Source organism: Cryptomeria japonica, chromosome 7 (genome assembly GCF_030272615.1).
Source record: "Cryptomeria japonica chromosome 7, Sugi_1.0, whole genome shotgun sequence".
Taxonomy (NCBI): domain Eukaryota; kingdom Viridiplantae; phylum Streptophyta; class Pinopsida; order Cupressales; family Cupressaceae; genus Cryptomeria; species Cryptomeria japonica.
This window is the reverse complement of record NC_081411.1, coordinates 856,847,487-856,991,665: the sequence shown is the minus strand read 5'-3', so window position 1 is coordinate 856,991,665 and position 144,179 is coordinate 856,847,487. Positions and strand designations below refer to the sequence as shown.

The 144,179-nt window shown below is 37.6% G+C and overlaps 1 protein-coding gene across 1 annotated transcript; it reads right to left on the bottom strand.

Moving 5' to 3' along the window:
- Window positions 1-34,066: 34,066 nt before the first annotated feature.
- LOC131047038 (AMP deaminase) lies at window positions 34,067-137,354 on the bottom strand. The gene is made up of 19 exons (XM_057980831.2): window positions 136,525-137,354; window positions 118,721-118,920; window positions 109,780-109,990; window positions 77,388-77,566; window positions 77,141-77,192; window positions 76,798-76,925; window positions 76,438-76,617; window positions 76,220-76,287; window positions 75,967-76,109; window positions 42,373-42,434; window positions 42,018-42,131; window positions 40,844-40,984; window positions 35,671-35,823; window positions 35,450-35,503; window positions 35,245-35,355; window positions 34,925-35,098; window positions 34,736-34,816; window positions 34,537-34,635; window positions 34,067-34,403 (listed from the first exon to the last, which is right to left on the bottom strand). The coding sequence occupies exons 1-19, from the start codon at window positions 136,940-136,942 to the stop codon at window positions 34,335-34,337; spliced, it is 2,637 nt and encodes an 878-aa protein (XP_057836814.2). The 5' UTR covers window positions 136,943-137,354; the 3' UTR covers window positions 34,067-34,334.
- Window positions 137,355-144,179: the final 6,825 nt, after the last annotated feature.

The following is a 144,179-nucleotide window of genomic DNA, read 5'->3' as shown; positions in this document are numbered from 1 at the left end:
GTATGATAGGAAGACTATACAATGATACATGGTGAAAGAGAGAGAACTCACCATGTTGAAGGATGAGAGGAAACATACTTTAGCACCATTTAAGGAGAGAAAAGAAAGCTTGTAGCATGAAAATATGTGTTTAGCACCATTTATCCTTCTAATATCTTATTATAATTCGAAACAGCTTAAACATCACACACTAAGCCTTTGACCTTGCTTACGTGGCAATTGTGGGCCCATTACCTTTGTCAAGTTCTGCTTCTGTCCATTTCCGTTTCCGTTTCTGTTTCTATGAACTTTCAAATTTAAACATTTATCCCACCCAAATCTTGGTGGATGTTCATAAATGTTTGATCACAGCTTGTAGTCATTTTATATTTCCCAGCGTGATCCCAGCTTGTGTCAAATGGGAGCATCTTGCTGCCATCACATGGAATCGAGAAGTACATCCGGCTGACTCAGTGGTGATTGGGGCTATGATCTTTATCTCGTATGATTGCAGGATATACACAAAATGCATCTTTTGAAAAGCATTTAAAACACACTTTCAAGCAAATGCTATTGGCAGTGAAAAAACCTTGTCAATATCCTCACAGTTAGTGCGAAAATGGGAGTTGTGGAACAGGGTATAGACATCCATCACCCACTAAATGGTAAGAGTTATTTTAAAGAAGATATAGGTAAAAATGTCATTGCAGACATATATGCAAAATGTGTGAGCATAGACAAGAAACATGAACTGTTTGAATAAAAATCACCTTCTATGGGGGTTATTTTGGGCCACATCTCTTTGAAATATGAAAGATCCTAACTACCTCTTATACCTCCTAATGATGAGTGAAATAAAGCACAATAGATTATTATGAAAAGAAAAGAAAAAAAATAGACACAATCAAATATGGTTTTGATCTAGACAATATGCTTTATCATTCCTATGTTACAATGGCTCTAATGTTTTATGGCCTATGTGTGAGGTATAAATGATTGCCTTGCATGTCATAGTTTTATTGGTTTAATGTCTATCCTGTATAGTGCCTAGATGCTCTACATTCAATTTCTTGCTTTCATTATTTAAATAGAGATGTGACTCCCTCTAACCTTATTCATTAATTAAAATTATATTTTTAACAATATTACTAAAGAGTAATCATATAATCATATTTATCATAGAAAAGATTAAGAAAATAAATTATAGTGCACCCTTGAAAAAGTGGTAAAAATTTAGCAAAGAAATAATTAATATTAGTAACATTTCATTTGTAATACATCTATGAGCTAATACTATTTGATGATATTATTTAAGAAATCATATTTATGATAATTCTCTTATGGAATGGTGATATTGAGAGGGTTACTAGAATGAATTATCTAATATTTGATTTTAGAGGTGTTTTTTAATAATAAAGCAACAAATAAGGGTGTTGACCCTATACAAAGACAAGCCAAAAAGGCTACAAACAACTAATCAAGAACAAACCTCTGACAACAAGGGCCAAAACAACCCACTTACAACACATTAGTAGAGCAACTAATAATCCACATCAAGGGTGGGTGGGAGTTTCATCCACAACTCGAGGAAGAGTTTGGGAAGAAGAGGAAGAGCGATCTTTCCTTTATTGATGAACAACAATCCACACAATACTATCATTTGGAACACCAACACAAGGGGAGCATGAGGAATCCCCTTAGTGGGACTACCAACACCAGTATGATGTTGACTAGGTGATAGACTTATAAAATTATCTTAATTTTAAGATATAATTTTTTATAACCTCTGTTAGACAAGTAAATAGAAAAAAAAAAATTTGCTCCATCAAATATTAAGCACTTGATTCAAAACCTATAGCTAGAACAATATATACTCATTGATAAGATGAGATGCATACACATGATTAAGGAACTAATTAAAAAAACAAGCTTGACCTCATGTAATTATATTAGCAAGTGTTATAAGAAATGATACCATTATGATAATGATCTAATATGATTACAATAGCAATTAAGATTAGTAAGACTGAAAAAGACAAATGAAGGAGCATAGGATCAATGGTCTATTAGGAAGAAACAGATATTAATTTGCTAAATATTGACACAATAATCATGGAATAAAATTGAGTAAAGAGGAATGATTATGAAATTGATATAATTATATTAATAATAATTAACAATTTAATGGAAGACTTGAAGGGACAACAACCGGTAAGAAAGAGACACCTTCTTATGAAACATGACCACCTCCTTTGTAAGCAAGGATGACTCTACATATCGACTTCAAGAATATATAATGGTTATGCATTTGAGAAGATGGAGTCATAAAAAGGAACTTAGATAAATATACCTTTAGTTTATAATAACAACTATTTTTAAGCATTAAAGGAGATTAGGGAAAAAGATGTTAAGTTCACATCAAAGAAGAAATCAAACTTAAATACTATCATTATGATAACAACATATTGGTATATTGTAGCTTACTTTTGATCATATTCTTATTTACATTTATGGTATGTTATGTTTGCAATCTATTAGGAATTATGATCAAATATATATAACTATAATATAAATTATTATATTTATTTGAGTGTCAAGATGTATAAAGAAGTATTGTCAATAAGATTTGCATTTGTTAATAATAGGGAGATTATGTTTATACTTAATTATATTTATGTGTATATGCATTCATAATAAATGAAAGATTATTATATTAATGGTATGGTATTTAATAATTCACTATTTCTTTCAAGAAGATAGGTTGGTGTGTGTAGGGAGAGGCGGAGTAAATCTTCACAAGATAGGTAAGCCCAAGATGGGGTATGGACGAAGTCCTAAAACCTTGAGGGAGCCTACTTGTAGACTGGTTTCCAAGTGCCCTATGACAACAAATCCTCATCCTCCTTCAAGGTTAGGAAAGAAGTAATTAATTATTCTCTATTTTCAATAATCTAAATGAAGGAATGATAAGGGACGATAGTGTATGTTTAATTATGGGAAACATGCTTACTCCTATTAAGGGACATTGCATAGCATTAGCCACACTAAATATGTGACCTACATTTTCCCAATAGATTTCTCTTTGCAGATAGTTTATATTTCTTTTATGTTTAAATAAACCTTATTGCTGCAAGACTACTCTTCCTACCAACTTAGAAATTAAAAAACACACAACATAAAACAAAGACTTTATTTCCATTCAATTGCTAATTGCAGACTAAAAACAAAAGTAGTTTATTTCCAAATCAATCACATGGACGTGCACAAAAAATCTGTGATCACATGGCCTTTCAAAGGCCTCCCTCCCTCTACATTATTTACATGTCTAATCTTCACATTCTTAGTTTTCAAACTTTACAGCTCCTCAAATCTCCCTTTACTGCAACCCTTCTCTTCCTTTGGGATAATCCTTACTACATAGTCACAATGTTATCTACCATTTATTAATCAACTCCTTCAAATTTTTAGGTTTGATCTAAACAGTGGGGTCTTTTAATATGAATTCAATAGGTTAGTTGGGTCATCTATTTTATTATACATCACTCATTAATTAGCCACTTGCTTGTATCTTTTTTGTTGGCATTTTTAATCATACTTATATAATTTGATTGCTTTTATTTGTTTCTATTTTTATTAAACTTTTTTAAAAATATTTTTTAAATTTGGGGAAAGATAATTACACATACAATTCACATTCAAATGTGTATTTTTTAGTTTATATTTGTGCAACTTATTCTTTCTAAAAATTGTAGACGGGTTATTTTTTGTGGCCACATATAACATCCAAAGACGAGATACCAAAATTTAGACAAAATGAGTCATCAACTAAATATAAATCGATAAATATTAATTTATGATATATGTTTTACCCTTAATTTTATGGAATGACTTTATTGGTCTCAAAAAAATGAACAATTGAATATAAGTTTTGGTTTAGCTTTGTCATACTCTAGAACACTTAAATAAATGCTAGCTATTGGATATAGGATATCATAATGAATAGTTTGAAGAGGACATATGGCCAAATGTAAATGAAATAATTTCTCAACTTTTAAGCTTCACATTTTTCAAAACATCTCATACTTTCTAAAGTAATTTGTTATGAATATTATTTATTCAAAAAGATTGAAAGATCTATTAAATATTAATTAACTTGGAACCATCACAAATAATTCTTATTACATAGCCACACTATTATCAGTGTTACTATAATTTTGACGTCCAAACTTTACACCTGCCAATCGCATTTTATTGAGAGTTTCCAAAGCTATTTTTAGCCAATCCAGGTTGTTCCGTGAGAGCATATTTCTTTGAGGTATTCTGTGAAACGGTTCACGTGCATTGTGTAAGCTTATACATTTTGCATACATGTCTACCAGGACAATTGCAGCTTGTTAGTTTGTTAGCTTTGGACAGCTGTTTGTTTAGATGTGATTAATTAGTAAATAATTGTTTTACTAACTAATTAGTTAGAGTAGGGACAATTATTTGTTAATTAATTGACCACTTTTGGAAGCAACTAGAAACCGATTTTGTTATTGGTTGTTGGGTTGTTTTAATCTCAACCGTTGATTGAGAATCAATCTCGGCTGTTGGTTTATCAACGAGGGTAGTATAAAAGGAGGTCTAGAGGCATTTGGAAAACACATCTTGGAGAGCATTTGCAGTGTTAGAAAATGTGTTTGCAGTAATAGCAAACAGTCTTGCAGTGTTAGCAAGAAGCACAGTGATAGCGTTGGGAGATAGCAGTGGAGGAATATCAGCAGGAGGAATTGGGAGATTGTCAGGATTCTGCCAGTGAGAGGCAAGGAATTTTGCATCTCTTAATTTGCTGAAGTTTAATATATTTCTCATTTGCAGTACTGGTTTTCCCTTTGGGGTTTTTCCAGGGACAATTTGTCCAAAAATATCGTGTTCACTGTGTTGAGTATTTTATGTGTTTTATGGAGTTGTAGTTGTGTTATTTTTCAATATTTGTTGAGAAGCAAATAATCTGTATGATATAGGAGATTAATAATCAGTAACTACAATAGAATTTCCACATGGTATCAGAGCTAAGTTGAGGGTAGAAAAGGTTTACCCTAGGAAGAAAAGAAATTAAAGGTTTATAAAACCTAGTTTGACCTCTTTCGAGTTATTTCTTTTATTTCTTTGAGATGGCCGTAATTGGTTTGAGAGATCAGGATAGATTGGATGGTGCCTCGAATTTTGGTTTCTGGAAAGCCAGAATTTCTTTATTGCTGGAAGAGAGTGGTATCAAGGAGTATGTTACTAGTGTTGTAGCTATTCCCTCAGATGCAACACAGCTTGTAGCATACAAGAAGGACGATGCCAAGGCGAGGAGGATAATCCTTGATGGTGTCAAGGATCATATTGTTCCACATATCACAGAGTTAGATACTGCGAAGAAGATGTGGGATGCCATTCTGAATCTGTACTAGAATGCTACCACCAACCGAAAGTTGATTCTCAGAGAAAAGTTGAAGAATACCCGGATGAACAAGGGAGAAGACGTCACAAGTTACCTCACCAGGCTTAGACTTGTCAAGGATGAGTTAGCAGCTATTGGAGATAGTCTCAGTGATGATGAGCTAGTCAGAATAGCCCTAAATGGGTTTACTAAACAATGGGATGTCTTTGTTCAAGTTATCAGTGGATGAGACACCTTACCGAGTTGGGATCGACTTTGGAGTGATTTCACTCGGGAGGAGTTTAGACTTAGTCTTGTCAATGGAGCCAACAACAAGAGTTAGAAAAGTGAGGTGGAATAGGAAAATGTTGCCCTAGCAAGAAAGGGGAAATCGAAGAAGGGGTCTAGCAAAGGATCAAGCTCACAAGGTGAGAAGAAGAAGAAGGACCTATCTAAGGTCAAGTGCTTTGGTTGTCATGAGTTTGGCCACTATGTTAGTGATTGCCGAGAAAGGAAGAAGAATGAAAATAAGGGCAAGAAGCAGGTAGCAGCTTCAACAAGAGCAGATGAGCTCTCTAGTAGATTGGAAGATGAGTTTGCACTCATAGCTTGTATGGTTAGCACTCATAGCTTGTATGGTTAGCTCAACCTCACAGAGTGTTTGGTATATAGACAGTGGGGCATCATTTCATATGACAGGAGTAAGAGGGTACTTCTCCAGTTATAAGGAGGAGAACACCAGTATCCAGATTTCTATGGGAAACTTGTCCAAGCTCAACTCAGTTGGCAAAGGGACTATTCAGTTTCAGAGGGAGAATGGAAAGGTAATTTCCCTTCATGATGTGTTGCATGTGCCAGGCTTAGGTATGAATTTGGTTTCTGAATCTGTCCTTCAGGATAAAGGGTATAATATTCTCTTTAGAGGGATGCATGTTTTGATTAAGCATAAAGATTGGAAATCACCTGTATCTATTGGAGTTAGGAGCGAACGCCTTTATAGGCTGCAATTTGACACTCCTAAGGCACTCATGAGCAACAGTAATCCTAGAGATCTTGGAGAGGTATGGCATAGGAGGATGGGCCATATACATCATGGAGCACTTAACTTGCTTCGTGAGACAGTGACAAGTGTTCCTGAGGTGTTCCTGAGGTGAGCACAGAGCATGATGACGTATGTAAAGGATGTGTGTTGGGCAAGTTTGAAGTTTGCGAAAGCATCTTTTCCAAGGAGTGACACTAGATCCAAGGGTGCTCTTGATTTGGTATATTCAGATATATGTGGACCTATGTCAATGAAATCTCTCAGAGGATATGAGTACTATGTTACTTTTATTGATGATTTCTCCAGGGAGACCTGGATATACTTCTTGAAGACCAAGGATGAGGTTTTCAGTTGCTTCCAAGAGTTCAAGGCTCTTGTGGAGAACTCAATAGGAAAGAAGATTAAGGTTCTTCAGTCAGATAATGGAGGCAAGTACAAAGGGAATGAATTCCAGGAGTTCTGTACCAAGGAAGGAATCAAGAGAGAGTGGACTGTTCCTTACAATCCGCAGCAGAATGGAGTTGTTGAGAGGAAGAACCGATCTATATCGGAGGCAGCAAGGGCTATGCTACATGACCAAGATATGCCCCGCTACTTATGGGCAGAGGCATGTAGTACAGCAGTGTACATACAGAATAGGGTAAGATGACACTAGAAGAGGCTTTCACAGGGAAGAAGCCAGATGTTAGTCACTTCAGGATATTTGGAAGTTTGGCATATTGCCATGTTCCAGGTTATACACGTACCAAGTCAGATCAGACTGCAGAGAGGGGGTACCTTGTGGGGTACAGTGAAACCTCAAAGGCATATCGAATATTCATTCCAGGGACCAGGCGGATTATTGTTCGACGTGATATCAAGTTCATGGAGGACAAGGCATTTAGAAGGTCCAGAGAATTGCCAGCAGATGATCAGAGTGAACAGTCAACTGAAGCTCCAAGAATCACTCAATCAAGTCAAGGGCAGCAAAGCTCAAGTATAGTTACTAGTACTAGCAATGGCTCAGGTGGAGAGTGTTCACAGAGTATAGAGCATCAGGTGCAAGAAGAGATGCATCAAAAGGACATGGAGGTTGATATTTCATCCTCTACAGTTGGCAGTAGGAATCATGAGGTTCAACAAAGAGATACTCAGGAGTTAGTGGGAGCTCCTAGGAGGAGTATAAGAGAAAGGAGACAACTAGCCAAGTTCAATGACTATGTGGCATTAGTTAGTCAGTTGGTAGATAGTGAGCCTTCTAGTTATCAGGAGGCTACACAACATCAAGTGTGGCGAGATGTGATGGCTGAGGAATATACCTCAATAATGTAGAATGATGTGTGGGAGGTAGTGCCTAGACCAATAGATAGGGCAGTGGTTGGATCACGTTGGATCTATAAGATCAAGCATGGTGCAGATGGTAGCATCAAGAAATACAAGGCAAGGTTTGTGGCCAAAGGGTTCTCTCAGAAGGAGGGAATAGAATAGACTATGAGGAGACATTTGCTCCAGTGGCTAGGTATACTTCTATACGAGTCGTGATCTCACTTTCAGCGCAGATGGGATGGCAGATCCATCAAATGGATGTCAAGACAGCATTCCTTAATGGAGAATTGAAAGAGGAGGTATACATAGAACAACCAGAAGGCTTTGTAGCACACAGCAAAGAGACCCACGTGTGCAGATTGAAGAAAGCTTTGTACGGACTCAAGCAGGCTCCCAGGGCATGGTATGAGCGCAATGATAGTTACTTGCAGGAAATGGGCTTTGTGAAGAGTGAGGCGGTTTTAATCTCTACTACTTGGTAGTTGGGGGTGAGATACTCATTCTTGTTCTATATGTGGATGACTTGTTTTTAACAGGTTCATTGGGGCTCATAGAAGAGTGCAAGAGGGACCTTGCAACAGAGTTCGAGATGAAGGATTTGGGACTTATGCACTACTTTCTAGGCATGGAGGTATGGCAGACAGATGGAGAGATTTTCCTTGGACAAGGGAAATATTGCTTTGAAATCTTGAAGAGATTCAAGATGGAGGATTGCAAAGCCATGTCTACACCCATGATCACAAATTGGAGGAAGGTAGACACATCCAAGGAGAAGGATGTAGATCCCACCTTATACAGGCAGTTGATTGGTTCTCTCATGTATTTGGTCAACACTAGGCCATATATAGCTTTTGCAGTCAACACTCTTAGTCAGTTCATGGTAGAGCCAAAGAGAGTGCATTGGATAGCGGCAAAGCATGTGTTGCGTTATTTACGAGGTACAATCGAGTATGGGATTAGATATTCTCGAGGTGAAGGAATCAGGTTGATGGGCTATACTAATGCAGATTGGGCAGGTAGTACAACGGACAAGAGAAGCACTTCAGGGTGTTGTTTCAATTTGGGATCAGGGGTTGTCTCTTGGTTCAGTAGGAAGAAGAAGTCTGTGGCTCTGAGTTCTGCAGAGTCAGAATACATAGCAGCTAGCATGACGACATGTGAAGCTATATGGCTTTGAAAGTTGCTACTAGCCTTGTTTGGTCAGAAGGTTGAGACTACGGTGATACATTGTGACAATCAGAGTTGCATCAAGTTGACTGAGAATCCAGTGTTTCATGATAGGTCGAAACATATAGACATCAGGTATCACTTCATCAGGGATTGTGTACAGTGAGGGATTGTTCAGCTACAATTTATACCTACAGATCAGCAGGTAGCAGACATTCTAACAAAGGCATTGGGGAATGCGAAATTCATCTTCTTCAGAGAGAAGTTGGGTGTCATGCATAACAGCTTCCTCGCTAAGAGGGAGTGTTAGTTTGTTAGCTTTGGACAGCTGTTTGTTCAGATGTGATTAATTAGTAAATAATTGTTTTACTAACTAATTAGTTAGAGTAGGGACAATTATTTGTTAATTAATTGACCACTTTTGGAAGCAACTAGAAACCGATTTTGTTATTGGTTGTTGGGTTGTTTTAATCTCAACCGTTGATTGAGAATCAATCTCGGTCGTTGGTTTATCAACGAGGGTAGTATAAAAGGAGGTCTAGGGGCATTTGGAAAACACATCTTGGAGAGCATTTGCAGTGTTAGCAAATGTGTTTGCAGTAATAGCAAATAGTCTTGCAGTGTTAGCAAGAAGCGTAGTGATAGCATTGGGAGATAGCAGTGGAGGAATATCAGCAGGAGGAATTGGGAGATTGTCAGGGTTCTGCCAGTGAGAGGCAAGGAATTTTGTATCTCTTAATTTGCTGAAGTTTAATATATTTCTCATTTGCAGTACTGGTTTTCCCTTTGGGGTTTTTCCAGGGACAATTTGTCCGAAAATATCGTGTTCACTGTGTTGAGTATTTTATGTGTTTTATGGAGTTGTAGTTGTGTTATTTTTCAATATTTGTTGAGAAGCAAATAATCTGTATGATATAGGAGATTAATAATCAGTAACTACAATAGAATTTCCACACAGCTACACCAGCAGACAAAATTCCTACATCGTTTATTCATAATGTCCATACTTAATTCCAAAGCTCCCATTTTCGCATAGGCTAGGAGATGTTGGCAAAGATTTACATCTGTTCGATCGCTTTCGATTGAAAGTATCTGAACGCTTTTAAGAAAATGCATTTTCTGCATATCCTACAATCATAGCACTCTCTTTGAGGCCTCTGGTCAAACAGTTCATGTGCCTTTGTCTATGCTTCCACATTTTTGCATTCATGTCTGCCAGAGCTCTTACAGTCATGCCCTTTCGTTATGTTTTGATGGATGTCTACCCTGTTCAGAAGCTCTGCCCCCATTTTGGCACAGGCATGGAGCACGTTGCAAATTAAAATGGAGGTAGATGGAAATCTGTCTGTTGCATACGGTGAAACTTCTAGGCGGGAACATTTTGAATTTGAAAGTTAACGGTGAAGTTTATTTGAACGGAACGGACAATAATGAAATGTCTAAGTGAAAGGAATGAACCCCACAACCACCTAAGTGGTCAATGCTTAGTGTGTGTTGTTTAAGGCTGGCCTATTTTATATGCACCACACACAGCATATATATATCATAGGTATTGCACGTACAACATATAACTCCCCAATCATCAACTCTAAGGCCCCTGATTGAAGGAGTAAAATATCCGTCCAAGAAAGGTGAAAGGTGGTGACCCCAATCGGGGTGACACATCATAGCAAGGGGTGCAACTTATACAACAGCCCGATAGAAAACAATCTTTAATCATCCGTTTAGGAAAAAATAGAAATTATAATTACACATTGAAAACTAACTCAATATTAATAAGGAGATCGTAGAAGTTAATCAGCGATAAATAGTATTAATAATGATTAATACAGTAGTCAGGGGAAAGATCTCTCCTACTGCTATAACATCAGCACTCCCTCTTAGCTAGGGAGGTATCTTTCCATATATAAATGTCATAGAGTCTCTCAACATGACATCCACAATGGTTACTCCCATTTGTGAAAAGAGTTCATCATGGAGTCACTCAACATGATGTCCGTCATGGCTACTCCCATTTGTGGAAGGGAATATGTGCATAAGTTCTCATCATGGAGTCACTCAACGTGATGTCGTCATGGAGTCACTCAACATGATGTCCAAAATGGCTGCTCCCATGTGTGGAAAAACACAAGTACAAAGGATTCATCACGGAGTCTCTCAACATGATGTTGTCATGGAGTCACTCAACATGACGTCCACCATGGCTACTCCCAAAGGGTGGATAGAACCACATCTCTGTCTCAAAGATGGACAAGGGCTTTCACTTCAAATTTCTCTGTCTCAGAGAAAAATGCATTAACAAGGGCTTTCACCTCAAATTTCTCCATCTTAGAGAAAAAGTGCCTTAACAAGGGCTTTCACCTCAAATTTCTCTGTCTCAAAAAAAAATGCATTAATAACAGATAACACAAATTATTGGTGCTAAGCCTCCCTCTCAACAAGGGCTTCAAGTACTAGTATCAACCTCTTGACCTTCTCATCCAAGGTTGCCTCTATTGGTTTGTCAGACTCCCTCTAAATGTTAATTCCTCCTCTTTGAAGAAACTGATTGACTTTAGAATAAGAAACCTTCTAAATCAACTTTAGAGCTTGGCTCCTTCTGAGATGTTCCCATGGCAATTTCCGAAGTAGAAGCAAGTTGTGTAGGCCTTAATTTGCAATCTCAAGCAAAGTGACCATACTTGTCACACCTAAAGCACTGAATGTGACAGAAATCCTTCTTCTTCTTCGGATGTTGGGTAGAATCTGATTCTCTATATCTAATCCTTTTTCTTCTTTTGCCTCTTTCTCTAGAAGTATGTGTAGCAAGAACTTGATTTTCTACATCATGATGGTTTCACCCAATTCCTCTTTCTCTAGAAGTATGTGTAGCAAGAACTTGATTTTCTACAAGAATTTAATTTTATTTGTAATCATATTTATTGAAATACTTGAAGATATAGTTGAAGATATATATTGAATCTCATTGTCACTACATTTGTGATACGATATAAAAAAGTGCAATTCAGCTGAAATATGTCAGCACTATTGCAACTGAAATATGTCAGCACTATTGCAGTTGTTCTCACCAAGCCTCTTGCTCGAGTGAAGTTTGTGTACTTCATAGAGAGACTTGGAGTTGTGGAGAACATAGTGTTGGCTGAGAGGGTGTCTCAATCCTAGTTATGCATTAAGTTGCATCTTCCGGCCTCTGTGGGCAATGCAAGGTGGAGTCACCCTCTGCGGGAAATGCAAGGTGACATTGGATCCTTCTCTAGGAGAAGATTGAGGTGAAAGACCTCTTCCACCATCTGTGGGCAATGCAAGGTGGAACCACCCTCTGCGGAAAGCAAGGTGGCAGGTTATTCTTCTCAGTAGAGAATTTTTGAGGTGTAAGACCTCTTCTCACCCTCTACAGCCAATGCAAGGTGGATCCATCCTTTGCGGGAAATGCAAGATGGATATCATGAAAGAAGTTCATGATTTGTATTTATATATTTGTGTATATTCATTTCTTGCATGTGTGCATAATAAATTTTTGGATCCATCCTTTGTGGGCAATGCAAGATGGATATCATGGAAAGGTCCATGATGATTTGGTATTTGGCTAGAATCCTCCGTAGCTAAGAGGGAGTGTTGAAATTATAGCTAAGCTCAAATTACATGTAATTATAGCTTGCTATGAATAATGGGCAAGACCCATATAATGTAACTTGTGAATAGGGCAAGACCCATATAATCTAACTTGTGGATAGGACAAGACCTATTGAATGTAACTTGTATTAAAATGTGTTGGAGCTGACCTATATTAAAATCACTTGTAACGTGAGGGCTATTTCAATTTTGGCACCAACTTTAAGTTTTGTATTGTAATAAATTTCTTACATTCTAAGGCCGACCAAAGGTAAATTGGAAGGCAACAATCTCATATATATGTAATACCAACATCATTATTAAGGCATAAAATTCAGTAAATACTTTCTATCTGCCATCAAGCGAATTACACCAGAGTGCAGCGATTGCCTTCAATGATCAGCAGATCTCATCTAAAGGCAGCAATCATGGTTGAGAGCTCAACGAATCTTATCTAGATGACAACGAACATCACTAAGTGACTGCAGGGGCAGCGAACATCCTTTGGAGGTCAGCGAATTCTATTCAAGCCTGAGCAAACTCCACTCAAGGCTAAGCGAACTTCACCTTAGAATTTGTGCTCCTCATTCTCATGTCAGCATGCACTTATATTGCAAATAAGTTCTTTTGGACTGCTCTTGTGTGAAGGAATCATTCTACTATGATTCATCTCTGTGCTGATTGCTTCAAGTGTTGAAGCATATTATAAATTACTTATGATTATTGACTAATAAAGATCTTAGATTTGTTGTTGGGTTTTTCACCTCCAAGAGGGAGGTTTTCCCAGGGTAGTTAGATGTTCTTTGTGTGCATTGAATTGTCTATCTATTATTTGCTACAGTATGATCCTAAAACTAACACTTATGCCCTTGATTTGCACAAAAAAGGAGTGTGCTAACAATTGGGTACCATCTGCCATATAAATCGTTGCCATTAGAGCATGATAATGGGTTCATGTTGATCGCTAGTTGTTGTTGGTATAGTACATCATAGGTGCAATAGTGGAAAAGGTTTCATATCGCTAGTCACTAGGTTCCACATATAGAAATTACATCATTATTTCCAGGGTAGTATTACAAGTTGGGGCATAAGTTATAACTCAGATATATGGTGGATCCATATGATAAATGCAACTCTTGTACTATGTTGTAGGTTGTTCAAGTTTATTTACACGTACATTTGTTCAATAGAATGCCAACCAAAAATGTCCTTGCTTTGAAGAAAATGATTTTGAGAATCAACTAATGAAAGCAACCAAGTTTTCATAAAAATGAGAAATGTCAATCTTTTCCTTACTTCACTTTTATGAAATGCACCCATAGCACAATCCTTATGATCATGGCATACCTTCAAGTGAAGGAATAAGATGAGAGTTTGTGTAGGCTCTTATTACCAAGCTCCCTCCGAAGCTCAAAGGCATGATAGTGCAAGACTATCTTGAATAGAAGCATCAATGTTAGGATCAAACATGATTTGAAATATCCCAATAGAATGAATTAACAAGAAAATTCATGAACATGTAAGATAACTTTTCTCTTTATTGACCAAACTTCCACCATTGACAACATATGCAAAGATTGCTCAAAACAATTAGTATAACACAAGGATTTTGTACATTGCTAGTCCAAATAATATGATCAACTTCACTCACTACATAACATTCTTCAATGTAAAAATTGTTTTCCATAACAAAGAGATAGTTGTGCTTCATCTGATCAGAAAATTAAGGCAAGTGGATGACTTCAGAAAAACTTTAACAATCTAACTATTGCAAAATCCATAAGCAAGGTATATAAGCCAAATTGTCTTTCCAGCCAGAGCGTAAAATCAAATATGAGTATCAACCACTCAAAAGATACACAATGTAATTGAACACAAACATGTGATCAAAAGAACTAAGTTAGATACCTCATTGATCTTAGGTTTCAGCATCAAGAGAACACTTATTTCAAAATGTAATAGGCAATATTGAAGAGATAGATATCACAATGAATATTATGTAAGGAGGACAGTGAAAGTCATGACAAAAAAATACATTAGAACTAAAAGCAGTCATCTACAAAAGAGCAATAGAGCAAGGCAACAATGAAAGTATAACAAAGATCATGAGAGCTTTACGAAGAGTTGATGAGAACCAAGAGTTGCACAATCACAACCCTACAAGACAACCTTACATAAAACACTCATAGAACAGAAAATACAATCCATACAATGTTAAAATATTTGATGCAAATCAAGACACACACCATAAGAGTATGTAATTCCAAAAGAGTATATATAAAACTAATTTCACACATATAACCATAGCATAACATTCATCGACTATCACACATATATGAACAAAATATAACTCCTTACAGATAATGTGAATGTGCACAACAATATATTCACGGATAATACACGTATATATATACAGCAAAATCTTCAACAAGTATTACACGAATATATACAACATAATCCACAGATATCAACGTAAGTACACAGCTATATTTTATATGCACCACACACAACACACACACACACACACACACACACACACACACATATATATATCATAGGTATTGCACGTACATCATATAACTCCCCAATCATCAACTCTAAGGCCCCCGATTGAAGGAGTAAAATACCCATTCAAGAAAGGTGAAAGGTCATGACCCCAATCGGGGTGACACATCATAGCAAGGGGGTGCAACTTATACAACACCCTGATAGAAAACAATCTTTAATCATCCGTTAAGGAAAAAATAAAAATTATAATTACATGTTGAAAACTAACACACAGTATTAAATAAGGATATTGTAGAAGTTAGTCAGCGATAAATAGTATTAATAATGATTAATACAGTAGTCAGGGGAAAGATATCTCCTATTGTTATAACATCAACACTCCCTCGGCTAGGGAGGTATCTTTCCATATATACATGTCATAAAGTCTCTCAACATGACATCCACAATGGTTACTCCCATTTGTGAAAAGAGTTCATCATGGAGTCACTCAACGTGATGTCCACCATGGCTACTCCCATGTGTGGAAGGGAATATGTGCACAAGTTCTCATCACAGAGTCACTCAATGTGATGTCATCATGGAGTCACTCAACATGACATCCACAATGGTTGCTCCCATGTGTGGAAAAACACAAGTACAAAGGATTCATCATGAAGTCTCTCAATGTGATGTTGTCATGGAGTCACTCAACATGACATCCACCATGGCTACTCCGAGAGGGTGGATAGAACCACATCTCTGTCTCAGAGATGGACAAGAGCTTTCACCTCAAAAAAAAATTGTCTCAGAGAAAAATGCATTAACAAGGGCTTTCACCTCAAATTTCTTCATCTCAAAGAAAAAATGCATTAAACAAGGGCTTTCACCTCAAATTTATCCGTTTCAAAAAAAAAATGCATTAATAACAGATAACACAAATTACTGATGCTAAGCCTCCCTCTCAACAAGGGCTTCAAGTACTAGTATCAACCTCCTGACCTTCTTGTCCAAGGTTGCCTCTATTGGTTTGTCAGACTCCCTCTAAATGTTAATTCCTCCTCTTCGTAGAAATTGATTGACTTTAGAATAAGAAACCTTTTGAATCAACTTTAGAGCTTGGCTCCTTCTAAGATGTCCCTATGGCAATTTCTAGAGTAGAAGAAAGTTGTGTAGGTCTTAATTTTCAATCTTGAGCAAAATGACCATACTTGTCATGCCTGAAACACTAAATGTGACAGAAATCCTTTTTCTTCTTAAGACCTTGGGCAGAATCCAATTCTCTGTCTCTATTCCTTTTTCTTCTTTTGCCTCTTTCTCAAGATGTGTAGCAAGAACTTGATTTTCTACAATAATTTAATATTATTTGGTCATATATATTGAAATACTTGAATTTGATGTTATAGAACAATTTCATGCACATACAATAAAAAACCTATGTTTTTTCACCATATATAATCAATGCTAAGAACAATTTCAAAACAGGGAAGATAAGAGTATCAGTTGTTGTCAACAATTTTTATTTTTGTTCGGTAAAGCTATATTTTATATTAATTCTGAAAATGTTTGCATTCTAAAAGAAAAACCTCCACGGCTATCCGACTAGACTATCGAAGCCGATATACATAACAGTCCATACATAACACATTCAAAAACATTTTAAAAAAAAACACAATCCTTGCTTCAAAAAAGGTTATATGTTCCATCTCGCTACTCCACGTGAACAATGGTCTTGCCTTCTTCCACATCCATGACTTCCATGTTCCTAACTTGGTTCATTTATGTCTCCCTATCGGAGCGTTCACCGAACTGCACCACATGACGCTTCTTAGTTGTTCCTCTTCCACAAGGTCGACCCTGTCGATTTGTCCGTGCAGGAACCGTTTGTTGCACAAGTGCTCTACATTCAGACCAAGGTCCTCATTTTTCCATCTCCACACGTGATTTCCAGACATTGGCCGTCTCAAGGTATTGCACAATATCATACATTCCAGCCTGTGCTACACTTCTTCTTGCCTCTTTATTGAATGTGGCACTCTAGAGCAAGAACGGTCACAAGGGAGGAGTGAATTCACTCACATGAATCCATGCTCCGTCCACACTTTCAAAGTCGTCCATATCTCATGCCAAACCTAATAAAGCTTCCATTCTCCCAAGTCATTCCTTCTTGACACACCTGTTCATGATTTCACTGACTTTCACAATAGGTTGGAGCTCCAAACACCATGCCATAAACAAAGATACTATGTCCGCATTCATTTTGTACTTCCATCCACCGTCTAGATACTCAAGTCCAAGGATTAACTTCACCGCGGAAAGGAATGTGTTGTCCTCATAGATGAACAGGTTCATCAACCTATCATCGCTTATTCCTCCCCAAAATACGACCTGTGTTTTGCTTGTCTCTAAAGAAAAGTTGGCCTCCATATTTGAAATCGAGAAACCTGTAATTCCAAAATGGACATGCAAATCTGTCAGACTAACTGCAATGTCTATAAATTATTTGAATTTTTATCAACCTATGCATTAATTTTTTAGTGCTTTCCAATAACTAAATTCATCTACCACTTGTTCCATGTTATTCTAGAATCTAAGTACTTGTATTATGCACCATAGTTTGTGGATATTTTTGTACACTTACACATTTCCATATCATGCTATCCTACGAAGCCAAAGACCTTGGATTCATATGACACACATAGTTAATAGAAAGTTTCATTCTGATATCGACTAACAAGGCGCATTATATGCTTTCGCGCATGACTGCTGCAAAATGGTAGTATGCATTGACTAACACGCCTGTTAGTCACACTTTTTATACCATTGATTTTGCAATACACGGGCAGTTTTTTGACTAACACAATACTAACACGTTGTACGATAGATGCTCCAAAGAAGACCTCTCGTACAACGTGTTAGCGACAGGTTAGTCAATCGAAGCCGTTAATTGCAAAATTGTGGTGTAAAACACTCAACTAACAGGCGTGTTAGTCAATCCATACTATCGCTTTGGATCCGAAATAGATGCATCCGTTTTGGAGGGATCCCGGGTCGTGGGGGCTATTCTGGTTCCAAACATATGCATCTATTCTGGTTCCAAATAGACACATCTATTCTGGTTCCAAAACAGCAGTATGGATTGACTAACACATTTTAGTCATGTGTTTTACACGAGTCTTGCCAAGGTGTAAGTTTCTATAGCATTTAAGGAAGCATAATGAGAAAAGGCGCCCTTATGAATGGAAGAATTTAATGTTTGATTATTAATCTTTTGTATCCTCAAGAGGAAGTAAAAATTACAAATAATGGAAAGTTACACTATTGGGCTAAGTCACCCCGATAAAAACACTTAGGCAATAAATACTAGCTTTTGATCGGCGTATCATATATCGATAAGCATGCATGGAAATTCAAGGTTAGACCTATCAACATCAGTTTGGCCAATTATAGTATGGAGTCAACGACGGTTATATCGGAGAAGCATATATTGATAAGGCTCATCGGTATAGTGAACATAAGCGGCAAAAGCAGAAAATTGTCTTGCCAATAACCAATGAGGCTATCGGTAAGACCTATACCAAAAAACGCAATAGTGAAAATGTCCATCGGTGAAGGTTGTACCCAAAATAAAGTCATCGGGGAAATAATGTTAGTTGCTCGTTTTGCACCGTCGGACCTTTCATACAGTGCGACAACAATGTGTTAGTCAATCGCAACCATTTATTGCAAAATCGACGGTAAATCCATTATGTCGTTTTGGAGCAGAACAACCAAAGCTATTCTGGCTCCAAAACAGACCTTTCGTACGGCATGATAGAGACATGTTAGTCAATTGTAGCCGTAGAATAGCCCTAACATGCGTGTTAGTAAATCCATTATATCATTTTGGACCCAGAACAGATGCGTCCATTTCGGAGCCAGAATAGCTTCACCGAGACTGGACCGACCAAAAACCTAACACCACTTCTAACCCTAACCTGCCTACTAACCCTAATACTACTAACCCTAACTTGCCTACTAACCTTAACGTTGCTAACCCTAACCCGCCTTCGCTGATTTGCGGATTGCATGTCCGCCTTTTTCGGTGGCCTCACGAAATGGCGAATTAGACCAAAATGGCGTGTTATGTGCCTTCGCAGATGGCCTGGCTTAACCATGGCCGCACAACCTACGATTGAAAAGGTCGTTCAAAAGGGTTGACCCACTACCGGACTACCGTGGCTTGTTAGTCGGGAATCACGATGTAAGGATTTTTGGAGCGAGCAAACACGCATCCCGCACGGTCTCTAACTCTAACGTGATGGTTACACAAGAAAATTTTCTCCCTATTCTGCCTGCAAAACAAGCAAATTTTCACACTACATATAAAGAAAAACAAGAAATGAAAAAAAAAATGCAAATCCAGAATAGATGCATTCATCATTTTAAATAAAATCCAAACACAAACAGGAAAAAGATGACTTCTATGGACCGATTTCCACATACCTCACGCCCTTCAAAAATGCAGCCTGCTTCAACAATCAGACACCCTTCAACAACGCAGCCTGCTTCTTCAACAAGAGCCCTTCAACAATGAGTTGCAACCTTCTTCTTCAACAAGAGCACTTCAACAATGACTCGCAACCTACCCTTCAACAATAATGTTTTAATCTCACATTAGTCTTCTTTTTTCACGTTAGGCACAAAATGGCGCCACATTTTCTTATGAAGGTACATATTTTCAAAGCAGCGCCCTCTGTTTCTCGCGGGTATGTCGTCTTAATGTAGTTTCTTAAATAGTCAGCGGTTTTTTTTATTTTATGGCTTTTTTTGAAGCTCGCACCCTCTTTTTCCCTCCGGTAATGTCATCCGAACACGGTTTCTATAGTTCACTGTTTTTTTTTCTGGCTTCTAATATGTGTGTTATGCACAACACACCACCACTAACTAGTAAGCGAGTCGCGGTCGTCCTTCGACATGTCCATGTAGTTTCCCGTGGGGCCCAACAATTGAAACCAGTGAGTCCATGACAACTCCACGTCACTATTGTGGGTCTGGTTGCTACACCAAATTGGCATGGTATGTATGTCTCAGACATCTATGTCGATGCATGTCGTTGGTACAATAGGTCACTTTTGGAGCCAGAATAGACGTGTCCGCTTCTAAAAACCTTGCCTAGGTGTTAACTAAGCTTTGCAAGCCAATCAACATCCTTATACAATCAACCTTGCTTTGGGACTATCCAACCAATAGTATGCCCATCATTATCCATCATCCTATGTTTGGCAAGAGATATGTTGATTGCTTGACATGTTTTGTCAGTGAGTTTGTTGTTTTGATTTATCTTTCGCTTTATCTTTTTGATCCATGACTGTACCAACTTGAGGGCACCTCAATATTTTCATACCTTCGTGTGTTTTGATTAGTGTATAATGGGGCATCATCTTTTTCTTGGTTTTTTTATGTTTGTGGACGTTCCTCCAATACTCCCACGTAGCTAGCTACTTACCTTGTGTGTGTTGGAATATCTTTTAGCATATCATTCATCCTTTGCATACTAGGTTCTTCATACTTTTGTGCACCTTGACCATTATGCTCTAAGTCTATTTTCCTCATGTGACAACAAGGTTTTGTGGTCCCTAGTATAAAAAATTTGGACAAATTGTAGACACAACTGCAATTCTCGAGTACAACTCTGCACCTATTTCCTACACACAGAGAGAAAGGGCAAGATGTTGGTGATAGGATTTTTCGTAAGTCAAACCCTGGTTTAGGAATTAACATTGAATGAAATAATGCAAATACTGAAATAAATGTTAAGGGGATATACCTTAGATCTGTAATTGTTGTTTATGATGCAATGCTCTTTGAATGTAATCACAAATGTTGAATGTAATGGCATGACAAACATATGAACTTGAAAAACCCTAATCACACACGCATTCTTGCATGAAGATAGGACATAAAGAGAGGATGGAGATAGGACATGCTAAAGTAGGAGCACAAACATGAGATGTAAATTGGACTGGTTACAATTTACAACGCTACAGTTTTATCCTCATTTTTAAGAGGTGCATTGTACCTTGGTACCTTATTAGGATTTGATGATGAGACCCACTCTTTTTCCTCACCTAAGTTGTGCTTAAGGGGCAGCGTTGGTGTAGATAAATCACCAACTTAGTGTATAGGTAGGTTTGCCCATGTGGATAGGGTGGTATGTATGAATCTCTAACCACTTCACTTATTATAAAAGGTCCCAACTTAATTTATCCCTAATAATTCATTTGGGTATTTATTATTTTCCTATCATTAACATATTTTTTATACCTATTGAATACCTTATATTTACATTGTATTACTTAAATGACTCTTCATGACATTTCCTATTACTGAATTTATTCAAAAAAATATGATTTAATATTTCATAATAAATTGAAGAGATTCCTTATGAGAGTCAAGAGGTTGAGAGAATAAATACAAGAGTTGTATAATTAAAAATGAAAGAATCATAATAGAAATGATAGATGGTGGGTTTAGATGGTCTATTAATAATATTTTAATATTTTCTATTTCTATTAAGATAATATTGAAAGTTGTCCTCGAGATTCTTAGCTAAGTTGTCCTCAAGCTTTCTTTTTTGGATGTTTTTATATATGTAAGAAGATGCCCACCATTAGATTTGATCAAACAAATCCTGACCTTTGATGGTTTCTCAAACCTCTTCCGTGCCAAATGCATCATGACGTCAACTTCTTATTCGGCCCTTCCCAATGCCATTTGCATCTAACTCTTTGAACGCCATTGTGATAGATTTGAGTCAATGCGCAAGAATGAGATTCTTGGAAGGCCATTGTACTAGAGTAATGTTTTCACAAATCATCATCCTTGTTCAATCCGAGGTTTAATTAAGTTAAGGTATAAAAAACATCTCTGTTATTTTTTTCTGGAAGCCTTTTTTTGGGCTACTAGAAAAGATTTGCCAATGCTGTAATCTTTGAATCGCAGGAAAAAGCAAGAGCATAGAATTGGGAGGAGATAGAAGTCGATCAACTTGGGAAGATGGAAGAAGAGTTATCACGTCGTCAGACGAAGGAATGGGTCCAAATGTATTTTGTAGTTTCAACTCTGTTAGTTACTGTTACTTTCGCTACAGTCTTCCAAATTCCAGGGGGAGTGAAGAGTGAAACTGGTATTCCAGTGCGGAATGATGCGAAAGCATTCAAGTTTTTCATTTTATTTAACTCTCTAGCTCTGACCTGCTCCATGATGGTATTAATTCTGGCGTTCAATGTGTATAAGGCGCTTTTTAAGATTGAGCGTGACAAGTCTGATGCAGGAGTGAAATTAACTGGTACGTCCACCTGGGCAGATTTCCTCCTCCAGCTCGCATTCATGTTCACCGCGCTTTCATATTCATCATGTTTGTTTGTTTTGAAGGTACCCCTCCATTTACTCTTAGCGTTTCTGGTATGCTCCACATCCGTGTGGGGGATTGTATGGCAAATGGTATTACATTTTAGAGGCCGGAATGGCGATAGGAATGGGGACGGGTCTAGCCAGTATGTTGTCCGCGATTCCTATCATTCTTAACCCCAAAAGAGCACCGCACTCCCCTGTTGAAGAACATGTTGCACCATGTTCTGTGATGTAGTTTCTCACCCTGCAATGCTCTAACCTTTTCTGATGAAAGAGTTCTGTCCTGAACAACCCACTGCTCTTGTCAAGGACTCGTGAGTAGAGTGAATCTGTTGCATAATAAAATTGTACCCAATATTTCCTTTCCATGTGCAAATTTTAATTGTTTTTTCATTGATTTATCAAATATTTAAAATGTGGTCAAATTTAAAAAAAAGGTTATAGTGCAAGAAGTTCTTGTCAAATTTTGTGTTAATGGGCAAAGTTTGTTGTTAGTGTCTTCATGATATTAAAGATGGTTTGAAAAATTATTGTTAGATATTATTGTAGAACAAACCATATGTATCCAATATAAAATTGGTCAATGGTAGGTCTATTTTTCTCTTTTGGAAAAAAAAAAAAAGAAAGAACACAGTGGAGTTATATTAAGATATTAAGACATGTAATTTGAACTATTTTAAAATACATTTATACCAAAACCTTTTTGTCTCTATACCAGTCACACTAATTAATAATAAATAAAAATTATTAGTTGTCAAGAAGGACATGGAAATGAATAATACTCTACTCTTTCACTCTCATTAAGGATGTAACAGTTCCATATACTTCATACTTATAAATTGAAACATGCATGCATTTACCTGTCATCTACACGTCAAATTTATTCAAAATCAATTTTTTGTTTACAAATATTTGTATGTCATTGTAGATGCCTCGCGACATAATAAGTGAAGAAAATTATGAATATTTTCTAAACAATTAAAATTCATTATTTTAGTACTTTCTGAAAAAAAATCAATTTTCTTGATCAAAATTGGAAATTATTCAATTTGGTCATTTCAGCCAACATTTTAATGGAAAAAAACATAAAATGATTCTGCAATCTTTCAAAAAGATTCAAAATAGAAAGTTATCTCATATTGCCTAAAGTTTAAGAAGTAATTAAATTGAAGATAATTAATTTTCTTAATTAAAAAATTTGCATCTATACTTTTTTAAAGATTAATAACTTTTTTGGTAGAAATAAGTTTTTAATTTTGAATTGTTAATTTATTTTTTATTAATAACTAGTTAAAGAATGACCCTTGCCAATAGTTCTATGCCTATGGCAAGAACTAAAAATTAGTTTATAGTGAAACTAAAATGTATTCGCTTCTTTTGCAGCATGGTAAGTTTATATGTAATACAAAATGTCTCCATACACAAGGTAACATCATAATTAAAATTTAGTGTCTTTTGTTTTCTCATAATTGACTGAGCAAAAACAAGCAATTTTGAATGTATTAGCAATCAACAAATAAATTAAAATTAAAATTGGTTAAGAAGCCACATAACCAACCATAACCGATCAACTACCTATGTAGGTCGATAATTATGATGTAATAATAATATGATAACGATCCCCATTTATTACATCATATGCCCAAGAGAACAAATCAAGAGAGTTTGAAAAACTTCAAACTTCACACCTACAAGAGATTTGGTGAATATGTCAGCACAATGCTCGAGTCGAACAAAAATGGAGCTAAATATTTTGTTGTTGATCATGCTCATGGATAAAGTAATACTAAACCTCAATATGCTTGATACACTCCTGAAAAACAAGATTTTGAAGAAGTTTCAACACACTCTAATAATCGCAAAACAAAGTGGTAGGACCTATCTTAAGAACACTCATACCTATCAAAATGTGATGCAACCATATCGCTTCACAAATAGCTTCATCTGCAGCACAATATTCTACCACTTTAGAAGAGAAAGAAGCAATGGTATGCATTTTTTCTCCCTCGAGATATCAAATCAAATCCCAAAACTAAAATGATGCTTGAAGTAGAAAAACTGCCACCTACTGAACCAACATATTCTGCACTTATGTATTCACAAAAAGAAAAAAAATCATTTTGTTTGTATTCCAAATTATATGCCATTGTACCATAGATATATTCCAAAACATTTTTTTTATAATAAACAACCTTAGGTTCCTACATAAATTTAGAAAGATAGTTGACAACATAGCTGAGATCTAGCTTGTATAAGTCAAGTAGATGAGACTTACAATCAACTGATGATAAAAAGTAGCATTCACCTAAGGTGATGGATCATGATATGAAAATAAAGAACTTGTATGAGCCATGGGTGTCGATAGATCTTTGTGATCTTCCATTCTAAATTTCTCGATCAATGTATTGGTGTATTTCATTTAAGAGACATAATCATGATTTTTCTATTACCACACTTCAAGTCCAAGACAATAATGCAAGAACTTGAGATATGCCATGTTTAACGATCATTTGATATCTTTCTTTGTAACATCTATCATCTATGGAGAACTCCCCATAATGACCAGATCATCGACATATACAATCAAAATTACAATCTCCTCCCTTGCTCTTTAAGGTAGACATTGGAATCATAAGGATTCCTAATGAATCCATGATAATTAAGAAGATTCTCATCCATGCCCTCTTTTCTTTTATTCACTAATACTCCATATTTTTCCTCCTGCCTTATCATTTTATCCCTCTTGAACCGATGGGCAGGCATATCATCTACTCTCCCCACTCCCTCGTACTCTTCGTATTTTGGGAGAAGGTGACATTCTTTGTACTATCTTCTTCAATCTTCTCGATTTGTAGCATGTTGCACTTAGAGTGGAAAACTTCATAGTCCTCCATCTACCAATGAAACAACCTATTGAGAGAGATTGTCTTGTCCGTTGAGCAACTTTTGAGTTCTATCACCCCTTCAGTGTTGGTTTCTATTGCACTTCCTTCCTCCATCCTGAAATCTCCACCTTTAGACTCTAATTCTAATGCCAACTTCGGGCTCACCGCCTGGTTCCGAAGGTCGATGACATATTTTGTCCCATCACTCTCGATGGAGAGCATATTTTTCATTCAATTATGGTTTCCCTTGGTGATGATCAGCCAGTCCCTACTGACGAGGGCATTGTAGGCCTTCTTTTTCATCGAGATGATAATGAAGTATAAGAAGAAATATTGCATGTCGATTGTGACCTTATGTACCATCAGTGTCCCAAGTGATTTAATGTCGTGTTGGTTGGCCCCTGCCAGATGGAAGGTTGGTGGCCAAAGTGTTGTCTTGCCCAATTGCTTCCATGTTTCTTATTATAGCATATTTAAACCTGAGCCTCCGTCGACAATGGTGTTTGTGAGCTTCATTCCATTATCTCCATCTTGACGATGGTAGCCTTCTTGTCAATACCTACTGTTAGCAACATGGGATTAGTGGCTAAGTCACCAAGTAACTTCATAGTTAGTTCCTTTGGTGGCATGCATTGTAACTGACCGACTATGTCATCATTGATTGTATTGGTGATGGTCACTTTCAACTGTGGTATGGTTTGTAGAAGGTCTTATACTCGTATGGGTATCTTGGTTTGTAACACCTATCTTATGATGTTTTTTTAGGACACCAACCGAAGTAGAGTGTTGGTGGCTTCATTTGAGGCTCATCTCTCTTCCCCCTCACATGATCTACGTCAATATTCATTTCTTGAAGTCTCTCCTTTTTTCATACAAGGGTCAAGGTACACGACCTTCTTGGTTTGAATTCTAGTAATCGCCAATACTCCCTTATCCGTCTCTTCCACGACCAACATTTTTACCCCTTTTTATTTTGATAAGTTGGTGGCTTCATAGTTTTTGGGTTGACGTCATTTGTATAGTGAACCTCCATTGTTACTTTGACCACTATGAAAATCCCACATGAAGTGGCCCCATTCATTGTAATTCTAACACAGGATCATGGGTCTACCCTTTGCATCGTACTCTATTCTCCTTCATGGGGTGTCATTGTTAATGTTGTTGTTATTATTCCCTCGCCTATTATTTTGATACCCTCTAGGAGATGCATTAAGGTTGGTATGTGGTTTCAGAGGTGTGGTCGGAGATGTTGTTTGTTCCCCTTGGGGAAAGAGCACTTACGTGCTTCTTGTCTTTAGGTTGTACGAGAATTCCTTGATAAAATGTCCCAATACTTGATAGATGTCGCAGAATGACTTCTTTGGGCAAGTAGCCTTCGTGTGACTTAATTTGCATTCTATGCACCATAATTATTTACTATCCTTACCATTGTCTTTCTTTGTCTCTAACTCAGTCATCTGCAAGATATCCCTCCATAGGGCATATACAATTTTAGATTCTTTGTCACTAGCCTTCATCTTTCCTCGCGATGTCTTATTCTCTCTTTCTATGCTCATGGCCTAATTGTAAGTGTCGATGTATGAAGACGGGCTACTACTTCCATTTTTTTTCTCAAGGAATGAATTAATCCCTCAACAAACCACTATTTCTTTAGCCCATCGGTTGGTTCATTCTCCATCTTGTTCAATAACTCTTTGAGCCTACAATTGTATTCTCGTACATTCTCATTCTTCCCTTGACTAGTGTTGTAGATACCTATAACAATTCCATTGTTGTCTCTCAGTAGTTTAAACTCTTCCTAAAATACCTTTTTCATTTCATTCCATGATACTTTGTATTGAATTGCTAGGTCTATATACCATTCGGTGGCAATTCCCCATAGGGTGGAGAAGAATTCTTCCAACCAATAATCATGGTCATCCTGACCATTCACCTCCCATATTGTCATGCAAGTATAACAATGGTGTACGAGATCCTTTGATCCGTCACTTGTGAATTTAGGGATTTTCTACTTTTGTTGGGTGTTCATCATTATTTTCACTCGATAGGTATCATGTTTATTCGACCAAGTTCGACCGTCGTGCTCTCCTTCACATTCTTGTGCCTCTCTTGCACTCTTGGCCACGCACGAGCTCTCTACAGGTCCACCTTCTATGTCTTCTACACCTTGGTCCTCCTCTTCATTTGTATACTCTCTCTTCCCAGAGACTTCAACTCAAACCCCTTATTCTCGATTCTTTGGCAAGGGACAAGTTCCCAATACGATGCAAATTGGTTTCAAAAAATTTGACAAATTTATGGTTTGACTTATTTAAGTAACCACTCTTCTAATTGAAGATTCATCCTTCTTGAGAAGGAGGACGACTCATGTGGAGGGACACAATAGACATGTAAAGGCATAAGGCAGCCTCACTTTTGGACATCAAAGATATTCACATTTAGATCGCTCTCCTTCAATAGTTCATTCATCTTCAACAGTTCGATACTTGTCTTAGGGAAGTTGATATATGATGTTAAGCGGTGTCATTATTATAGTTGCATATCAGCCTTGTGAGTGGCATCATACTTAGTGTTGTGTTGGCCTTATTGTAATCAAATTACTCCAATATATAAGACATATTGTTGTTCGTTTTTTCTCCCTCAAGTAGGAGGATTTTCCCAGGATATGTGTCGTGTTCTATTTTGTTCATGTGTGTTTCTATGTAAATTGCAAATCTGATCATAAACATAACAACTATTACTATCTATAGACTCAAAGTCTTTGCTTGAAGCATACAGTTTGGTTACTTGCCTAGTCAACAAGATCTTTGCTTACTTCTTCATCTGGGAGTGGCAGGTTTGTGGCAACCTCTTCCAACTCACTCTACGTACATGGTTTTTCTCTCTCCCGACAATGCCTTTGGTTAACACCTTGATTGTTACTTCTTGCTAGAATCTCTAAACCTTTGACTATTCCTCGTAATCACCATTTCCTCTCATCTTTCTCTCTCAGGTAGAGAAATCTCCTTACTAATATCTCCTTCTCCTCTTGAGTGTCTTTGGTATGTCGGTCCTTATTTGGTTGTAGGGGAATTAATTATTGAGGGTATGACATCTATCAGTATCTCACTCTTCTTCCTCCCTATGGGTCCTTTCTTCATATCGTTGTAGTATTTGCTACTAACGCTATTCTTGATTTCTTTCCTCCCACTAGTCCTGCTATTCAATCAAATTTTGTGCCAATAACCTTGGAATTCTCCCAAAAAGATCAAATACTATAAGGTTTACTGAGAGTTTTTCATGTACCGTGCTCTCAGGGACTACTCTCTCTCGAGCCTCCCTCAGCACACACCGATCGACCATATCCAAATTTTTTGATAACTAAAACCCATAAACTTGTTCAATGTAAACATCTTCTTTAAGTTTTTCGTTCAAGAATGTTGACTTAACATCCATCTAATATACCCTAAAGTTCTTGTAAGCAACAAATGTAAGAAATATTCTTATAGCTCCCATCCTAGCTACCTAAAAAAATGTCTCCTCAAATATTATACCTTCAACTTATGAATAACCTTTACATACTAGTCTTGCCTTGTTTCTTATGACTTCTCTATCTCCATTCAGCTTGTTTGGGAACACCCACTTTGTTCCTATCACATTCTTGTCCACCCATCTAGGTACCAATTTCCATGTTTGATTTTATTCTATTTGATTTAGCTCTTCTTCCATTGCCTTCATCCATCCATCATCTCTGCTAGCTTCTGCAAAAACAAATTGGCTTCACGATAGATAAGAAACAAAATTTGCTTGCTCACTAGTCTCACCAAGTCTTCTTCTAGTGTAAACTCATATATCTTTATCTTCAATGATTTGATCTTCTGAATGATTCTTTGGGACATAATTTGTGGGTGTTTTAAGTGCTTGTTCAAGTTTCTTTTTTTCTATATTTGATTCTTCTTTGTCTTCCAAACCATCCTTCTCTTCTGCAATATGGGGGTGTCTTTTATCTCAATCTCAGGTTTCGATGTAACATAATTACATTCTTCACTTATTCTGATATTTGTACTTTACATGATTTTCTTCAACCTCTTGTTGTAGCATCGGTATACCTTACATCTTGTAGAGTCTCCTAGAAATATTCCTTCAGAATTTCTTGCATTAAACTTTTTCAAATCTTCCTCATCTCTTCTGATTTAGCACTTGCTTTCAAAGATTATAAAATATTTGATTGTAGGTGATCTTCCATGTCATAGATCATAAGGTGTCTTAGTGCGATTCACTCTCACTTGAACCTTGTTAAGAATATATGCACTTCTTTTCAATACACATTAGGTAGGTTAGCATCTTTCAACATACTTCCAGACATTTCAACAATAGTCTTATTCTTTCTTTCAACAACTCCATTTTGTCATGCAATCCTACGCGCGAACAATTGCGTTTTAATACCATGCTCTTCACAAAATCTATCAAATTCATTTGATGTAAATTCTCCACCTCTATCAAACCTTAAACATTTGATCTTAACTTCTATTTGATTCTCAACCATAGATTTGAACGCCTTAAATCTATCTAGTGTGTTTTCTTTCCCCTTTAAGAAAGTAACCCATTTCATTCTTGAATAGTCATCAATGAGCAACATAAAATATCGTTAACCATTTAGTCCTTTTGTCCGTGTAGGTCCGCATAGGTTGGTATGAATCAACTCCAAAGGTATTGTAGTAGAATACTCCCTGTTCTTAAATATGTTCCTTATTTGCTTTCCCATTTGACATTTCTTGCACGTTGTATTCGCAAATTTGATAATATTTGATAAATCTCTCACAACATGAGTAGAAGTGATCTTCACCATGTTGTCAAAGTTAATGTGTCCCATCCTTTTGTGTCACAACCAACATTCACTGCTTTGTATCAACAAACTTTTGTTTTCCTTTACATAATAGACATTGTCATTTGTTCTTATTCCTTCCACAAATAACCTTTCATAACCTCCTTTTCTGATCTCACATCCAGACCCATGAAATATGAGCTTGTAGGCTTTACTAGTCATCTAACTCACACTCTGAAGATTATGTCTCAAACCTTTAGCATAATAAACATCATATGTCTTATGCTTACCAGCAATGGATATGGTTTCTTTACCAGTTATAGGTGCATCCTCCTCAACAACAAACTTCACTAATACACTATCATACTTTTCAAAATCGATGAACTTCCTTTTGTCACCTGAATTGAGCATTGGATATCAATCATCCAATCTTTAGGTTCCATTTTTGTGTGCAATGCAGTCTTCACCGTTATTATTTTTCATTGTCTTCATCATGCAAAGTACTAGGCATTTCATTATCCTTTTCTTCTATGGCTAAAAATAATGATTCATCATTTGAGTCATCACAATCTTCTTGTTCAGAGGAAGAATTATCCATTGAACAAAAAACTCTTTTTAGGCTTGTCTTTTTCATCTATTCATGTGTTTCTCTCATCTCTTCTATAATTATCATTTCTCATGTTATCTTCCTTGTAAGTACATCCAGCAACAATGACCAATTCTTCCACAAGTAAAACATTTGAAGGACAACTTACCTTTGCATTTTTTTTATCCTTTCTCTAGTCTTCTCACAAGATTTACTTCAACATCATCTGGATCATTGCTTGTGCCGGGTACATCTTCAATCTTCTTGGTAGCTTTGAATGCAACTTCCTTCTTGACATTGTGTAGCTCTTCAAACTCTTATATCTCAAAGGCAAAGAGTGATCCATAGAGCTGATCCAAAGTATATGCATACATGTTATGGCTTTCTTCAATAGCATATAACTTAGGTTTACAGGATCTAGGCAATGTCTTCATTACTTTTCTCAAAATTTTATTTTCTGATAGTGTTCGCCAATAGCTCTAATTACAGTTACTATCTCATTCACTTGGTGCAAGTAACCTTCAATGTTCTCATCTTCAAACATCCTTAGTGTCTCAAACTTATACTTTAGCTTCTACATCTTGACTTGTTTGGTCTTTTGATCTCCTTCATAAATGTTGCTCAACTTGTCCTAAATTTCATTTGTAGATTTGCAACCCATGACTACTCAAACTACTGACAATTGTATTACTTGTCTTTGCTTTATTCTAATAGTCCTTGATCTCATGTAGGGTAGAAGGACCACCAGTCTGACTAGTATAACCATTCTTAGCAATATCACATATTCCAAGCAACAAAGAATTCAAATTATATTTCATTTGTGCCTTCCAAAAAGAATGATTTGTCCCATCAAACTTTGGTACTTTATAACTATACTCCTACACCATATCAAACCTTCCTCAAGAGATTAAGCTTTAATTAGAGAAACCTTGCTCTAATACCAATTGTTGAACACACCACAAGGTTGAGAGGGGGAGGCATGAATCAATCTTGTCCAAATCCTTAAACTTCTTCAATCACAGTCACTTGTCAATTATCATTAACCAACTAAACGCCAATGAAAAATGAAACAACAAACACCAAACACATGAATACCATAATTTTACAAGGAAAACCTAATGTGGAAAAAACCACAATGAGAATCACAGTCACAATATAAATAACTAAATATAATGTTTTAAGCACAAGGCCAAGGAAACTCACTGCTTTTGATTTGGACTTTTAGGTAAGGCACACAACCTTAGGACAAGATACAAAAGACTTGCATTACTATGACACAAAATCCCAAGGCAAGATATAGATCTACACAAGATGTCAAAAAAACTCATTGTCTTTCGGCAAGCATAGAGAAATGATGAATTGAAATGAGTAGGATCTCCTGATACATCACAAATTGATATTCGCAATATTCACACTTTTGCTTCATGTGTATACTTTTACATCATCCTCAATCAATCCACACCACGATTTACACATCGCCACATCTATTTATATCAACTTATTCACTAAAACACTCAGCTAGGTCAGTCATAGACAAAATAAACATAAATTACACAACGTTGGCCAACATGAGCAACTGCGCTAAATGCGATCCACTCCATGAGATAAAGGGAACCCAAATACATCACATGTTTTCCTAACTTGATTCCAACAAACCGAAATTAATGAGTCGAAATAAAAACATTATATGTGGATCTTCACATGCCATGGTAAGACCCATAACGAGACCTTAACCTCTACTGCACATTTGAACTAAATGAGTATGATCCAAATAAGATAAACCAACTAAGTCAGCTAAAGACCAACACAACATACAAAATCAAATTACAGAACATCATAACTTCACTTGCAGAGCAAGCGAACACTTGAATTCTAAACTGGAACACTGCACAAACAATATGAACATGTCCTCCAAGCCACAACACTTGAATTAACACTGCTGATCATTCTCCAAACCAATCCTGACAAACAATCTCACTGTCAGCAAACTGCAACAACCAATTTCAATATCTAAATAACCAAGGACCTAAAAACATAATAGTGCAACATCCACATAACATAGAAAATAAATCCAAAACCACAAACTACTAGTTGCAAAAGCGAAGGAATGCAAAGCATTCTCCGATAAAGACTTTAAATACTCTTTCCTACATATTTCAACTTCCATTGTTGTCACCTTCCAAAAACCCCACATACTCACCCAATATCACCACCAAGTATCATAACATCTAAACATTCATTTTCAAACCTTACATACCAAGCAATAATCAAGATTGACAACAATAACCATAACTACACTGAAAACACAACTAGAAACTGCAACTTTTTGTTCACCTTTGTCATCAATACACACAAGTGTGACATCAATGACAATGCCATGCAAACTACAACCAATCTCCCATGACAAGTTTGACATCAATGACAACACATACTCATGTTTCCAACATTTATATGACTTTATTCACCAAAAACTCTCGACTAGGTCCACCACAAATAGAATAAAAAATAATTTACACAAAGTCAACCACCATGAGCAACTACGTTAAGTGTGATCCACCCTAGACGATAATAGGGACCCAAATAATCACATGTCTTCCTAAGTCGATACTAACAAACTGCACATAACACATTCTCCAGAGTAAAAATCAATTGAAACATGTAGATAAACAATGAAGGACGTTTATTGTTGTTTATGAATAAACAAATTAGAGGCGTTGAATTGCAAGAGTTATCAGTCTACTAAATACAATTATAACATATCACATGCTTCAAATTCAATTTTAAGATTCATAATTTTAGATAGCACAAAACAATAAAATAAAATCTATTAATTAACCAAATATTTTACATTTTGATTTGTTTGAACTTGGGTTGTCCATATAAAAGACAAGTTATATCAACCACTAAACCACAACCAAATTTATGGTATATGTAGAACTAAAATACATCTTATATAAAAAAAAATGATTAATGTCTGTAAAATTTTGATTAATGTCTCTTCAAATCTAATTTGTGTTGCACAAAGCCTTTTTAAAATTATAAATGTTTGTTTTCCCGATTTTCCACCAAGGTGGAAACTTCTGAAATAGAAATGTTTATTTTAGATATGCATTCAACATCTAATATAACAATATCCTCATCTTCATTGTATTTGGGCACCTCGCCCTCTTTAGTGAAAAGAGAATAATAGGTATGGGCATAGATCTAGCAATGCTTACATGGTCCTACGCCTTGTAGCAGAAACATAGCCGATCATTTCTATCAAAAGCAACACCAATCAAGGAGACAAAAGAAATCTATCATATGTCAAAGATTTGCATGGTATAGATCTGAGCTAAAAGTGATTCGCATGGGTTAATGGCAGGCATGTAAATTATACATTTCGTAAAAGCAAAAATAGTAGAATGCTACCACAAAATAAACATTGAATTTCATTCTAAAGATGGCATTATGAAACATGATTTTATATCTACTCTGAAAACATGACTTTCATCGATGGCTTAATGATAAATATATAGCATGTCATAGATTTCAGGAGCATTATATACCATCCATATAGTCCTAGGCTTCTATAACTATTTTCCCAGGGCGTTTTAGTTTACAAATATATACGAAATGAGGTGTCTGGACCCGTTCTTATTGTATAGACGTGCCAGTTAAATTGTTCACGGGAGCAACTCTTCTGGTATCGGCGCACGACCAAGGAATAAATAGTTCATCTCCTCTTGCCAGACCTAAGAAAAGATATAAAGTTCTTGCCATAAGTAAATTGAAATAAAAAACAGTATAAACATAATAATAATAATGTAGGGAAAAGGTTGTTTTTCCATTCCTCCTCACGAAGTTCATAAAAGATAAATTCCATACCTCATCACGAAATTCAACTCTCATGTGAGGTACATTGGTTTTATGAATATCATTGCCCGCTGGACCTCTTTTGTAGTAATTTCTCCCAATCCAATGGGACTGGAAAAACATATGGGGATAAATTATGGTTACTTTTTTCCTCTTAACTCATCCAAACCCATATTTAAACAAAAAAATTAAAAACAAATCTTATGTATACCTTCAGAGCATGAGAAAATCCAGACTGGTAAACAGAATTACGTGCAATTTCACAAAGATCGCAAGCACTAAGCTTCCAAACCTGTATAAAACATTTTTAGTTGTATAAAAACATTTTAGTAAGTATTTCTATTGATAAGAGATTGACAATTGTGGAGAGAAATGGATAGTAAAACTAATAATAACGTACCGATGCTGCAATGCTGTATTCCTCTACAAGAGGCTCTTTAGTCAGATGAATTTGTAAAGGATCGTCTGTTGAAAGAGATACATTGAGCCCACGTGCAAAAAACATAGGGAAAGGATTTTTATGGTAATCCAAGAACAGGGAATTGTTACTCAAAGGAGACATGGCCAAACCAATCTGGAGAGATAACACACAATATTAGTATCTCGAACACATTAGATTGCAGCCATAACAAAAAACTGCAGATCATAAGAACTAATTCAAAAATATGACCATCGTATTGCTCTCTTGTAGAAAAAAAGTTCAAATGTTTTGTTTCATACTTGTGAAAGATAGAACAAATACTGCAGTGCAGGAGACTTCCTTAAATTATTTCCATGAGCAATGTTATGTGCCAATAAGAAAGTGGCTGCCAAGTGATCACTATCCCCGGCCTGTGACATTTTATCCAAAACTAGCTTAGTCGTGGAGAAACATGCTGTTTTAAGCAAAAAACCAATATATGCTTATTGATAAAGATAAAAATACCTCGCCACAATGGGGGCGGAATTTTAATATTGAATAACCCTTGGATTCACGAAGCTGTAAACAAAGAACAATTATTACCATTAATTTTTATTGTACGATCTGTGAAGGCAGCCCATAGAATACTATCTATCTTATGAAGAACGTTGGGATTGAAGACATTAATTAATATTGCAAAGAGCGTTTTTTTGTTGATTTTATTGGTACTGTAAATATGAACATACCTTGTTAAGTGTGTATAAGTTAGCGTAGCAATAATAAGCATAGTATGAGTAAGCCGGATTAAAGACATTGGTCCACTGTTCTGGAGTTGGCATGTGCTTTGTTGGACGTCTTTCAGGTTTGCTTTCATCATCAACCATATCGAACCCTACAACCTGGAAATAATAATAGTTAGAAACTATTTATTAATATTTCAATGACTAACTAAAACTCTATGACCTAGTCGAAAGAGTAGGGAACAGAAGATTCTCTGGAAACTGCTCGTGAATGATTCCACTTTATATGCAAAATTTGAACTTTCAGGATAAAAGAAGAATGAGAAATCCCATGCTACCGCATTGAGAACTGATGAATTGTTAACGTGCATTCTTTTTATCCTTTTCAGTCATTTTGTAAGAGGTCTGAATTTATCTTTGTTATGAGAAGACACAGTAGATAGAAGCTATTGTTATGTTGTCTTAAAGCAACACCGGTTAGAAAGCAATAACCTACAAAGTACCTTCTTTGGATGCATACAGTTTCCCTCAATGAAAATAAATATAGCAATACGTTAACGTCCCCTTATGACTGAAAATGCAGATTGGTTGAGCCCCATACAGATGCTTACCAAAGTGTTCCAAATTTCCAATGTTATAATTGATGTTAGTATAGATAATCTAGTATCATAGGAAATGGTTAACAAATTGAAATTGAGGAGACTAGAAGACCCTTGTCCATCCTTGTAGAATCTCATGGTTGAAAGAAGAGCATAAGGTGTTCGTAAATGAATAATATCTGGTGAAATTTAAAATAGGAATATATCATGATGAAGTTTTGTGTAATATTATGCCAATAAATGTGTCTTTTGTCATTGAATAAACCATGTCAGTATGATAGGAAGACTATACATGATGAAAGAAAACTCACCTTGTTGAAGGATGAGAGGAAACATACTTTAGTACCATTAAAGGAGAGAAAAAGAAAGCTTTTAGCATGAAAATATGTATTTTGCATTTATCTTGTAATATACTGTCCCAAGATATTTGACCAAAAATTTGCAATTTTCACAATTTATGATGCACAGGCATTTCGTTCACTATTTTTAACATTGGGTGAGTCATGTCATGTTTATCCTTTTGCATGGTTTCATCCACCATTCTCTATATAAGGAGATAAACCTCTTTGTAAGCATATCTTGTTATTTAATAAAATATTAAAATATTGCGTTCTATTAATTTTTACAATTTGATATCAGTGCAGGGGGTCACATGAATTTACCAATTGTAATAGAAGGTGAAAATTACATGCTGTTCCTAGTATAGTGCACGGCCTCTTTTTTAGGAAAACACAAGGGTATCATTCAAAAATTCCAATGGTCAAGTTTTTAGCATTGTTATTTTTTTCTTAAAAAGGATGCACCTATATTACCTAAAATCGCAACTGTTTTTAGAGAAAATCACGTGGCTTTTTTTAATGAAAATCACACAAAATTTTATTTCAAAAATGGGAACCATTCTCATCTAAAAATCATGTCATCAAACAAAGGAAAATCATCCCAAAATTCATTGCAGAATTGTAAAATCCCAAGGCTTAATCTGACTCAATTTGTTTGACTTCCCAGTTTGCAAGCATTCCTCTGTGGAGATTGATCATGTTGGAGTAAATATAATTTGCTCACAAGCTTAAGTTTACTTAGGCATATCATTTTCCTAGGTAATAGGTAAACTTTATTAAGATTTTATTATTTATCTTCATCTAGTATTTTGTGCCATTAGTTGGTACGTAATACCTACCCTTGCACCTTATTGGTGCTTGCATCCTAGCCTTTGCCTATAAAAGCAGGCCTTTGTAAATAGTTTTATCATCAAGCAATCAACATTCCTCTTGCATCTCTTTCTCTAGTGGTTGGTTGTCTCCTGGCATATTCCTGTTTACATCAACATGGTTTCATAGTAGGTTCTAAAGAGTTTCCAGCCCGCATCCAGAGTCTGAGTTGCTAAAGAAATTGTAGTATCAATCTGTGCCCCAATTGTTCTATTGTAGACAGCTCAATCCGGCATTGTTCTGCAAGAAAATTATATTTGGCTCAATCCGGCCAATTCTTTTACAGATCCGCAGTGGTTCTGGTAGATATTAGGTTTTTGGCATTTGAATTTTTTTTAAACTACTATTTCACCACCGGCCAACGATATTGCTTTGGTATTAAATTTCTATCTGGAGACCCTGCTCATTTCATTTTTGGTTGAGATATATCTCAAGGATACTCTGTATTTGGGATGTCGCCATATCCAGGTTCAACAACCATTAGTTTTTTGCAGGCCTCTACAATCTCATTGGTTGCGTAGTGATAGAGGTTGCGTACACTTCTCGCTACAAGATCTTCATAGGCTCGTAAAGGTTTTTGGTATGTTTTACTGTATATTGAGGTGATCTCAGTCATCTTTGCAGTAATTGTTATTGTGCACCGATTTTCTGGTTGTGCATTTCTTTTTAGATGGCCATCACATTTTGTTGAGGCGTCAGATCTTGTTTGTCATCGATCTTTGTTCCAATTTAGCACATATTACTTTCAGCGGATATCAGGGATTATATTGCAGATCTGAAGGGTTTGGAACCCCCTCAAGGCAACCGTACCAATTCCCTAGCTGGCCGTACCATTTAGCAGGCCACAGGTTACTCAATTTGGTCGTACCATCCAGAAAAGGGTTTGGAATTCATGCAGACTTCATGATCAGCACCCTCCAGCAATGGTTTGGTGATTCCAACAAGCTATAGGAGTCATTTGTGGTTCATATTGATCATTCATTGAGGAAAATTTAGTTAGAATCAATAATTTTGCCTGCAAGCCAGGCATGGGACTTAGCAATTCCACTATTTCTTTCAGTATTTGTTTTTGATAATTATTGTTGGTGCAAATAAAGTCAATTGGAGTTGTTTTACCTCAATGGATCCTCATATACTGTGATTTCATTGAATTCTTCAATAAAACCCTTCACTGGTTGAACACTGGACTCCGGGTGTGCATATTTGACTTAGTTCTATTAATTCTGAAAAGTTGTTATCTTGCTGTTATTAAAAATCAGAACCCAGAAATTTATATTAGTCAATTATGGTTTTACAATTTGGGTCCAAAACGTTGTTTATTGGCATGTCTCGTGTAAAACCCCATTCAAGCATTGGCAACAAAACCGAAACTAAAACACTTGAAAAACTACCTCAAATACTTAATTCAGCAGCATCAAAAATTAGAAAAATTACATCAGATTTGAGTGGGGATCTTTCACTATCTGTCTGTATGAGGATGTGGAGCAGTTTGCAATAAAGTTGAGAGTATTATCTGCATTGGAGCTGAAATCAACCAACTCTTTTGACATCTTAGATGTTACAGGCCTGAGTTCAACATCCAGTCTTTGCCTCCAGGAGTTTTTTGACTCAATCTCAGAGCTATTGTGCAAGGCCAGGATTAATTTAATCCTCAATCTTTTAATTTGATATGTAATAAAATCCCTTTACCAGTTAAATAAAAGTATAAGAAAATTTTGAGATGAGAACCTTATTTCTTTCCTCTCCATGCAATGTCCTTTATATTGCTGCTCTATTAGTTCATAAGAAAATCATACAAATCAGCAAGTTTCTATTTGGGTAATTGGTAATGTATTTGTAAAAAGAAAAAGAAAATATATGTCAAAGAAACATTACAATTTTACGCTCAGGTTTAGTGTATGAGAAGTGTTTGACCAAATTCCAACCAGCTAACAAGTTAATTTAGGAAAGAATTGCAAACTTGGATCAAAATTCTCTAATCACTCCTCTAATAAGCAATCTTCCAATCATATATTGCTTGGTTAAAATTAATACTAATAGAACCTCCCAAAATTCTCACATGCCTCAAAGATCTTGTATTGCAACTGAGCTACACCCTCTGGAAGGATCTGCCCAAGTGGAAAATTGGAATGCTTGTGTTGATACCCCTGCGGATGGTAATATTGGGTGGACTTGGAACATGGATAGCCATCCACTGATTCAACAAACACCAAGGAAATACAAATTCACTGCAAACCATCTCATTTGGATAAACCATGCTCTAGCCGGCTGATATTTCAAATTTTTTTTTTTTTCAATTCAGCAAGCTTTAGATATAGATAATCTGACAAATTGGATGTCTAAACACATGAGACAGAATATTAACACTGTTGTATATTCCATATATGAATCTATGTGGTTATTCTTCTCCTTTGATGTATCTTCCTTCAGAAGCTGGACTCCTGAAGAATTTTTTAACTTTTGCTTTTTAGACTATATATAGTTCATTAAAAGAAAAGACATAGTAGTAAGATTAGAAATAATTAAAAAGGCTTAAGATGTCTATATTCACTCAAGTTTTATCAATTGATTCAAAATATAGCCACCTCAGAATACACTCCTGGCATGTCTTTAAAATTATGGTGGTTATGTAACCATCTCCCTAATTTGATCTTTTAATAACATCTATTTGTGCTTTAAAATGTTACATTTTTTATGTTAAAAGAATTTTACAATTTTTGGACTTGCAGAATCATTGCTTATTTTTCTTTTCTGAATTTATATTATATTCTTAATATTTTTTATTTTTGCTGTATCCAAATATCTGTCCCTCATTATTTTTGAAAATAACATACCAGTAGCCAACCACATCTCCGATGCTAGTACCCATCTCCTAGAAACTATGGGTTCACCATTAGGCAAAGGATTGTCTATCTACCTGGGTTCAACTATATCGACAACTGCCTTAATTTATCACATGCATCAATGTTAATTCTGGACAGGCAGCATAAGACTTCTTATTGACGTCAAAGCTCCTACAAAAATCTATCCAATAAAGCCAGTAGAATCAGTCAATGTTCTAAACGCAGGTTATTTATCAACACGTTTCCTTTATAAGAGTGACCTTCTAGGATGAAAACTAAGAGAGTCCACACTAAATTAGTTTCACAAAATAACTATATCATGAAACTATCAAGGTTTGATGTACATCTGCAGCTCTATCGAACGACAACTATTCTATAAGGATTTATCATATGTTTATTGCAGATCTCCATCTGGATCAAATGATGGAAAGAAATAGTCAACTATTGTGAATAAAAATGAACATTTTGTCAAAAGCCTTCTAAATATTTCAAAATTTTTGAACCATTAAATAAGAATAAAGAAGCCAACCTGTTTCAAAAAGACATGCAGTTGAGGATGAGAGCTTGGATCAATTGTAACCTCAAATAGAGGAATAAAAACATTGTCCAACATATCCTGAAAAGTTGTAACTATGCCCATTTCCTTGTACACATTATATAACCGAGGCAGCTGAAACAAACAAAAGTAGGAAATTGAAGATATGAATTGATTAGTCTCCATAAAAAAACATATATTTAAAGTGTTAAATTCTTATCATGAAAACAAGCATCACCAGAGAAAAATTACATATAATTGAATAACCAAGGTTTAATTCATATGTAAGTCAAAGGCAACAGATTAAAATTATTTGTTTTGAGTGGATATCATGGTCCACATCATAAGCAAGAATAGAAAGAAAGAAATTATATTAATGTCCACAGGTGACCCAAAAGAAGTTCAATGGTACTGAAGAGTGCATCAATATAATCATTGAGAGACCCAATAAGGGCAAGGAACAAAAACAAAAATGCAATACAACTGCAGGCCACAAAAACATGATCTAGAAACCAATACAAATAGACTGAATTCATTATACCGAGCTCTACGGCATTCATAAAGATTACCCAAATTGGCTATGGGCATTTACAACTAGAAAAGGAAAAAACTTAAACATGAAAATAGTATCAATCTAGACTATTAATTTACCAATATATCACCCATGGTATCAAGGCCCTTAGAATGTGGTATTCTACGAATCGTGATTAAAATACAGTCAATGAGATTACAAATAATATACAATATCCAGGAGAGGAAAGAGTAACTAAGTGGAATGCTTCTTGGACTTATTTGCAAAAAATAAAGTAAGCTTCTAAAAAGATGTATGCCCAAGTGCTATTAGCATCAGTATAACTTCAAATCACCCCTAATTGAATGGATCCATCCCCAATACAATGGCATAGTCCAATTTTATTGATAAATATCAATTATGTCTAGGGGCTCTGTTAGCAAACATGTACACTACAAAGAATGATGGCCCTCCTTCAATTGGTGAGGTATATTCACATTCTAAATTCACTTGTCACTGAAGTTCTTCCAATGTTTTATTTGGACATGCAAAAAGGATTCCAAAAACTCAATTCATTATCATTGGAGCCACCATCATGCCCAAAACTAGAGTTTAATTGACAGAATACAATGACATTTAGAAACCTTATTAACAAACCTGAATCAACCAAACAACATTTTCACTGTACAACTCATTGTTGACTATCCAGCTTGCCATTTGGTCCCACTCACTTTGTTTTCTTCCATAGATTGATATTCTGTACTCTGCCATCTGCCACACCAAAAGCAGGAACAATGTGAGCTGTTAAATGCATTGTTGATAATGACTGCCCTAAGCAGACAATAGGTAAAAAAATCACATGAAATGCATCCCTCAATATGATTGCAGTATAAATGTTTGAAACTGTGTGAAATTGCCAAACACAAACTACACTAAATGTTTTCATATTTTGTAAACAAATTGCAATCAGTAATTACTTAAGTCCCCAAACTCTGTCAGTTGGAACACTAACCTGGTATTTACTTGCGGCAAGATCAGAAAAAACTTGCATTGTAAGCTCCGCGAGAAAACGGCCTGAAAATACATGCAATTAAGGTAGGAACCAAATTGTCAACATTAATCTCAAATAATTCTAGTACACTAGCACAAATATAATGCATTTAGGTCCCTACATCTCAGCTAGACTTTTTCAATTTTTCGGTCAAAGAGCCAATATACTGATTGTATGTTGACAGAGATCTCAAAATGACAACAAATTGAAGATAATATTTGAAATAGAAAAATAATAATTGCTGGTCACTCACTCTATATTTAGGAGATAAAGACATTTATTAAATATTGCAAATTTTTTAATTTGAAAGCTGTAAAGAAACAACCAACAATACCAGAAAATATTTTGTATTCTCAATAAGAACTAAATAGGCCTCAACAAACAAGATACCCAAAATAAAAATAATCTCTTTCATTGGTGCTGTGATCAGAGAATTTTTGCAATTATTCAACAGATAAAAAGATAAGAGCAACTGGCTCAAAACTCCAAACTAGTATTCACCATTTGCCAGTCGAAAAGAAAAAAGAAAAGACCATAAAAAATATAGACATAAAGACAAAGTTGTTCAATAAGAATTAGCAACAAATAGGTAGCTGACTAAATAAACTACATCAGTAAGGAGATTCATAATATTTCCAAGATCTGGTATCCTCAAAAGAATTTAGTCAAGTGAAGAAAAAATTCTAAAAGTATCCTAATTTGTGACTGCTTGAGGACAAGCAATTTTGGGAAGGGCGGACCGTAATGTCCCCTTTTCAGAATGAGATTTAATAATATATAATAATAAAAATTAAAATATTAAGTTCAACAAATGTTCAAAAGGCATGAAATGAAAGGTTGTGACTACCTCAAGAATAAGATATAAAAGGGAGATCACTTCCTTGGGAGGATATCATAAAAGCAAGGAATATAATAAATCACAAATAGGGAATTAAGGAAGAAACAATTGAGCATATAAATCAAGGAAGGATTAATAGAAATGAATGGAAAGAAAATAAGGAAATGACAATTTCAAATGGCAGAAATTATGAAAGGTCATACTCTTTCAAAGGAGGGTAATTGTGAAAGATTGTGACACTTGCAAAGGGCAGACATGATTAAGAGGTTGATTTATCCCTCACATTGGAAGATATAAACGGGCAAAGGTTTCAAATGAGGAGGGCATCCAAGGGAGATCAAATTGGAAAATAATTCAATATTCTCAAAAGACAGCAATGGAGGGCGCTGACTCAATTCTTATGAAAGGTGGTAACCCTTTCACCAATAACGTATAAAGGAGAAATCATTCCAAGCATTCAAGGATCACTTATCAATCATCACTCATCACACTATGAATTCAACATTCATTCAGTCATCATTCACAAATATATCAAATCATCAAATCAAAGGAAATCATTCAATCATCAATCAATCATCGACAAGAATAAAGGAATCAACCAAACAAAACAACAATCAATTCTTCCATCAATTCAATCAGTCTAATATCAATCATCCAAGCATCATTCAAACATCCATCATTCAAACATCTATTGTTCACGTATCAACCATTTTATCATCAAATCATTCAAGCATCAATTCATTAAGTATCATTTAAGTATACACTCAAAAATCCCTCAAGAAATGATAATAAATAGAAATCAAGCAATCAACAATACTCTAGAAAACTCCATAGGAAATTGGTTTTGAATAAGTGTCTTGCTATGATTTATTGATCTGAGTTTTATTAATCTTCGACAAATCAGTCCAAAGGAGAGGTATTGCTTTAAATCAAGGTAAGTTCTATCTTCTAAATTATTCTTAGAATTTTAAGTTGAATATTATAATGAAAATGTCTTCAGTTTTGATTAAATTATATTTAAAAAATATGTTTTAATTCTCATCTTAAGTTGGAATTGTTGTTTTAGGGCAAAAATCAGGAATATGAAAATATCCCAACAAGGGACATTACAATGTGTGTGTAGAGTGTTGGGTGTTATTCTGTCGTTCTAATGTGTTCTTCACAGGGTTACCAGGATACACTTCTCGAGACCCCTGGGACGTGTCCCCGGGACTCAGACTCGTCTCCCATCTCGGAGGCATCTCGAGAGTCTTCTGTTTGAATTAGTCTCTCAAGTCTCCCGGATGAAAAAATGCAGTCTCCCGCACCAAAACCCACAAAAAAGGACTTCCACTGATTTACAAAATTTCAGCAATCATATAGATCAGAAAGTTCAGTGGTGGATTTGTTCTAAAATGGATGAGAATGACTAAAATGTGCTTTTGTCCTATCTATTATTGGCGAGCAGCATATTAATCCTATTTTGATAGTGATTGTGGTCAATCCGCGTACTTACAAGTTATAATAGTAAGTAAATCTGATCAAAATAGTATAATAATTGTTGCAGCGATATATTATAACCCTGGGTTAATTTGTATTGCAATTTACTTATATCTTATAATACCATAGATGGTAGTAATGCCAATGGTTCCTTTCTTTATCTCTAATGTATTGGCTCATCCCATTGAAGAACTGGTAGTATTGTAATGCTCACCCCAGTGAATGAGTGGAAGAGCTGTTTTTGCTTACCCCACCCAATAACTGGAGATTTTTATTTGCTCACCACTCAACAAGTGGAAGATTTGGTTTTCCTCACCTCATTGAATAAGTGGAATTGCTATGGCTGTTGTAATTGCACTCCACTAAATAAGCTTGAAGTGTCTATGTTTATTGTATAGTACACTTCGTTGAATAAGCGTGGACACCAGATTAGGGCATATTGATTTGAAAGAATTCTAACAGCGGGTAAATAACCCAAATAGACACCCAATCATGCACAGACTAGTGGAAAGTGGATTACTAGAAGCAGTGGCATACCCAATAGCGGTGCAATGCACAGATTTAGTGATGGAGTGCATTAACAAGTACAACCCGAACACACGAGAGATCAAAACAAATGATGATAGGGTTCTCATAACCCTAGACCAAGCTACTATCCACAATTGCTTCTGCCTCCCAACCAGAGAAGTTTACTCACATTAGGATTTTGCCATATCATAGACAACATTCAATGAAATGAAGGGTTTTTACAAGAATGTCCTCGCTAAGGAGTCGTCTGATGTGTCAAGAAGAGGGAATCCCAATTGCCAAAAACAATTCACAAGTCGTACCTAAAAGATGAGATAGTGGATATAATCATCCTATTACACATGAATGGATGCATTTCTTTGTACAAGTTATATGTATTGGTGAAACATACTTGGACTGAGCAAATCTAATTAGTGACAGGTTGCATACTATGATCACTTTTTTCCCCTTAACAAGTTCTTTTACATGTCATCCTACTTGTTTTATGCCCTAGCCTGCACAAGATATTGGCTTCGTTTGAGTCATGTGAAGCAATTTGATGATAATATTCAGATTTATGATTTTTATCCAGAATTGAAATAGCAGAAGAGTTTTTCTAAGTTTCTAACTTTAGAAGAGTGAATGATGCATTTAATACGCTAGTATTTGGTAAAATATTGATGTATTTACTAATGATCAAACCGATCATTAAATAGAGTTACAAGGATCGATGTTTCTAATTAGAAACAAACGATAACTAAAGCAAGAATAGAAACACTCTAATATTTACAATATCGTACATAATTAACCATTAAACAAATAGAAATAAGGATATTCTAATACCCTCCCTTAATGGTTAATCTGTCTACTACACCAAGTAGCCCCCTAAACTTAGCAAACTTATCTAGAAGTAGGGACTTGGTGAGGATATCTGCAGTCTGGTCCTCTGTAGGAACATACTGCAAATCCATGGACCCATCTTCAACCAGTTTGCGGATGAAGTGATAATTAAGCTCAACATGCTTGGTCCGCTCATGGAAAACTAGATTCTTAGCGAGTTTAAGCACCCCTTGATTGTCACAAAAGAGGGTTGTAGGACCGGCTTGAGACAGTTGGATGTCTAAAAGCATCCGACGAAGCCAAACTGCCTCACAAGCTGCTTAGACTATTCCTTGATATTCAGCTTCAGTCGAGGAAAGAGCTACGACCTGCTGCTTCTTATTGGTCCAAGTGATAGCACCTGTGCCCAAACTGAAGACATATCCAGATGTAGACTTTTTGTCATCAACAAAGCTTGCCCAATCCAAATCTATGTAACCAATGAGTCTGGGATCTTTGGTCCTGTTGTGACCATTTCACACATCGCCCCATTAGAATGGGGACCCCCTCTTTTTCGCTTTCGTTTTGCTTGTTCTTCTCTCTGTTTTTAGGGTTTTGAGTGAGTGAGTTGTCTGTCTGGACTAGGGCTAAGCCTTAGGGGTTTCTTTTGATGTTATTCAAGCTAAGTCCAGTCAAATTTTGAAAGTTGTTAAGCGTCCTCCCGAAGATTGAGATGATTGAAATAAGGTAAGTCTTTCAGGAGAGTCAAATAGGTCTTAGGTTAGGTCTAATCAGGGTTTTTAGGGTAAAATCCAATTTTGACTAAGTGTTAGCTTTTTTGAAGGTGAAATTGTGTGTTCTTGCCTGGGGAAGTTTTGATAAATTTTTTGAAAGCAAAATGATGCCTGAAATAGAGAAGTCACTCCTGACCCTCTCTGAGGGTCCAGGGCGAACTTCATCCTAAAACACAAATTCTTGTTTTGAGAAGGCTTGCTAACTGGTTCCTGGCCTTGAGAATGACCTAACTCTGCTTTGTGAAGTGATTGGGGACTTAAATTTTGAATATTTTAGCCAGAAGGAGTGAATCGCTCCGGACCCTTGCTGAGGGTCCAGGGCGAAAATGTTATTTAAGGCATATTTGTCACTGACTTTTCTAATTTGTTTTGTGCAGGGTCTCCAGGAGAGATGATTGGACATGACTTGATGCTTTTGAAGATTTGAAGGCATGAAAAATGATGAATTTTGAAGGCTAAGGGAAAAGTCGCTCCTGACCCTCTCTGAAGGCCCAGGGTGAAATTTTGATTTCCCTCATCTGGTAGTGAAAAAGGACCAAGTGTTGGGCATAAATGGAAAATGAATGACTTTCTCCATCCACCTGAAGGAGTTTTAACTTGAAATGATGAAGGATCTTGTTGGAATCATCAAAATCGCTCCTGACCCTCTTTGAAGGTCCAGGGCAAAAAAGCTTATTGGAGTCATTCCTGACCTTGTTTGGTCAAATTGAGATATCAAAGGCATGATGGAGGATGAAATGAGCGTGATAAGGTGTCCAGACTTGATTGAAGATGATGAATTGAAGGAGTTCTACCCAAGGGGAGTAAATTCGCTCCTGACCCTCTCTGAAGGTCCAAAGCGAAATTCTTTATATGCACATTTTTAGACCTTTCTTGGACATGAACTTTTATTCATAGCGTGAAACAAGATGAAATCTTCCCTAGCAAAGATATTTCATGATGAAAAGTGAAGCATTTTGGTCTAGAGGGCAAAATTCGCTCCTGACCCTCTCTGAAGGTCCAGAGCAAAATTTTCAAAAGGCACATTTCTTGCTAGGTCAAAGTGATTTTTATGATTGGAATAGATAAAGGCAAGTGTGTTTTACCCATTGAATATAATTTGGACGATCAACGAGGAAGCAATCAAGCTAGGTTTAAAAGTCGCTCCTGACCCTCTCTAAAGGTCTAGGGCGAATTTCTAAGTTTCTCTCCTTTCTTTGAAGAATTAAGATAAAATCTTGCTTGAACGAGTGAGGAAGGGTGTGTTTTGACCGTTGAAGATAATTTGGAGGGCTAACAAAAGATGGATAAACTTGGATTTGCAAAATCGCTCCTGACCCTCTCTGAGGGCCCAGGGCGAAAAACCTAATATCCAACTTTTTTCTCCAAAATTGAGCAAAGCTAAGCCTAGGCAGAAGTTAGAAACGGTGTTTGAAATGCCTTGAAGTGGAATGGAGATGCTAAGAGTGCAAATTTTGATGACAATAGGGAAAATCACTCCTGACCCTCTCCAAGGGTCCAGGGCGAAATTTCCAAGAATTCTCACTTCCCTTGTATTTCGAGATGATATTTTTGTTTCCAAGACTCAAAAGGGAGTGAAGAATGATATCCTACGCCTTGAAGGTAATTTGAAGTTGAAGTCATCAAGAATTGGTGCAAAAAGACTCAAAATCACTCCTGACCCTCACTGAAGGTCCAAGGCGAAATTTGCAAAACCAACAACTTCCCTTCAAGATTGCGTTAAGGCAAGGTTGTGCTAAGGTGGAAAGGTCCTCCAAAACGTGATGAACAAGGATTTACCTCCAAAACTTGATGATCCTAGCCAAAAAGACTCAAAGTCGCTCCTGACCCTCACTGGAGGCCCAAAGTGAAAATCTTTGAAGCCCCTATTTTGCATTACAAAAGCAAACCAAGCATGCATAGAACGAGTGAAGGAGATCATTGCTTACCCCACAAGGAGAATTGACAATTAAAAGATGAAGGATTAAGAGCAAAAGTGAAAAATCGCTCCTGACCCTCTCTGAGGGTCCAGGGCAAAAAAATCCTAATAGCACTTTCCTCCTAGAGATCAAATGAAATCAAACTCAAAACTACAATTAAAAATGCCATTTAAATGCCTAGATGAAGTTTTGGACGAAAAAGGGAGGTATGCAAGGACTAGATTGAAAAATCGCTCCTGACCTTCACTGAAGGTCTAGGGCGAAGTTGGTGATATCTTTCATTTTTACATTATTGAGTGTTGATATTCCTTAAAATGATCACCAAAATTACTAATTTTGAGGCATTCGGAAAATTAAACTTAAATTCGCATTAAATTAAAAGCATTTTGGCATTTAATAAATTAATTTTAAGCCTTAAAAAAAATCGAACTTCTATCTTGGAGGCATTTAAAATTAATTTTTTATTAAATTAAAATTAAATATGGAGCGCTTGAGGTCTTATTTTTATTTATTTTACCAAGTCGGCCCCTCCTTTTTGGAATTTTTTTTATTTTTTAACCTCTTTTTGCCAAGTCGGCCTAGAGGGAGCAAAGGGGTATTGGAGGTGTTTTTTCATCATTCAAATCATTCAATCATTGCTTCAAGTGCGAATTTGGAAGGCTAATTGAAGGTGTGAAATCTGGTTTGCTTGGAGCGATTTTCTTTCAAGTGTTGAAGGCTAGAAGGGAGTGGAATTGATTCTTTTGAAGGCTAAAGGAGGCGCATTTTATTCAAGGGAGAACTTTGATCTACATTTTGCCTAGCGAAATTCACCTATTTTTGCATCATTTCTTAGAGTTTAATACTCGAGGAGGTATGGCGAAATCATCTTGACACCATTGTTGAAGATTTGAATTTTGAACTTTTGTTTTGAAAATTCTAAGTTTGGCATAATTAGGAAATGATAACTCAAGATTTATCATGAGGTTTCCTAATTAAAATCTTAAATTTTCCTTTCTACTCTATATTTCTACACTTCAAGATATATTACTAATTGTGAAATGTTATGTAGGTGTCAAGATGGCAACTCCAAAGGCGGGAGCATCTACTAGTCGCCCGGCTTTCATGAAGGAAGATCAGAAGAACGAAGAATTGGAGACCAAGATCGTGTCCAAATGGAGCAATATCGGAGATACCAACTTGGGAAACTTCAGTATGAAGAAGTTTCGAGAGGTCCCCTATATTGGCAAGCCATCACCTGTCGCAAAGAGAATAATTGAAAGTGGCATCATCAAGGCAGCCGGTTTCCCTCCAGCAGTATAGTGTCATGAACTAATGATCGAGTGTGCCCGCCATTATGACTCACAATTGAGATCGATCGTATCCAAAGAAGGAAACACTTTGGCTTACCTTTCAGAGGAGGCTATAAGTGAGGCTCTTCATCTTCCAGAGCATAAAGATATGATTTACAAAAGCCTAGAAGGAGCCAGGTCAATGTATGAAGATCCCGACACTTGCTTGAATCTCATCAATAAGAATTGGTTGCTCAAAAGTCGTCCTCGCCTGAGCAAGATTCCCAACACACCACATAGGATCGACTTCTAGGAGGAGTACAGAGATTTGATAACTTTGCTCAATCGAGTTACAGGGGCTCCTCAAGCCTTCTACTTCGAAAAGTGGATGTTCTTCTTCATCCAAGTGATAGTCCAAGGAAAGGGAACGATTCATTGGGCTAGAATTATTAGCCATTGTCTGGATGTGCAGTTGAGAAGACTAAGACCTACTAAATCATTCCACATGAGCTCATATGTCATATATGCCCTGATCAAGAGTTTCGAATATGATGGGCTACCTCACAGAGGAGTGATCGGAAGAGGACCCGGAGAAGTGAGAATTTGTGACTCTTATGTTCATTTGCATCATCCTCCTAGAGGTGACTACAAGTTAGTCAATGATACCTTCACGATGAACATCACTAGGATATTGCAAGACGGGATCCACAATCCACTATCTCTAGATGCACAAGAACTTGTGAAGAAGTATGGTGCATGGTTCATCCAATTTCAAAAGTTTACATATATTAGAGTTCATGGGTGTCCTTCACCTCCCTACATGTTGCCGAGGTATCCGACAGACAGGATAGTGCTACTTGAGGTGACCAGACAATTGGCAGCTTATGCAAAGGCATCCAGACACAAGCATGGAAATGGAGTTCCCGTGCCCATCATATTGGGGAATTCAGTTGAGGTATGTCCTAATACTCAAGCCTTGGATGATGCAGAGAAGGAATTGGCTTTATATTCATTCACATTCTTTGCCTCGAAGGAGAATTTTGATCCTCATGGTTATATGAAGGAGACAGTTGGTAAGAAGTACAAACACGAATTTCAAGTAGAGGACTTTTGGATGAATCTCTCAAGTGATTTAGAGGTTAAAAGAAAGATGCATTCCAAGCTACCCTTAGATCTCATCAAGAAATGCAAAGTTTATAGAGTAGCTGATCAAGCACAAGATAGCGGCAGAATCTCCAGTCATCTTATGACAAAGAAGACAAAGCAGTGAAGATAGATTGGAATGAACCTGAGGTTTTGGATTTGAGAGCCTTGATGGCTCCTGTTTTATCATGTACTCGCAGATGGGTGGATGTACAACATCAGAATTGAGAGAGCAGAACGTGTCAATGACTTTTACTTTGGAGGCAAGACCAGAAGAAGGAGAAGCAAGCGTGAGTGAGAACACTTCTCATCCTAGAGGTGCAAAGAGAAAAGAAAGACCTGAAAAAAGGGAGTCTTCCAAGAAGAAGCAAGAGGCCAATCGAGATCACCCATCAAGCACATCTTCTCGACATGAAAAGAAGGCAAGCCAAGGAGAAGGTCAAGGGAAGATGGTACCTGAAGTTGATGAATCTATGGAGTCCATGGTACAGAATGATAAGCCTGAAAAGGGGCAGACACCTCAGCATTCATCAAGTCAATCTCCCCAAGTTGATGAGCTACATGAAGAGAAGAATGATGATGAAGCGACATCTCCTCTCCAACAAGATGAACCATTGCCTAAAGAAATACCAATGAGAGAGACAAGATCTGCCATTCCGGATTGGTTAAAAGAGAGACTAACAAGGGTGATCGTAATTGAAGAAGAAGAAGATGTATTTGATTTAGAAAACCTCATAGGGAATTCTCAGGAGGTAATGGAAAAGAAGAAGGCCACCAAGATGTCCAAGGTAATAAGAGATGAGACAAGATCCAGGAAATTGCAGATTGCTACACCAGTAGTGGACAAGTATGAGGGTGAGATTCTTGCAGATGAGTATGATTTAGAAACATTTGAGCTTGGTCCACTCACTACTGAGCAAGCAATGGAAGAAGCAACTGATTCATTTGAAGCACTTAAAGACAAACTTAAGGAAGAAATGGAAAAAAATAGGAAGCTTGAGAGAGAGAGAGGTGCTTGGAGAGGCTATTTTAGTCATCTCAATCAACCCTTGAGACGTCGGGATCCAGCAGTATCTCCTTTGCAGGGACTTCCTCTTGAATCAGTTGGCGAAGCAGAAAGGGTCAAAAGCTTGGTTCAACTTATGAGCTCTTGGATTGATAAATCCCATACGGTAGCTGTTGAATTTGCAACAAGAATGATGAAGACAATCCATCGAGCTATCCAGGTCCTTGAGATTATCCACAATCTAATGATAACTGTAGCCGCTTTCGCTCACACTAGAGATGTTATCATTCTGGTCCTGCAAGTAATCAGGCAAACACCAAGGAGGATCCTGGTACAAGAAAAGATAATGGATGGAGGAACTCACAACCTAGTACAGTGGTCAGCTCTACTCCAGATGAAAGAGGTTCTTTTTGAAGACATCAACACCAAATGCAGTCGAATTAAAGGTGTCATCCATCCAATTCAGGATAAGGTGTTTGAGGTGTTGTGTACCATTCTTGGCAGGCGGATCGAGATTGAGACAGATGTGGACCTCCAAGAGTTGGAAGAGAGAGTCAAGGTCATCTTTTGCAAAGATGAGAATGTCATCACAGATGGACAACGAGACCTAATGTTCACTACCATGCTCCTGATTGAGAAGATCAAAGAACTCGAACCTGGATGGGAAACGACTCTTCTCACTGCCTTTGATCAGGTTATCCACTTGGAGGAGCGAATGAGGAATCTTCCCGAGATTCCTATTGCCGAGATTGAAGGAATTGTGTCCAGATTCGTTGCATATGCTAAGAAAGAACATTGGAAGGAGAACAAGGTTCTAGAAGAACGGTTGTTATAGAATGATGTGGCATCTTAATTATCATTGGTCTATGTTTCCTCGATTGTTGTGCCAATTAAATATTTGGCTATGCATTTAATAATGTTCATCTAAAAGGGGAACTTTTTGTAACAAACCCTAATTAGGGTTTAGGTGTCAGAATTTCAGCTATTGATCTTCTTTTGATCTGGGTCGTTCATTGTAATTGAGGATGCTATATATACCCTCACTCATTTTAATTTTGTCATTAGAAATTAGATATTAAGGAGATAGATAATAGTTAGAGCTTTGGAGAGAAGAAAGTTATTTTGTAGCAAGATTGAGTAGTGAAGAAAGAATTTCGAACAATTGTTGTCTATTTTGGCTTTGAGATCAATAAAATATTGAAGTTATGGTGTTTTATTGCAATTCTTGCGGCTATCTTCATGGTTGTTTACTTTCTTGAATCATTCTCAGTCGAAGTTGTATTTAAGTTTGAAGGACTAAGTGTTGTGTTTGATCTTTGGTGAGATTCACGTTCCAAACCACTAGCTTCTTACCAATTGTAAGGACGCCTTGCGTGGTCAACTAGAGATATTTAGATTGCTGGAACCTTCAGTCATTATTGAACTATTGATATGTATCTTTATGGTAGTATCTATAATTCTTGATGATTTGAAAATCACTAATCACCTTAGAAGATCGCATCAATTCCAGTAGAGTTGTAATTCCTTGGCAATACTGAAATTGGTAGAATCTTACCAAGTCTAGCCTACATTGAGTCATTCTTAGGATTAGATTAGAATTCATCCCTTGAAAACCCTATCTTTTGATCTTTTTTGAGAGTTTGTTAGTGTTAGGAAATTCCTGTTCCTGCAATTAAGTAAGAGCAACACGGACCAACTTTTAAAGTGCGTAAGACCCCTTGAAGAAACAGCATTCACAACGACCATTGGTGCTTATCCACACGTAGAGATCCTACAGCGAAGAACCTTGAAGTCACGCTGATTGATCCTTTTCGCGATATCTTCAGCATTCAGAGGCTTTACTCAAGAGAGGATAAGGTACCCTTAGGTATTTTATTCTGTGTTTGATAGTGTACAAAATACACGTCAACAGGTCCGTCCATCAAGGATACCAAAGTTTGAAGTGCCCTTAACATAGCGCAAGATCCACCTCGTTGCAGCCCAAAATTCTGATGTAGGAGTTGTCATGAAGTGGGATATGTAACTCACTGCATAGCTCAGATTAGGTCTAGTGGAGGTGAGATATATTAAACTGCCCACTAGTTGCTTGAAATTGGATTCATTCTCAACTGGAGAACCAGATTTGGCTGACAACTTCAGGCCTTTCTCCATAGGTGTAGATGAAGGTTTGTAGTCCCGCATACGAAACTTGTCTAACAGAGCCTTGGCATATTTGGACTGAGAAATGAAGATGCCATGAGACTGTTGCCAAACCTCAACACCTAGGCAGTAGTGCAGAAGCCCAAGGTCGGTCATGTCAAAAGACTGGCATAAATTTTGCTTGATTCCTTGAATCAAAGATGTCGAGCTGCCAGTGATGATCAAATCATCAACATAAATAACCAAAATAATGATATCACTGCCAGTAGTCTTGACATACAAATTTGAGTCAGAAGGACTCCTCTGGAAACCCTAATCTGTGAGGTACTTATCAATCTTCATGTACCATGCCCGAGGAGCCTGTTTCAGGCCATAGAGTGCTTTCACCAGTTTGAGAACCTGGTGTTCTTTTCCGGCAACCTTGAATCCAGGAGGTTGCGTCATATAGACCTCTTCCTGTAACTCACCATTTAGGAAGGCACTCTTGACGTCCATCTGATGGACCTTCCAACCACACTGAGTTGCCATGGCTAGGACTAATCGGATGGTGCTCATCTTTGCTATCAAAGCAAAGGTCTCCTCATAATCAATTCCTTCATGCTAAGAGAAGCCTATGGCAACGAGACGAGCCTTGTACTTATCCAAAGTACCATCAGCCTTGTATTTGACCTTATAGACCCATTTGCATCCAATGGGTTTCTTCCCTGGAGGAAGATCTAATAGAAGCCAAGTGTTATTTTCAACAAGCTCTAGTGCTCAGTTGCCATAGCTTGTTCCCACTCAGGTATCCCTTTCACCTCTATGTATGTCTGAGGTTCATACACACTATGAATGTTGGCCATGAGAGCAAAATTGACATAATCAGGCTGCTTGCTCTGTCTCCGAGCATTTCTACCCTCGATGAGCTCATCATCATGAAGATCAGCAAGTGTCTTAGCCCACCATTTAGGCCAGAGAGTAGAAATGCCAACATCAAATGTTGGAGGTGCAACATGATCAAGTTTAGCAAACAGAAGATCAGATAAATCTTGAGGAAAGTCAGGTGGTGCAGCTGCGTGTCTGGGTGATCCTGCAGGAGAAGGAACTGATGTAGGTGCAGAAACTGGATCAGCTGGAGCCCTCCCATCAGGTGGACCTAATGGAAGACGAACACCCAAGTCTGAAGCCTTCAAAGACTGATCCTCTAAATCCATAACTGAAGGAGAGAGCTGAAATGGCCCTCGACCCTCATCAAAAACCACATCACGACTGAAGATGAGACGATCTGTCTTGATGTCAATCAATCGGTAGGCTTTATGATTATCACTATAGCCGGTGAGCATGAGTTTTTGGCTCTTGGCATCCATCTTCGTGCGCTTAGCATCAAGGATCCAAACAAAAGCAGTGGAGCCAAAAACCTTCAGGTGACTGATTATGGGCTTGCGGCCTAACTAGGCCTCTTCCGAAGTCTTCTTCTTCACAGATACACTAGGAGACCAATTCAGAAGATAGACTGCAGTGTTAACTGCTTCAGCCCAAAACTTCTTTAGAACACTTTTGTGTTCAAGCATAGACCAAGCCATTTCGGTAATCGTGCAGTTTCTCCGCTCAATGACACCGTTTTACTGAGGGGTGTAGGGTGTAGTGAGTTGGCGCTTGATGCCATGTTTTTCACAGAAATGGGAGAAAGTAGAAGAACAAAATTCTCCCCCACTATCAGACCGAAGAGTAATAATATGATTACCAGACTCTTTTTCTACTAATGCTTTGAACTTTTGAAACACAGCAAACACTTTTGATTTCTGATGAAGAAAATACACCCACATTTTTCTACTAAAATCATCAACAAAAAGTAAAAAGTACCTGGACCCAGTGACAAAAGGAGTAGCCATAGGTCTGCAAATATCAGCATGGATCAGTTGAAGTACCTTAGAAACTCTCTAGGAGTTGCCATCTGAAAAGGGAGTCTGATGTTTCCCAACCTAACATGCTCCGCAAACTCCGAGGTTCTGGGTTTGGATCTCTAGCAATCTGATGAGAAGATCTTCCCGAACAAGCTGAGAAAGATAGTGCACATTTAAGTGCCCATAACGCTAATGCCAAAGTGCACTAACAGAGGAGCGCTTGGCTGCCATGGCAAGCTCCTGAGAATCAACTAGTCTGAATAGACCATGATCCTCAAGACCCACAGCAACAGTTGTCTGAGTCTCCAGATCAATGATACTGCACTTATGTGAACTAAAGGTCACGTCTAGCCGAGGAGAATGTCTCAGAATTTGACTGACTGAGAGAAGGTTAAGTTCCATTCCTGGAACATAGTACACATTGAGGAAAATTAATTTCCTCCCTTCAGACTGAATCTGCACATTGCCCTTTCCGACAACGATGTACTCTTCCCCTCCTCCAAAGATAACTGAATTTGAGTAAGGCTGAAAATCAATGAACCAATCCTGGCGATGAGTCAAGTGGCATGAAGCCCCTGAATCTATATACCAGGTTAGTGCAGAGATCAGCGAACTTTAGATCAACACCAGTTGAGGTGATGTTGAGGGTTTCGACAAAATGCTCGTAGGACTTTGGTAAGCTCTTCAAAGTTATCACAACCATGTCCTCCATTTTCTAGCCAATGGCTTCCAACTGGTCACGAATTTCCTTGATCCGATTGAGATGATCCTGAAGGGATTTGCGCTCATCGATGACAATAGAGAAGAGCATATTTTTCAGAAAGGAGGCTCTACTCTTATCAGACGTCTCATGCAGCGTCTTGAGATGCTCCCATATCTCGACAGCTATTTTGTCGGAAGGTATCTGAGGAAGCTGATCATCGATCACTGAAAGCTTGATGAGCATGACAGCTTCATGATTTTGCTCATCGAACTTGGTCTAATCAGGACCGGCTGCAGTGGGACGAGTGGCCTTTCCAAGAACTAACTGATCAATAACGCGATACTCAAAAATGGTGACCATCCGCTGTTTCCAGGTATTGTAATTTCTACCATTGAATTTTTTACTTCCCTCGAGCAGAATATTCGTCAAAGATGCCATCAGGAAAAACTGAGGTCAAAGCTAGTTGACTGAATAACGGCACGAATATCGAGGCAAGAAATTTAAATGCGTGAAATCGCGTAAATGCGACACGTGCAAGAAAACAAAGGCAAAAAACAAGCACTGATTTCGAGGCATATTTTAAAATATTTCCGACATGGATCCCAATGTACGATCGGCGAAAGACTCAAAAAATTCTGACAGCAACCCAATTGAGGTTTCGAAAAACCCAAGTAACAAATTTTTGAGAAAAAATATCCACAAAACGCTAGTTGCGAAAAAAATTACTTGAAGGTTCCAAAAAACCTTTGTCGACTAACAGGAACTAAGAAATTTTGCAGAAAATAGGTGCAAAACCCTAGGCACGGAAAGCACAGAGCCACGACTTTCAGATCGCGCAGCAGATACACGGAAGAAAACATGATTCTACAAACGTCGCGCGATAAAAAAGAAACCGTTTTTGAAAAAACCGAATCGTGAAAAATCGCAATGAGAAGCACACAAGTTGCTGAAAGACGAAGGTTGCGAGAGAAGGGCATAGTAAATCCGTCGAATGCAAACCGTGCGTCGCGCAGGGAACAAAGACAAACGGGTAGCGAAAAACAAATCGCGACTTTTGACCCTTGTGCAGGCACGAACAAGCTAAAACACGAAAACCCCTTCTCAGAAACGGAAGCTCGAAAAAAAAAGGAGCCTGATAGTCACACGAACAGACAGCCAGGTGGTGCAAAGAAGCCAGAAAAATAACAAAAAAATATCAACCTTCTGAAAAAATTTCAAAAAAACTTCTTTCGAAATTTTGAGAAAAAATTTTGACAATTTTTTTAATGTTCTAGCTCTGATACCATAATACGCTAGTATTTGGTAAAAAATTGATGTATTTACTAATGATCAAACCGATCATTAAATAGAGTTACAAGGATCAATGTTTCTAATTAGAAACAAACAATAACTGAAGCAAGAATAGAAACACTCTAATATTTACAATATTGTACATAATTAACCATTAAACAAATAGAAATAAGGATATTCTAATAGCATTCACAATGAGGCTCATGAGGGAATTGCAAGGCGACATAGGAAAAAGAAATCTCACCGGAAGCAATCGAATTGGTCACTTAGTATGGAAGTTATTTCATACAATTTCAAAGGTTTACCTACATCAGGGTAGTTGGTTATGATGGCTTTCCTCAAAAACTACCCAAATATGCAGAAGACAAATTTGTCCTAATTGAGGTATGTAAACAAAATTGTGAAGTTAATACTGAGAGAAAAAAGATTGTTATTCAATTTCCTATTGGATTGGGTTATTATGCCTACAAAACCCAATCAAATGCATTGAACATTGATAGGAATCTGGTGAGACATACCACCTCAACTTATGATCACCTTAGGCTACACTTCGATAGCAAAAACTTTGTCAAAAACAATTTATATTTAGGCCTTGCATTTAATTATATACCACACTTGAAGAACTATTGGGTGGAATGTGTAAATGACCATTAAGTCTAGAAGCACAATTGGATGAGATTAAGCCTAAAGCAAATGATTGAATAACAATTGGGTTGGGATGTAGAAGGTGTCGAAGATGATGAAATTGATTAAGTGGACCCCATCTATGCGACTAACATCCAAACACAGTCATTAGTCCCTATTGACTAGAGCCTACTTAAGCATAGAGACATGCCAACGAGGACTGTTGTAGTCCTAAAGAGGACACAAATATGGTTAGCAAAGAAAAAGGCAGAGACTTCAAAGGTTGTTCCTAAAAAGTCACAAAAAGTGGGAGGTCAAAATAATCCAAGTGTTGTAAGTGTCTCTTCTTTTGTCTCTTCTGCTGAAACAACATCAACAGCCACTCCAAGTGGAAGCAGAGGAGATGAAGAATCACCTGAAAAGGATAGGTCCCTAGAGAAAATTTGTGGAGGAGGCTCATTACCAGATACAGGGGCATAGAAGAAAGGTGAAGAAGGAGAAAATAAAGCTAAAGAATAGGAAGGAGATAAGGGGAAAGGAAAAGAAGTGATTGGGGATCAAGAACAAACAAATGGAGCAACAGACTCCAATCCTAATGAAAGCCCCAAAGGCAATGAGTCAAACACATCCTTTCCCTTTGACCTGCAAAATATAGAAAAGACCCCACAAGTAAAAAGAGCTCTATTATTTACTCTTAATTCTATGAAAAGTGCTATGTAAAAATAGATTTGCTTCAATCTACTTCCTTTTGTAGTGGAAGGGGCTTGAGGGGGGGTATTCCCCCCTCTCTATTTCCTTCCTTTCTTTCGGCTTTCTTGCTTTCTTTGTCTTTGGTCCTTTGTTGCTTTTGTTCGGGCACCGTTTGGTGTCCTTGCTGCGGGCTGGCCCCCCTTGTTTGGCTGTGGACAATCCCTTTGACCCGTTTTGTGGTCTTTTGTTGGACATTAATAAATTGTTGTTATCTTATCTCCCAAATCTAAGAAGCTTAAGGTCACCTCAAGGATAGTTGAGGATGAAACCACGGATCATCTATTCCTAGAGATTGCTCATCCTACCACACAAAAGGACCCAAGTGAAGCTACAATCGCTGACTTTAATATGAATCGAATTGACATGGGACCCCCTAGTAGGGATGCAAATCTATATAACTTTCAAGCAACATCTACTAAATTGATGGAGAGGATGGAAAAGGATAACTTTGGTAAAGAGTTAAAAATAATGGTGAACTTACTTTCAGATTGCTTGAGATCATTATTGGGCCCATCCTCACAGTCATCCAGCTCCTCATATTTTATATTAAATCCTAAATCTGATGCCAATAAAGAATGGATTAAGAAGATTTAAGTTAAAGTAGGTCCTTTCATTGATAGTATGCGGAAGGCATACAGTGAGCTTATTCTAGCAAGGAATGGTGTCAATTCTGAAATAGAAACCACTAAGCAAGAGGTAGTTGCATGCCTGCAAACAATAGAACTCAAAGAAGTTGTAGCCCTAGGTGCAAACGTTGTTGTTGTTGAGAATATCATTCCAAATGTTAATGTTTTGTAGCTTCAGTTAGATTATTCTAACTGATGAAATCAAATGCTTAATTGGCCTATCAGCCTTAAGCATTTGATATCTATCCTTCACGAGTATTAATCAGATTATTTGATTTATGTGTTTAATAAGATTCTTTCTTTAATTATTAATCTATGAAATATGATTGTAAATTAATCATATGTATGTATTTAATAATGTATATTTATACATTATTAAATACATACATATAATTAAATTGATTATTTTAATCATATTTAATCATATGTATATCGATATTGAGTATCGATCAGATAATATATTCTAAGTGAATCATATTATTAAAGTATATCGTTATCAAATGCAAATTGGAATCGATAACAATCGATTAACCTTTGTTATGTATCGGCGTGACTATCACAGCCGATAAGACATATCTGTGTAGAGACATGTCTCTATGTGGACATGTTCCACGTAGAGGCATGCCTCTACATGGGCATGTCTCCCTCTATATGTAGAGGTGGTCAATTGGTACTTGTGAACATACAAAAATATTAAGCGTTGACACAAGCCCAACTGCCACCTTCATCACAGCAGCCCGTATGCTGGTAAAATCGATAAGTAATATATCGATTGTTTCTTTGTTTTAAACAGCACTAGTAGAGAGATCGATATTATTATAAATTGATCATTGGAACAGCAGTTCATATTATAATCAATATTCGTAGTGATTGATAATACTGTAATAAGACTTGGAGATTACATTCTTAAATTTAAAATATCCTATATTCAAATCTGATAAAACTTCAACATGGTAACAGAGCCAGTCTAAGGAAGATCCGATCAGATTTGAGTCTAAAGGCTGTCGAATTTATCATTTGAATCTTTTCCTTTAGAAAAATATATTTCTTCTACAAATGGCCAATGGTGTTAGGTTCGAGGATCGTCTTGAAGGCACCTCTAACTTTGTCTCATGGAAATTCAGAATTATGATCGCATTAAGAGAGCAAGAGTTAGAAGCTTTTGTAAAAAAGGAGATAACTATACCAAATGAAGAAGATGAGAAGAGACAATGGATAAAGAACAACAATAAGGCCATGAAGCTATTAGTGGATGCAGTTAAGGATCACATAGTACCTATAATCTGCAAGTTGGATACAGCATTCAAAATGTTCTCAACATTAGAAAGCATGTATGAAATAAACAATACAAGCAGGGCTCTATCACTCAAACAAAAACTTCATCATGTGAAGATGAACAAAGGAGAAACCATTACATCATACTTCATGAGGATCACAAAATTAAGGGACCAACTCTCCACCATTGGTCACTTCATTGAAATTAAGGAGCTAACTATGTTGGCAATGAATGGATTACCAGCTTCATGGGAAGGATTCATACAAGGAATTAGTGCTCGCTCAAAACTCTCAAAATTTGATCGATTAAAGACAAACTGCATTCAAGAGGAATCCAGACTAATGAAGACATTCATGTGCTAAACTCTCATTCTCACAAAAAGGGAAAGAAAAGGAACTTCAAAAGGAAGGACAAAGATACAAGAGGAAAATACTCATCTAAGAGAAAAAGGGATATGACCAAGGTGCAATTCTTTCAGATGTCACCAGTATGGGCATTACGCCATAAAGTGTCTAGACAGGCCAAGACCTCAAGCCACTATTGCAAAAGTTGGTAAGACAGGGTTAGAGAATGATTCGGAGAAACTTGTGTTCTACTCAGCACTATCAAGTCAAGTATCAACCATTCCTAATACTTGGGTGATTGATAGTGAAGCATCACATCACATTACAAGATTCAAAGAAAATCTTGATAGTCTAATAGAAAACTCTGATGAGGAAGTAACTATTGGGGATGATTCAAACTATCGCGTAAAAGGAATTGGGACCTGTACTATAAACCTGAATTCAGGCATTTCTCTTCAACTCACAGGTGTGTTATATGTTCCAGGGATAAAGAGGAATTTAGTCTCCATTTCAGCTCTTGAAGACAAAGGATATAGAATCGCCTTTATGGAAGGAAAGGTCTTGGCATGGCCAAAGAACTCAACCATCAAGAAGGCTTACACTATTGGATTAAGACATGGGTGCCTCTACAAACTTTGCATTTCTTCCTCTCAAGCCCTAATCCATGAGTCCACAAGTACATGTGAAATTTGGCACAGAAGGTTAGGACATCTCCATTTTCGAGCTCTCCCTTCAATTGAAAAAACGGTGATAGGACTACCTAAGCTCAAGCAAAATCATGAAGGAACATGCAAAGGATGTGCCTTGGGGAAAAACATGAAAGGGATTTTTCACTCCAGTGGGAGCAAATCTAAAAATGTACTAGAAATTATTCATTCTGATTTATGTGGACCCATGTCTATAGCCTCTTTAGGAGGATTTTTGTATTATGTTATCTTTGTAGATGATTTCTCTAGGAAGACATGGATATATTTTTTTAAATGTAAAGAGTCAGAAGAAATCCTTATGAGATTTAAGGAATTCAAGGCTCTAGTAGAAAATATATCAAGTAAGAGAATTAAAACACTAAGAACAGATAATGGGGGGGAATATACTTCAGATGACTTTAAAAACTTTTGTATAAATGCTGGGATTAAGAGGGAGTATACAATTCTTTATAATCCTCAACAAAATGGGGTGGCAAAGAGGAAGAATAGAACTATTGTTGAAGCTGCTAGAGCTATGATGTATGATCAAAACTTAGAAAGCTCTTTTTGGGCTAAAGCCTCTAGTACTACTGTATATATACAAAATAGATGTCCTCACTCTCTCCTAGATGACAAAATCCCTGAAGAAACTTTCACTGGAGTTAAACCTGACATAAGCCACCTAAGAATATTTGGATGTCCAGTCTACATTCATATGCCTAAAGAGAAAAGATCCAAATTAGAACCCTCAGGAAAAAAGGGCATATTTGTAGGATATAGTGAAACATCTAAAGCCTACAGAATCTACATACCTGGACAAAGATTAATTGAATTAAGCAGAGATGTCATATTTGAGGAAGACATTGCTTTTAGAAAATCTAAAAGTACTCAAGAGTTAGAAGATCAAGAATCTCCTCTAAATATGGAAGAGGATCTTGCTCCTGAGATTCAAAAGGAGACTCGTGAAGTAATAGAAAATGAAGGACAAAATGAATTCATGGATCCTACAAATGAACCTAGAGACACTAATGTGAATTGAAAGAGGCCACTTTGGGCAAGGAAAATGATTAAAGAGGCTAAAGACTATGCAACACCTCAAGGGACCTTCAGGGAATGCAAAAGACCTCACAGGTTCTCTAGCTATGTTGCCTTGATGAGTGAGATCATCAAATCAAAACCTTCCAGTGTCAAGGAGGCCATTAAAAATCAAGTGTGGAAGGATTCTATGACAGAAGAGTACCAGACCATCATTAACAATGATATTTGGGACATTGTGCCCCAACCTAAAGATAAATCAATAGTGTCTTCAAAATGGCTTTTCAAAATCAAACATGCGGCAGATGGCAACATTGAGAAATACAAAGCACGATTTGTAGCCAAAGGTTTCTCTCAGAAGGAAGGGATTGACTATGAAGAGACTTTTGCCCCACTTGCCAGATATACTTCTGTTAGAGTTGTCATTGCCATTGCTGCATCTAAAGGATGGAAGATTCACCAGATGGATGTGAAGACCACCTTCCTAAATGGGGTAATAGAAGAGGAAGTATACTTAGAGCGACCCAAAGGGTTTGTCATGCATGGAAATGGTTCTCATGTATGCAAGTTGAAGAAAGCCTTATATGGGCTCAAAAAGGCTCCTTGAGCCTGGTATGAAAGGATAGATAAATATCTTTTGGGCTTAAACTTCTCCAAGAATGATGCAGATCCGAATTTGTACTTCAAGAGTTTGACATGAAGGACTTGGGTCCTTTACATTATTTCCTCGGTTTAGAAGTTTGACAACAGGCAGATAGCATCATCCTAAATCAAGGAAAGTACACTATTGATATTCAGAAAAGATTTGGAATGATGGAGTGTAAGCCTATGTCTATCCCTATGGAAACAAACTTGCACAAGTTAAAGGAAGCAGCAGCGGAATCAAAATTTGCAGATCCCACCTTATACAAGCAGATAATTGGGTCCCTGACGTATTTGGTTAACACCAGGCCAAACATTTGTTATCTAGTTAATGCACTTTGTCAATTCATGTGTGAACCAAAGCAGATACATATGGTTGCAGCTAAGCATATTCTGAGATACCTGCGTGGTACTATTGGGTATGGTATTAAATACACTAATGTTGACCTAGATCTTCATGGATACACGGATTCAGATTGGGCTGGAAGTGTGGTAGATAGAAAGAGCACATCAGGGTGCTGCTTTAGCTTAGGATCAGCTATGATTTCCTGGATTAGTAGGAAACAATCCTCAGTGGCACAGAGTTCTCCAAATGCCGAGTACATTGCAGCTTCCATGGGAGCAAGGGAAGCAGTATGGCTAAGGAAACTCCTTGTGGGATTGTTTAGTCAACCTTTGGATTCTACTATCATCCATTGTGACAACCAGAGTTGCATAAAACTTTCAGTAAATCCAGTGCTCCATGACCGGTCAAAGCATATTGAGATTTCTTATCACTATGTTAGAGATATGGTTGAAAGGAATGTAATTCAGCTTAAGTATGTCAGTACAGGCGAACAGACTGCAAACATTCTTACCAAACTCCAAGTCAAAAGTTGATCATTTTCAGGACAAACTTGGTATGGTTGAAAATGTAAGTTAATTTGAGATTAAATCTAAATTATTTAATTTTGTTGTACTAATATCACTAAAGATGTTTAATGTGTGTTGGTTAACAAATTTGTCCTTCTTAAATACCTTTCAAAAATGACTCCCAAATACCCAAATTGAAAGACAAAAACAAGAACCAATAGTTGAGTCACTTGCAATGGTGAGTGCAAGTGCTCCCTGAATTTTGATATGAAGGTACAGCTCCCTTCATTGGATAAAAATGTATATTTTCTGAATATGCTTTTAACCGAAAAGCAATAAAGGCAACTAACATCTGCTCATAGCCATGACACAGATGCGAATAGCAGATTTATAATGAAGTGAATGAAGATAAGTAAAACACAGTTTATTTACCCACACGCACGAAAATACCCTTTCCGATAGAATCAAAATGCTCTGGACTCTGATCGAGTCTCTCTCATGCCTCAAAGGACAAGGGGGATCAGAATACCCAAACAAAGAGCTAACAACAGATTTCTTTCCAGCATACAAATTATTTCTGAAATCAAAGTTTCAGAATCAAATGCATATACACAATTTGATGTAACAGAAAAGGCAATGAAAGGTAATTACAAGAGAAACAAAGCTCATGGTAACCAAAAGAAAATATTGACAGATGCGCAGATCAGCAAAATCTTCTTTATTTCATCAATGCCAAAATGTGTGCTCACAGACTCAACACTCCTGAAAAATAAAACTATGTAGTCCTGAAAAACTGCGCTGCCCTCTCTTTTTTTACAGCAAACCCAGAAGAAGCCTCCCTCTTTTTCCTTTTATTACATATATATAGCCTCTTTTTTTTAAGAGACTTTCAGTTATCAATAACTGATTCTTGAAAAGATTATTTATTTCCTCCTCACTTAACATTCCCGTGAATACAATTCTCACCTTTAAGGAAATAAAGCTCAAATATTTTAATACATAATTTCCCTTGCTAGCCTCAGTGAATACTTTTTCACTTATAGGTGAAAATACTTGCCCACTTTCCTTAGTGTTTGAGTTTATATGAGTAAGAACCCAAGTATCTCCCAATTAATGTGACTGTAATTGACAGTTTTGATAGTGTTGTGCTCTGTTATCCATATCTTACAAACAAGACATAATTTTGGAAATCACTCCAGTGAGGATTTAGAAAACTAGGTTTTCTAAAACATATCAAAAATTCATCGAGATCCAATGAATTGAGAGTTATGCCCCCCGCACAGAGACTGATTTTTTTGTCTAAAAACAAAAATCTCAGAAAATCCGTGGTTACAGGTTGCATTGAGGCTTGACATTGAACCTTAGACAAATCACCATTATCAGCTTTCTGGATACAAATGCTCTAAATGTTGTCTCAGACTTTCCATGTGATTCACCAAATTCGCTCAGTTCAAATGCATCAATCTTTCCAACCAACATATCTCTTGTCACAATAGTCACACTCCAAATCTAATCAATAGAAGCTACCTTCTGTTTGTAAGCAGAGGCAATGATTTCAGCACCTTAGCAACAATTTCATCTTCTTCAAGGGTTCCACCAACACATCTGATACCTAGGACAAGTTCATTTACCTTAGCCATGAAAGAGTTTATGTTCTCATCTTCTCCCATTCTCAGCATTTCATGCTTTCCTTTCAAGCTCTACAATTTAGCAGCTTTGACTTGTTTATCTCCTTCATACAAGGTCTCAAGCTTCTCCTAGATCTCATGTGCAGTCTAAAGTCCCATCACATTAGTCATCTTTGAATCAATCAGAGCACTTAGCAATGCTTCCTTAGCTCTAAGGTTATTTATAGCATCCTTGATCTCAGTAGCAAAAACCAGTCCATCCAGAAGAACAGAATAGGCATCTTTTGTCATCTTCCATATAGAATAATTACTTCCATCGAATCTTGGACTTTCCTTCTTAAAAATATCACCTCCAGTTGCCATCCTAGATCTCCTCGAGCGATCAAGCTTCTTTCGGAGGATCGAGCTCTGATACCAATTGTTGGCAACAACAATGAAGGTAAACTAACATAGGGGGTGAATCAGTTTTCACCAAATTAACAAACTTAACCTCAACAACAAATATGAATAACTGTAGCAACAACAAAGATAAGAAAATTGATAACACAACACACAACACCAAGATTTTGAGGTGGAAAACCCAGTTAGGGAAAAAACCACAGTGGGAACCAATCCACAATTAGATGATACTCTATAGTAGTATGCGTAAGTATTACAGGTACTAAGAGAAGTCATTGGAACAAAACTCCCCCCCATTATCTGACCTTAGAGTGACAATCTGAGAACCAGATTCTTTCTCAACTAAAGCCTTAAACTGCTCAAATGTACTAAACACATCTCCCACATTTCACAACTAAAATCATCAACAAATAACAAGAAGTACCTGCAACCAATAACAGATGGAGTGTTCATTGGCCCACATACATCAACGTGAACCAACTGAAGGACCTTGGTGGCTCACCAAGAATCACCATCTGAGAATGGTGTCTGATGTTGCTTCCCAGCTTGACAGGCTGCACAAACTCCATGATTTTGAGGTTGGATCTCAGGTAAACCAATAACCAAACCCTCTCGATATAACTGAGAGAGATAGTGCACATTTAAGTGCCCATAACGCTGATGCCAAAGTGTTCTGATGGATGTACTACTAGCAACCAAACCGTGCTCTTGAGAATCACCGGAATCAACAAGTTTATACAAACCATGATCCACGAGTCCCATAGCAATGATGGATGTACTACTAGCAACCAAACCGTGCTCTTGAGAATCACCGGAATCAGCAAGTTTATACAAACCATGATCCACGAGTCCCATAGCAATTGTAGTACGAATCTCCGTATCAAAAATGTTGCAGATGGATGAACTGAAGACAACATCTAATTGAGGAGAATGCCTCATGATCTAACTGACGGAGAGGAGATTATCTTCCATGCCTGGAACATAGTAGACATCAAGAAAAATTAAAATTTCTACCTCCCGAGTGAATCTAGACAGTGCCCTTACCAACAACTGTGTACTCTTCTCCTCCTCCGAAGATGACTGAATCTGAGAATGGTTCAAATTTCGTGAACCAATCCCAACAATGAGTAAAATGTCGCGAAACCCCTGAATCAATATACCAAGCAAAAGAGTGGACTGGATCTGTTGTTCTCGTGGCCATAAAAGCATAGAATGCAGATTCTTTCTGCTCGGAGTGCTCTGCGACGTTTGCCTTTTGTTGAGACCCTCCCTGCTACTTTTGTTCAAAAGCCAATCGAATTCGACACTCGGTCTTCATGTGGCCAAACTTATGACAATAATTGCACTGAACGTTCTTCTTCTTCTTGCTGTCCTGAGAAGAACCAAAGCCTTTCGGCTGAGAAGATTGAGTCTTCCCTTTGTTCTTAGCAGAAGATTTGGCAGAGAACGCTTGCTCGGTGGAGGTAGAACTGGTACTGCTTCCAAACTGTTGACGCCACCGATCTTGCTGTAAAAGCTTGTTACAAAGATCGGAAAGCTTCAAATCGACATCAGTGGAAGTGATATTGAGCGTTTCAATGAAATGCTCATAAGATTTGGGCAAACTCTTCAGTGTGATGACGACCATGTCCTCGTCCTCCATTGTACAACCAATCACCTCAAGTTGGTCACGGATGTCCTTGATCTTTGTCAAGTGATCTTGCAAAGGTGTCCTTCCATCCATCATAATCGAAAAGAGCATGTTCTTCAGAAAGAATGCTCTGCTCTTGTCAGAAGTTTCGTGGAGACTCTTCACATGATCCCATATCTCCTTCGTTGTTTTGTCAAACGGTACCTAAGGTAGCTACTCATCGGTGATGGAGAGTTGATGAGCATGACTGCTTCATCGTTGCGCTCATCTCATTTGCCCTAATCTTTTCCGGCAGTAGTTAGACATTGAGACGCGCCCAGAACTACTGCATCAAAACAGCGATACTCGAAAATTGTTAACATACGTTGTTTCCAAGTGTTGTAGTTGCGGCCGTTGAACTTCTGGCTGTTTCAAGCATTATATTCGTCAAAGATGTCATCACGTACCCTGAGTTCGAACTGGTTAAGGCATAAATTCCAGTGCACAAAAACCAGAAAATGAAAACAAAGGTTTTTTTATAAATTCTGCAAGTTGGATTCTCAGACAAAAATTGAAACCCTAGCACGGTTTTCGAGGCAAAAAGAATTCAAAAGACCCAAAAAAATCCGAAGAAGACCCAAAAGAGCACTCATAAAACCCACAAGGAATCTGTAATCAGAATTATTTTTCGACTGAAGGGTCAAATCTGTAGGCTCAAAAACCAAGGCACAAAAAACGATGCACCCAAAAACATCTGACAACCCAGTCCAGATTTCAAAAAACCTACCAAGAATTTGCAATCGAAAAAAAATTCCGCCTTGAAGATGAGGGTCAAAACCCTAGGCGGAGATGCAAAAACCCTAGCTGCGAAAAAAAAGGACCCAAAAAAAACGGACAAGTACCTAGATAGCGGAAATATTTCTTGGCGCCGAAAATAGACTAAGGGTTTTTTGAAAACCCTAGGCACAAGCCGGAAACCCTAGCCACCATGAGCAGAGAATACCCAAATAGCAGAAAAAAATAGCCGCTTGTTTTGTTGGCAGAAAATCGCCACCATGAGCAGAGAATACCCAAATAGCAGAAAAAAATAGCTGCTTGTTTTGTTGGCAGAAAATCGCGAAAAACGCGAAACAAAAAAAAAAAAACAGAAAATCGCAAAAAAGCATGTTCATAGTGAAATCGAGGCCAAATAAAACACGAAAATCGCGATTTTTAAAAACGCGTGGATGAAAAACCGTGTCGGCGGGGAGGAAGAAATCGTGGGTGTTTTTTTTTTTTTTTAATCCTGCGAAAATCGCTGCACAAAAGCATCGCTCAGAAAGAAATAGAGAAATTTCCACTCAATTTTTAAAATCGCCAATTATAGAAAAAAAATCAGCAAACAAACGCGGGATGACAGAAAACAGACGCGGGTAGGGCAAAAAAGCCCTTGAACAGACCCACGTAGCAGACACAGGAGCCAGGCACAAAAAACCCTAAACAGGTTTGGAAGAAATTTCAAAAATATTAGATAGGACAAGATTTTCGATTAGTTCCCCTTACCCTAGCTCTGATATCATGTGAATAACAGATTCACTAGTAAAAATATCTTCATCATTAACTGAGGAAAAAGTTACAAAAATATTGTAGCTATTAAATAAGTTACCTACTTCTAACTACTGACTATTGTAGACACTATTGACCATTAACAGTAAAGAAATATTATTCTAACAATTATTTTATCATCGACATCTTTATGGTCGACATGTATATTTTTGTGGCAGCTACCATTTGTGCTAGACAAGCTTACCATTATTGGCAGGCTCTCTGCAAATATTTATGTACATTGGTTAGCCATATTGTATTTTGTTGGCCATGTCCCTTCTCTATAGGTTTGGTCGGCGAACTTTGCTTTCATTCCCTATCGGCCTACTTTCAATGATTTAAATGGGCTACTGTTAGCCACTTGATCGGATAGTTTAATTGATTTGGTCGCCCCATTTATGGTATGCAACACACTTTATTTGGATTTTATTTAATATTGGCCCGCATTCGTGATTTGCCTGTCGGTTTCACTAGAACAATTGTTTCTTTCAATTGGTTGAAGGTTGGCCCTCGTGGACTTTTGTCTGGCGACCTGTACTCCCCAAATCGACGACTTTATGTACCATTCTATAGACAAGGGATACTTGTATTGTAAAGCACATTTATGTATGACAACCAATAAACCCTTGGATTTGATCACTCCATGGTCCGCAATCATTATCCTACACACAACACAAGCATATTTATTTTGTTTGGTGCTTGCATTGATCGGCGTTTCAAGCTCATTGGTCTGCATTTTTGGAAAATCAATTTTTTCAACAGGCACATTCATTGATGGTCAGCTTGCCATTCATTGATCAGTGCATTTTTGTTACCACATTGCATTGTAATTTGTCAACTAGTACATCTTTTATATTTGGTGATTATTGTTTTGTTGATCGGCTTATTCATTGTTGTTGCGGTCGCTTTCTTTTGGTTGGAGCTCCTCATTGTTTTTTGATAGGCACTTTTACTGCATTGCATGGTAAGCGGTTAATTCCATGATCGGCGTACCTCTTCTCTACCCATGTGCACTAGTTTGTCAGGTGTGTGTTAATTTGTCAAGCGTAGGTTAAATCTTGTGGGGGCATTTTTTATTTTGCAATGACTACGTGTGTAACATTTATGTTGGGGTGTTTGAATGGGTGGCACTTTATTTGTTTGGTTTATTGCTGCTAGCGCCTAGCCCAAATCATATGCCCTAAGCGCTTAATTGCCATTCCACCACCATTAAGCATTCTAAAACCAACCCTCCACCCAACTCTCTACCCACTTGCCAACAAGGCTAAAAAAAATTCAAACCTACACCAACATGGTCATATTGGTGATATGACACCTTTCAGCCCCTAGGTGTTGTAGTTGGCCCCCTATGTGCCCATGAGGGGTTTTCTCATTTTGGAAAAACTTTCTCAAACAGAGGCAAAAAATTTCAAACAAGATATTACTGAAAAGCTGGTTCCGCCAATTTTTGAGTGGTGTAGACCATTTTCAAAAATTTTGTTGTTTGAGCACTATTTTTGGTGTTTGAAGCTATCTTCATTTTTGGCTCTTGAGCTCAACTTATTGTCACGATCTCCAATTTCGCAACTCTTGTGGCATTGGAAAGGTATTGTGGAGCTCTTTCAATCCATCCATGCACTTTTTCCAGATTTTGTCCAGGGTATATGTTTGATTCATTTTTGCTATTTTTACATACTAGTCGATTACTTGGACATTTTGATAGTTCGAGAGGTGCTTCCTTGATCTAATCACCTCATTTCAGCAATATTTTATGTAACTGATCTCTGATTTATCATTTGAGAAGTGTATCATTGTTGTAATCATGGGTTATTCAACTCATCCTTCTATAATTCCTTTGACTAAAGATAATGATGAATCTTCGCAAAAAGGCATTGTAAAGCATTGTATGTGGCTTAATCTTTTGCCCCATCTTTATGGACTCATTCCTAAGGCAAAGACACAATGGAATAATTTTGTTTGGAGTAATAGAATGATCATATCATAGGATTGATTTTTTGTAGTTTCAATGGAAGCATCTCCAAAGAAACCTACCAACAGATTAGACGAGTCAGGTGCCCACGCATAGTTTGGACCAAGATTTGGGAGATTTTTGGAGATCCTCATGTTCATCCATTCCCAAATGATCCTGCTTCAGAATGCCTCATTCCAATTAATGGCATTAACAATCTTCCATTTGATGATTATACCTTAGAGGAGTTTGAATATGATGCAAAACTTGAGTGTCTTGATGATCCAAAGACTACTCCTACAACTTCTATTTCTCTAATTGATATCACAAATTCATCTTTTGTTGGTGATTCATTGAGAACTTCTATTGATTGATTGCAACAAGTATCTAGTTGTCTTCCTCATTGGCATTCCTATTTAATAGACATTGCTTCATTGTTTGTGGAGTCTAACATTGCTTCAGATTTGGAAGACCAAATTTAGGGTTTATCTCTCTTATATGATGGCAGTCATGGCACAACTGTTGTCACTTGATATTTGTCTTTGGAGCTTGTTCAAAATCAATTTCCACTTGTTCCTTGTTTATCACCTTCTATTGTGATTGGGCATGTACCCGATTAGTTTGTGACATCTTCATCATCCAAGGACTTGGCGACACATGAGATTAATTCAGAGAAATCTTCATAAATTTGGATCCCACTTCCTACCAATTCCTATCCAAAATGGGAAGCATTCCTACATTTGTACTTGGTTTATCCTCTTCCCAAGGGGAGAAATGTTGTTTGTAGGCATTGGACTATGTTTTGTCTTCAAGCACTCACCATTTCTACAAGACATTGTAAATTGTGTGGGGGCTATGAAATCTCTCTCTTTCCTCCTATGGGGGGATCATTGATTGTATGTTCATGATGGATGTAGTCCTTGGGTGATATCATTGAGTCATCCATACATCATCCTTTCTTGTTTGTTTTTTCTCTTTTGGAAAGGATTTTTGTCCCATTGCGTTTTCTCCTTTTATCCCTTTATGGGAGATTGCATTTGCATTGTACATGGATACCTAAAAAGGTTTTGTAGCCGAGACCCATCATCATAATAATCTTGCATTTTTGCATAATAATCTGCTACCTAAGTTGCACTTAAGGGGGGTTCTTGGTATGAATAAGGTTTTGGACCTAGTAAGGTCTTGTACCTAGTGTTTTCACTAGTTTCTAGAAGGAGACTTATTCACATGACTTAAGTTTACTCAAATCCTGGGTGTCATTCTAGAAGATTAGTTAGTTGTCACATGATCTTCTCTTATCGCATGACAACTACTTTTAGTTACCAAAGTCAATGTAGTTGCCTAAGTCAACATTTAAGTTGTCCCATTGCATAGGATTATGACACATGTCAACATCTTGTCTAATCCTACCTCTCACCTTGCCTTTATAGGCAAAGCCCTCATATACACTTTCATGTCTATTGTAATATTCAATCAATCTTGCATTGTTGAAGCAAATTATTTTTGCCTCTCTTGTGAAAGTTATTTGGTCTTGTGGGGATGATAGGGGTGTTTTGGAATCACCTATCTACTCCAACAAATTTGGTATGGTCAGAATTGTTTTGGAATCACCTATCTACACCAACAAATTTGGTATGGTCAGAATTGGTATGGTCAGAATTACATAGTTGTGTCATTTTGATACTTTTTGCAACATGGATAAATGATTAAGTTATTAAATAATCATTGGCTAAGTTGTCTAATGGTGAAAATATTAAAAAGACAACTTAGTGTAATTTTTTTTTTTAAAGTGTTATATGTTGAGCATCAAATGGGACACCTAGGAAAGGGGATCTTTTTATACATTGGATTATTATTTATTTTGAAAAATAACATTGTGGAGGAAAAAGGAATTATTAATTTTTATTATTGTTAATTTCCCTCCAAAAAAGTTATAAAAGGAGAATGAGAGATCATTTGAACGGTTAGACATGAATGGATATTTGCATATATACTGAGAGAACCTATATTCTTCAATTTTTTTGAGGAGAAAAACCTCCGGAATTTCTAGTTTTGGGGATGTAAAATCCCCTAGCTAGTTTGGATGGTCTCAAACAGAGGCCATAGCTGCATCTGCAAGTTGGAAGTTTTGGGTTTGCGCAAAATGGAGACATTTGATGTATTTTAAATTTATATTTTGGATTGCTCATGTTGTGATTGTGAGTGTCCAATTCAAGAGTTTTGGAAGTGTTTGAGTGCTAGTTGAACCTCATATGTTGGTCGTACAGTTTGCCTGATCCATACCAATTTGAGGTTAGTGCATTTGACGTTGACAAAGTATTGATACCTGCTGTTTGGATTGGGTTTGCGAGTTATTTTTCCAACAGTCCGAACAACTTTTTGGGAAGAAATTATGCTATTTGGGACTGTACAATTCTACAGTTGGATCATACCAGTCATGAAGAGAGGCATGTGTGCTTAGTAGGGGAATCGTCTCCTTTTTTCAGTCTTTTTCTGTTTCTCCTTGATTGGTGATGCCATGAAGTTATATCAGCTTTCAATTCATTTTGAGGACACACTTTGCAAATTTATGATGATTTAGGGGTGTCATACACCTTGTACTTTTTGTATTAGATTTATTTCCAGGACTTGTTTTGACTGAAAAATTGTATCATTTCGACATTATAGCTGTAGCATGGTGTTTGGTTCAGAAATAGTGGTTTTTGAAGTGGTAGTTCAGTATGGACTTGTCAGGTGTGAGTTGGGCAATGTGTGTGTAGACTGTTGAGTCTTATCCTGCTGCTGTAATGTATTTTTCTAGTGATTTACTGAGTTGCAGCAGTCACAAAGATCAGCAAGTTCAGTGCTGAGTTGTTCTAAAATGCATGAGAATGAATATGTCCTCTACCTACTATTGGTGAGCAGCACATTAATCCTATTCTAATAATGATTTTTGTTAATCTGTGTACTTACAGCAATATTTAAATATGATCCGAATATTATATCAGTTGTTGCGGAAATATATTATCGCATTGGGTTAATTTGTAATGCAGTTTATTTATATCTTGTAATACCCTTGATGGTAGTACCACCAATGGTTCCTTTCTTGATCTCTGATGTATTGGTTCACCCCACTGAAGAAGTGATAGTATTGTAATGCTTATCCCACTTAATAAGTGGAAGAATTGTTTTTCCATGCCCCACTAAATAAGTGGAGATTCTGCATTTTCTCACCACTGAATAAGTGGAAAAGTTGTTTTCGCTGACCCTACGGAATAAGTGGAATTGTTATAGCTGGTGTAATTGCACTCTGCTGAATTAGCATGAAGTGCCCATGTTTGTTGTATTGTACACTCTGCTGACTAAGCATTGAAGTGTTCTTTCATTTTCAGTTATTGCATAGCACTCCACTCAAAAAGTGAGATTGGCTGGCTTTCTGCCTAGTGCATTTTCTTTCAAGTTGCTGCATATTAGTTAGAGGGTGTGATCGTATACACCGTATGCTCTCACCTTGCCCATCTCAAGAATTGGGTGATCCAAAAGTGATAAAGGCATTGCATTGTATTTCAAGTTTAGTCGAAAAAATTTCAAAAAATTGGGGGGCTTATTACAGCACAAAAACAATATCCTGCTCTCTTATGGTCAGCATGGAGGAAATTTTAGTCAGCCTTCCTCCGATTCAAATAATTTATATCATAAAGATAAATATCATACATAGAGGAAACGCCTTGCAAGCATACATGCAATCTGTTCCATTATCATCTTGCTGTATGCAAAATTACCTTGAATAAGATTGTCTTGCTTTAAAAATATTTCTCTAAGCCTGCTCTGTCCACAAGGGTTGTACTTGAGATTGAACTTATCAAACCGATGGAAAGTGTTCTTGTCTGCGTGTACATCTAGTAGATCAACATTAAGATCATAACTGTTTCACAAATAAGTAAAAACATATCAGTGAACTTCAAATGAAAGTACTAAGCAGAGAATACTTCTTGTAGCTATTTAAACCCTGGTAATTTCTTAAAAAAAAATTACCCAGTCAAATCCAGGCTCTCAAAAACCTCTTTCAATGTCAAATATATTCCATCTCGATAGATAACTACCTACACAAAACAATAATGTTTAAACCATGTAATAAATATACAAGAAAAACATAGAACTGGAACTGTGAAATAGTTTTCTAATCCACCTTACTTCTTGAATCAAGATTATTCAAAAAAATTATTCATTGTTTCATATTTTAGTGCACTTACCTCATCAGGTTCTTTCCTCAGCTTGGACTTAATAAACCGTAAAAGATGTTTCTGATTCATGCATGATGAGTGGTGAACATGAGTATCAACTTTTCTGACATTATAAAAATCACGATGAGGGGCACTCTTTTGAGCTAGAAACTCCCTGTCTGCATTAAGCATTAGATGAAGACTGAATTTCTGCATCAAATGACAAATAAATGAAGTTCATCTTCAAACATACAGTGGAGACATAATGATACAAATTATCAACCTTTGGCTTCAAATGAATTTTTTTATCTGATTACATACTGAAAGTAAATAAAAGATGCACTGTTTTAGGTGTTCGACTTTACAGTCATTCCATCTATATTAACTTGCCTGTTCTAACAAACGGAGTCGATGGTGGCATAGAGTACGAACATTTCCCACAGCTATAATTTTAAGGATGCGATGCAAGTCAGTGAAAAATGTTGTAGCATCAGGAACTGGGAAAAGAGGTGTCGTTTCTGAACGAAAATTCAATGCAGTTCAGCTTATGAACCAAATAAATAAAGTATTTCCATATCTAATAACATAATCAGAATATAGCAATCTGAAAGCAACGAATCTAATTTTATAAATTCTGGAATTTGATGCTTTATTTTTAACCAAAAATAAAATAGCAATAACAATTAATAGTAAAATCTGCAAATACAAAGATTATAGCAGCAACTTTTCATACCATCTTTACTCGCATAGACTTGGATTACACCATTCACCATCTGAAAAGAATGCTGCAAGGAGAATAGAACTACAGAAAGTCATTGCCCACTATTGAGAGAATGAAACTTTGGTTGAAAAAGGAACATTAAACAAGCTAATTTTTAGATATTTGTTTGCTGCATCACATATCTTACTGATAATTTGCAAAGATCGTGTTGATTGTTACTTTATAAATATTAAACATTTAGGGACAGAGGAATACTTACATCTGTTTTTTCCTCAGTTTCATAAACAAAGGGATCAGGGTTTGGCTTAGGAGTGCAAGGATCTGTTACGACTTCCCTCTCCCATGGAGCAACCATATCTCGAAAGACATACTTGTTGCGCAATTGTAGACAGTCTTGCAACATTAAACAGACTTCCTCCTCCTCAGTGGATGGTGGTTCTAAAGATTGATTCAAGAAGATAGATCGAATAAAATTAGTGAGATACTACAAAGTAAAAACATATTACTTGTACATGATCCACCAAACAGAAAAGATGGTACAACATGATTTCTGACAGATTTTGGAAAGTATTAGGAATTTAGTGAATAATTCTTCCCCAAAGTAGCTGAATTCCATCTACATTACTGATTAGCCAGTTTAATTCCTTCCTATCTCCAGAACCAATCAAATATTTAATAATCTATTGTACAAACCAAAAGTTTTAAAACTTGGACTCACCGCGGACTTGGCAAACCAAAAATTTGGACTCGGACTCGGACTCGTGAAAGACTCGCAAAAGACTCGGCAAAAAAAAACCGTAGTTTTACAAAAAAAATAAAGAAATTAATGCATTTAGAGAACATAAGAGCCATAATTGAAACATTACACATGTCATACGATCTACAAATGCGCAATATTTGAAATTTCATCATTCATACTCATAGTTTAACTCTAAAATGTATAATAGCAGCATAAGTTTATAAATGTTTACAAAATTACATATAATGATATGTCCAACTCCAAATGTGAAAAACAACAATGAACAAACTAAAGAGAAGACTACAAACTAATGAAAAAGTCCAGTGTTCCACTGGCGTTGGGGACAGGGGGACAGGTTTCCGAGACGGGGGAACCAAGGGCCTAAGTTTGGGGACAGCGGGGGGACGGCGGCGGGGGGGTGGTGCTGATATAGTTATACATATACATATAGTACTTGAAAAACTAGTTTTGAAAAGATGTATGACAGTATAATAGTATAAGAATTACATTTCAAATGAAACTATAGGAAATTTGAAATACTAAATCTGAATACCAAGATTTCTTCAATGCTAATTATGTTGTTATATGGAGCCTAATCAGACTCGAAGGTTAAATTTTCCCTACTTCCATCAGCGCAGTTTCCCCCTATATTTTTCGACGGGGGTTTGGGGGCAGCGCCCCCAAGTTGGGGTCAAGGGGCGTCGGGTGTTATTTTTCTATTGGCCCACGTCCAATTTGGGTTACCCCTTAACCCCCAAAAAAGTCTCTGAGACGCAGCCAAAAGGGGGGGGGGGACGCGTCCCCGTGGAACACTGTGAAAAACAACCCTTCAAGAGATATTTCACTCCCTCAGTTATGTCAAATGAAGGCAAAAAAATAAAAATAAACTCACTTTTAAAGCTTGCACGACGTTTTTTTCTGGGTCGCGCGATTCCATCCGAAAGACTCGCGAGTCTTTCAGATGGACTCGCCTCACGAGTCCTTGGCAAGTCGACTCGTGGCTCCCATGGACTCGCGAGTCCGTGGCGAGTCCACGAGTCTTAAAACTATGGTACAAACTATGGAATTGGACCTATCCCTCTTGATTTGTGACAATGGATTGCCAATATTGTTTCTTTCAAACAAAAAATACAAAAATTGAAATCTCTATATGTGCTTCTAGTTCTGCTACTCATATAATGTTATCATGCAATTGAAAAACCTATTTGACACCACTTCATGAAATGTGGAGAAATATTAAAAACATCTCAACACGACAGTATTGAAAGAAAAGCTCTAATCTCATTTGCTTCAAGAATAAAAGGAGCATTTATCATTGTAAGTCTAGTTCATTATTCATGATTCTACAATTGTTTATAAACCAAAACACCATGGATATTCAACAGAAAACTAAGCTTTGTAACAAAAGCTTTAGAAAAGAAAAAAGAGGACTTCCATTTCAAATATGGTAAAGTGTGTTCATGAGAACAACCTCTCCAACATTGCAAAATACAATTGCTCACCGAGAACCCCTCAAAATCCAGTTTTGTATAATTATGAAGTTACTATTAGATATATTGCAGATGGAGTTAGTAGTTTAAACTAAGCACCCAAATAAGGAGACTTGTTCATTACTTTATTTGGATTAAGTTATTTTTGCTTGTCTAGTTTGTTTCATGGCTAGCCAACTTGGTTTCCCCTTGTAAGCCTATTTAACAAGCACACATACAATGAGAATGCATCACTTGCTTGATGCCTTGTAATGCTAAATCTCACGTATCTATTGTAAAATACCTATGTTATCCGGGGACGCGTCCCCGGTATTTTTTTCAGCCGTCCCCGTCCCGGGGACAGGGGACTCCTAGGGGACGTCCCCATAAATTCTGCATATAGACAATGAATTTTGACAATGAATTCTATAAGCAATTTGACTTTGACTCTCAATTTAACACAAATTTGCCATAAGAACTCTATTAGTTCTTATATGTTAAGGTTCTATAATGGATATGTGCATGTTTTATCCATGTTTTCATATGAATATTTTAAATTTCCCTATTTATTTTAATTTCCCCTACTTTTATATAGCCGTCCCCAAAATTGGCAAAAAAAATCACCGTCCCGGAAACGCGTACCCCCGTCCCCTGCCGTCCCCGTCCCGGAAACTTGGGCTAACATAGTTAAAAATACTTAAAATGAGTGCAAGCTTTCACATCTTTCTCAAAGATACGATAATTTAATACTAAGTCAACCAAAAAGGAATAGTAGACATCAAAATGGACAATCATGGAACAGTCTAATAATCAATTACTTGCTAGAGGAACAAAATACCGAGCATTTACATTGATGAATCTTCAAAGAAACCCCACTAAGATCACACTTTCACTGATGTGCTTTAAAAAATGACTAGTTATACTTTGTATTTCCAACTGTACCATCTTCCAAGAGCCTCAACATTAGTTCTAATTGCGTAACCATCATCCACCACCCCAAACAAAATAACACCATCTAGTGGTTGTCTCATATTTTTAAAAACCGGCAAACTACTTCACAAAATACAAGAAAATTTCCTAAGTGCACAGCATCAGTGGGATCGTCTTCCTACAAAAATCAAAGAAAGCAGGCATACCCCTTTTGAACTATCAAGGAACGAATCAACAACTATTCTAGTTGCATCAATCTACTACCAACATGCACAGTTAATTCTCTCCTAAGAATATCAAATTGTCCTTACCGTGACTTAAAAAAAGCCCTAGAGGGTTCGTAATCCACCTTTTCCATAAAATGTAGATTGCAGGAAGACAAACAATTCTCAATTAAATTTTACATCTTCTTTGAGAATCTGTGTCTCTGAGAAGTGCTTATTTCTTGTACTTGATCCAATATCAAAAAGTGTGACTGTTTAATGGTAACAAAAGAAGGCAACACTAAACTTTTGTTAACACAAAACACTACATACATGCATTTAAACATGTACATGTATATGCATATATAGTTATGTATATATGCATGTTTTTAGAGACAAACATGCCATTTTCCCATATTGCACGTCCAATAACAGTAAGTTGCAAACCAACATTAAGGAGATTAGCCTCAACAAAAAACTGAACCGTTACAATCATATCCAAAGATTATGGTCTAGTGACAGAATGATTCCAATGAGTCCATGATCCAACGGCAGTATTAAAAGTTGACTGGTTTCTCAGATAATGAGAAATATTATACTATAACAAATACTGTACAGTCGAAGAGTATCTTTCTCTCCAATTATTAACATGCTTGTTTACTGACTGGAAAAATAGTTATGTGATAAGATAAAGTAGAAGTCCTCACAAAAAGAAAAAGAAAATGAAACAAGAGAACCAGACTTAAATGATAACAAACTGATTCACTTATAACAACATTTAACATAGGGTTTATAGCATACGCATTATACTCAAGTGTACAGGTTGTCAATGCAACCAAGCGACAAGATAATGTGGCATAATGACTCAATTTTCGATATAGCATTTTTCCTTTGACTTGGACATCTATGTAATTATCTTGTAAATTCTGTTTTGAGAGTAGTGTATTTTACCCAAGAATAACATGTTTTCTGTATTTTACTTGGCCAATTAAGCTCAATATTTGATAATGCCCTTATGGCACTTTGAATCTTATCATTAAAAAATGGTGGTGTCATTATACCATAGTGTTGAGACTCGAGCCTGGCAAAATCTTAGTAAGTTATTTTCTTGATTTAAACTCATTTAAAGAGCACTACAATTATAAAAAATATATATAATATGTGTATTTACGTAATGTTTTTATAAAAAAATTGCAATTTTTGAGTTTATTTTATTATTCTCCAAAGATTTGGAAAAATCTGACATTCGAGAGAATCAAGACTTATGAGTCTCATCTGTCAAAATCAACTTAATCAGCAAGTTATAGCTACAGGGTTGCCAAGCCTGACTTAGACTTGGGTCCACAATTACTTGTCAAGGCTAAACACAATGGATAGTGTTGACGTGGCTAAAATCGTGGAACTACGACTCTATCTGGCCAACGCAAAATAGAATGATCTCGCCAAGTATCCTATCCTCTCTTGAGATAAGGAAATCCCTAATGCTATTTTTAATTGATCAATGGGGACGACCTCAAGGTTTTGATTGCCAGGTCTTCACTGCGGGACAACTCAGTGATTGATGTGATTTGCTGGGAGCACAAAGGGTCTTACGATTTTGCAACAAGCTAGTCAGCTGCGATTTTCGGACTGAGAAATAAAATCAAAAGGGAAGGGTTTAGGAGACCTAAGGACAAGGATGATAACAGTTGATGCAGCGGGTGGACAGATTTCGATAAATCAGTTTTTGTTTCGCCAGAGACACCCTCATAACTAGACAAGAACGGTGCAAGCTCCAAGGGACGAAGGATTTTCAGACCGGAGACACATTTTAGGCACCCAATTCTGGCACAGCCTAAGACAAACACCTGCAATTGAACTAAGCACAGTTTGGGTTCAGACCAACCATGCACGGTGACCTACAATCAGCAGAACCCCAATGGTATGAACCAAAAATGCATCAAATACCCCTCTACACTTTACCATTAAAATCCCTGCACTCTAAAATTAACTAGCTGAAAGAAACCATGCAAACAAAATGAAAACAAGATGATAAACAACGAATCAATGTCTACATATTAATTTCAGTTGCCTATTACAACAATTTTTGCAGCATCTGTATGCTATTCCTAAAATCTAACCTATTCTAACTTCTAAAATCTAACAACAAAACTCTCTAACCCTTTACAAAAGAAAGGCCTCTGCCTTTAATAGATTTTACATGCCGAACCGGTGGTCAGGATTGACTGCATCCAAGGGTCGCAACCTGCCTTCCAGAAGCTAGCAGCTTTAACCCACGTCCACTTAATTCTTAGTTATCCCTTCAACCACAATTCCAACTACCTACAACTATTTGGCATTAATTCGGTCCTCTTGGTGGTTGGGAATAGTTGTCCACAACTGACTTGTTTCCCCTTTGTTTCAAAATATCTTAAGTGGGGCCCACAAGCAGTTTTACATTGAAACAATTTCAGTTTTCCAAACTGAATTTAAGGAATTCAATCCAGCTATGCATTTCTCGAGAATGCATAATTCGGGTAGCATTCTATGTTCTTTGTCTTTGGTCTCGGTGGTGGACTTCAAATTGTCGTCCAACGGCATGCTTCCCAATGCTCAGTTTCGATCTCGATGTCCTGCAGCGTGTTCCTGCATCTTCTTCTCCAGCCTTCAGTGCCTGGCTTTGATCGTCAATTTAGCTCCTCATGATGTCGTTTTCCTGCGAACAATCAATTTCACCTTTAATCAATCAATTTGAAAAATTAATTAAATTAATTTAACAAACATTAAATTTTAACGTCTAGCTTCGTCTCGGTAGAGTTCAGGCTCGAGAAGCTCTTTGTGAGATGTATCTTTTAAATGTTTTCGCTTCATCTTTCAGATTTCGGGACCTTTAGGCAAGTTGAGAGATGTTGTGCTTCCTCTGAGCGAATTTCAAATGCCTTCATTAGATCCTTAGCTGAATTTGAAGTTAGGATGTCTGTAATTTCTAGTTCCCACGAATTGAAAGTTTGCCAATTGGATTTATATCAACCCATTGATATTTTGGGGCAAATGAAGGATTATTCGCGATTTTGCGTGATCATGAACCTTTTAATTCATTTTCGAGACTTGGGTGAACTTCAGCTAAAAGAAGCCTTTTGCACGATTTTGAATGATTTTCTATTTCGAACCTCCTAAGTTAAATCGTGCGACTTGAGCCTTCTCCTATTTTCGGCCCCTTGCCTTCTTTTGCGTGAATCTACTTGGTATTTTGGCCTACCAAGCCGATATTTTCCCAGAAACGCGCGATTTTATTTCTTCATTTTCGGCTCAAGAACCAAAATCGCGATTCTCACTTTGTGATTTTTGGCTTGTTCAGGCAAAATGCGAGATTTCGCTTTCGTCGGGGTTTTGCTCGGAGATTTAGCCCGATTTTTATTTTGACTTTGCCCTCGCCCTAATGATTTTTGGGAGCCCTTCTGCGTGATTTTTAAATTAAAACATTTTCGGGCCTAATGACCATCTCGCGAAATTGTTCTTTTCCTCCAATTTCGGCCTGGAAGAGGTGTTTGCAAACTTCATCGCTTTTGACATTTCGGCCTCTAAGCCGATTTTGAAACTTTTCTTCACATTTCAGCTTGTTGAGTGGTTTTGAGAGCCTTGTTGAGTTTTTCGGCTTGCACAAAAGAAATGCATGATTTGCAAATTTGAAATTTTCGGCCAAGAAGCTGATTTAGCACACTTAAATCATTTTCGGCCTATAGGTATCATTTGCGCGACTTTCAACCGTTATTTCATTTTCAGCTTTTTAGCCCCTTTTGCAAGACTTCGCGATTTTGAAACTTCCCTAAGTTTTCGGCCTAAGTAGGAACTTTGAAAGCCAACTTCAGCCTATGGAGGAGATTTGTGAGATGTGAGCTTGCATTTCGGCCTGGAAGCTGTTTGCCCTCTCGGGTAAACAGTTAAATGCAGAAAGTAAATGCACAGAACATAATGGAAATACATTAAATAACCAGTCTCTATATTAATTCAACAGTCCATGTACATCAAGTGCTTATAACATTATATCTGACACGACTAACATGATCCTTTCTAAGAAAAGGTACACAATATATAATACCCGAAGGGGTGCGACACAACCGTCGCGACTCCAACTACCTACCCGTTGGCCAACTAACTGACCGTCGTAACTCATTATTACCGACGACAACATAAACATAATATAACAACATAACATAATGATTATTCCCGTCAACAGAAGCTACTTTCACGCACTTAAGTGATTTTCGTCTTGAGAAGCCAATCTTTTGAAAACTAAAGTTGCCTCTCTCCTCTCGGTTTGAAAGCCGATTTTCACGACTTAGGTGCCCTATTCAGTTTCCTTTGTTTATGAATTTCAGGCTATTGAGGTCTTTTGCGAGATATCGGTTGGAATTCCTTAATCTTTTTCGGGCCAAATGCTGATATTGTGCGATTGTACACTGTTAGTCGTTTTCGGCTTACAAGCCGAGTTTGCAAGCCCGACGAGTTTTAAGTTTTTTGGCTTTGCTAGGTGAGACGTAGGGCAGAATACAACAATCACGATTCTCATTTGACATTTCACTGGGTTTCACCGACGATTCAAACACTGACTCTATCTCTCCCTCCTTCACACCAGGCAAACACAACGGGGATCCCTTGTCACAGAGACGGGGATGGGTGTGCGATATGCACAACAGATAGTTCTTCATCCTTTCCAAATACTTCTAAAAATCACCAATTTCAAAATATTTGGTAGTCCTTACAGTTACACCATACAAAGATTTTGTTTTTATCATTAGTATTCTTCACTTTATCTCGTCATTGGTTTCAATACACGCACTGTTATTTATTGCCATGTTTTATGTCCCTCTCTTCTCTTTTCCCCTATCTTCTCAACTATATACGAATGTCCTCTTCTTTGTCTTCTTCGATGTAAATGGCATGGAAGATGGCATTTGGTTAGGAGCTCATATCCTTATCACGTCTCTTAATGTGCAGGGTCACATCCTTTGGGATTCTGTTATTCTCTTCTAATCCTAATTAACTATATTACTACTTTTCTCTTTATTTAAACTTTCTCTCTCACTTCTAATTCATTTTCCACTTTCATCTTCAAGGTGTTTATGTGCTAATTAAGTGGTGTATAATGGAAGTGTGGGTCTAGAAATGACCATAATTGCATGTACGTTGTTGTTTTTTAGCAGTCCATCCTCTATTTCAACATCATTTAAGTATATTAGTGAATTGGGAATTCTGTTATTACCCATATTATTTTTTGTTTTTTGAATACTAACCGCATAAGAGATCAATTGAATATTGTTGTTCATATAAGTATTTTATAAGTGCTAGATTGCTGCATTAATGATTAAATTTGATATGCATAAGGATTTATTTATTAAATAGTGATCTTGCATTGCTGTTCTTCGAAATTTTTGTTTATGTCCTATTATTGCATAGAAAGAAAACATAAAAAAACGTTAGATATTATAAAAATATTAGAAAGGCACATTGCAACAATAACAATAGATGGTGTTCCTTATTGAGTACCTTTGGGTTGTCTCTTTTGCAAGTATGTCAACAACTTTATTGGGCATATTGTTAAGAATTCATGTTAGCGTTCACATGTGTTAGAATAATAATGTATGTTAAGTTAGAGTGTACGAGATGAAGTGAGTTGTAGCAACAACCCATGTAGCTTTTCTACAAGTGAGAAGAATTGGTTGGGATTGTATTTGAGTTGTTAGAACAACTCATCATATAAGTAGCGGGTGGTTCCTATAATATAGGAATTTAGTGTCTAATGTGTATTGAATGATATAAGAGATAGAATAATGGAATAATATTGTGTGCAATATTTTCAGTTGCAGCATAGCATTATGGAAAGTCACATATATGAGCCTAGTATTGTAAAGCGTACTATGTGGGTATTAGTGTATCCTTAATAAGATACTTTATGAAAGCCTTTGATGTTCATCATGAATCCTAGTATTTTTCCAAGTCCACATATGTATTTTGCATCTATATGAAAATTTAATTTGTACCATATTCATTCCAATGGAGACCGTTTGATTGAAACACCAATAACAAAACTAGGGGACTTCTAATGGAACAGGATATTCCAACTGCGTGCCCTTCCAAAGTCATTCATATTTAAAAAGTAGACAACAAAACTTTGATTATTCTATGCGGGTCAAAGTTGTGGTGCGGATTTGATTCCGTATTGCATGAGTGAAGGTTTTATATATGTTGGTGTCTTTAAATACTCTAATGTTACACTTTCTATGTATTCCAAATGACAAAGTCCAAAATCATTTTATGCATGAGATCCAAAATAGGAATATGGATAGTTACGTTTATTCATTCACAAATTTGTTTCACCACACCCATTATAGACACCTAAAATTGACCCTTACCTAGCCACACCTAATTTTAGCCTACCTTAGCCTATCAATTAGATAAATATTTATTATTTATTTAATTAATCCCTTCCCCATCCATACACTTAATTAAATATATATTTATTATTTATTTAATTAATTTCACAAATACCTTAAATATTTATTTATTTACTGTACCTTTATCCTTGTCCATTCATTCCTAGCTTCTCATCTTGTTCACATGGATCATAATCTAAATTTGTAGTCATGTGACAAGTGTCCCACTTGGTCCTCTTCACGTGTCTAACTGGAACCTTGTCACCCATTCATTGAACCTAGACACTTATCCAAAAGTCAGCTCAAAATTATATCCTATCCATCCATCTCAAATTAACCTCTTAATCCTAGCCATTCCCATAAGGTTGTTGCCATAACCTTATCTCAAACCCTAAATCCTATCCCTCATGTGACACTTGTCACAAGACTGCAACTTTTATCCAAATCCCTAATTCTCCTTTAATCTTAGCCATTCATTAAACCTCTTAATCCCAGCCCTTGGTTCTCTTATTGAGAATTCTATTTAGTGAGGCCTCTCATCCCATTTAGAGGATCCAATCTGGTGCTATTATTATGTGCATTTTATCATCTACTCATCTAGATCATATCATCACGTTGCAAAAATCTTGAGCAACCACATTCATCTATCTACATCAATACTTCATTTGACCTTTTTGAGGTTTGCATGTATTTGATTTGATTTAAGTTATATTTTATGAATATTTCATTTAAGTCATTTCCATGCAATACATTTTGGCACACCTAGTGAATCGATCCATTTAACGCTTGCTCTTGTGAGTTGTTGGTGAGTTTGATCTTGCAGATTAAAAGCCTTTCTAAGATAGTCTTGGAGGTCATTTTTTTATAGAAACCTTGAATCACAAAAATAATGCCACGGTTGTGCTCAAGAGGGCTGAGAGACAACTTTTGACATATAATTTGCCATATTTTGCTCACTATCAAATTTTTTAAAACTTTTTGGGCCTTTTTTGTACAATTGTACCACCATATGTCCTACAATTTCCAAACACTTGTTTTTGTTAATTTTTCTTTGCAGATTTGAGGACATATGCACAGAAAACCACAGAATATACATGTTCATAGGCATATATAAGCAGATCTGAAGAATATACAAGGATTGCTGCCATTTTTGGAGGTATTTACAACATTTACATGGGTATATTTACACAAAATTTGCCATTATTACAGATAAATATTCACATTATATTGCCCGCCACATGCATATACACATATATCTAGACTTTTATTGCAAGTAAATATTCATAAATCACCATTTTCAAAAGCATATACCCATTCTTTCTATGTTACCCGGGGACGCGTCCCCGGTATTTTTTTCAGCCGTCCCCGTCCTGGGGACGTCCCGGGGACAGGGGACTCCTAGAGGACGTCCCCATAAATTCTGCATATAGACAATGAATTTTGACAATGAATTCTATAAGCAATTTGACTTTGACTCTCAATTTAACACAGATTTGCCATAAGAACTCTATTAGTTCTTATATGTTAAGGTTCTATAATGGATATGTGCATGTTTTATCCATGTTTTCATATGAATATTTTAAATTTCCCTATTTATTTTAATTTTCCCTACTTTTATATAGCCCTCCCCTAGCCGTCCCCAAAATTGACAAAAAAAATCACCGTCCCGGAAACGCGTACCCCCGTCCCCTGCCGTCCCCGTCCCGGAAACTTGGGGTAACATAGCATTCTTTTGCTTGCAGATTTAATACACATGGCTAGGTTTTCTCTGAAAAAATAAATAACGCATATATTCATTTTGTTGTGTATGTTTGTTTCATTTTGGCATATATTTACTGGTGCAAATTGTGTATATATTAATTGCATGAACTTTTTATCAATATTAAATCGACGGCAAAGTTGTGTGTATATCACTGCGCTATATACACAATATATAGTGCGAGCCTTTCCACATATAATGTGCTCTCATTTAAGTCAACAATAAGTCTTCATAAGAACCATTAAGAAAGACCATGCCCTTTTAATTTTAAAGATGAGATTTAATTTTAAAATCTTTATTTCTATTACTTATTTTTATTATTAATTTTAATCCATTTTTTAGTTTTTGTATAGTACCAAGACTGGTCATATGGAGGACCAAGGGCAAAGCTGAATAAGCACCCAACACCCTCCAGTCCGGTCATGGTTGCATGAGGCCAAAATTTGGGTGCCAAGGGGCTTAAGCTTAGCCCCACCTTCTCTATGCAAACTCATAAAGGAGTTGTTCTACGAAAATGAGCATAACTTGGATTTTAAAATTCAAAAGTAGTCAAAAAGCTAACATAGAGCCCTACGCTATGGTGTTAACGAAATTTATAGATTATGCTTCAAAAGTTAGGTGCATGCATTTAAACTCGGACTTTCTTCTAAATTTCAAATGTACATAATGTTGTCATATTAAATCATTTTTCAAAGAATTTTTTTTTAAAATCTATCAGAAAATCATAAAGAACCCATTGTTTCTATCCATATTTTCTTTAGAAAATTTATTTGATGTGTTTTCCTCACATTTGTGAATTGGGATTAAAATCAACCTCACATTTGGATTTGGACTTAAAATAGACAAGTGTCTTTTCATCCCCAAGATCTACTTGTGTATGCTCTCCTCTCGCATGGAAACTACATGCCAAATCTTAGACCTTGATCTCCCATTTCCAAGAATTGAAGAAGAACCAGTAAGTGAAAATTTGCATGTTATAGATGCAAGTGGCTTGATACACCACCAGTGGAGACCTCCTGAAGCGGTTGACAACCTCTCTTCCCACAACACAACGGTGAACGGTAAACAATGTCCACTTGAGCATGGAGATCCCCAGGTTGTCTTTTTCCTTACTTCTAATTTTGAAAGTTACTACAAATTTGATTATGGATCTTTAGGAAGAACAACTTGCATTTTAATTGATCATGGTCCAGATGAATTGCCCCAATTGATAATCTTGCATGAGGTCTTGATTGAATATGAGAGTTGCAAAGTGAGAGATTGTCTCTCTAAATTTAAGGGCATGTTTGCAAGAATTCGAACTGTAATCAATGCCTTGTTACTCCTACGCAGTTTGAGAAATCATGTTAGATCGTGTATATATTTAACACTTTTGAGTCATGTTCGTCTTATATGTCTTGTACATAGTTTAGTTTTAGAGTAGGCTTTCTTTTTGTGTGTTTTAGTTTAGTGGTTTTGTCGAGCCCGGTTGTTAATTTGCCTTTTGTCAATTGACTCGTGATTCTTAAGTGGCTCAAGTAGTTAGTTTGGTTTTCTTTTGTTTGGTTTGCTTTAGTGTAGTTTTGCTTTAGGTTTAGTTCCTTAGTTTGGTTTTGAATAAAGGGATTCCCAGTTGTGAGAAAGTGATGTTTCTGCTCACTCTGGTGCACCCTTCTAAGTTATCTCTGGGATATTCCTTTGATAAATATTTATGAAGAACCTACGAGTCCTAGATTAATTATTTCTAAATTATCTCAAATTTAAGATCAGTACTTGACTAAAAAGGGAATCATCTATTGTGTCTTGACATTGAATTTTATGGTCATTATATCTTACAAACAATCAAATTCTCTAAGTCGTTGTGGTTTCCTAGGTGAAGTCGTGGCTAAATAGAAAAATAAAGTCTTACTTCAGCATCATTGTAATTCTCAAGCCCATGTGAGTTTCATTGCTTACAAGCCAAAGTGTGGAAATATGTGAAAAGAGAAGAAATATGTGAAAGAAAATCAAAGAAGAGAAAATTGAAATGAAATATCAAAATACTTGGCTTTGGGTGTGCAGAAATCTCTACAAGTATAAAGAAAAAAGGGAAAAAATAAAATTTGCCGGAAGTAGAGCAATCTCCATGACATTACAGCGATAACCTCACCGGGGCTATGGAAGCTCGCTAGCAGCGAGGCTCTATCCAAGGATGCTTTTGGAGTTAAGACAAAACTGTGCAACTTGTCACAATGGAACCAAAGAGTCAGTTTGTTCTCATGAGACAGAAATAAACGCATATTGCACACACTTGTGATTGGAGAGTGAAGTGTCTTGTTATAGTTTAGGATTCCTCTTCCTTTTTGAGTACCCTTCTTAGCCAGTAGGTAAGTTAGTTAGAATTAATCCGAGATTTCGGGCTCGAAATGGGTTTTATCTTTGGAATGTTCAAGAACATTTATTCAAGGTGGCACTAGATGTTGTGATGTAATCACACATCACCCCAATGCAAATGGGTACCCCCTCTTTTTGTTTTTCTTTTAGTTTAGGGTTTGTCTCGGGTCTCTAGTCTCAAAAATGAGTCAAGTTTTATGAAATTTGGAGTCATCAGCGATAAAAAGTGAAGGAACGGTTGAAAGAATGCTTTAATGCTATGGATGGTCTTAGATGGGACAAAGGAGTAAAATAGCAACTTCTCGGGGTCAATTCTAACAACTTGTTTTTATCAAAAAAAAAAAAAAAAAATTGTTATTTCTAAATTTAGTAAGTTTTGTTTTTGGCATTTTGGGGCCAATTCAGGAACCCACTTTTTCAGCTTGCTTTTTTTCTAAAAATAGAAAGTTGCTTTTTTGCTTTTTTGAGGTCTTGGATTGTTTCAAGTTTAGGAAAACTGTCAAGTTAGAAGAATTTATCCAAAATGCACCAAGTATGAAATAACTTTCGAATCGAGAGGATAATTTCAAAAATAAAAACTCCTTGTTTCCTTGGAAAAAATCTTAAATTCCTTGGAAAAAGTCCTAACTTGTTTCCTGGAAAAAATCCTTGTTTCCTTGAAAAAAAAAATTCCTTGTTTCTAAAGAAGAAATCCAAGTTTCCATGGAAAACTTCCTTGGCAGAGACTGCCCAAGGCAAGTGGAAAACTTCCTCATCCATGTTGAAGTCCATCCAAGAAGGGGTAATAAAGGTGATTAAGTATAGGTGCTTGGATGAGGAAAAGTTAAAAATTTTGGTTTTATAATTTTGGTTAAGTATCAAAAATTCCTAATCCAACCTCAATTCACCCTACCTCATGGTGAATCTTCCTTACACACTTGCAAAGTCCGCCCAAGGCAAGTTGGAAAACTTCCTCATCCATGTTGAAGTCCGCCCAAGAAGGGGTAATAAAGGTGATTAAGTATAGGTGCTCGGAAGAGGAAAGGTTGAAAATTTTGGTTAAGTATAAAAAATTCCTAATCCAACCTCAAGTTTGCCCTACCTCACGATGAATCTTCCTTGCACACTTGCAAAGTCCACCCAAGCCAAGTGGAAAACTTCCTCATCCATGTTGAAGTCCGCCCCAGAAGGGATAATAAAGGTGATTAATTATAGGTGCTTGGAAGAGGAAAGGTTGAAAATTTTGGTTAAGTATAAAAAATTTCCTAATCAAACCTCAAGTCCACCCTACCTCATGGTGAATCTTCCTTGCACACTTGCAAAGTCCGCCCATGCCATGGTCAAAAGTTACTTGGCTAGCATCAAAGTCCGCCTAGGCATAATTTCAAAAAAAAAAGTTGAGTACAAGGAGAAATCCGCCCAACTCATGAAAGGAACGAGTTTGAACTTGGCTAAATTGAAAAGGAAATAAAGCCAAATTTGCCTAAGAAAGAAGGTTTCTATAAGGAAGTTTTAAAACCAAAAAAAAAAAAAACAAGGAAAGTTGAATTTCAAGGCATTGCAATTTGAAAATTCATTAAAACAAAAAAACAGTGCAAGGAGTAGTTCATATTTTCTATAAGAAGACAGCCTTGGCCATTCACTATTCACACTTTTCTCTCATCCTTGTGAAGTTCGGACTTTCCGAGGCATCTTTTCAAATTTTTAGGCAAGATTAGAAGTGTAATTGCAGGCTCTGAAGGAGAATTCAAGGCATTTAAAGACTGATTGGCAGCTTTTCCTAAGACTTTTCTTCATCTCTTGCAGGTCTGAAGCACTTTCATGACAAAACTCTCAGATTTTGAGCCTCAAAATTCTTTCCCTTATTCTGAAATTCTGATAATCAGACCTGTGCTTAGGTTTTCCTCATCAAATTTTCAAGTTTCATCAGAAGAACAGGGTTGCTTTTTTATGTTTTCTTAAGCTTACAGTTCAAGAGTTTTTCTGAGTCTGATTTTGATTTCCAGAATCTTTACAAAGTCTGATTTTCATACCTAAAGTTCAAAATCAGACTGAATTCCATAGTTTCAAGAGTTTTTCTGAGTCTGATTTCGATTTCGAGAATCTTTTCAAAGTCTGATTCTCATTCCTAAAGTTCAAAATCAGACACAATTTCATAATTTTAACAGTTTTTCCGAGTCTGATTACAATTTCCAGAATGATCCTAAGCCTGATTTTTATTTCTAAATTCATAATTCAACATTAATTCCATAATTTCCAAGTTTTTCTAACTCTGATTTTCATTTTTTAGACTTTACTGAGTCTGATTTTAGGTCTAATTTCAACAATTCAATCAGAAAATCAGAGTTATTTTCGAAAATTGTCAAGATGACATTAAGCTTATTTCTTCTAATCTATCTATTTTCAGGCACTTGATATCAGCTCGGGAAGAGATTTCCAGAAAGATGAAGATGAAGAAAAGGAATCAGTTGGAAAGATGATCATAGGACAACATTCACACTTCAAGGTGGAATCCAAGGATGAAAGGAACAAAGAAAAAAAACTTACACTTCATCAAGACATTCAAAAGATCAAGTCATCCAAGGATGAAAGGCTCTACATCTACCTTAGATTTCTTTTGGAAATCAAAAATCAAAAGATTCCACACCAACGAGTGATTAAGTTCAAGACGCAATGAGAATGAAGAGAATGTTCTAATTATCTTGAATTTCCTTCAGAAATCCAAGAGTAAGGCATCAACACCTCTTCATGATGGAGAATCAAATTTACAAGGCAAACTTAGGTGGCATCCCAGTCATCAATCAGCCAATCCAAGGGCTCCAAGTCAAACGTGTCCAAGTGCAATGACCCAGACTCAACAAGTGGCTCCTATTTTCTCATTGGTTATCCAGAGTGTTGTAATTTTCTCATTGGCTAAAAGGAGTTTTTTTGCAAGCAACCCTAATTAGGGTTTTATATATTAATCTTGGCCATTGATCCTAAATCAATCCAGCTCGTTGCTTTGTAATGGGGTGCATATATAAACCCTCCTCTCATATGTAAAAGGAGAGATTTTTGAGAAATTGTTGTAGTGATACTTCTTAAGTGCTAAGACATATTCATTGTTCAATTATTGGTGTATACTTGTCTAGTTTTCCAAGTTAGCAAGGTTGCTTGGCTCTCCATAGAATAGATTTCATTTCCAAGTTGTTAGATTGAATGAAGGATTTGATAGAATTGCTCAATGTGGAATAATGGGTTCATACTTTTGATAATCGTATGATTTTCAGTTATCATGCAAAGTTAGCCTGAACTAGGAACATAAACTTAACTTCTATCGCCATATTCATTGTTCAACATGTTGGTGAATATGAGTGATATGAAAATCTTTTGATTTCTTTAGAAGATTGCACCATTCTTGTGTAGTTGTTGAATTTGGCGAAGCAAGGATTGGTTTTGGATTCCACGTTTGCAATTTCCACCTTCGGAGTTCATAGGATTAGATTACGATTAAAACTATCCTTCTAAACCCTCATCCTTTTGCCTTTTTTTTCCAAATCATAGTAGAAGTAGGATCGAAAAGAGCTTATTGCAAAATCATTCCAAAAGGGAAGAAAGTTACAAGCGTCAGCAATTAGCAGAATCCTTTGATTGATTCACTCCTCAAAAAATTGTGTAACTCCCCCTTGAGATTACTAGCATATCGCAACGAACCAACTAAGACTATCCGCATTGAATCTGGAACCTTGAAGTCGTCTTTATGATCACACAATCCATCTGTTTAGCACATAGAAGATTTTGATCAAGAGGGAATAGGATATCTCTAGGTATTTTATTCTGAGTTGCGCAGGCATAAAAAAAACACCAACACTCCCCTACCCACCCATTAATCTACTCCACCCACCCCACATGTAACCCCATTTTCCTCATCCAGATTCCACCCCTTGTGTTGGATATGGAAGCTACACCTAAGTTGTGTTAACAATAAGGCCTTGTCTTTCCTTAGCCTTAAACGCATTGATCTTCAACCTCTAACTAAGTCTCATGCAATTGCTACCATCCTTTCACATCATTCCATAATAAACAAACACAACACTACACACAAAAACCTTTCCATTCCATCCATAATAAACTTGTGGGCTCCTCAAACTCGACATTAAACAAAACACATATATGGCACACAAACATTGTACCTTCATGAAATCAAACCTTAGCCTACCTAGTCAAACATTAAATGGTCATCGTGTCCTTTGCCAACCTCTTGGTTATCCAAACAACTTTCCAACCTTGCCTAGGGATTGACTAACCTTCGCAAGCCAATCAACATCCTTATACAATCAACCTTGCTTTGGGACTATCCAACCAATAGTAAGCCCTCATCCTATGTTTGGCAAGAGATATGTTGACTACTTAGACATGTTTTGTCAGTGACTTTTATTGTTTTGATTCATCTTTTGCTTTATCTTTTTGATCCATGACTGCACCTACTTGAGGCCACCTCGATCTTTTCATATCTTGGTGTGTTTCGACTAGTGTATAATGGGGCATCATCTTTATCTTGTTTGTTGTGTTTGTAGGACGTTCTTGCAATACTTCTATGTAGCTACTTACCTTGTGTGTGTTGGAATAGCTTTTAGCATATCATTCATCCTTTGCATACTAGGTTCTTCATACCTTTTGTGCACCTTGACCATTATGCTCTAAGTCTATTTTCCTCACATATGTCGAGAAGGTTTTGTGGTCTCCAGTATGAACAAGGACAACCCTTTTGTTTGAGTGTCAAGTCGACACAAAAGTTGCCTTGTCACCCTAGACCATTATACCTTGGTGCATAATTTCTTTGCTATATCAAATTTGGGTTTTTATATCATTGCAACATAATGGTCATCCTTATCCGCATCCTCTTCATCTCTCCTTTCACCATCTTCCATTTCCTCATCTTCTAGCCTTATCCCTCACATTTCCTTTCAAGAGTAGACCTATGTACTCCTAATCCACTTGTCCTCTCGAGAGGGCATCATCCTACTAACTTGCCATCCTTCCTCGTCCTTCTTGTGACTAGGGCATCCTGCTTTTAGTCATTATCCCTTTCTTGCCCACTATATTTTAATCTTCTTTGAAATAATGTTACTTCCCAACATCATCTCAAAGAGAGGCAAAATGTAGACACCTTAAATTGTTCCTTACCTAGTGTTGTGACCTTTTTCACACAACGCCCCATTGCAAATGAGGACCCTCCCTTTTTCCTACTTTCTAGGGTTTTTGTTAGTGCTCGGTGGCCTTCCACTTCAGTTTGTCAAGTTTTGAATGGTTTGAGCCTTAAGGATTGAAAGTCAATTTTTGCAAGCCAAGTGATAGACACCGTCAAAGTGCCTAGAAAGGCCAAAGGACGAAGAACGCAATTAATTTGGATGAATTCGAACAACTTTCTATTTTTGTAAAGTTTGCTTTTTTGCTTTTTCCTATTTTTTAGGAAGTTTCGTTTTTGGCATTTTTAGCTCGATCCCCAGTATGGCTATTTTTAGAAAGTTTTCCCTATTTTTTAGGGATGTCTTCTTTTTGCTTTTTCGGAGTGGGGACCTAGGGTTTGTACTGGTGCCATCGACCCGCATCAATCGTGATCAAAGATTTTCAAGTTTTGACTCAAAAAGCTAAGTTCCTACATTTTAGGGGTCATGACGCTTCAGATAGGTTACCCAAGTTTGGATTTCAAATTTCATATCAATCTGGCTAAATTGATGAAGTTATCAAATTTTGGAGTTTTTCAAGTTTTTTTCTCTAAGTCTGGCTAATCAATGTGTGATGGTGAATGTTATGACAGGAGAGATCAAAAGTCCGCCGAGTGAGAAGGCAAGGTCATGAACTTCAAAAAGTCCGCCCTCAAGGTGCATAAATCATTCAAAGTCGCCCTCAAGATAAGGTCAACATGGTCATGGCCATCAAGAAGTCCGCCCTTCAACACTCAAAAAGTCCACCTCGGTGATGGTCTTGAGCTTCCAAAAGTCCGCCTTCTTGGTCTCTCCAAAGTCTGCCTTGGAGCATAAGGTAGAAAGTCCGCACAAGTTGCATACCTCCAAAAGTCCGCCTGAGTTGTAAGTGAAAAGTGCTCAAGAAGGAAAAAGTCTGCCCAAGCAAAGTGGTGTGCATGAGAAAGTCCGCCCAAAGTGATGGAGAGGGAATCCAAAGAAGTCCGCTTTGTCAAAGTTGAAGGAAGCAAAAGTCCGCCCTCCTAACATCATGGCCATCTCAAAATCTGCCCAATGTCATGTCCCCTCCTTAGCTCTGTCTAGCAGAGACATGTGAGTCAGCTTATTTTTGGGTCTTGTAGGCTGACAGTGGTGGATAGAGACTCAGTGAGGATATTCAGTGTTTGGGATTTGGTATTCTGGCAGTAGTGGACCAGTTTGGAGCAGTTCCTTAATTTTAGGAGGCATTTCCTTCTTTTGTGGAGGCTATTCCTACTATTTAGGAGGATTTGACAATACCCAGGGTTGGGTTACCATGAGACTATTCCTTGGGTTCAGTTTCATGAGATTTGGGTATGTTTCCTAGCTTCTAGGAGCATCCCTAGATTTTAGGGACAAGATTACTCGAGGATCCATGATTTCTGACAACAGTCACAGACAGGTGGCAGGCTCCATTTCAGACTTGTGGAGTCAGATGAGCATTATATGGCTATTTGGAATATATTTTTAATATTTCCTAAGTTAGCATCTTATTAATTAAATAAAGCTATTTATATAGCTAATTGGAGTAATAAGGGGATTTTGGCTTTTTCTGGTCAGGCAGGCATATGTGTTGTTGCTCGTTGGAAAGGTCTTGAATTATTATAACTTATTTTCATCATCCGAAGACCTTCTGGCACCTTGAGTCTTGTTATTTGACGAAAGGGGTGTTCTTCCTATACATAAAGGCCTTTTTAATTAAGAATATGCCATTATTTAATAAAGGTAAAAGCATATTCTCCCTTTAGGGTTCGAGTAGCTTTGAGAGGGAGATAAAAGGAGATGTTGGCTCATTTTTTATTATCTTTTTACATCTTCAAACTTGGCATTTGTGAATTTGCTCTGAGGAGCGATTTCTGGAGAACTGGGACGCAAACCCCAGGACTTAGATATTGGGACGCAAACCCCAATAGAAGGTTTCAGCAACTTCATTTGGTTTCAGACTTTGATTGGAGTGCAAGTTCAGCATTGGAAGAGCTTTGGCTTTGGACGTTGGGTATATTGCTTGGCACGTGGGAGTTCCTTGGCTGCCTGGACGTGACTGCAGCAGCCGTACGGCCGCCTTCCAGCTGGCATGTGGGTTGCTGATTGGTATTCATCAGCCATCTCTTTTTTTGTGCGTGGATGGTCTTTCTTGCAGCCGGCAACATTATTTTGGTTGGTAGATACTTTGCTGGCATATCATTTATCTATTTTGCTTGGTACGATTTGTAGCTATTCTAGGTTGGCTGAATATTATATTATTGCACATTATTTTCCAGCCTATTTCATATTTGCTGCTGTTGTTATTCATTGTTTACCTATATCTGGAAAAATACAAACAAAAACAAAAGACACAACCTTTCTGCAACTTCTGTCTCTCTCTAAAAGATCATTTAATAAATAGGAAGAATTTATTTTAAAACGAATAATTAAAAAATTACAGCCTGTCAGATTAAAAGATCCATCAGGGATCTTTCACCCAACCAAGGTCATGAACTTCAAAAGTCCGCCCTCCAAGCAAAGTAAATGGTGTTGAGAACTCCAAAACTCCGCCCTACTCTTGATAGCCAAGGTGTCAAGTCATTCACAGTCCACCTAAGGTAAGGTGTAAATGGTGCAAAAGGGTTAACAAACTCCGCTCTACTTGATGTCTAAGTCTCAAAAAGTCCACCTAAGTTGAGCTACAAACTCCGCCCTATGGATGATGGAGGTGGTCATGTTCATTCAAAGTCCGCCCTTCAAAGTGCATGAGCTTCAAAAAGTCAGCCCAAGGTAAGGTATGAGAAGTCTGCCCTGAAGAATGGTCATGGTCTCCAAAAAGTCCGCCCAAGGTGAGCTCCAAAAGTCCGCCCAAGAAGAAGGCAATGGTCATGGTCTCCAAAGTCCGCCCAAGGTGATGACAAAAGGTGCCAAACTCCAAAAGTCCGCCTTGCAATGAAAGGTGAAGATAAAATGCAAGCAAAGTGGCATGAACATGAAAAAGTCCGCCATGGAGGAGAGAAAAGTCCAAGGTGAAGATGCATAAGTCTCACAAAAGTCCGCCCTAGATGGAAAGGTTTTGAGGTGCATGAAATGAGTAAAGTCCACCTTGATGTATGGTGCACAAACTCATGGAAGTCCGCCCAAGGTGATGAGCGTAAGATGGTTCCTGAGTCAGGAAAAGTCCGCCCTATGGTTGAGGCCTCAAGCATGTGATGGTTCCTGTTATCACAAAAGCTTGCACCCTTGCTAAGCTATCAACTCAGCAACCTCGTGAAACATGGAAACAACCCCAAAGTGTGGGACCTTGCGCGAGGGGGGTTGAATCTCCGGAGAAGGCCGGCTTCCTTCTCAATCTAGGTGCAAGTGTTGAACCAACTCAACACTTCAACACTGATTTCTAAATCTATCCTAACAACTTGCAGAGGTAAAGGGAAGAGAGAATGTTGGAAATAGAAGGAGGTGATGCACCAAGAAGAGATTGTTCCTCTCCCCACCCGAAATGACACAAGGAATCAATTGAACTGCCGAAGAGATGCACAAACTTCAATTGTTTGGATGATCTCAATACGTGTGTGGAGGTTAGAATTTGCTAAGTGTCAAGAGGGGAGAAGGATTCCCACAAGTCACACTCAAAAAACAAGCTAACATACACTTATAATGAAGGTAAGAACTCATACACAGCATGCATAAGTTAAAGTAAGGCAAGAATGGTAGCTTCAATTTATTCAAAGGCCAAAAGGCCAAACTTACAATTGTAGAAATGCAAAAAACTATTACAAGTCTTCAAGAGAAGAGAAGAGCATAAGAAAGCTCAAGCCAGCAGGGAGAGAACCCCTTATAATGAAGCTTAACAGCCTTATATAGAGAAATGGGTTACAATGGTGATCATGACCCCTACATGTCAGTTTGGAAGTGCAGGGAAGTGCATGCACTTGGCTTGTACATGAAAGCCACCTAGCCATACCTCAAAAGGCAATACTAAGGAAGGTGGATTGACTAACCTTCCAAAGTCAGTCATGACATAAGTCACCAAGTATGGCCCCGTACCTCCTTTGATGGAAATCCTACCAAAAACATTTAATGCACCCTTGTGGCTCCACAAAAGAAATTGCACAAGTCACCAAAACTGTCGAAGTATTAAAAGCCTTGAGTGTCGATCATGCCATCTAGAAGAGTCACCAATCTGAATGAAGTCCGAAGACTTCGGAAGTTCGGACTCCCGAAGTGAAGAAGACAAGGGAAGGAGCAAGGAACTTTGGAACCTCGGGGTTGCGGAGTTCCGGGATAGAGAGAAGAAGAGAAGGAAAGGAACTTCGGAACCTCGGGGTTCCGGAGTTCCGGGGAGAAGGGGAAGCAAGGAAGAGGACTTCGGAACCTCGGGGTTCCGTAGTTCCAGGGAAGGCAAGGGAAGGGAACTTCGAAACCTCGAGGTTCCATAGTTCCGAGCAAGGATAGAAGAAAGGCTAAAGAGGAGGGGAACTTCGGAACCTCGGGGTTCTGGAGTTCCACAGAGGGAAGGAGAAAAGGGACAAGGAACTTCAGAACCTCGGGGTTCCGGAGTTCCAGAGAAACTGGAGAAAAGCTAAGGGAAGGAAGGGAACTTCGGAACCTCGGGGTTTCGGAGTTCCGGAGAATGAAGAAGGAAAGAGACAAGGCCAAAGAACTTTGGAACCTCAGGGTTCCGGAGTTCCGGGAAGAAGAAAAGGCCAAGGGAGGAACTTCCTCCGGACAAGGCAACACTTCACTCTTCATGATTCTTCTCTTCTTGATCAACTGGGGCCACGCTGGTCCATGGAACATATCTCTGATTGGTTCTCACTGATGGACCAAAGGTGTCATAAAATGACAACAGTTCCCAACTCTCAAAAACTCCGCCCTACATCAACATATGGTGCATGACATCAAGAAAGTCTGCCTAACCTGCAGGTCTATAATGCTTAACTTCAGCAAAGTCCGCCCTGCTGCAAATGAAAGGTTCCAAAGGTTTGAAAATCTTCGCCCTACTTGATGAAGTGCTAAGACTTGTTCCATGTGCTCAAGAAACTCCGCCCAAGGTGAATAGTTTGGTTCCAAGTGTTGTTCCATGAGTTAAAAAAACTCCACCCTATGTTTGAAAGAGTTGTTCCATGAACTTCATAAAGTCCACCCTTGGAAATATTAATGAAGATGATTGTGTGGTACCACAAACTCTCTAAACTCCGCCCCAAAAGATGAACAAGTGTGGTGTCATGAGTTGGTTGAAGTCCGCCCCACTAATGAAAGATCAAACAAACTCCAAAGTATGCCTTGAAAATGATCAAATCATGGTAGGATCAGGTCTAAAGATGAGGTATTAAGCTAAAGAGGAGTTCAAGTTCAAGATTTAATGATCAGATTTTAAGTATGAGTGAATATGAAGTATGGTACCTTGTCTTGTTCCCCCAATATTCCAAAGTCCGCCCTATGCTGGAGTGTGGTGCCTGATTTAGTTCCCCAGCTTGAAGTAAGTCTGCCCAAGTAAGATACTTGCTGAAATGGAAGACAAGAAGATGATGACAGCAGAATCTATCATGGAAAATATTCTTAAGGCATGGAGAAATTCTTCTCTAAATTCAAGGCACTTGAAAGAATTATCAATTTGAGAACATGAATTCATATTTGCAAGGGGTTACCCAAAGCTTTTAACCCTCCTCCCACGCGCAACATAAATTGGCAGTTGAAGGCGGGATCATCACAGAAAACACAAATGGAGTTCAAGCCAAATTCAGAGTTGAAGACATCCAACACGCTGAGGTGGCACCTCATCATTTTCCAACCAATCAGATTGTTCCAAGTCAGCATGTCCAGATTCAATGAACCTGACTTATCCAGAAGCTTCTAGAAGGGCACACTTCAAAATGCAACAACCTTCTATATTCATTGTTGGTTCATATTTAGCAAGAAGGACGAGTGTCCCCAAATGTAATTTTCTCATTGGTCAAAAGGTAGTTGGTTTTGGGAAACCCTAATTAGGGTTTTATCTTTCAATCTGGGCCCTTGATCATTGTTTGATCTCGGTCGTTCATTATTTTCTGAGAAACTATATAAGGCTACCTCCTCTCATTTGGAGAGTGTGAGGTTTTTGATATATTGTTGCGTGAAGGTCATTTTTCAAATAATATATTGCATGTGCACTTTCTCTTAAGGATTTGTAATCTCTGTTATTTGAGTGATTAGCATGGTTTCAATTTCCTCAACACATTAGTTTAAAGGTAATTTAGATTTGTTTTCAAAGTTGTTAGAATTGAATGAAGGATTTGATAAGTATTAATTAACTGTGTATCTTTGCTCATACTTTTGGTGAATGGATGATTTCTATTTCACTGTGCAAAGTTAGTCTGAGCCTATCCCCTGTGCATGCCAACATTTCGATCATAAGCACAACCCGTTGAAGATTGCACCCGCTTTGTGTAGTTGTCCTTAGTGTGGCGAAGCAAAGTGTGGTTTCCCGAGAACACCTAGTTAATACCGTCTCCAGAGTTCATAGGTCCAGAAGCTTGAAAGACATTTGTAAAACGTAAGTCCCCCTTGAGATTTTCAGTGTACACTACTGTTGACGTGTATTTTGTACACCATCATACACAGAATAAAATACCTAAGGGCATCTTATCCTCTCTTGAATAAAGTCTCTAACTGCTGAAGATTCGCATGAAGGATCAGTTAGGATGACTTCAAGGTTCCTTTTGGTAGGGTCTCTACATGTGGATAAGCTCGCTGTGGTATGATGTGATTTGCTGGAATCACAAGGGGACTTACATTTGGTGATTGAATTTCCGATCTACTTTGCTAGAACACAAGCTCTCACTAACTTAGATTAAAAAAAGGGAAAAAGGAAGGGGGTGAAGAGAGGATCTAATCCTAGTACTAAGAATGTAGGAGCAATGATTTGATTTTTTGATGAAACTCTAACTAGGTCTTGTTTTGACATCAATGGAACATCTACACAAGGCTAGTGCGATCTTCTAAGGGAAGCTTTATGATGTTCAAATCATCACCGCAGGCATAGATACCATCCAAGTTGATGCACATCAATGAAGAAGCGACAAATTGAAATTGAGCTTAGGCTGAATGATTCCAGTTGACTACGCAAGGCAAGTCTGCAATCAACAAACTGCTAGTAGTATGGATATACGAATTCCACCATCAATCAATCACATTTCCTCCATTCATCTAATCATCTACCATCTAAGATTGAAGACTCAACAAGAAACCATGCAAATTGCAAGAAACGACACACTTCACCATTACTTCAATGAAAATGGAGTTTGTTTACAATCAATGGCAACAATTTCTTGCCTTGTCCTCCTATTCTACTCTAATTGCTTCCAACTATTCTCTAACTATTCTAACTATTTACATACTATCTCCAACAATTGCTAATTAAATTTACAAATGAAATGCCTGGGCTTATATAGTACCCACAATACAATTTGATGGCTTAGATCAATTCAAGATCAATGGCCAAGATTTTACAATGAAAACCCTAATTAGGGTTTGTTACAACCATTACATAACATTTAATGCTTGACCAATGAAATAATTGTATTGCTTGGACACATGTCCCTTCTAGAAAAATCGACCAATGGATAGCCGGGGTAGGTACATCGGAGTTTGTGCCACCTTCCATGAGTTAGGTACATTGACTCTGGACATGCTGAGGTGGACCACACTGACTGGAGGAGTGATGACTGGGATGCCACCTCATCTGACACTTGTAGCTTGCTAGATATTCAATTTGATGTCGTTGAGAGGCTATCTTCAATTAACTCTTGTCCTAACTCCTTGTGTCCTTGATGTGCAGGATGATGATGTACCTCGCCTTGGAACGTTGGATTGAAAGAGGTTGCCCATGTCCTTACTTGATCGTCCTGGCGAAGACCGTCCTTGATCCGGCTTGATTTTCCTTGATGAGATCTCCATTTGATGCCTACACAACATTTCAAAATTAGTAACATGATTTTGCAATACATAACATAAATAAGAGAGCAAATTTTAGGAAACTTAATGATAAGTCCTTTATTAATCATTTCCTAAAAACGACTATTGAGCTATGAATTCAAAATTTCAAAATTTCAAAATCTAAGCTATGACGATCAACGAATAAAACAATAAAACCAAATCGCCATACCTCAAATCGAGAGCTAACTCTAGAATGCAAAACAAGGAATTCGCCTAGGCAAAAATCAAAATTTGATGGCTTCAACGTGATCTTGAAGGATAATGAACGTCCTCTTTGTCAATTCGCCACCCTTGGGGATATCTTTGATGTGCTCTTCAATGTCCTTGGCAAGTTCGCCTAACTTGAGACTAAGCTCGCACTCCTTTGATGATGTCTGCGCCCTCCTCTTGAATGACAATTTCGCACCTCCTTGTCTTCTCCAAATCGCATGCTAATGAAGGATGTTAAATGATGATTTGAAATGAATAAACCACCTTCCCTTTATAGGCGCTTACCTTCATATTGATCTTAGGCCGACTTTGGTAAATAAGACAAATTTAAAATAAACTTAAAAGGCCGACCCTTGTAAAATGAAACAAATTTTAAATCAAGCGCCCCATTTGATTTTTTATTAATTAATAATTAATTATTAAATGCCTTTATTATTTAAATTAATAAATTTCGATTTTTATAAAGGCAAAAATAATTAATAAATATCAAGCGCAAATTTTAAATGCCATTTTTAATTAAATTTGCAATCCATCGATTTTAGCATTTAAAATAAATTTAAAGAAATGTGTTTGAGCGCCAAATTTTTGAAAATGAAATAATACGTACCTCATCGCCCTAGTCCCTGACTGAGGGACAGGAGCGATCCATCAATTTGGTCTTGATTCTTGCAATTTCGACGTCCAAAGTCTTCATCTCCACGTTCAAATCGACATTTTTGTTAGGTCCTTCGAGCTTGATTAACTTTTCCTTGCGATTGAATGTCCTTTTGTGGTGATATCGCCCTGGTCCCTTAGAGAGGGACAGGAGCGATCCATGTGTTTTCTCCATTTCAAGCACAAATTGGTAATATTTAACGTCCATCTCCCTTTGTATCGCCTTCCAAATGATGTTTAAAACCTTGTACAACCTTGTTTTGACGTGGTCTTCAAAGGATTATAAGTGTTTTGGCAAATATCGCCCTGGTCCCTTGGAGAGGGACAGGAGCGATCTCCATGTCCTGGCTCAAATTTGCAAACACTTGATCTTCGTTCTTCGTTCATTGTCTTCCAAAGGACGTCCTTTACTTCGCCAATCCTTGCATTGTCTTGATTTTAAAGGAGCATGAGTGTTTTTGTAAAAATCACTTTGGTCCTTGTCCAAAGGACAGGAGCGATATAAGCTCTATAGCTCATTTGATAACATTTTGACGTTCGAGACCTTTGTAAATCATCTTCAAATGACACCTTATACCTTGTGTGATCCCGAAAAACCTTGACTTGGCATGAACTTGAAGGAAAATGAAGAATCCTAAGCAAATCGCCCTGGTCCCTTGGAGAGGGACAGGAGCGATATAGCTTCTTTGTTCAATTTGATGATTGTTTAACGTTTGAAGTCTTTGTATATCACCTTCTAATCATGCCTTGGACCCTTTATGACCTTGCAAAACCTTGACCTTACGTGGTATTTGAGAGATTTGGCTAATATAATCAATATCGCTCTGGTCCCTTGGAGAGGGATAGGAGCGATCCTTGAGGTTTTGAGTTTGTTCTTGCGTTCTCTAACTTGTAATTGCTATCAACGCGTAAAATGAAGTCCCCTTGATCCCCTTGGTCGCTTGACACTTGACAAATTTTCGAAATCTAAGCCATTATGGAAATATCGCTCTGGTCCCTTCCTGAGGGACAGGAGCGAACTAGGGGTCTTGATGTAAATCCTTCAATGTTAGCAACTTTTGATGCTTTGCGCTTGATGGAGATGTCTTAAAATGTCTTCACCACCTTGTTCTTCGTCTTGGAGTGCCTTGAATTTGGAGGAACGACAATATAACCATTATATTGCCCTGGTCCCTTGGAGAGGGACAGGAGCGATCCTGCTCTTGTGGGCTTCATTTTACTTTATCACCTTCAAAATTTATCTTCAATGGTCTCGCCATACTTCATTTCATTCATTCATGCCTTGGAATTCATTGTAACTTGGCAAGAAATTTATCTATAACAAAAATCGCTCTGGTCCCTTCCTGAGGGACAGGAGCGAACTTAAGCATTTCGGTCCTTTGTTGGCATTTGGTAATCTTCAATTTATCTTCAATGAGTTCATTTCACCTCCTTCCTTGCCTTCAAACATAAAAATTGCTTGATCTTTGCCCAGATCGTACCTTATGAAGAATTTCGCTCTGGTCCTTCAGTGAGGGACAGGAGCGAAATTGACCCTCTAGGCAAAAACTTCATCATTTCATTGTTTTTGATCAAGTCTGGATGTTCTATCATGCTCATTTCGTCCTTCACCATGCCTTTGATGTCTCGATTCGTCCAAACAAGGTCAGGAATGGCTCAACTAAGCATTTTCGCTCTGGACCCTTGGTGAGGGACACGAGCGATTCGCCTTGGTCCCTTGGAGAGGGACAGGAGCGCTTTTCGCTCTGGACCCTTGGAGAAGGACACGAGCGAAATTTGACTTTTCGCACTCTCTATCAGGATAATTTTTATGGAATATAACATTTAAGTATAAGAAAGAAGAAACATTTCCATAGAAGGAAATGTCACTTATACTTTAAGTTATATTCCATATATACTTTCAGGATGTTTGAGAGTGGTTTCAGACCTCCAGGAGTTATATTGCAAAATCTAGTTTTTGGAGGTTTTTCAGTTTCCAGACTTAGTCAAATTTCAGGATCAGGACATTCCAGACTTAGCCAAATTTCAGGATCAGGACCTCACTCAAGCCGGACTTGCTATCCTATTGATCCCCTGGGCGACATTCAAAATGCAAAGGCTAACTAGCAAAACCCTAAAAAACCTAAAGAACAAACCCTAAAAAGCAAAAAACATGGGTCCCCATTTGCAATGGGGCAATGTGTGAAAACGTCACAACAACTACCCAAGTAGCTATCCCACTAAAGTCGCTTCTTTGCACATATAGACCTTGGAATTAGTAGTGGTTTTTCAAGAGAGGATAGAATACCTTTGGGTATATTATTCTAATGTTTGGTAGATGATAAAACAGACACCAACACCTAGCAACACCTACTTTTAGCCTACCTTAACCCATTAATTAAATAAATATTTATTATTTATTTAATTATTTTACCTTTATCCTACCCTACTAATTAAATAAATATTAATATACTCATTTAATTAATTTCACAAATACCCTTAATTAAATAAATATTTATTATTTAGTTAATTATTTTACCTTTATCCTATCCCATTAATTGAATAATATTAATTTGTTTATTTAATTAATTTTACAAATTCTTAATTTACCTTTATCCCTTTCCATTCAATTCTAGGTTCTCATCTTCTTCACATGGATCATAATCTAAATTTGTAGTCATATGACAAGTGTCCACCTTGTCCCTTTACATGTCTAACTTAGCTTTGTCACCCATTCATTGAACCTAGACACCTATCCAAAAGTCAACTCAACTTTATATCCTATCCATCCATCTCAAATTAGCCACTGAATCCTAGCCATTCCCATAAGGTTGTTGCCCTAACCTTATTTCAAGCCCTAAAAACCTATCCCTCATGTGACACTTGTCGCATGACTACAACTTTTATCCAAATCTCTAATCCTCCTTTAATCTTAACCATTCATCAAACCTCTTAATCCTAGCCCTTGGTTCTCTTATTGAGAATTCTATTTAGAGAGGCCTCTCATCTCATTTAGAGGATCCAATCTGATGCTATAGTTAAGCTGTTCATTTTATCATCTAATCATCTTGATCATATCGTCATGCTGCGAAAATCTTGAGCAACCACATTCATCTATCTATATAGGTACTTCACTTTATCTTTTTGAGGCTTGCATGTATTTGATTTGAGTTAAGCTATATTTTATGCATATTTCATTTAAGTCATTTCCATGCAATACACCCATTTGTGTTTCAATGCACATGGATACACTTAACTACTGCATTCTCTTCAAAGAATGCATGTGCCAACAAAAATTTGGTAGCCAAAATCTATTCTTTTTCAAATTGGTGCCAACTGCCAAGAAAATATTTTCTAAGTAAATTTTGAATAAATGTTACTCTTGTGAAGAAAACAATGCAAACCCTTGGTGCTAAAGGACTAAGCTTGCACTTTGAGTTCTCACAAAGCTAAACAAGACTATCCTTTCTCCTAAAAAACAAATATCTTGGCTAAGTCTAGGAATCCTTAGTTGTCAATAATGACATGCTCACTCACTTATTCCATGAGAGGATGTCAAGCAATCTACAGTTAAGACGAGCTTCATACAAAGAATCTCCAATGGAGGAGATTAGAATGAAATTCTCATCTAAATCATGTTTTACAATACAAAATCTATTTTAATTATAAATTTGGAATTGTGGATAATAATTAATAAACATAATCAACAAATTAAAATACAAATTAACAGTTATGTGCAAGGATGCTATGAAACAATACGTAGCAAATGGGAAGACTAAGCATAGGAGACTCCTGCACATTATTAAATTTATATACTACAATTGGAAAGGAAAACAAGGAAAAGAAATCCTATGGAAATACTCAATAAAAGTTTGGTAATTAAATCTTCAAAATAAAAAATCTTAAGGAAAAAATTGAAACCATCGGCTAGTAAGAATTTGCATGGCAGCTTTATTGGAACACTATATGGCCAGAAAAATCCCCATAATGTCTGATGCAAATAATAAAAAATATAAAAAAACAATAACATGGTAGCTGCACAGTTGACCTTCAAAGGTTGGTAGAAGTGAACGCATTCAACAATTAAAGGTTGGTAGAAGTGAAAGCATTCAACAATTAAATGATTAATTTGAACACGAGGAGGAAAGCATCAGGGATGTCAAAAAGAGGATCATTTTCAAACCTTTGTAGCTTGAAGTGATCACTTATGTTTGTATAGGACATTAGCGATGTGCACATTTTGATTCTGTCATTGTTCAGGTGCTAAGACTTTGGTAAATTTTGTCTTCAAGTCATGCTTGAAATTGAAAAGTGTGGACTGGACTTGCAATCAAAATATTTTTGTGACTACTCATTGCTGGGATATTCCTTTGCAGTATTGTTGAACTTGCTGACAGGTTTGATAAAGTATCTCTCAGTTTAATATTGACTTCACTTAGTAGAGAATAGAGACAAGGATTGTAACATTATTTTGTTAACATCCTGCCACCTTTTCGCTTCAAGACAAGAGATACAGTAGAGTTCATCATTTGATAGAAGATTCAACAGAATAGTTTGTACATTCTCCACAACAAACAAATTAGAAAGTTCCAAACTATAAAAACTACAAAGAATCTAAGATAACTTTTTGTGTTCGCAGTAATATATGAGGTGTCTATTTCAAAAGAACAATTTATCTGGATTTGAGCCAAGACTAAAACCAATACATTTTTGAGTTATCAATTCCAAATTCAACAAGGAACAAAACAAATAACTATAGGTTATGGGAGACAAAAGGATTATAGAAAATGTATAAAACAAAAGGAATGAAAGGCATTACCCATGGGTGTAATGTTTAAGCGTACAAATGTTTCCTGCTCTGGCTCTTTTCTCAGAATATTTGCAGCCACCGGATCTGTTGCATGTATTCCGTGGAGATCTCCAGATACACTGTGAGATTTAATTATACTACTTGCAGCTTTGGGGTTTTGTTCTCCATTCATATTAACGTGATCAGGATCAGTGGGGTATATGGGTCTATGATTGCCTTCCTGCACATACCAAACATAGAGTCCTGATAATTAAACACACTAGAGGCATGTTGGTCCATTTCAACAACAATACACGTGGATTGTAAAATATGCCATATTAAAAACCTCTTCTATCCATTAAAACCCTAGCATGCATCAACAAAAATTGGCTTAAGCTTGTAGCCAACTATGCAATATTAACATAAATAAGTGTTTCGTGATTTGTCATATTTAGAACCTCTTCTATCCATAAAAACTCCTAAGATGCATCAAGAAGAATTGATTGATCCAAATATGCAGCATTAAAATTAAGTGTTTCATGATAACAAATTTCTTGTCATTTAGTACCTATGTCTTCATCTCCCTGTTCTCATTTCCTAATGTCATGTCTTTTTGTTGAAGTAACCTAGTTGTTTAAGCATAGCCTATTTTTCTGCATTTTTTAATGTAACATTCAAAAGTCTTACCATGTTAATTCTTATCTTCAAGATTTTAGTTTTGTGTTTGTTTGAGCCTATAAGATAAAAAAAATTCTCGTGGGAAATACAAAATAGTGTGCCAAGTCCCATAGTATTAATTTGAGACACTCGACTAACTAGAGTAGGAAACCAAAACATATTGGGATCAACATAATGTTATAGAACATTAGTATAGAATCATTAAGTCCTTGAGCATTGAAATTTGTCACAATGTAGAGCCTACTGATCTGTATTTAACTAGCTCTCCAGTGGACAACACATGAAATTGTAAAATCATAACGTGTTATGAAATCAATAAAATGAAGCAAATGAAATGCACCCGCTAACATGGTTGATGATGCCGTGTAAATCAAACATTTAATGCAAATAAGAGTAATTTAAAAGAAGGTACTGTTGTGCGAATCGCACACCCATCCCCGTCTTGGACAAGGACCCCCCAGTTTGTGCCTTTCTGTCCTTGCGGAAGAGGAAGGGGATATGAAGCTATCAAGTGCTGCTAAAACCAAATTCGGCCTCTAGGGCCATATTGTGAACTTAAAACTCCCCAATTCTCACAAAGTCGCCTAAATGTGAAGAAAGAGTTAAAGCCTGCAATGACGTTGAAATGCCGATTTTCGCCAAGGGATACAAAGGAGATAAAGAATGCAAAGTGTCAAAAAACTGACAAAACTCCTTCAAATCCTTAAATTCGCACTAAGGGGGGAAATTACATGAGTTTCTAAGAATTGGCAAAATGGGTGAAATCCCCGAAATTCACCAGTATTGGATAAAATACAAGAGGTAAACTTGACAAACTCCTCCCATTCACCAAAAATCGCACAATGAGGGACAAGTGATAGTTGAAAAGTTTTTAAAATTTGCAAAACCCCCCTCAAAATGCCGAAAATCACATTTTAGAGGGTAAAAGTGCGAAAGGGAAAGAAGTTTGCAAAACTCTCCAAAATCCCGAAGTTTGCAAAAGTGCCCAAAATCCCGAAGTTTGCAAAACACCCCAAAATCCCGAAGTTTGCAAAAGTGCCCAAAATCCCGAAATTCACCATAAAGGGGTGAAAATGTCAAAAATTTTAAAGTTTGCAGAAGTGCCCAAAATCCTGAAATTCACCATAAAGGGGTGAAAATGTCAAAGTTTGCAAAAGTTTGCAAAAGTGCCCAAAATCCCGAAATTCACCATGAAGGGGTGAAAATGTCAAAGTTTTTAAAACTTGCAAAAGTGCCCAAAATCCCGAAATTCGCCATAAAGGGGCGAAAATGTTAAAGTTTTAAAAACCTTGCAATTGCTCTCAAACCCCCCGAAAATGTGAAAATAAAATAGTAAGGCATTAACTTAAAGTTTGCGGAAGTGCCATTTAGGCCGAATTTCGAAAACGTCTAAGTATGAACTTTTTTTAAAAACTTTTCGAAGCCCCTCTTGCCCGAAATTGCCAGGAACAACTAAATTCGTGGAAGGAGTAAAAGCGTTAAAACTTGGGAAATTTTCAAATCACCCTCCAGGCGTTAAATTTAATGTTTGTTAAATTAATTTTAATTTTTTAAATTAATTTATTAAAATGGGATTAATGGTTTGCAAGTCGCAGGATGCCATCGCAGAGAACCAGGCGAAGGCCTGAAAATGCAAATCGAAGAGGGATCGCAACCAAGGCCAAGCGCTGGACGCTGAAGAAGAAAAGATGCAATGCAGGATCAAAGCGATGAAGCATTGGGAAGCGTGCCACCCGGGTAACAAGTTAAAGTTCACCACCAAAGACCGAAGAACACTCTGAATGCAACAATCATGCATTCTCAGGAAAAGCACACAACTGGATTTAACTCCAAAAGTTCAGTTTTTAAAAACTAAAACTGTTTTATTACAAAACTGCCTGTGGGTCCCGCGCAAGATATTTTTGTGGACAGTTATGTCCAACTGCCAAATTGACCGAATTAAAGCCAAATACTGGCAGGTAGTTGGAATTGTGCTTGGTTGGATAACTGAGAATTGATTGGGCATGGGTTAAGGCTGCCAGCTTTTGGACGGCAGGTTGCAATCCTTGGATGCAGTCAATCCTAGCCTCTGATTCAATATTGTAAAAACTATAAAAGGCAGGCCTTTCTTTTGTGAAGGGTTAGAGATTTTTGTTAGATAGTTAGACTCTAGTGAGAGAGTTAGATTTTAGAAGTTAGAATAGGTTAGATCTTAGCAGTAGCATAGATATGCTGCAAAAATTGTTGTTATAGGCAGCTGAAATCAATATATAAACATTGATTTGGTGTTTATTGTCTTGTTTTCATCCTGTTTGCATGGGTTTCTTTCAGCATTTTAGATATATCTTTTTGTTTTGGGTGTGCAGGTATTTGATAGATTCAGGCTCATACCATTGAGGATATACTGATTGTGTATCCTTTTGTATGGTTAACCTGAGCCTTTGATTGTGCTTTGTTCAATTGCAGGTGTCAGTCTGAGCTGTGCCAAAATTGGGTGCTTAGCCGTATGTTTGCAGTCTGAAAATCTTCCAAGTCCCCCTGAAGATTGCATCGTTCCTGCAAGGTTGTGAGCTATTCTGGCCAAGCAGGAATTGGTTATGTTGAACCGTCTACCCGCATACCCGTGTTGTTAGTTTTAGATCTCCTATCCCTTCCCTTTTGATTTTATTTCGTAGTCTGAGAATCACAACAGACCACCTTGTTGCAATCGTAAGACCCCTTGTGCCCCCAACAAATCACATCGACCACTGAGTAATCTCGCAGTCAAGACTTGACAATCAAAACCTTGAGGTCATCCCCTTTGATCAACAAAACCAGCATTAGGGATTTCCTTATCTCAAGAGAGGATAAGATACTCAGCAAGTACATTCTATGCTGTGTTGGCCGGATGAAGTCACAAGTTCAACGATTTTAGACACGTCAACAGAATTGGCGCTAGAAGGAGGGTTGGTATGATGAATGTCTAAACAGCTAAATCCAGATCCTATCAGTCTATATTTTCGAGGAGTAACATTTATAGCTTTTTTTTACCCTCCTTTGTGCGCAACAGAATTGGCGCTAGAAGGAGGGCCTTTGGAAGGTACCTTGCAGCAAGTTGAGTCTAATCGACCTTTTAAATGCTATATTCGAGATATGCAAGATCCTTGTTAAACCAGAAAAGCCAAAAAATCAGAAAATCGGAAAATAAAAAAAAATATTTGAGTCAATATGTTGAGTCAGCCATTTCATGAAGACTGTCTGCAGTCAGAAATTTTCCAAATCCAACAAGAGCTAAGTCTGCAGTTCTATCCAAGGCAGTTGTCTGAATTTGCATCTGCAGCTCACTGCAGAATTCATGACACCACAACGCACGATGAACTAAATTGCTTGACATTTTTGTCAAGGGTTGAGCTCGCGTTACAGGGGTAGATATTCTTTTGGGATGTCCCCAAACCAGAGGCGATCATACAGCCGGATATCCCCAGTCCTCCGTCCAGCATCGAGGAATTTACAAGATTCAAGAATTTGATTGAGAATGCAGTCCGAAATTTTCCAAATCCAGCAAGAGCTAAGTCTGCAGTTCTATCCAAGGCAGTTGTCTGAATTTGCATCTACAGCTCACTGCAGAATTCATGACACCACAGCGCACGATGAACTGAATTGCTTGACATTTTTGTCAAGGGTTGAGCTCGCGTTACAGGGGCAAATATTCTTTTGGGATGTCCCCAAACCAGAGGCGATTATACAATCGAATATCCCCAATCCTCTGTCCAGCATCGAGGAATTTACAAGATTCAAGAATTTGATAGAGAATTGGTTTGGTCTTAATGAGGAATTACACTTGGAGAGCGTGTTATCACCTTGGTGGTGCAGAATTCACTGCACCCCACACTCAGAGTTCACCTGCTCGCTATGCATGGAGGCAGTCAGTCAAGTTAAAGCTCAGTTTGGACTACCAGAAGAACCAGAGGAGAGCATCACCAACAAAGTGTGGAGTGCCTAACTTGCTGCAGACGAGTATAGACAAACGCAAAATCAATGCAATGCCGCACTCCCCGATGATGAAAGGATGGAGCTATCAAGTGTTGAGCAAGATGAACCAGTCAATCAGACCAAGGCAGCAGATGAATTTATTATCCCTGCAACTGATAAGGACAGTGTTCAAGAGGGCGATCAAGGGAGCTTTATGGATCAGCCACAAGTTGAAGAGCAGTTTGCAATAGCCCCACCAATGGGGGATGCACTCCAAGAGTCTGTTGAGGACGTTTTCGAGGACCAATCAATCAAAGAGTCCCTGTTGTTTGGGGACGTGTTGATAGAGGTGCATAAGGCTGCATTGTTCATACAACCCAAGGATTCACAGACAGATGATGCACCTCTCTGTCCTGAGTTCAAGTTTGGTTTCAAGACTGATTTTCAGCCTGTGCAACCTAATGTGGAATGTGATGCTGATTTGCATACACCAGACGCTATCGAGATGCTGCACCACCAATGGCGACCTCCTAATACAGTTGTTGAAGCCTTCCCGCCGCACAACCCACCGTACAATACTCTGCATGAATCAGAAACCTACCAGGTTGTTTCTTTCCCTCCTGTTGTTAATTCTGAAAATTTTCAATTCAATTTTGAATATTCTAGGGAAACAACCTGTAAATGGATTAACCACGAACCTAATGAACTTCCTCAATTGATAATTTTGCCCGATGCCTTGGTTAAACCTGAGAGTGGCCAACTGAAAATTTTCCTTTCAGAATACAAAGACAAACAAGCCAAACTGAGAACTGTTCCCACTGCCCTGTTACTGCTACACATACTGAAAAATCATCCTGGGTCCGAAACGCATGCATGCAGCCCGCTTTTTGTACAGTCAGTTTCTCCTTGTACATAGTTTAGGTTTTTGTTTTCTGTTTTTGTTTGTTTTATGTTTTTAGCTTAGATTTCCTGTTTTCTGCTTTAGTTTAGTTGGCTTTCCGTAGTGTAGGTGTCCTTTCGGAAGAAGTTGTCTACCTGTCAGTTTTTGTAGGGGTTTGTTTGCTTTTCCCAGCTTTGGTGTACGAAGTCGGAAAGTTTTTTTCGGCTCATTTCTTGAATGTCGACTTTGGTAGAGCACCTAATTGACGGTTGTCCCCGTAGTCAGTCCATTTTGGTTTAAGGCTTAGTCAGTCTAAAAATTTAGTTGCTTACTGCGTCTTGTCGCCAACGTTGTGATCACTGCACTTTTAAACGCTTAAAATCGCTTAAGGTTGTCGTTTTATCAAAGGGAGGTCACTACAAGTAAAAAATCTGAAGCTCTACTTCAACGACCACTGTACGCTTAATCCCACGTAGACTTCACTACTTACCAGCCGAGGAGGAAAAGTGAAAAGTAAAAGAAAAATCAAAAGAAAAGAAATTGAAAAGTAAAGAAATATCAAGTTGCTTGGCTTTGGGAATACAGACACCTTTGTCGATTTTCAAACAAGAAAATTTATCGGAAACAGAGCAATCTCTGTGAGCTTACAGGCAATAACTCCGTCCGGGCTATAGACGCTTGCTGGCAACGGGGCTCTATCTAGGTTGCTTTTGGAGTTAGAGTCGCCCTACATAGCTTGTCTTGACTGAACAATGATATTTCAACTTTCTTTAAGTAGGAATGAACCTCACTGCACACACTTGATTTTCAAGTTTGGTGACTTGATTCAGTTTGCGACCTCATTTTTACTTTGAATCCGTCTTTTGTCATTTGGGTTGTTTTGTGGGGTATATACTGGAGATTCTGGGGTTCAATCCGGATAGTCATCCTTGAAATGTTCAGGACCATTTCCCAACCGAGTCGCCATTTGTTGTGCGAATCGCACACCCATCCCCGTCTTGGACAAGGATCCCCCAGTTTGTGCCTTTTTGTCCTTGCGGAAGAGGAAGGGGATATGAAGCTATCAAGTGCCGCTAAAACCAAATTTGACCTCTAGGGCCATATTGCGAACTTAAAACTCCCCAATTCTCGCAAAGTCGCCTAAATGTGAAGAAAGAGTTAAAGCCTGCAATGACGTTGAAATGCCGATTTTCGCCAAGGGATACAAAGGAGATAAAGATGGCAAAGTGTCAAAAAACTGACAAAACTCCTTCAAATCCTTAAATTCGCACTAAGGGGGAAATTACATGAGTTTCTAAGAATTGGCAAAATGGGTGAAATCCCCGAAATTCGCCAGTATTGGATAAAATATAAGAGGTAAACTTGACAAACTCCTCCCATTCACCAAAAATCGCACAATGAGGGACAAGTGATAGTTGAAAAGTTTTTAAAATTTGCAAAACCCCCCTCAAAATGCCGAAAAATCGCATTTTAGAGGGTAAAAGTGCGAAAGGGAAAGAAGTTTGCAAAACACTCCAAAATCCCGAAGTTTGCAAAACACCCCAAAATCCCGAAGTTTGCAAAACACTCCACACCCCAAAATCCCGAAGTTTGCAAAACACTCCAAAATCCCGAAGTTTGCAAAACAATCCAAAATCCTGAAGTTTGCAAAAGTGCCCAAAATCCCGAAGTTTGCAAAACACTCAAAAATCCCGAAGTTTGCAAAATGCCTAAAAACGCCGAAGTTCGTTGTAAAAGGCGAAAATTGCAAGAATTTTAAAAAAGTTTTCAAACCTCCCAAAATCGCCAAAATTCGCACTATGGGGCGTAAGTGTCAAAAGTTATAAAGTTTCTAAAAACCTCTTAAAACTCCGAAATACACTTTCCAAGGGTAAATCATAGAATGCAAGTTTTCAAAGGCTCTCATTTCACCGAAGTTTCAACTTAAAAGGAAATCGCGATTTTATGACGTTGAAAAATAGACCAAAGCCCCGAAATCGCGATCCAAGGTAAATTGCAAAGTTTTAGAGTTTGCAAAAGAGCAGGTCTTCGCCGAAATCGCACCATAAGGCAAAATCACGAAGTTAATAGTTTGCAAACCCCCCTCATTCCCCGAAATCGCACCATACGGAAATCGCGAGGTTTAAAAAATCGCGGAGAAAGCAAAATGCCCAAGCTCGACAAGGTGCAGTATGGCGCAGAATTTAGGAAGGTTTTCAAAAGGTATTAAATCGCCGCACTTCGGCCAAGGCGCGAAAATCACAAAGTTTGCAAAACCTTGCGGAAATGCCATAAACCCCATTTTCAACGACATAGGGAAATCCGTAGAGGTTAAATAGTTTGTTGAGGAGCAAAATGCCCAAGATGCCTAAGGGTTAAACGCAGAAGTGAAAAGTCTGAAGAAATCCAAAACCCCCCATTTTTGCCTATTTTCGGAAGATAAAGGAAAACTTTTAAAGATGGAAGGGCATTAAGTAACCAAGTTCGCAAAGTGGCTTTTAGCCGGAAAATGCCAATGCAGAAGATATTTTCAAAACCAACTTGTAGGCCGAAATTGAACAATTGGGCAAAAGTCACTTTTCGCCAGTCAGCCAAGAAGCTTTAGTGGATTCAAATTGCCTAAACACCATCAAGACCAAGGATCAGATTTCATTTTCGAAGAGAAAACGGCATTTCAAGATACATCTCACAAAGAGCTTCTCGAGCCAGGCATTAAAATTTAATATTTGTTAAGTTAAATTATTTGATTTTTCAAATTGATTTATTAAAATGAAATTGTTGTTCGCAGGTCGCAGGACGTCATCGAAGAACCAAGAGAAAGCCTGAAACATCAAGGAGCCAGGCACTGAACGCTGAAGAAAAGGATGCAGGAACGCGAGAGCAACTGAGCATTGGGAAGTGTGCCACTCGGGCAGCTTAAATTATATATATTACAACTCTAATTTCAAGCTAGAATTGTTGTCTTAAGACTAAGTCGAGATTTTGGGCTATGGTTGTATTTTGTTCTCACATTATTTGGAACAAGATCCCAACTAAGGCTCTTAGTGATATGGCACTACATAAGAAGTGGTGTGGTTGGAAGCAACTGTAACATACTTTAAGGTCTTTGGTAATGTTGCATCAGCTCACTGCTGAATGGGAGGTAGACGATGCTTGATCCCTAAGACTAAGTATGTCATGGTAGGTTATTCAAAGGTACTTTGCTAAGCAAACCGTTATTGTCAATGGAATGGTGTATTTGATGGTACGCTTCTATTTAATGCTTGCTCTCAATTGATAGTTGTATATACTAGTCAAAATTAGACAAAATCCTCTATGTTCTTTAAGAGAATCTTGACTGTATTTTATGCAGTGAATAAAGAGTTGATTTCATGTAAATTAAGACAGAACTTATAATGGCTGAATTATGACCTTCACAAAACTAATTCTTGTCATGGGCAACAAATCAATCCAGCCCTAAACAGTAAATACTAATATCAGTAATCGAGAGTCGAAGCAACATACTGTCGTGGATGTCATGTTTTCTATCACAGTATCTCCATCTTCATAAGAATAATTCTGTCCGTCCTGATTATCAAGTGCCTCATCTTCTTCAGATCCCTCCATGCTCTGAAATGCGCCACCATTTGTGGCAGGTGGTGATTTGGCTGGTACCATTGGTGCTCTCTTTGAAGGAGTAGGATGATTGAGAGATTGCCAACTACCTATGATTAAAAACAGATAGAATTGATCAATTAAAAACCTATTGCTGTGTAAGAAATCGATATTGAACAGATAGCAAAATTATATTGAGCTCATTAGGTTATCCTCATGTTATCTAATTGCTATCAAGATACGTTATAACAAAGGTATTCGAAATTTATAACATAATTATTTTTTCTACTTTTACTTCTAATAGCAATCACTGTGATAGAAGATTCACGAGGAAAATATAAAGGACGATGACATTAGAAAGAAATAATTAATCACAAAAGAAAAAGTATTACGGATAATTCTTTCATGAACAATATGGATGGCCCAAGGGCAACATTTTGATAATAAATTATAAAGGGCATATCAAATCAATGAGAATTTGTAATCCAGATACTTCAGAGTAGCTTAGAGACGACACAAATTGACATATGGGCAGGTGCAAGCGAGAGAAGAGAATTTATTGAAAAAGTGCCCTAAAAAGTAAAAACTTCCATATCTATGTTAATATATTTGAGAAAAATTATAGAAATTAAAATAAATTCCATATTGCTAATAACTAAAAAGTATGCATTTTAAATAGAGAAAAGTAAACAGAAAAAATTAGTGAAATAATAAGCAAAAACCTACGGGTATTATGTAGACTTGGAGGAAATCTAAAATAAAGAAATCCAAGAGGAAATTGCCAACATATTTCTTCAACAAAATCATGATAATATTTCAACAGGCATGCTCTATCAGTAATTCAAACCAATGATGCCAAATCTAACATTGAAATTGGGTCCTTTCAAATATATTGTCAAAAAAACTGGGATCAATCAAACTTCACTTTAAATAGTGACACAACTAAGTCAAAAGACCAGGTTGTAGACTCAGTTGATTGATCATGTGATGCAAGAAATGTATAGTCACAATTCGCAATGATAAGAAGGTAATGCAATTGATAATTTGGTATTACTGTAGTGGCGAGAAGGGATTGTCTAAATTTGTTGATACAACTCCACGAATGCTCATGCAATAGCAATGGTAAAACAACAGTGGACTTCGGGGTAAGAGGTACGGATGCCTGAACTATCAACATTTTTCTGAGCTTAGTAGTAATAAAATGGTTGATGCCTTCAATCTATTCAAACAAGTCAGAATGTATGTATATAATATCAAATAAAAAAAAAGTCAACATCCATTTCTCATTGATAAAGCACGGCATGCCAAAGAAAATTGTGTGACATTGTCTTACCAAAAATGTGCCTAACTCAAGTTTGAAGCCCTCTTCACCATGGGCATGTTTTAATAAGACATCTACCACATTTTGGTTTGCTGGGTGAAATTTGCACATGGCAATGCCACCTCAAAATGGCAATTTACTAAAGTTATTTGATCTCTTTGTTGGCTCACAGAACTTTATTGGGTCATCGTAATGTCCCCAATCGGGCAACCTCAAGAGATACATGAATTTTCAAACATGTGTAGGCTAAGACAATTATCAAATGCCAAATGTTGATGCCAAGCCCTAGTTGATTGGCACTAATTCAATATTCCAAAACCCTTGTAAATCAAATATGCAACTTTAAACAATAGTTTGAAACCCTCACAATGCTGATATGCAAGTTCAAATGCAACATGGACAACGAATCTGAATAGCTTGTGTCAAAATACATCAAGTATAATTGCTGATATGACTGATGTAAACCCTACGTTGCCAAATATAATTAGAGAGAATTATAACAGCAATAGGAAACCCTTGAAATTTATTTTTATACAACTGTAGCAACAAGAAACGAGGTATAATCCTGATGAAATGATGCTATAGACAATTTTCAGAATCACAACAATGATAAATTCCACTCATAACAGATAAAATGGCCAAAAATTCTGAAGGTGCAACTGTTGAAAACCCTAGAATACTAAGACAGACTGTTGGAATGATTACAAATTTGATCAAATGATTGAAATTGTTCATAAAGATCCCGGTACAGCTGGCAATCAGGATGGTAAGGTCAGGATATGGGTGGAAATAGCAGAAAAATGATGTCAAGATGTCGCCAAACAGTTGAAACAATTTTCCAAGGTTGAATTCCACTATGTATGGCACTCCAAGATCACCTAAAAGATAGTACAGATCTCCCAAAATAGGTGGCATGAGCAATGACTACTGGGCGATCAGTACCAACCATGAAATCGGGAAATAATTATGTGCATAACCCTGGAATCAGAAAGAAATGATGATGGTGATTCCCCATCAATGTGCTGCTCAAGATCTAGCATAAAATGATGATGAACAACAGCAAGAAACACTTAAGAATTAGCAGTGAAACCCTCCAAATCACAAACACAACATTTGCTTGCAAATAAAATTTGAACCCATCCTCCACCAGCTGAAATCTTAATTCACTGTAGCAACACTGTAGCAGGCTGAAATGACTTCAATTCTTTGAGCACAAATGTGATTCCCAAGCGAAATCACTCTTTGGACAAGAGGATTTTCATCCTCAAATACAACTTGGAAATCAAGAGGGTTTTCCTCCAAGATCTCCAAAAAAGGTTTTCATATTTAGATGGAAAGATGAACACAAAGCTCAATCTCCGGAAAGTATTCGAAAATCCAAAATAACAAGTGATTTGATGTGAGCCTTGACTTCTCTTTAGTAGGCACTTTACTTCAGGCCCTCTATTTTATTTTATTTTGCTTCTCCCTCCAAGTATTTAAAAATACTTTTTAAATCACAGTCATGCATCTCACAAAGTTCAGTGAAGGAGAACCTCATTAGACAATTGCATAGTGGCAAATTGGGAGGCAAATCAAAGTTGATAAGACATGGGCCATATCGAAAGAGAGGTATTACTAATCTGAATTGCACAAAGATGTGCATAAGTTTGTGAAGAGATGCAAAATATGCCAAATTGCAAAAGGAGTGGTGCAAAACACTAGATTGTATAAACCACTTCCTACACCAAATAGACCATGGGAAGACTTGTCCACTAATTTGCCCTTGGATAACCATGAATTGCAAAGAGATAATGACTCAATTTTTTTGGTCGTTGATAGGTTTTTAGAGGTGAGGCATTTTGGTCCTTCCAATCATACGAGTGATGCACGAAAGGTGGAAAATTTGTTCTTCAACAAGGAGGTGTGGTTGCATAAGTTGGCACAAAGTATTACCTCAGACAAAGATATTGAGTTCCATAGCCACTTTAGCAGACATTGTGGAAAGAGGTAAGCAAATAGTTGAACTATAGTTTAGCATATGATCCGTAGATAGATGCGCAAAAAAGGTTGTCAATCAGAGCCTCGACAACTTACTAAGATGTTTGGTGGAAGATAAGCCCACAAATTGAGACTTCATATTGGCACAAGTAGAGTTTGTGTACAACTTAGTGAATATGTCAACTAACAAGACGCGCCAATTCAAATTGTGTACGGGCCATCGCCATGAGGTGTCACTAACTTGTTGACAATGGAAAAAGAAAAGTGTCATAGTTAAAACATGAAAGACTCTAGGCAACATATGCAATAGTTGAATGCATAAGTTAAGAGGCAGTTGGAGGAGAGTAATGCCAAATATAAGGCACATGTAGACATGAGATAGAGGGAGAAGACTTATACAAGGTACATGTAGACATGAGATAGAGGGAGAAGACTTATACAAGGTACATGTAGACATGAGACTAAGGGAGAAGACTTACTCAAAAGAGGAGTTAATCATGGCGCACTTGAGGAAAGAGCAGTTCCCCAAACGAACATACAACAAATTGACAGCAAAGAATATTGGCACATGTAAATTTTTGTGCAAACTTTCTAAAAATGCATATAAAATTGAGTTGCCAAAAGGACTAGATATCACCCCATTTTATTCTTTTCCTTGGCGAGATGGTTTAGTTGATGCAGAAGCACAACCATAGGACAGCATTAATTAGAAAATGTAGATACTAGAAAGATAGCAAGATGAAATAATGTAAGTCCATACATCCAGCTGAAACCAAAAAAAATTGGCCTATGTAAAGTTTTGTGCAAATTTTCTAAAAATTGCATATGGTATTGAGTTGCCAAAAGGACTAGATATCTCCCCAATATTCAATGTGTCTAATTTTTATTCTTTTCCTAGACAAGATGATTCTGATTGATGTAGAAGTACAACCACAAGATAGCATTGATTGGAAAATATGGATACTAGAAAGATAGCATGGTGAAATGATGCAAGTCCTTGATGACTACATTGGAAAGAACACCTAAATGAGCTAGTACAAAGAGTATTTGATTTGCTGGAGGAATAAGGGGTCAAAAGAAAATTCATGGATCACTAAAGTTCAAGTATTTTGTCTTAGGTGGTTGAATCAATCATCTGCAAAATCCATTTTGTGAGCAACATAGTCACAAAATTCACTTAGGGTGTCTAATGTAGGAGCATCTTAGGGGTTGAACAATCTTTAATCACCCAAAAAAGAGTTTTCTTTCATTTTGCTCTCTTTGTGGCTGGTCCACACAATGAACTAGCTATTGTGTTTTGGTTTGAAGCATGTGTGGTTTTGGTGTACAGATTTGGTTGCACATGTTTGGGAACTTGTAATGCATAGCATTACCACAAACACCATTGGTTCACATTGGTGCCTAGGGCACAAAGGTTGAAGCAAACTCTTGCCTTCGTAAAGATATAGTGAGCCCTCCCCAAAACACCTAAAGTAGAGCATGTCACCAAGTTGTCATGAGTTGCAACACAAGCTCAGGGAAGCCAGGTAGGATCTAGTCCACACATTGGAGGTGGATACGCTAAAGACCCATTCTCTAGCTGGCAAGTGGAAACAACAAACACTCATTTGTCAATTATGTCAAACTCTCTAGAATAGTCAAAAATATTAAAGTGGCATTCAAAGGCATACAAAAACAATAGGGAATCTGCAAAACCATAGGATGGAAGTTAAAAAATCAAGTTTCTTACAGCTTTTATTTCCAGTTTGTGAGGCAGGCAAGACCTTTCAATTGCCACATATGTAGGGAAGATCAACAATCACTGGGTTGGCATAAAAAAGTGGGCAATTTCCCTTTGTAGAGGGGCATAAGAGTTGCTAAAATAAGGCTGGAGTGAAGTCTTAGCTGAAATCAAGCTAGAAGGAAAATTGAGAGTGAGAACATAATGGTTCATAGAAAGGATGTAAATATCGTCTAAAAATCAGCTAAATCGCGATTTATCGCAATTCAGAACAGAAAACGATTTAATCGCGCCAGATTTTTTCTAAAAAATCGCGAACTTCTAATAGTTTAAATCGCGATAAAATCGCGAGCAAAGCATAAAAAAACGCGTGTCGAAAAGCGGATTTAGTTTTAATTTGTTATTTTCATGCAACCCTAAAAAGTGAATATCTTTTAACACCCGATAAAGTCCGCGTATTGGTTTTTTAGCGCGCGCAAGTCTTCACACAACGGCAGCTGAAGGAAACAATAGTTTTTAGACTTACAGGTGTGCGAATTGGTTTTGACCTTTTAGCACTCATTTGTCTTCACGGGAGTCTTTGGCAAATTCGCGGTCTAAGTCCAGATTTGACGAGACAAGTAAGAGCACGAATTTCTCTATCATAGTTAATATTTATTATTTAAATTTTAAACTCTATCAAAGTCTGCGATTCCGCCTGCCACAACTAGAGGCCCTTGATTAAATGTAATTCTTAATCTGTATTGTGTTGTTACGTTGTATATAATTTTTATGGCCAAGAGTTTCATTTATAATGTAACAATAGTTACAAACTTACAATCATACTGCCCAAATTTTGTAGGAATTATGTGCTTTCTGAATGAATTATTTACAAATTCATACAAAAAGCACATAATTCCTACATAATTTGTGATAGAAATTAACAACATGAATGTAACATTAACATAATACTGCCCAGAAAGCTGCTTTCTGGGCAGTATTATGTTAATGTTACATTCATGTTGTTAATTTCTATAACAAATTATGTAGGAATTATGTGCTTTTTGTATGAATTTGTAAATAATTCATTCAGAAAGCACATAATTCCTACAAAATTGCTTTCTGGGCATCATTATGTTAATGTTACATTCATGTTGTTAATTTCTATAACAAATTATGTAGGAATTATGTGCTTTTTGTATGAATTTGTAAATAATTCATTCAAAAAGCACATAATTCCTACAAAATTTGGGGGAAGCTTTCTAGGCGGTATTATGTTAATGTTACATTCATGTTGTTCATTTCTATAACAAATTATGTAGGAATTATGTTCTTTTTGTATGAATTTGTAAATAATTCATTCAGGAAGCACATAATTCCTACAAAATTTGGGCAGTATTGTTACAAACTTACAATCAATGTACGAATTATGTACAAATTTGTAAATAAAAATAGAGATTTTGTAACATAATGTGCTTTCTGGGCAGTATCTACCCAGAAAGCACATGGAAAATATAACAACAATCGGCAAATACTGCCTATAAAGAACATTATGTTAATAGTGTTTGCCACATACGAGTAAACGATTAAATGCAGAAAGTAAATGCACAAAACATAATGGAAATTTATTAAATAACCAGTCTCTGTATTAATTCAACAATCCATGTACATCAAGTGCTTATAACATTAAACCCAGATACGACTATCATGATCCTACTTCGAAGGAAAGGTATGCAATATATAATAGCCGAAGGGGTGCGACCAACCGTCGCATCCAACTGCCCTTCGGGACGACTAACTAACTGACCGCCGTAACTCATTATTACCGACGACAACATAAACATAATATGACAACATAACATAATGATTATTCTTGGCAACATCATCCCCCCCAAGAAAAGAAGTCGTCTCCGGACGACTTAATACAAAATAGAGATGATGTTCATTCAAGATATAGAACTGCAGGAATTGCTAACGCCAATCGAGCCCGGAACTCATACACCTGCTACGTCCTCACCTAAAAACCCTTTTTTGCTACCATCCGATGCTCAAGTGCGGATTTCACCATTATTGCTTCCTTTGACATCACAGTCCTCCTGTGCCTAAACCAAACATGTCTGCAAAACACGCTTTTCAGTCTCAACCTCCACCAACTGCTACTCAAATGATACTGTCTCCCTAGCCAATTTGTCCTCGATAGCCACCTGCGCTGCCCTCGCAGCATCCAACTCCTATCTACGCTGAGCTAAGTCTCACGCTACTACTGCCTCCAACCTGGTGGTTAGCTCCTCCCAAGCCCTCTGTGCATCCACCAAGGCAACCTCTCGTCCAGTCGAGACATACTCCAAGTTCCTCAAAGTGTACCATTCATGCCTGGAAGTGGCCACAACCCTCTGGCACAAAGGCTAGGAGACACCTCAAATCCTCCATCACACTCCCCAAAGGCTAATAACTGAACTGAATAACTCCCTGGTGTCATACGACTTTGCATTCTTGTAATGCCTTTTCTCAAACTCTGTTTGGTCGCAACCTCCAAATTTGTTTCAAGCTTCTTTCTCACGGTATGGAACAATCCAATGCCAGGCGGGGTCAAGGGGCAACGCCCCCGCCGCCAACACCAATTTACAACCCTCAGAACCACACGAAAGTCCATGGCGCACATCATTTCTGTGATATTTTAAGATTCCAAAACCCTTCTTCTCCATTCTAATATTTTCAGCATCCTGGCTCCAGACATCATCAGATGATTTTTCAATCTGGTCATCGTTTTTTTTTGTTTTTTTTTCACTGTAATGTCCCCAATGGCACCCCAGCCATACAACCTCCCCATACGATCAACAATAGCACTGACACCTCCAATCATACAACCACCTTCCCGTGCGGTCAACACCCCTCCACCGTACGGATCACCCCATATGGAATACACGACCAACCATCTACCATACACACCATACGGGCCTCCTTCTGCACGCCAAACGCTTAACTACCTCTTGGATGGCTGTGTGTGCCTTACGTGTGCCTGCCCTATGCTTGCGTGGGCGTTGCGTTGTTGGGCGAAGTGCATTTGTGCGGGGGTTGTGTGTTTGTGCAGGGCTGCGTTTATGTTGGCAACGATGGTATCCACTGTCGGTGTTGCCACCGCACGATGGTCTCACCGTCGGTGTTCCCATCGCACGATGGTTCCACCGTCAGTGTTGCCACCGCACGGTGGTTCCATCGTGGTTTGTTTTTTTTTTTCCGTCGTACGGATTTTTTTTATTTTTTTTTTTTTAAATGTCCAAATTCGGCTCGGGTTTCGTGCCTCTGGGATCGCCCTTTCTCGGTTTGCCTCACCCGAGAGTCTCCCGCTTTGGTCTCGTGCCTCTTGAGTCGCCTGCCCGGCCTCTCAGGTCCCCTTCCATCCTATCGGGTTCCCCTCCGGACTCTCGGGTGTCCTTCCGGCCTCTCAGGTCCCCTGCGCGCTTCTTGTGGTAGGGTTTCAATTTGGACCCGTTGGTGGCAAGTCTATTTTCAATGGCCATCCAAAGTCTTGGAACCACAAATTCTACAAGGACCACGGTCTCCTTCCCGTACATAAGAAGAAGAAGAATAATAAAGATTTTGAAGGTTGTGGCCTTCCACACAAGGTTCCAATCGTTGCCGACACGAATGATCTTCGGATTATCTACGTCACCGAGGTTTGGGGCGTCTCCCTTCCAATATTCTTTGTATTCCGGCAGGTACACCTCCTCTGTTGCTTGCTCTGGTTTCTCTACTTCGAGCCTGTAGCTTTGGAACATTTCGTAATCCTCCATCTGCCAGTGGAAGAGCCCTTTCAATGACCCCGTCTCATCCTCGGAGCACTCCCCCAGTTTGAGAATCCCTTCGTTGTTGGGCTCCCTGCAACCCCGTCCTTCGTCCCTCAATCGCCTTCTCCTTCACCCTCCGATTCTGAAGATGATGCCAGTTCCTCACTAACCAACTACGTCCCAAGGTCTATGATAAACTTCCTTCCTCCATTCTCCATAAACAAAGTGTTCTTCTTCCAGTTGTGGGTGGCCTTGGCTGCCACCAGCCACCCTCTCCCTAAGATCGCATCATACCCTTTTTTCTTTAGTGGGATTACCACGAAGTCCAGTATGAAGGGTTGCGTTCCGATGGTAACTTGTTGGCCCATCAGTGTCCCGATGGGTTTGATTCCATGTTGATCTTCTCCCAACAGATTGAATGTAGATGGCCACAATGTCAGCTTCCCCAGCTTCCACCAGGTTTCTTCTGGAAGAACATTCACTCCTGATCCACCATCGACGATGGTATCGGTTAGAATGGTGCCAAGGATACCCATCTCCACAATGGTCGGGTTCCTTCCAGTGTTAACTGCCAGCAACATGGGGTCTATTGCAGACCCCCCAGGACCATCTGTGTGGTGGTTGGTATTGGTGTTTGGTTGGGAGAGATTATTCAACAACGTCGTTCGTACTTGAGGCATCGTCTGGAGGAGGTCGTGTACCTTCACAAGCACCTCCAGTTTTAAAATTTGATTTAGTATAGCCTCCTCCACCTCCGGTCGGCTGGAAGTACCCGTCATACCCTTCGCCTTCGCCCTTTCTTGTATCTCTTTCTCAATTTCTTCTCGTGCTTCCCGTACCCTTCGCTTCTCCGTCTCCGAGTCTAGGCACATTGCGTGTCTAGCTTGGGCGCGGGTTACGGCCAGCACTTCCTCTTCCTTGGTTTCCTCAATATTGAGCAAGTAGATGCCGGACTTTGGGCAGGTGGCGTCTTCATGGTCTCCCGATCCACACCATTTGCACAAATATTGTGTGGCCTCTCCCGTCGGGCAATCTCGAGCAAAGTGCCCCCACTGGTTGCACGCTCTGCATTGTACCATCAGTCGGCCTTTGGAGTCGTATTGGATCCGGCTCCTTGTATTGTTATTGTTGTTTCGTCCTCCCCACCAGTTATCTCGGTAGCCTCCCGATGTTGCATTGTTGTTCGCTTGGGAGCTGTCGGTACCGCCCGATGCAGTTGGTTGTTCCTGCGTAAGCAATACTTGTTGGTTTCGTGTTTTCATGTTGTAGGGGCATTCCCTGGTGGGATGCCCCATCAACTGGCATATATCACAATAGGCCTTCTTTTGGCAGGAGCCTTTCGTGTGGCTGTCCGTCTTACATTTCGTGCACCAAAGCTCCCCTTCGTCAGTCTTGCTTGGACCTCCCTTCATAACCTTCAGCGCTTTCATCATCCTCAGCATGTCCTTCTGTAGGGCTTGCAACTTTTGCCGGACTCGTCGTCGCCTTTGCTTCCCTCGGAAGAGTCATCATCCTCGAATGAGTTATCCTTCTACTTTTTCTTCTTGGATGTCTTGGTCTCGCTCTCGAGATCCATTGCTCTATTATATGCATCTTCGTACGAGGTTGGTGGAACAATTTTCATCTTTTTCCGGATGGAGTGTTTCAGTCCCTCCACGAACCATCTCTTTTTCAACCCATCCACTGGTTGACTCTCCATTTTCCCCAACAGTTCCTTGAGCCGCAAACTATAGGCTCGGATAGTCTCGTTCTTGTTCTACTTTGTGCCATAGATTTCGGCTACTATTTCGTTGTCGTTTTCTGAGGAGGCAAAACTCTATCCCGAACTCCTTCTTCAAGTCGAGCCATGTGCCGACTTTGGCCTTATCCATATCTGAGTACTAGTCTATGGCCACTCCCCTTAAGGTTGCTGGAAATTGTGTTACCCATTCATCTTGGTCAGTAACACCGTTCGCTGACCATATGGTTTCGCAAGTGCGGCAATGGAGGACAGGATCTTCCTTCCCGTCGCCGTGGAACTTCAGCAGTTTTTGTTTACTCGCCATCGATGGGGGTCGTCTCCCCGGAGGTGATTGTGGCGGTGTCTGTGCCCCTGCGCCACTCCCTCCGGCGTCGGCGATGTGTCCTGCTTGGGAAACTGGGGGTACGGTGATTTGCCTTCCGTGTGTCGCACCTACAGCCGTACGGTCTTCCTCCCCTTCGTTCTCACCCGCATCCACTATTGGCTCCCTTTGGTGGTCCTCACTTCGCGGCGTAAGGGATAAGTTTTTGAATTGGTCCCAGGTCTCTTCGACTAGATTCCTCCGTAACCTTGTTTCCTCCAAAAACTCTTCGTAGCTTCTCACCCTACAATGTTCTAGCAACGCGTAGAAATTTCCCTCGGCTTCTACCCCCTCCGTGACACCTCCTTGGTTCCCTTCAAGCAACCCTTCGGCAGGTCGTCCTTCGACAAGTTGCCTCAACCTCTATCTACGTTCTACTTGTTGCTCCAAAATCAAGGCCCTATGTGCGGCCTCCCACTCCTCTGTTTGTGCTTTCTTATTTCTATCTTTGTTTAATAGGTTGGGCATTAATTCCCGTTCATTTCCATCAATAACAACACATAAAAACAGAACACTTTTTTATTAATTCATCTCATCAGATACAACTTGTGTCAATATTATGACACCTTTATTCAAATCTAGAATGTTCTTTTATCCCTCTCGGATTCAGGGTTCAATTTCCTCTTGGCCTCGTGCCATCATGCTCCGCTTCCCGACAGCTACTTTCTTCGTACTGTTGGAGGATTTGTTGGCGTCGCTCTTCCAAGGCAATCTCCTCCAAGCGAGTTCGTTGTGCCAGTGATGCTTGTGCAAGCAACCGGGGAGATGGTTCATCAACCGATTTACTGTCAGGCTAACTTCCAGTGCTGTCCACACGGCACTTGTTGGGATTTCAGCCTCCGTGGCCTCCCTTCGGACGTAGGTCTTGATGGCCACCTGAAGGAGGATTGAGAATTCCCGCGTTGCAGTGTCTTCTCCGTGGTAGAGCTTTGTTTGCGCGTCATCGGCCTCTGGGTTGATCTCACCAACGGGTAGGCCCATCGTGTCTATGCGCCATCCGCTCCTTCCGTTCCTGAGTATGTCTAGGCAACGGCGCCAAATGTTTGCCACGTAGAAGAGAAAAAGTTAGAAGAAAAAAACACACAACTACAAATACAATCTCCTCCTTTCTTTCTTATTTATTGATCCATAAATATAACAACAATCAGCAATGGACAAAGTATATTTATTGATCCATGTTTGGTCTCTTTTGCTAGGTGTCTTTCGAATTTTTATAAAAGATAATGGCTTCTGCAACTAGAGGTGGTGGTAGAAAGAGGGATCCTATGTGGAAACATGGCACACCAGGTGCAGTGGCAGGAGAGGTTATTTGTAACCATTGCACAAAAACTATGACCGGTGGCATATACCGACTCAAAATTCACCTTGCACAAATCAATGGACAAAATATTAAGGTATGTGACAATTGCCCTGAAGAGGTTCAAAGGGAGGCAAAAGCAAGGCTTTCAGAATTTGAGCAAAAGAAGGTAGAAAAAAAGAGGACAGCAGAGGCAATGGCAGCCCCATCAAGGAATATCAGTTCTACAGAATCAAAAAAATTTGGGGTGGGCAGCAATACATCTGGTTTTTTCATTCCTCGTAACACTCCTGGTGCACAACCTGGATTGTTAGGTACTTCATAGAATAAGGAAGTGCATCAGCAAACAAGAGCGGCAATGGCTAGATTTTGGATTTACAACAATATTCCATTTAGTATTATTGAGAGTCCATATTGGGAGCAAATGGTCAGTGGATTGACCATTTCTGGTAAGGGGTTCAAGTCCCCAAGTCGTTATGAGTTGAGTGGGCCATTATTGCAGGATGAGGTCCAAAACACACATCAACTGGTGGAACAACAAAGGAGGAATTGGGAAAGGAATGGCTGCACCATTTTATCTGATGGGTGGACGGATAGTAGGAATAGGACACTCATAAACTTTCTAGTTGCTTCAGGGGGACAGGTGGTATTTTTAAAATCGATTGATGCCTCAGATCAAGTGAAGAATGCAGAAACCTTGTGCAACATGTTGGATGAGGTGGTGACCGAAGTCGGAGTGCAAAAAGTTGTTCAAGTTGTGACCGATAATGCAGCTGCATATGTGGCAGCGGGTAAACTTCTACAGGCTAGGCATCCGTCATTATTTTGGAGCCCTTGTGTTGCTCATTGCCTTGATTTACTCCTCGAGGACATAGGGAAACTTAGTTGGGTGAAGAATGTGGTTGAAGATGGAAGGGAAATCACAAAGTACATCTACAACCACACATGGGTCTTGGAGCTTATGAGACAACACACTGATGGTAAGGATCTTGTGCGTTCAGGAGTCACGCATTTTGCCATGAATTTCCTCAACTTACAGAGCATATTACGTGCATTGCCCAACCTAAAGAGGATGTTTGTGAGTGAAAGATGGTTGCAAAGGCCTTATTGTAGGAAGCCTGAAGCAGAGAAGGTCGTGAAGGCCGTTTTTGATGATAGATTTGCCAAACTCATGGAGGAGATCATCAATGTAAGTGTTCAAAGTTCAAATTTCAATTGATGATATATTTTTAAATTTTCTAATATTACACATTGCTGATTTTTGTTAAATTTGTCATGTCTAGTTGTCAGAACCGTTGGTGAGGGTTCTACGGATGGTGGATGGGGATTAAAGCCCCATAGGGCATCTATATGAGGCCATGGATAAGGCCAAAGAGGCAATTCAGCACTTGTATGGGTCAGAGAGGACTAAATATGAACCCATATGGCGCATAATTGATCGAAGGTGGAACCGACAACTCCACCAACATATCCATGCTGCTGCCTACTATTTGAACCCCAAGTTCTTTACTCCCGTAGTTTCAAAATAGATCAGGAGGTTCAACTTGGCCTTGACACATGTATTCAGAGGTTGGTTCCTGATGAAAATATTCAAGACCTCATTGTTGATGAGTGATGAGTTGCAGAGGTACAAGAAGGGAGATGGGCCATTGTTTTCTTCACCTATTGGTATTCGTAAGAGAGACACCCTATTGCCAGGTAAAAAAAAAATGTGCTCTTAAATCTATTTTACGGTTTAACTTTACCATTTATTTCAATCTTTAAGTTTATAAAAATATTTACCAAGTTATAAATGCCAATTTGTATGCTTGCAAATCTGTGGTGGGAAGATTATGGTGCCACAACGCCTAATCTTCAAAAACTTGCAATCCACATATTATCTCAGCCTTGTAGTGCTTCTGGTTGTGAGCGCAACTGGAGTGTCTTTGAGGCCATTCACACAAAAAAACGCAATAGGTTGACTCAGAAACACTTGAATGACCTTGTATATGTGCGGTACAACCTTCGATTGCATGAAAAGAGGGTACAAGGGAACAATTCATATGACGCACTTGACATTGATGAGATTGATCCATACACAGCGGATTAGATTGCTGAACCTGATGGTGCTACTGGTGATATTGATGTGGATGCATTTATCACTGACGCTCAGTTAGATGAGATGGAGAGGGAGGCAGCTGAATGGGCGGCAAAGGTGGCAGAACATGAGGAGGCGGGAGATGAGTTTGATGATCCAAAAGAGGCAGATTCATCATCGGTTGAGGATATTGCAGCAGCAGCAGTTGCTGCTGCAACACCATCTACTTCAGCACCCACTCAGCGGCAACAGAGTTTTTTGAGCTTTAGTCACAAACGCAATCTATGATTTCCAGTTTTCAATGATATGAAAACATGAACTTAATATGTATTCAGACTTCACTGATTTGTTTTGTGGTCTAGGCTCTACAATATGGATTTGACTCAATCGTATTTACTATTTAGAACTTGAACTTGTTTTTTTGGTATATCACTTTGCTATATGCCATATGGTATGTATTTGACTCAAAGTCTCAGACTATGATTTATATATGATGGAAACCAGTAATATGCTATTGTGTTCTATAAATTTAGTGTATACATGTTTTTTTAGAATATTTAAAAAAATTATATATTTTCAAATGTTCGATAATTTTGCAGATTTTTTCCCCAATTCCCAATTTTTTTAAAATTTTCGGCCAAACGATTTATTGCCAATTAAGATATTTACATCTTTGGTTCATAGTTTTATAGCAAAAAACTTTCTTGGTATTGACTTGGCAAACCAAAAGATAAAGGATTTCTCAAATAGCTAGGATTTAAGTGAGACAAATTACAGATTAAAAACTAAAAATTTCTTAAGAACAGATGAAAAAAAAAAATCTTTTTAATTTCATGCCAAATTAGAATTAAATATCTGTTGAAAAATTCATAAAAAATATAGAGAAAAAATATATATTTTTAAATTAATGCCAAATTGGAATCAAATCTCAAATTCACCATTCAAATACGGATCAAATTGTGACTAAAATCATAATTTAGCAGATAAAAATGGAATTATATCATGATTTTCTTGTGCCTTGGGATTCATGCCTAAGTCTGCAAAAAAATGTGGCAATCCAATTCAGATTAGACCATTGATCAGTCTGAGCCACAATAAATCACAAAGTTTTCTAGATATTCACTATATTAGTTCATAGCCATAGTTGGGCTTGTAAAAAGGGGTTTTATTATACTGCAGAGTCTCACAAGTAGGTTAAATATTCATTGGCAAGGTAGCATCTAGGCTGGTTGCGTTCCATGCAATTCTGGAGTGGCCAATACTGTGTTCAAATCTTTTGCAAATAATATAGATTGTCTGTTTCCCAATTCTTCATTGCTCTTCCTTGTTCTTAGAATCTTGTGTCTTTGTTGTTCTTCTCTATGCAACTGTTCATTGGTTGTTTGTTTGACCACTTGTGGTTTAGTACAGTAAATTCATTACAATTTGACCTTATATGAACTGGCAAGGAGACCAAACCTTACAGAATGCACATTTTGTTTAAATCTCTACTGTCCAACATCAGATCATAAATTCAAACCTCTTCTATTTCAACATATACAAAGACATACAAAGCTTATGCCATGTTTTAGCGATTTCAAATATCTCAGATGGCATATTTTGAGCCTTTACAGATTCAAGACATGCAAATACTCAAAAAAAGGAATCCAAAGTTACTGTAAATGCATTTGAACTGTTGCCAAGGAACATAACCTTATGAAATCCACACATTGGTTCAGCCTATCACTAATTAGTTTAAACTAAACTTGTCTGGCACCAGGTTGTAAGTTCGAAGTTCAAACCTCTTCTACTTCAAGAGATTCAAAGTTTGCAAAGATACTCAAAATTTTAGCAAATTCAAAGATATCTGGGAATAGACGCTGAGCCTTCACAGATTTATTACTTGCAAATATTTGATAACATTCAAAGCTCAACTAAAATTTATACTTCAAATCTTTAATAGAATTCAACTCTACAGTAAATGCATTTCAATTGGTGAAGGAACAGAACCTTACAGAATGCAACATACTTCAGCCAAAGGCTGAATAGTTTATATTTCAACTGTCTAGGCGTCATGTCATAAGTTTGAACCTCTCCTACTAAAAGAGATACAGAGCTTGTGCAATTTTTTAGCAAATCCAAAGATCTCAGGAATAGATTTTGACACTTCCACAGAGTTATGACTTGCAAATCTTAAAAGCATCCAAGGTTACATTAAGATAAATGGCATGCGGATCTTCCCAATCATTCAAATTTACAATAAATGCATTTGAATTGTTGTTAAGGAGGAAAACCTTACAAAATGCAACAAAAGTTCAGTCTATGGCAAAAAAGTTTAATTTTCTCCTGTTCGGCATCAGATCAAAGTCCATGCCTCCCCTACTTAAAGAGATACAAATTTCAGGCAAAGGCATACAAATTTTATGACAATTCTAAGGTAATTAGAAAATTTGTAGAATACATTCCGAGCTTCTAAAGATTTATTATTTGCAAAATTTGAAAAACAAAAATTATCTAAATAAAAGTTACAGTAAATACAATCAGCCTGTCATAAAATAACAAAACCTTACATGATGTGTTCAGCCTCTGGCTAAATAGTTTAAATTTCTTTTCTAAACAGGTCAAAAGTTGGAACCTCTTGGTTCTCCCAATGAAAAGAGCTTAACAGAATGTACATATTACTTTGAATTAATGCGCTCCAGCATCCTACAATTCTATGGGGGTAGGGCGAGTTGTTTTGCCCAGACTCTAGCTAAATTAATTAAATTTTAGTGCAACGTGAGTTTATAAGTTCAAAACTCCGTTACATCAAAAAATTGTTAAAGCTTATGCAGAGTTTTAACAAATTTAAAGATCCGAGGGGTGGATTCCAAGCTTTTACAGATTTATGAATGGCAAAATCTTCAAAAATAAAAATTCAAACTTCCATAAATGAACACAAATTATCGCAAAGAAACAGGCCCTTCTGGAATGCACATGTTACTTAGCCTATGGCTATATTGTTCAAATTTCCACCGTCCGGCATTCAGTAGTCAGTGTGAATCTCTCCTACTCAAAGAGGCTTTTATGCAAAGTTTTAGCAAATTCGATGATAATACGGAATAGATTCGACCTTTCAAGGATTTACGATTTGCAGATCTTTGAAAACACTTTAGGATAAAATTTCTAACGTGAAATGTTAAAATCATTTGAAGTTTCGGTAAATGAATTCGAATCGTCGTAAAGAAAATTAACCTTAAAATGTACAGGTTTAGTCAGCCTCTACAAGATAGACAAAAGTCTAAACCGTAAATACCGAAATCCGCATACGCAACACAGATTAATCAGAAAAATCTTCTCATTTACCATTATCATTTTTTTATGTTTTTGACTCATTCGAAATTCCACAAAAATGAGTACAATTAAAAAAAAAAACTAGTATCTTTTTTTCAATAAAAATAACGAGCAGTTAAAATCTAGATAAAAGCATACCGTCTCGCCGCGTCTGAAGGCGGGGAAGTCCCGAGGGAATCGTAGTCAAGTTCCCGAATGAACCCCGCCTAAATTCCGCACCTCCATTATAATTATTACTATGATTCAACTTCTTCTCGCTCTGGCCATAACACTCCAACCCTTCCGCAGCGGCATTCGGGATGTTAGGCATTGAACCGAAGGTTCTATCAGAAGCACTTCTCCGCCTAGAATTGTGATGCCCGCGCCTCTTACTCTGTGCCACTGCTTCCTCATCTTCTTCATTATCTTCCAAATTCTCTCCCTGGCTCCTCCGCTGAAACTCCAGCAACTGCTCCAACGCTCGCTTGTGCATGTAATAAGCTGAGGCCGCCACTACGGTGGCCCCTACCAGGGCTGCCATTACCAAATGCAAGGTCCCCGAGCTCGAGATATCCATTGAAACCCTTCAAATTTCGGCGCACAACTTATTAATCTTCTCGTTTTCCTGTTTGATTTTTTTGTTCCTTTTATCTCTCTTTCGTCCGTGACAATCGGAACTGAATTTAAAGACGACGAACCAAACCTTTATAAGCTAAAACAATACAAAAGAATCGGAATTTTGGGGTGAATATTTCTGCGTAGACTTAGAAAAAGCGGCGCTGAGTGCGCTAGGAATTTTTTGGGCACAGGATTCGATGCGCTGCCTTGCAGCAAACTTCCCGCACATTCCTGGGATACACTTCGAAAGAAAAACTTTTGCTCCCGCACAGTATCACGTGATCTTAATATCCATCAAAGAATGGTGCTCGTAACTTTCGAATTTCGATAGTGTCGACTGCTTGTTCCTCTTAATTTTTATAATATACTGGTAGATCTCTTGATTTCCTTTATAATTCTTCCACAGTCAGTTTTGCGAGGTTCCACACTGACGTGGCACACTGAAATGTTACGCGGGCGTGCCACTTGCATGGCTCTGAATTTGACTAAATTTGACTTGTAGGTTGAATTTTTACTCAATTTGAAATTTTTGTGATCTGCAATTTGACTGTTTGTGACTTGTTAAGAGATTTAATTTGCTTTTTATAATTGAAATTCGACTCACGTGACAATTCTATAATTTGAAATTTAATAAACCGGATTTATTTTTATAGATGATTATTTAAGTTTTCTAGTTTGTTAAGAGATTTAATTTGCATTTTATAATTGAAATTCGACTCACGTGACAATTCTATAATTTGAAATTTAATAAACCGGATTTATTTTTATAGATGATTATTTTAGCTTGGCCAATCACATTGAAGGATTTAAATATATTTCTTTGGTTTGCTTAGCTAAAATTTATGAACATAAATTCAAATATTGTTATTTATCTGATTGTCTATTGGCTGCAGTAGTGTATAAATTTTTTATTTTTATTTTTTAATGAAACAAATTGAATTATTTGATATCTAGGAAAATCTTTCAGTTGAGTGCATATTATTAAATGCCCAATACTTTGCCCAGTGAAAATAAATATTAAATCAGCTACTGACACTAATGCATATGTTACTGGTAACACACGCTGTCTCATCGAATGCTAGGGGAAAGGACCCAGTAGTTGAGCGCGTTCCAATTCTTGTGATAGAAGTTGTTGATCATGTGATGCACAAGTATTGGGGCCCTTTTGCACACCTATTAGTCTCAGTTTTTTTGGGGCTATTTTGGACACCTTGGCAAAAAGCATGCTGATGTGGCATCATATTTGATGATGTGGCCCTGAAACCTTAGTTATAAGCAGGAGACTTGCCAAGTAAGCTGCTGTAAAAAATCGGAGTGATTTGAAATTCCCACGTAAGATTTTGAGAAGCACGAAGTTAGGGTGCACAACTACTGGGTCCTTTCCCCTATATGCATTATTATTGTGCTTGTTCATTGTTTCTGTTCATTCTTTCAGAATGATTTGAAAAGCGTTCTCAGTGATTTTAGAAAGCTCTAGTGAGAACTAAAAAAAAAATAAAGGGGTTAGTTTTTTTGTTTTTGTTTATGTTTCTGCTTCTGCATGTTTTTAACAGTTTACTAACTCTTGCCTTGCTAATATTACTTCCATGTGAAGAAATAAGGCTTGCACTAACAAGAATTTTTCATTTATCTTAACTATATTGAAATATTTTGTTAAGGTCTTTATCTTAACTATATTGAAATATTTTGTTAAGGTCTTTCTTCCTGCAACAGATAACTCACTGTTGATGATACTACTACAGTTACCAGTTAAATCAACTCTACAAAGTAGGTCTTAATGGGAGTTAGTTTCAGTTTAACCAACATCACATTAAAAGTTTTTGGGTATTCACAGATCATAAGCATTCTTATGTTCTCATGCAGATATCCTGTTGCTTACATCTCTCCTGTGGAACTGGAAACCAAGTTAAATACAAGGCCAGCTCCTACGGTGGCAACCTTCTCCTCCGTAGGCCCAAATATTGTTATCACGGAGATACTTAAGGTCATAATTCAACCCTGAAACTTTGAATTTCTTTCCTTTTTACATAATGATTCCTCCATTTCAGACCTCCTGACAACAGAGTTTTTTATTTGTGTATCTACACAGCCTGACATTTTGGCTCCAGGGACCAACATCCTTGCTGCTTGGTCAGAGGTGGCATCTCCGTCTTCCTTTGCTTATGATCGTAGGAGGGTTCCTTTTAATATAAATTCAGGCACTTCTATGGCAACTCCTCATGTTGTTGGTATTGCAGCATTAATTAAGGCAATACATCCTCAGTGGAGCCCAATGGCCATCAGATCAGCCAATTATGAGAGAGGAATAAACAGGACAATTTTAATTGAATGCAGGTTTTAATAGATTAGATGGATGTTTAATCTGCTAAAACAAAACATTTCGTCTTCTGCCAATGCTTTCGTTTTTTAGTAGTGCTCATTCTTTGTGAGACGCCTTTCGTGAAAACTGAGGTTAGTAATTTTGCTTTAACAAACCCTTATTTTCCCTGTTTTATGAATACCCATTTCTGCATTCTTCAATCTGCAAATTCTGTGCTGAATACCTACCTTTTTTGGGGTGTGTTTTTATCTTATAGGTAAATGACTTCTCATCCATTGACATACTGTCTGACATTCATCTCGTTTCCCAAAGGACTCCCTTACAGTTATAGAATAAATATTTGGGTTCCAAAAGCAGAATCACAGAACAATTTCTGAACTTCCAAACAATTATTATACTTGACAGGATCATGTAGAAAAGAAGAATCACACTTTTTTTTTTTATTGGAATAAGCAATCAAAGATTACAAAGAGAATAGAGAAACAGCAACCTGCTGAAAACAACCAGCTGCTACAAAATTACAAACAGCAGCACAGTTCCACTGGAAAATGCACAGCAGCAACAAGAAATTGCTACCAGAACAGCAGAAATACCAGTTACATGATACCATCAACAAAAATAAAGTCTCATGAGTACAAACACATGATATTATCAGCCGAAATAAGAGTCATGGTTCTTGTCATCTTTAATAAATAAAATGTCTGCAATAAAGGTTCCAGTATTGTGTTCAATCGACTCCAACGCACTATCCATCAGAAGAAACTTCTCTTCCAGATCATGGGATATCACCAGCATTGTCTTTTGGATCAGAAACCTGCAAAGTGACTTCAAATGTTCGGATTTGCGCTTGCAAATTGGCCAAAATATTTTGGAGATCAGAGCTGGCTGTGAGATTGTTCTTGAGGATAGTGACCTGGAGTGAAAAATTTTCAATAAGCATCAAGACCTCAACTTGTAAGGGGAAGGAGGTGTGAGAGAAAGAAGCTAAGTAGCGGACTCTCCAAATGAACTTGAGGATAGTTTGTTTGAGAGTCTGAGAAATGATGTTATAGTGTTGGGAAAGACCAAGAAGTGTTGATCGCCAAGTCCATTTTTTAGGAAAAATTGCAGGGAAAATGGAGGATAGATGGAACCAAAGGGTATGAGCATGAGGGCAGAGCCAAAAAGCGTGCTTAATAGTCTCTTTTTTATTACAAAAGGGGCACAAAGGAGGGGGATTGATGAAAGAAAGACGATCCCCTATAGGCAGTTTAATGTGAAGGACTTTCCATGCAATTAATTGGGATTGAGCATCAGCTTTGGACTTCCAAATCAAAGAGCTTAGCTTATTCCATCTATCTTGGGTAAAATTACATCTCCATTTATGGTTGAGGCGTGGAGAAAAGGAGAAGGAAGGGAGGAGCTGCTGATAAACTATCTTAAGGGGAAAGTAGCGGAAGCTACGATTATTGGGCCATTTCCAGTCTTTGAGAAAGTTATCATGGCAAGGGGACGATAGCAAACATAACAATTCAGGGTTAATAAGTTGCTGGATTTTCAAAACAACATCCTTATTAGCTGGAGAGAGTTTGAACTGTGCTTTGAGATGGTGCCAAGACTTCCAGCCAAAAGTATTGGGATCCCACAAATCTCGAAAAATCTGAATACCTCTTTTGAAAAGATGTCTTCCTTTAAGGCAATTAATCTTGGCAAGGGGAATGTTGTCTTGTTGAACTAGCCAATTCCACCAAATGGAAGATGTGGCAAAGCTTAAGCCATGACTTAGGGATTGGTCATACCAATGTAGTTTTTTTGAAGTGATTTGCCATGCTGTCCAAATTGAGTTAAATGGAGCAGAACCATGTGTCTTGAAAAAGGGTGCTAGAAGAAGCTTATCCTTCCAATTGACCAAGTTCCAAGATCGACCACCTGTAGCAGTTTGTATGCGATGGCGAACTAGATGCTTCCAAGGAGCATCCCCGTCTAAGGCCCTTATAATCCATTTAGTTGTAAGACAAATACCTTGAGTAAATGGGTCAATGATTCCCAGACCTCCTCTATCTTTTGGTTGTATGCAATGCAGCCATGAAGAAGTAGGTAGCCCTTTCTTATTACCCCAATTAGCCCAAAGAAACCTCCTAATCAGCTGAGTAAGTTGATTATAACACTTTTTAGAAGGAAGCCAGCAAGAGGAAATATACACGTGGCTAGCCAAGACGATTTTGTTGGCAACATGAATACGTCCAAATCACACTTTGCAATCACAAATTATAAAATATTTGGCTTAATAAATGTATTTGATAATCAATATTTTTTATTTATTTTTTAAATGTCTGGTATTTTTTTAACCTCATCACCACATTTCATTTGTTCAAACCTGGGAGCACAATGGTCCAGCACGGATTTGAGCTAATTTATTTATGATTCAAATTGACACCATCTTTAATTACTATTAATTTTACTATTACTTTTACAGGTTCACTTTGAATAATTTTTTCCTTAGATTATCCAATTATAATTGAATTGGAGTTGTCATGGAAGCTACACTTCAAATAAAATAAAATTCAATTTATTTTTAAAATAAAATATTTAAATTTTTCATTTTAGTTATATAGGGAGAGAAATTAATAAATGTTGAGTGGATTTTATTTCAAATTAAATGAAATTAAATAATAATAATAATATAAAGAATTAAATTAAATTAATTAATTCAATCAATTAATTCAATTATATTAAATTAAATAATTAAAATAATCTAAATTAGATTTAATAAGTTAAATGAAAATAAATTAAATGATTTAAATTAAAATAAGTCAAATAACTTAAATGAAACTAAATTAAATAGCTTAAGTTAAGTGCAATCACTAGATTTTCATTAACAATCCTCTCGATTTTCATTATAGACTTTGAAGACATGAATTTTCAATGGCCTCACAACAATTGATTTTTCAATATTTAGTTTTATTTGAATATGGATTAAATATGTAATGCATGGTTGTGCTTATAATTAAACTTCTCAAATTTAATATTTTTATTTTTTATTTTAGTAATATATATTAGTAAATTGGCTTTCCCATGAATGCACTCTTCATTTTAAAAAGGGGAGTTGAGAGTTGGGGAGGTTATGATGGTGTTGTGCGCGAAGGGTGGTTGTAGGTTTTGAGCTAGGGCATTGACGCCCTAGCTCGTGGGCGGCCTTTGTTTGTTGGTGCATCGAGGGGAGGGGGTTGGGTTTTCTTGCAGGGAGGGGAGGATCTGTCTACGAGGTGGTTGGTGTTGGTGGCAATGCGGTGGCCTGTGGGTGGTGAGCCTATGCTGTGCGCGACAAGGGCTCGAGTCTCCCTACTGGTTCGTGGATAGCCTGTGGGGTAAGGGGGGGTTTAGTCCACTCTGCCCTTTGGTGGTGCTCGGGAGGGGTGGGTGTTCGGTGACTTGCAGGGGTGTGTGAATTCCTTGTTCATCTCCCTTTGTGGTGTGAGTTTGTTGTGAGGTGTGATGTCTAGTACTAGAGGAGAGGCCTTGAAGGCATATCAAGCTCTTAGTTTTCTCAACTCACAAGAAAAGTTGAATCATAGGCATATCAAATGGGTAGAGTATTTGCAGTCCTATACTTTTACCATTAAACATAAGAAAGGTCAATGCAATAAAGTTGTTGATGCATTAAGTAGAAGGCTCCTAACAGTTCAAGAAGGTTACTCCACCAAGAGTAAGGCCTACAAATGTTATAACAACCAGACGCGGAGAGTCATTGAAAGTGTTGATGTCTAAGTGGATAAGTGTCCTAAAGTTTCAGGAGAAACCAATAAGGAAAAGAAGGAAGTTGAACCTTACATTCTGATTTTAGAACCAGAACCGATGAAACCAGAAGCTAGTGAAGTGAATGTTGTAGTACCAGTTCAACCGGAACGAGTAGATTCAGAAAAAGATGATGATAGCAAGGAAGAAGAACCTAAAGATATTGATCATGTCATTCCAAGGTATGTGAGACTCGATCATAATCCTAACCAGATTATTGGAGATAAAGATGCTGGAGTATTAACCAGAAGAAGAATTGGAGAGAATTCTTGCATGATCTCTATTATTGAGCCTAGAACTCCTAAGGAAGTATTCAGAGATTATCATTGGATTAAAGCTATGGAAGAAGAGCTTCACCAAATTGAGAAGAACAATACATGGACCCTAGTACCCAAACCGGAGAATAAAAATGTGATAGGTACTAAATGGGTATTTAGGAATAAACTGAATGAAGATGGAGTAGTAGTCAGAAACAAAGCTAGATTGGTATGCAAAGGTTATGCATAGGAAGAAGGAGAAGACTATGGTGAGACATTTGCACCAATTGCTAGATTGGAAGGTGTTAGGACTCTACTTGCATTTGCAAAATATAAGGGATTCAAAGTATATCAAATGGATGTGAAGTCAACATTTCTAAATGGAATACTGGAAGAAGAAGTATACATTGAGCAGCCAGATGGTTATGCTTTGACTGATGCAAAGGATATGGGGTGTAAACTGCACAAGGCACTATATGGTTTGAAGCAAGCACCGAGAGCATGGTATGAAAGGCTACATTCACACCTAATGAAGATAGGTTTCCAGAGAATCAGTGAAGACAACAATATATATCTCAAATCTGAAGGAGATAAGATATTGGTTAGTGAAGTATTTGTGGATGATATCATATTTGGAGGCAATGATGACATGAGTGATGACTTTGCAAATGAGATGAAAAGTGAATTTGAAATGTCTCTAGTAGGAGAGATAAAATTCCTTATAGGTTTGCAAATTCAGTAGATGAAGAGTGGTATTTTTATCACACAGTCTAAGTATGTGAAAGAGGTATTGAAGACATTTGGAATGAGTGACTGTAAACCAGTTGGGACACCAATGGTTACAG

What these genes read in the sequence shown, in the direction of transcription:
- LOC131047038 (XM_057980831.2), bottom strand. Translation starts at nt 136,942, where the DNA reads ATGGATATCTCGAGCTCGGGGACCTTGCATTTGGTAATGGCAGCCCTG. An exon ending in AAACTGAGGAAAAAACAGAT is followed by an intron (nt 77,193 to 77,387) that starts GTAAGTATTCCT and finishes TTCTCCTTGCAG; the next exon opens with CATTCTTTTCAGATGGTGAA. An exon ending in ATTTGTTCTATCTTTCACAA is followed by an intron (nt 35,099 to 35,244) that starts GTATGAAACAAA and finishes TTATCTCTCCAG; the next exon opens with ATTGGTTTGGCCATGTCTCC.